Genomic DNA, 144179 nt, shown 5'->3' with positions numbered 1-144179 from the left:
CTGTTGATATATCATTTTGCTTTCTTCTATTATGTTTCTTGTTTGGGTAAATTGCACTAGCCTCTTATGAGGTTTGAACAAATTATAAATGGGTAGACGGTTCAAAGTTTATTATTTTAACCTTCCTGAAGATTTGGGAGTGTGCTTAATGACACTGTATCATTTTCTTTCCAACAAATATGTTAAACCAAATTTTATCATTTCCTAATATAAATGCAATTTAAAATATTATTATAATACAAGGACATTACTTACTTTTCACACTTAGAGTCACTTTCCGGCCACCAATAAATATATTTATGAGAGGTCAAAGTAATAAATGTTAAATGGTGTACCGATGTGTAAATTGCCCAAATCTCGAAGGAGATCAGTGTGATTTACCCTTCTTGTTTTGTTTGAAAATGTAATGTGGTGTTGTTGCAGGGGTGGCTATTGGAGGTGGATGGCAAGCTTTTGTTGCTTATGTAAATATTGTGTGCTACTATGTTTTTGGCATTCCTATGGGCCTCATAATGGGCTACAAACTCAAAATGGGCGTCAGGGTAATTCTTCTATACATATCAATATAATATTTTCTATTAGTCAAAATAAAGCATATATTAACAGAAGTACTTGTTATTTTAATTGATTATTTGGTTCTGACATTGATTATTTATTTATTTATTTTATTAATTTATTTCCAGGGGATTTGGTATGGCATGCTGATAGGAACAGTATTACAAACTAGTGTACTGCTCTGTATGGTTTACAGAACCAACTGGAATAAAGAGGTAGCAATTACATTCACATGTAGCCAAACCATGTCCATACTTTTCAAATTTTTTTAATTTTTAATTTTTAAATTTTATTGATTCTTATAAACCAATACATATTCCAATTAAGACTTTAATCTGGTTCAAAATGCAGGCTTCTATTGCAGAAAAGAGAATAACACAATGGGGAGGAGAACCGATCGTCAGAGAAAATAATGTAGAGAATTAATCAACTAAACACGATAATAATATGAAATTACAAGCACGAGTTTGCAGATGTTGAAAAAATTCAACTGCAGAGAGGAGAAAGCAACAATTTTACCATTGCAACAAATTCAATGCCCACAAGAATTCTGTGTTGTGCATTAAGGAAACTTATTGCTCCAAATCCTTATTTGAAAAAAAAAAAAAAAAACCAAACCTTATTGCTCCAAATATATATAGAGGCAATATTATTTGCCTGCTGATATCAACTCTATCATGACAAGGCTCAACTTAAGAATTTCTCATCTCCGGAGGCATGAACTTTATGCCCTTTTGAAATAGACTAATGTTTATGTGAATATTTGTGTTTTAGTGGGTATATTTAATAATTTCTATCTTGATTAAATTATAAGCATGTAATCTATTATATATATATAGTGGGAAAGCATTCCATTTTTATACTCTGTTTGGGGCATAACCTAATCAATAAACAAGATTCATAGTGCATTTCAGTATTTTGGTATGAATTTATTGGTTTTCTTTATTTGTAAAAATTTTACACCTACAATGCAGAGGTTCAAGAACTTTTGTATAGCTCACACAATTGGTAGCAATTTGCATTATTATTAACAGTGTCCAACCTGTTCTCTCTTGTAACTATTAGTCCCTTACTCTGTTGATATATCCTTTTGCTTTCTTCTACTATGTTTTTTGTTTGGGTAAATTACACGGGCCTCTCACAAGGTTTGGACGACAAATTACACATGGATAGATCGTTCAAAGTTTATTACTTTAACCTTTTCAGAGATTTGGCTTATGTGCTTTGGGACATCCTAACGTTTTCCTTCCAGCAAATATGTTGACCAAATTTTATAAAGTGATAATTTTGCCCATCCCTTATATAAAATGTAATTTAAAATATTATTATAATATGAGAGCATTACTTAATTTTCACACTTAGAGTCACTTTCTAGCCATCAGCATAATTTGCCCAAAATCTCGAAGAAGGTCGGTGTAATTTAATCAAGATAGAAAAGAGAATAAAAAAATGGGGCGCAGAACCAAACGCGAGAAAATGATGTGGATAATTAATGTTCCAAATGCAGTAATTTGCAGATGTCAAAAAAATTCAATTGCAAAGAGGAGAAAGCAACAATTTTACCATTGCCACAAATTCAATGCCCACAAGAATTCTTTGCTATGCATTAAGGCAACTTATTTCCCCCAAATCCTTATTTGAGGAAAAAAATTTTGTTGTTCCAAATATATATAGAGGCAATATTATTAGCCCGATATCAACTGTGTCAAGACAAGGCTCAACTTAAGAATATCTCATCTCCTGGAGGCTTGAACTTTGAGTTTTTTAAATTGACCAAATCGAACTCTTTTTCTTCTGGAATAAAACGTTGGTGCTTTTACAATTGCCAAGACTTCTTCATTCTCTTGTTGTTCTTGATCTTCCAATTTAGTAGATCTTGAAATAGGCTTTTATTCTGTTTTTGTAATTGATCCACCTAGCATAGTATTTCCCAACAAAATATAAAGATTATTAACATTCCTTCCCAAAAGCTTAACACGTGATCCCCTTTTTATCTTCATCAATCCATTCTTCATTTCACACCAACAATCCTTGGAATCCAATACTCCCGGTGGAGATCACATTCCGTTTAACACTTGGAATATGACGTACATTCATTAGAGTTCTTAGCAAACCATTTGTTGTTTTGATTTTGATTGTTTCAATTTCTATAACTTCACAAGAAACATTATTTTCCATAAATACATTACAACCTATAGGTTTGCAGGTAGCAAATCACCCTTTACGAGGACACACATAAAAAGGACGTGAATTGTGTCGATGTTTTGTAAATGAATAGATCTATTTATTTAGACAACGTAGATGTTTTGTATTTGTCGAAAAAGTGATTCGAATGATATATTAAAATTCAGGATAAATTATACATGAATAAACCATTTAGCGTTTATTACTTTGACATCCTCTAAGAATTGACACAATACTTAACAATACCCCTAACATTTTTTTTCCGGGTTCTGTTGAACATATTTTATAAAATGACAATTTTATCCTTCCCTTTTATAAAATACAATATAATATAATATAACTGCAATCAAAATTTATGTAAACATGCTAAATCAAACCTAAAAATAAGCTAAATCAAACCTGAAAATATTAAATCTCTCTAGATTATTGGGAATGATACAAACACGTAGTGTGACAATTGGCATGCCATGTGTCCTATTAACAATGAAATTAGTTATAGCTTGAGTCATGTATACAGCTCAACATTAGCTGATGGTAGCATTATATACGATGGAAAAGAGATTATTATTATACAGTTGTGGAGTATTTCTGAAGTGCTATGTTAAATATATATGCTGAGCTAAAAGTTTGGAAAGTTACTTCTCTCTAAAGTTGTGGAGTATTCCTCTTTTACTATACGAAATTTGGATGGGTTTAATTATTCCAATCATTTTGCAATATTATGCCACAAAGATGATACGATAATGATTTGGAGTTCGAAAGTAAAACAAATTTAACTCACTTATGTGAGTGAGGATCACATCATATATCTATAATGTCATGGTGACATACATTAGCTTTTATTTATATAAAATTAGTTCAATGTGTCCGATGTTGGACTCCCTACTATTACTTAAGATGATAATAAGTAATCAATCAGGGCCAGCAGGAGCCATAAGCAACTTAGACCGTTGCCTAAAGCCCCAGTCAATATGAAGACTTCAAATTTTTTGTTTCCTTACATTATAGCATCCTTCATTTTTAAATTACTTTCTATAATTAGGCCTCAAGCGATCCCAAATTTTTTATTTCCTTATAGTATAGTATCCTTAAATTTTTTGTATTTTCTATAATTAGGCCCTAAGCATTAAAAAGTGACCACTATAAATTCAAATAAAATTAGTGGAATGTCCCACTCAAGATGATAATAAGTGATAAGGAGTTTGAAGTAACCACTATAAATTTGAGTGGTTTAAATTCAATTTTATTTTTGATGTTGAATCAAAGTTGACAGATACATGCTACATTCAAGGACTCTAACCCTAATATCGTTTGTAACACTCAAGCAGTTGAAGGTAATAAATGCATGGACAGCAACATCAAAATATCTGAAATAATTTGAGAGCAGAGAGGTTCGTAAGGAAGAGTGTGCGTGCAGTACTCTCTCCTGTCACGATTAGAGTAATTGTGACACTTCTCTCAATCAAACGGTTGAAATGGGTCTGCAAAAAGTTAGAGATAGGAAGGAGAGTAAATGTCATTTGAAGAAGACAAGTCAAGAGTGCTAGTTGCGACTGTCTTTTCACACTCTTTTTCTTGTTTGCTGGTTGACATCTATCGCTTATCAAATTATTCTTATCGTTATCCTTTTCCCAATTTTAATTCAACTAAAACTAAATTTTTATAATTTAACTTCAATTAAAATTTACAACTATAAAAATTCAAATTTAAAGTGTGTGTATATATTTATATATATATATATATTTCTCCAAAGCAAGCAGACAAGTATTCATTCATAGCAAAATTTTAGTTACAATCCATGACAGTCCAGAACGTTAAACTCGTATACATAGCATTTTAAATTATATATACATATATATATATATACATTATAATACATATATGCAAAGAATACATCCACAGGAAGCCGAAATACATGTTAAGCAAAAGGGCTATCGATCACGATCGATACTAAGCTACTTGGTATGGAAACGATCAACCTCTTATAGGAATATTTCTTTTTACAATTAAAAAAGAAAGAAAGGAAAAAATTCATTTACATAGGTTAGTTTAAATATAGGAAGTGTGTATTAGTTGTTTAAATATAGGAGAGATAAGAAAGACTAATAAAAACACTTAAAAGGGCAGTTCGTTCTTTACAAGGTTAGTATTATCTTTACAAAGGTTTGTGTTTTTAATATTCTCTAAAAATAGGAAACAAATAAATAATATGATTAAAACAAGCCAATAAGAAGTGAAAGGCAACTTAATATTCTCCCAAAATTTTCTCTAAAAGCCACTGACCTTATCATCCTTCTATTTTATTTATTTTTGGATATATTACACTTCACATCTTATATAATTTGATCTCCCTTTTTATAAAATATTGGGATAATTACATTGACCTATCCTGAAATTTCGTGAACCTACACTGACCTTTCTTTTTATTTTTCAAATTACAAAGAACTCCCCTGTCATTAACAATTCTATTGAAATTACTTTTCTACCCTTATTGTATCTATATTGTATTTTATTACAAATACAATAAAATTTGAAAAGACAAAAACGCCCAAAGTGTTTCTTTACTCTCTTTCCTATCTCTAACTTTTTGTAGACCCTTTTTTGGGACAAGAAGAGAGATCCATTTCAATTTGAGAGAGGATGGCGGTGGTTATGGGGTGAGGATGACGGTGATGAAGCTACAGGTTGTAGTGGTGCCGTGGTGCAATCCTTGCCTTCATTGTTGCTTCACCGAAGTTTCCATTCGTTGTTGCTTCACCTGTAGTTCCTAAAATATTTGACCTTTTTTTTTTTTCCTTTAACTTTCTAATTAATTTATTCAATTCAATGTCTTAACCTTTTGACTTCAACTTTTATTTTCTTTGATTTTCCTATTCTGCCGACACCAAATTTCTTTCTTTCCTTTTCACATTTGCATCATCAATTGCATTTTCTGGAATATACTAGAGACAGAAATATCTGGATAGAGAAATTTCTTTCTTTCCTTTTCACATTTGCATCATCAATTGCATTTTCTGGAATATACTAGAGACAGAAATATCTGGATAGAGAGATAATGAGCAAGGATGGCTGAAAAGAACAGCTTCTCCGCCGGCGGGTGGTGCACTGAACTTACCAACGGCGTGGTGGTGTTGGTGACCCTATTCCGGCGACAGTGGTTGTGAATAACTTTGGGTCTTGGGTTTGGCTTGATGGTCAATTTTTCAAGGAGTAGTATGTTGGTGGTGATGGTGATGGAGGGATGACAGTGGTGTATGGGTTAGGACTGTGTCAACATGGTGGTGCCTTGGACTTGTCTCCGTCAAACACACCACCATCATGTTAGCAACCATGATGCTGTGAACCTCTTTTTTTTTTTTTGGGTGGGGGAAAGGAAACAAAATCAAACATGAGAAAAAAAATAAACATTTTGAGTTTTGTTGTGGTGTTCGAGGGCTGTGTAGAGAGAGAGGGGAAGAGAATACGAGGATAGAGGAGAAATAATTAGTGGGATATTTTAGATATTTTAATTGCTTTATTTACATGTCATGCAAGGGTAGAATGGAAATTTGTGAATTAAAAATTGCTGGCATCATTCTTGTCAATTAGTTACAGTAAGTGGAGGTTTATGTTATGAATATACAAATATCGAGGGAGGTGAGTCTTATTTGACAAACAAAGAAAAGGTCAATATATAATTACGAAACTTCAAGAAAGGTAAGTATAATTATTCCTAAAATATAATATAATATATTATTATAATATAAGAGCATTTATTCACATTTAATGTGACTTTTGGCTCTTAAAGTAATATTTACACCTTTTTTTTTAATTTAAAACAATGATATATATATTTTAATTTATGACAGTGATGATGTGACCTATGGAGTATAAATTAAAAGAACTTCATAATACACCACCAAATACATGCAGTTTTTCTATTCCTATCATATCTGAATTTTTTTAACTAGCTAGTAGATTAAATCATTAAAACCCAAGTGCGTAAATCACAAAGTTCAATACTTTTAATAAATTACATGATTTAATTCTAGGTAGGACTGATTTTGGAAGATTATTATTTTCCATTTGTGTAATTGTTTTACATGAATTAAGCACCACTAATGTTGGAAGAGGAGCATATGAATACTGATCTGCATGAATTAAAAAAATACAAGAGCCAAATCTTTTTCTCCCGCACTCTCTCTCTCTCTCTCTCTCTCTCTCTCTCTCTCTCTCTCTCTCTACCATGGAGAACAATAATCAGCCATTGTCAACAAACCATCTCCAAGGCCCTGTGAGACCACCAAATAACTCTTCTGCTTCATCCTTCACTGAAGGTGCCCATGACATACCACCTATTTCAGGAATTCAAGTTTTCTTCAGAGAATTCATTGTTGAATCAAGAAAGCTTTGGTACCTCGCCGCTCCGGCCATCTTCATATCCTTGGGTCAGTACTCCCTAAGTTTCATCACTCAGATCTTCGCCGGCCACATTGGAACTCTCGAGCTGGCCGCTGTTTCCGTCCAGAATTCCATCATCACAGGATTCTCTTTTGGTGTCATGGTATAGATTATTTACATATATTTGGTTATTTATTAACTATCAATACAATAAAAAAAATATTAATATTAAAATCCATCCTCTTTAAAAGTTGAATTCGGACATTTAATTTGAGAGTAAGGAGTATCATTTTCTAAAATTAACTTAGCATAAATGCATGGAATGTACAGTTGGGAATGGGGAGCGCACTAGAGACTCTATGTGGACAAGCGTTTGGAGCCTCACAACTGGACATGCTTGGGGTCTACATGCAGAGGTCATGGATCATCCTCACCACCACAGCCTTTTTCATTATGTTCTTCTACATCTTCGCGGCCCAATGTCTGAAACTCATCGGGCAGACTAGGGAGATATCTGAGGCGGCAGGGGCTATGGCGGTGTGGATGATTCCACAGCTCTACGCCTACGCAGCCAACTTTCCGATGGCCAAGTTCTTGCAGGCCCAAAGCAAGATGATGGTGATGGCTGTGATAACTGGAGTGGCTTTGGTTTTTCACACTCTCTTCAGCTGGCTGTTGATGCTGAAGTTGCGGTGGGGCCTAATGGGTGCCGCCGTGGTGCTCAACGCTTCATGGTGGTTCATCGTGGTGGCTCAACTCCTTTATATATTTAGTGGAGCCTGTGGTCGATCATGGTCCTGGTTTTCATGGAAGGCATTTCAGAATCTCTGGGGTTTTCTGAGGCTATCTCTTGCATCCGCAATAATGCTTTGGTGAGAATTCGAGTAACGCTACTTAAACCGATTTCCTAAACCCGATTGAATTTGTATTTGTACGCTAACCTTCTCGGTTTTAAAAATAGATCTAAGTAACATTTTTCTTTGCTGCAAATCGGAACTTAGCTACAGTATAAAACTATCATGAAAGAAAAACTTTCACAAAAAGTAATTTTGTAGGGATGGAAAATTATGGTGCAGGTACCTCCTACTTAACATTAACATTATATGGAATCTAGAAAGTGCTCAAAAGATAATATTCTTCTTTATTTTATTTCTAAATTGAAATTAACATCAATTATTATAATTTTACCTCAAACTTTTAGAACAACTATGTTATAAATTAGGTAAATAAATATCCATCAGAGAACAAATCATCCACCCTTAACAATATTATATAAATCACATGTGTCTTAAAAACATATAAAATAAAATAAAATATTCTTATAGTTCAGATTACTTAGATTGTTACTGGTACCATTCATAGCTATGAGATACGGGTCGTGTTAACGTGAAATATAATTTTGCGTTAGGTATACCAACTGATGCTTACGGGCCGGGTTGCGTGGGCCTAGCCCGTCAGCATTGGACCAGACAATTGACTTGATCTGTGCTTCCCAAAATCTATATATAGTAAATGCCCACGACTAGGCTTTCTTTCTTGGCGTGTTGGATGGACTGGGTCCAACTGGAAAAGCCTTTTATTTTCATTTACTTATATCATTGTTAGACTTTTTCTATTATGCTGAGTATGGCCGGGGTGGTGGATGGCCGGGGATGGCGGTGATGATGGTGGTGGGGGTGTAAAGCGGTAGTGGTGTAAGTGGTGGTGTTAGAAGGCGAAGGTGGTGGTGATGGTGGAAGGCGATGGTGGAAGGCGGCGGCAGTGGAGTTGGTAGAAGGCATGGTAATGATTGTGGAAGGTAGTGGCGGTGGTGGTGGTGGTAGAAGGAAACAGTGGCGATAGCATTGGTGGTGTTGGAGGGGAGGTGATAGTGGTGGTGGTGGCGGTGGAAAGCAGTGGCAGGAGATTCGTCCCATAAATTCTCCTTTTTTTCATTCTACATACATTATGTTTCTTTAATAATTAAATTTTAAAAGTTATTTTTTTAATTACTTCATTTTATATTATGTTTGGTAAAGCTCGTTATCTTTTACATCTTGTGCAAATCAATCTAACCTTTCTTGTGGCACATCATAAGCCTATTATGTGTCCATACTACTTTAGAAAGCTCCGAAAATTCACCTAGGGGTGTAGTGGTGGTGTCAAATACTTGAACAGATGTCAAACACACTTAAAAATGTTCTGAAATCTAAATATTTTATTTTTCTTACTAGAACATAGTTGGGTCACGACATGGACATAGTAATGATGCGTTCTGATTACTTTCATAACACGACGGTGTGGTTTTGTAATTATTATTATTACTATATATATATTTTTTTTAGAAAAATGGGATTCAATTCAATTTAAAATATATTATGGGTTCATTAAAAATAATATAAAATTTTACAAAACAAATATAAAAAAAAAATTTATTTGTAAGCTCCAAATTAGTAATTTTATAAATGATTATAGGGATAAATTAGTAAAAATTATTATGTAATAATATATATATATATATATATATATATATATATATATATATATATATTTATGTATCCATGTCATATTTGTCTCCTATTTTTTTAAAAAATTACCGTATTACTTTGTCCTTATCGTGTCATACCCGTATTCTTGCCCGTATCCGTGCTTAGTAGATATTACTTAGTTATATATTTTTTTTCTTTTTTTATCACTAGTCTTTCCCCTCACACTTGGATATAAATTTATCTAAACTGGTTACTCTTATCATCTAATTTAACATTCTCATTTCAAACTTATATAAAAAATATTTATATTCCATTTGATGCTTTCTATATGAGTTTATTTAAAAGTATTGTAATTAAAAAGTATTCAATTTGGATTTCTTCTCTATGTCTAGGTTTCTTTCTAACATTTCAATATAAATATTGCACAGCTTAGAAGTGTGGTATTTTAGTGCACTAATGCTCTTTGTTGGATACATGAAGAATGCACGAATTTCAGTGGATGCTCTGTCTATATGGTGAGTACACTCTGCTAGATTCTAACTTGGAATATATATCTTTTCCTCCTTTTTTGGTTTAAAGTGCGAAAAAACCCTGTTACTGGTCCGTCCCTCTCGAATCCCTCACCTCGTATTTAAAGGGATAGAGGTTTTAACAGTTGGGCTAATGGCCCAGTGGTGAAGTGTATAATTTTAATTTTGTGTGGAGAATTACTAATATTAGTATTTAAGTTCTTTTTGTTTTTTGAATGTTTGAAATTGTAGCATAAACATACAGTTTTGGGTAATGACCGTGGCACTTGGATGCAATGCAGCTATAAGGTTAATTCTAGAAACATAAGCTTCACATTGTTACTACTCACAAACTAAAACATGAATGAAAAAGAAGAAGAAAAAAATCTCAAGTATGACAAATGTATGTGCAGTGTAAGGGTGTCAAATGAATTAGGGGCGGTGCATCCAAGAACCGCGAAATTTTCAGTGGTGGTAGCAGTGGTTTCTGCATTTATAATCGGTCTCATCCCCTCCATCGTTCTTTTGGTCAGTCGAAGAGTGTACCCTTCCTTGTTCTCCAACAATGTAGAGGTTCAAGAACTTGTGTATGAGCTCACACCATTGCTAGCAATTTGCATTGTCATTAACAGTGTTCAACCTGTTCTCTCTGGTAATCTATTTGTCCCTTTACTTCTATTTATGTTTCTTTTTTTTATTTTTTTGTAACAACGTATGAGATTAATGTTACTGGGCTAAATATTTATGGTGTGATCAAATGTGTGGTTGTTGAAGGTGTGGCTATTGGAGGTGGATGGCAAGCTTTTGTTGCTTATGTAAATGTTGTGTGCTACTATGTTTTTGGCATTCCTATGGGCCTCATAATGGACTACAAACTCAAAATGGGTGTAAAGGTAACGTGTGTTCTCCGATGGATTTATTTGGCTTGTAATTCTAAAAATAGTACTTAAGAATTCAGAAAATAGAAAACTATTTTTACATAATTATAAAAAATCGTTATTAGAAAATTGAACCAAACAAATGCTTTATATAGTTTTCTGATTTTGAGTTCTCTAAAAACAGTAAAGTGTTTTCAGAATTTCAAACCAAGTAGTCCCCAAATCTGAATCTAAACGGTTTTTTGAAAATTGAACCAAACTAAGTCTTTGTACAGTTTTGTTCTTCCCATTTCTCTAAAAATAGAAAAATATTTTTAGAGTTTCAAACATGCATGATTTATTTTTTTTAAGTCAATATTATGTGTGTGTGTGTATATATATATACTGTATATAATATTTTCAAAAAAGTAAAAATTAATCATATATGAACTGAACTGCTTGTTATTTTAATTGATTATTTGTTCCTGCCATTGATTATTTATTTAATTTATTTCAGGGGATTTGGTATGGCATGCTGATAGGAACAATGTTACAAACATGTGTATTGTTCTGTATGGTTTACAGAACCAACTGGAATAAAGAGGTAGCAACTATATTCACATATAGCCAAACCATGTCTATAGTTTTCAATTTTTTCAATTTTAATTTTTACGGAATCTTATAAACCAATACATATTCCAATTAAGACTTTAATCTGGTTCAAAATGCAGGTTTCTATTACAGAAAAGAGAATAAAACAATGGGGAGGAGAACCGATCGTCAGAAAAAATGATGTGGAGAATTAATCAACTAAACTCAATAATAATATGAAATTACAAGTACAAGTTTGCAGATGTCGAAAAAATTCAATTGCAGAGAGGAGAAAGCAACAATTTTTCCACTGCAACAAATTTTTACTCAAGTGCATCACATTGTCATCTGATAGTAAAATCTAAGTTTGAAAAAACTCGAAATTTCTACAAGTGTACAGAGACTTTCACTCAAGTGCATCACACTTGTCATCAGGTAATAAAAGCTACTTTGAAAAAGCTTATGCCAACTACCGAAAAAAATATATATCATTACAGTAACAAAGCATTTACCATAACTACTGAGAGGAGAGGAAGATTGGAGAAATGGACAAATATTGGGATTGACCGAAAATTTAATATAGCTAAGGTAAAGTAAATTTAATAATGCAAATTGAGGCTTTTATTGTTGGATTAATCTAGAAGATTAGTTTCTATAATTTAAATCAGTTGAAAAATAATTTAGAATAATGATATACTCAATTTTGACTAGCTCAAAGTCAACTCGTAACGATGGCGCTAATTAAAATCATTTTCATTTTTCAAATTAGGATTTGATTTTATTATTTTAGGAGTAGATACTCAATTTTGAGTACCACTGGCTGTAGCCGCTGTCTCTATCTACCACTCCTATTCTACGGATGGCGGCAGGATCCCATGAACCAATAATTCTAAGGCAACCCGGAAGTGGCGGCCTATTCCCTAACTTCCACTTTTCTCTGTCTGACACCAAACAAAATAAATTTATTTTTTTAAAATTAGGGTTTGATTTTATTATTTTAAGGGTTTTTAGAATAATTATAATAGTTGGAAAATCAATGACTAAAGAGTTAATTATGGATGTTCTTTATTCAAATTTCAAATGATACAAAATATAATTTACATAATTCTTTTTAACAATGTTGTTTTCACGCTTTGCACGCGCTCTGATTCAAATTCTCGTCATTTATAATTTAATTCTGCTACTCTTATTCTTAAATTTATTTTCGCTTTTACTTTTACTCTTTCTTTCTTTATATGACTCAACACAAAACAAGTGGATTTAGAAATATCAATAATCACGAGTAACTTAATTTGTTGAATTTCTGTGGTTAGAAAATTGAAGGACTAAACGAGTAGTACATGGTTGACTGTTTTATTTACTTTATTGTATTGTTTTTTTACCTTATAGTTTTTTGAAAGATTTTATTTTACATTAATTTTAAATACTTTTACACAAATACCCTTGTTTTGTGGATTCTGGCATTTCCAAAGCTAAACCCTCTTAAATTTCTAGCGGAATTCAATAGATAAATATATATATAGAGAGAGAGAGAGAGAGAGAGATCAAAAGGTTGCATTTATCACCGCTTCGCATGACTCAGGACCCATGGACCTTTGTGGCTCTGTAGCCTGTACGCCCTATAATCCCTTTTTGGTGTATGCCACCAAAAATCATTAATTCCCTCAAAAACTGCATCTTTCTGATAGTATATTTTGGGTTGTTGAATTAAAGTTGACAGATTCATGCAACATCGTTTGTAACACTCATGTAGTTGGAGGTAATTAATGCATGGACAGCAACATCAGTACATCACTATCTGAAATAAATTATAAAGGTTACACCAAACTTTTTCTTTCCTTCATTCACCACAAAATATACTATCGTCCTTTTTCAGGGATCCTTCCCCAATTAATAAGGATATCTTGACGGAATTGCCACATACGAAATTGAGCACAATTTTATTGTGAGTCACGAAACAGACAATTAAAAAAAGACGGAAAGAGTATATAATTATATTTTAATTCACCATCAGGGATGGAGCCAATGAAGGCTCGGGGGGACACGTGCCTTCCTGAATTGGCCAGCAACCTATAATATATGTGGTAATTTTTTAAAAAAATTCTATATATATGACAAAATTTATATCGTGCCCCCCTCAAATTTGTAATTCCTAAAATTATATTCTTATTTTTTCTTTATTTTCTCTTTTACCCTTCACATTCTTTAAATTTTCTTAATAGAAAAAGTCAAATTTTTCTTCTTCAATTGAAACTTTTTAACTATTTCCTATTAAAAATTTTTCATTTTTATTTTCCTTTTATATTTTAATAATTTTCTTCTTCTTTGTCTTTTTAAATTTTATAGTTGTTATATATATATATATATATATATACTCCGTATTATTATTATTGTTTTTTGGCAGTGTGCCCCTCTCACTTGAAATCCTGACTACGTCACTGTTCACCACATAATATAATTTAATTTTGAGATTAAAATCGATCTTAATATATATATATATATATATATATATATATAGATTTATAATTATACATATAAATTTTAAACCATTTTATCAGATGGTAAAGTTTAAATTAAACTAAAGTAAGATTTTGAGCACCGTCGTCTACTACGGAAAAGATTAAAAAATTGCCTCGTAGATATCTCACACACATATATAAAAAAACCTTAAAAAAAAGTCGAATTTTGCTATAGATGTCAACCAAATCCTTGACACACTGAATCCTCGTGCAGCCGCATCACACCGGATGAACCCACTTAGATCTTAAAAAAAAAAAAAAAAAATTAGGGCAAATCATTTCAGCCTTCCCAATCGCCTCTGTCTCTATTTTCGTTCTCAGATCTGAACTCCCCCACCCTCTCTCTCTCTCTCTACAACTGCAAATTACAAAATCAACAAGAATCAGAAGTTCAATTAATCTATCTGTCTGCAAGAATCAAAAGTTCAAAACCTATTGTGATACCCCTCGGATCCGAGACACGGGTTGATCAGGCCCAAGCCCAAACCCGAGGGAATATCAAACAATTAAAGTATTTTAAAACGAACACAGATGACAAAAAGAACAATAAAGATAGAATAAAACTGAAAGAAACATTAATTATAAAATCCTCCATGTATAACTGAAAATTGAAACTCCAATCCTCCAAAACTTCAAAGTTACAACTTGGGAATCCACTGATGGACCCCTAACTAAAAGTTCAACTGAGAATGAAACTGAAAATAGATAATACTAGAAACATCGAGAGAAGTCCTACGTAATCAGATGAAAGTGAGACTGTCCTCGACAAGCACGATCAAGCTCTAAGGCTGGAACCGTCCTGTACCTGAAAATAATAATAAAGGAGTAGGTCAGACCCACGAGCAAGTTCTAATCTAACTGCAATCCATACAGTGACCCGATACGCAGATACACCGTAGACACCTCACAATATCTATCTAGTCCATACGTATAAATATATCCACACTAAGGGACATTCACTAGTCTATAATAGGGGTCTCAACCTGAATAGAAGGCAACATGCGAATACGCACCCAAAGGTGGGCATGAGTACCTAGACCTAACAGGGTACACCTCAACCTATTATAACCAGCTACGCATCCACTACATATACGCACCCTAACCAACAAGTCTGAGACTCAAGCTCAACTCGTGGTACCATAAACATATATATAAATTCCGTCCAAATCCAGGGTAAGCAGTTTAACAATTTATTAAACTGACTTACAATAAACCAACTAATTAGTCACTCAACTTATTCAGTGGATATGACTTAACTACCATCCGTTAATCCAGGAAGTCATCCAACTTGGTTACAGCTGATCTGACTTAGTCACAATTAGGATTCGATATCTTACAATCCATTCCATTAATCCATTAGGTTAGGTCTTAGCGTTTTGAAGCTAAACCATCCCTAGTATGCCACCGTCCCATACCGGTGCATATAATCCTCCATATCAATGCCAATTACAATATAGAAATCATAATTTAGTAAATTACATTCCAAAACATTATCCAAATAATTACAGGAAGATATTTGATGTTCTAGCAATTAAAAATCCAAACGATAATCCATATCATTGTAGAAAGTATTTACTATTTCAACAATTAGCCTCCAAAGCATGCATAGGTCAACTTCAATACATCAATGACCCTATAATGTATTTAGAACAATTTATAAACATATTAGATCCCACTAGAATGCTCAAAAATAAGCTTGAGCAATTAAGTCTTCTTCCATCCCTTAATCGTGTACAATGTGTATAAATTTTATACAGTTTGTTCCGTTAATTTAGAGATAAACTTTAATCAATTAAAAGACCTCTTAATACCCAAAGTTAACTTCTTAATCACTATGGCAAGTCCCAATATTTTGTTTTAAACAGTTCCCACACACAACAGCTTCAAACAGTGCATTAAACACCTTCTGGAAGCAAACTGAGCGAGAACAGGTTATGAACAAAAGGGGAGCCGGCTCCAATTTTTATTGGAGCCTGCTCTACTTGGGTAGAGCCGGCTCTACACTTCCTAGAGCCGGATCTACACTAGGGGGGAGCCGGCTCCCTCCTCCATGGAGCCGGCTCTCTCCCTCTCTGAGAGCCGTCTGTCCGTCTGTGACTTCTGCGACCTTCTTCTTCAACGCCGGCCGCTTCCCACCCGTTCTATTTAGTTTTAGACTGTTCCCAAGGGTCCTAACTATGTCCAGTATAATCCCCATGGAGTGTTTACAACAGTTGAAATCAAAAACAAAAACTACAAGTTTCACAGACAAATCATGCTTAGGAAAAACAACTACTGTAATGAACTTTCAAAAACCCATCACCAAATTTATTCAAGGCAAAGATAAGGTTAAATTGACATATAAAAACATGCTTAATTCAATTATTGATCCATTAAAACCCTAGAGTATGTCTAGGTGCACAGAACACAGGCCAACGGGAAGGAGGAAGAAAAGAACTTGCCTGAAGTTTTGGACTCAAAACTTGTCGCCGTCTTCCCAACGTCCGGTAACCACTGCAACACTATCTAGCCTCCTAATACCTCTGCCCTTCCCTTCTCCTAGGTCCAACCCTGAAATCCCCGTCGAATCCCACACCAAACAAAATCTGTTCTCTCAAAACCTCACTCTGTATCTCTCTGTTTTTATATTACGCGAGTAGAGTCTTTTTTTTTTCCAATCCTTAATACCAAGAAGCATGTATATATATATAGGCATACAAATCCCAAACCCTAATCCTTGTTTAATAGAGACAGAGCCCTCCTTGGCCCATAAACCGACCTATGATATATACATTGCCGGCTATAAACTGAAACCCTAATATAACTATATGTGTCCCATACAGTCCCGTGAAAACCAAATTAAACAAAACAAATAAATTTACCACTTAAATAATTAACTATAATTAAATAAATTAACAAATAAATTTACCACTTAAATAATTAACTATAATTAAATAAATTAAATCAAAACAATTAACTCAATTAAATTAAAACAATTAAATCAATTTACTAATTAAAACACTTAAACAATTAAATAATCAATTTACTAATTACAACACTTAAACAATTAAATAATCAAATTAATTCAACTAATCACACATAATCAAATAAAATGCAATTAACTACTAAATTAAAATCCCTGGGATATCCTTTTTAAAATTAGGGGTATTACATTCTTCCCCCCTAACAAAAGGAATTCCGTCCTCGGAATTCGCTCTTACCTTCTTCCAGTATTTCAGGAAACTGCGAGCGAATGACATCCTCCCGTTCCCAAGTAGACTCAGCCTCATTGTGATGACTCCACTGCACACGAACTAATGGGATAACCTTATTACGAAGGATTTGATCCCGACGGTCGACAATACGACACGGTGGCTCCAAATAAGTTGCATCCGGCTGCAACTCAATCTCCCCAACATCAATATGCTGATACCGATCCTCATCGCGTAGAAATTTCCGCAACGTGGACACATGGAATACGTTGTGTACGCGGTCTAAATTATCCGGCAGTGCCAACCGATAAGCAATAGCTCCAACTCGATCCGTAATCATGAATGGACCGACAAACCGCGGAGACAACTTCTCTTTCTTCCCAAAGCGCATAACACCCTTCATAGGAGATACTTTAAGAAGAACCTGATCCCCAACCTGAAACTCCAAAGCACGAGTGCGACGATCAGCATAGCTCTTCTGCCTACTTTGGGCAGTACGTATGCGATCTCAAATAAGAGCAATCTTTTCAGAGGTATCCTTGATGAACTCAGGACCTAAGAATCGATTCTCTCCAACCTCCATCCAACAAACAGGTGATCGACACGGTTGACCGTATAACGCCTCAAAAGGTGCCATCCCAATAGTCTTCTGGAAACTATTGTTATAAGCAAACTCCACAAGTGGCAAATATTCCTCCCAGTGGCCCTTGAAATCCAGAACACACGACCGAAGCATATCTTCCATAATCTAATTCACCCTCTCAGTCTGTCCGTCAGTCTGAGGATGATAAGCAGTACTAAGGTGTAACTCCGTACCTAAAGCCTGCTGAAAACTCTTCCAAAATCCAGATACAAAGCTCGAATCCCTGTCCGATATAATAGACAATGGAATGCCATGTAGCTTCACAATCTCTGAAATGTAAAGCCTCGCCAACTGCTCCGAAGTGTAGTCAGTGCAAATAGGCAAGAAATGAGCTGACTTGGTCAACCTATCCACAATGACCCATATGGAATTATGCCCCTTGAAAGAATTTGGCAACCCTTCCACAAAATCCATAGATATGCTCTCCCATTTCCACTCCGGAATTGGTAGTGACTGTAGAGCTCCTGGCGGCCTCTGATGATCAATCTTAACCATCTGACAAGTACTACACTGAGAAACAAAAAGGGCAATGTCCCTCTTCATACCTGCCTACCAAAACTGCCGTTTCATATCCTGATACATCTTATCGCCTCCTGGATGAACAGAGAACTCAGAGTGGTGAGTCTCAGTCATCACATCCTTCCTCAAATTATCAGTAGAAGGTACCACTAACCGTCCCTTGTACCTTAAACCTCCATCAGCCCCAACATAGTAGAATGGAACCTCTCCGGAAGCTATCTCTGTGACCTTGTCGACACATTGCTGATCAGTGAGTTGTGCTTGTAAAACCTTGCGAATGATGGAAGGTGTAACCACCATGCAAGCCATAAAAGCATCCGATAACTCATCCATACTCTTCAAAGCATTCCACTCAGTAGTGAATAGAGCAGAAAGACTACCAACAGGTCGGCGACTGAGTGCATCCGCCACCACATTCGCTTTCCCTGGATGGTACTGTATAGAAAAATGATAGTCTTTTACAAACTCCAACCATCTGCGCTGTCTCATATTCAGCTCCCGCTGAGTGAACAAGTACTGCAAACTCTTGTGATCGCTGAATAATCTGAAGAACCCACCCAATAGATAATGCCTCCAAATACGCAAGGCAAAGACTACTGCTGCCAATTCCAAATCATGTGTTGGATAATTAAGCTCATGAGGCTTAAGTTTCCGAGATCCATAAGAAATCGGTTACTCTTCCTGCATCAATACACATCCAAGACCCTGCAACGAAGCATCCGTGTAAACAAGATACTCTATCCCGCTCTGCGGAGTAGCCAGAACTGGTACAGAAGTCAGCTTCCTTTTCAGCTCATCAAAAGCTCGCTGACAGTGTTCATCCCACACGAACTGTACACCCTTCTTGGTCAGATGAGTGAGTGGTCCTGCTATCTTGGAGAACCCCTGGATGAATCTCCTGTAATATCCTGCCAGGCCGAGAAAACTCCGAATCTCAGTAGGTGATGTAGGCTGTCCCCACTCAACCACAGCTGAAACCTTGGCCGGATCCACTGCTATCCCCTTTTCTGACACCACGTGACCCTGAAATTTCACCTCCCGCTGCCAAAATTCACACTTCTCGAAGTTGGCATATAACTGGTGCTCACGAAGCGTCTGCAAGATTATGCGAAGATGTCTAGCATAATCGTCCTCCGACCGAGAATAGATCAAGATGTCATCAATAAAGAGAATAACAAACTGATCCAAATAAGCCCGGAAGACTCTATTCATTAAGTCCATGAATACTGCAGGTGCATTAGTCGTCCTAAACGGCATAACTCGAAACTCATAAGAACCATACCGCGTGAGAAATGTTGTCTTAGGAACATCCTGCTCCCTGACCCTCAGCTGATGATACCCAGAACGCAGATCAACCTTGGAGAAATATGTGGCTCCCCTTAACTGATCAAACAAGTCATCAATCCTGAGCAAAGGATACTTGTTACGAATCATAACCTTGTTCAACTCCCTGTAATCTATACACAGACGAAGCGAACCATCCTTCTTCTTCACAAACAGAACCGGTGCTCCCCAAGGTGATGTACTCCTACGAATAAAACCCTGGCTGAGTAACTGCTGAATCTGATCCCTCAGCTCTCTCATCTCTACCGGTGCCATCCTATAGGGTACCCTAGCAATAGGCACAGTGCCTGGAGCTAAGTCTATCACAAAATCGATCTCGCGACTAGGTGGCAACCCTGGAATCTCCTGAAATACATCCGGGAAATCCTATACAATTGGTATGTTATCCAATGACACAGTAATCCCCTCATCCTTTTCCTCCTCCATATGGAACAAATAGGTGCTACCGCCTTTTTTAGAACGTGGTATAGCTACTACGTACATATCCTGACCAGGTATGGTAAAAATAATAGATCTATCAAAACAATCAACTTGGGCATGGTAGTGAGACAACCAATCCATCCCAAGTATCACATCATAAGTGTGCATGTCCAGGACCAGTAGATTGGCTAGAAACCTGAGTCTGCCAATATCTAGTGTCACAGGCCCATCACTCTCATGTATAATAGCTGTATCACCCAATGGTGTAGAAATACCCTGAGGTCTAGTGCATACCCTCGTCCTCATCCCAGATAAAGCAACAAAAGTCCTAACTACAAATGAGTGTGTAGCACCTGCATCAAATAAAACACGTCCATGTAAACCATGAATAGGAAACTTACCCTCAATAGTCTGAGGTGCCTGAACATCCTGTGGCATGGGGTTATACACCCTGCCATAATGCAACTGCTGTGGTGCCTGTCCCTGAGTCTGCGGCGGTGCCGGTAAAGCCAGATGTGTCTGTCCCTGAATCCGTGGAACCTGTGGAGCTGGTAGAGGCACTGGCGCCCTCTGTCCCTGCTGCACATACTGTCCCTGTCCCTGTCCTGCTTTAGAACACTGCCTAGTGGTATGACCATACTCTCCACAAGTGTAATAACTACCCTGGAAAGTACCAAATGGTCTCCTCTGTCGATTAGCCTGTGGCTGACCCTGTCCTACCTATGGTCCCCCATTCTGTTGCCTCTGAATAGGTGCCCCATTCCGATGAGCATCTGAACCACCCTTGTGCTTCTTCCAAGGCTGTTGCCCTTGGAACTTGCCTTTGTCATTCTGCCGGTGACCATTGCCGTTCCCCTTTTCAGCTGACTGATTAGTAGAGTCTTTATCACCCCGCTTCTCACCACGAGCTTGTCTGATGTCCACAGTCAACTGATACTGTTGTAGAGCGGCGTCTACCACCTGAGCATAGGAAGTATAGGCTGGACTACCTGCAATAGCTCTCTTGATAGACCACATCAGTCCCTTGACGAAACTGTTACGCTTCTTCTCCTCTGTATCCACCTCCTCCAGTGCAAAGAGAGACAAGAGTGTGAACTGCTGCTCATACTCCGCCACTGTCATGTTTCCCTACTGCAAACTTAGAAACTCGGTCTTCATAGCTGCCCTGACCGCATAGGGAAAATATTTCTCGTCAAAGCGAGCACTGAACTCATCATAAGTCAATGTCATCCTCTCCTCTGAGGTGGTAACTGACTCCCACCACTGTAGTGCATCCCCAACTAGCTTGAATGTAGCAAGTATCTACTTTTGAAGCTCTGTGCACTGAACCAAATGAAGATGACGCTCAATGTCTTGTTTCCACATGTGAGCTGCTCTCGCATCGGTGGAGCCTGAGAACACATGTGGACTCCCCTTTGTGAAAGAGCTCCTAGCCTTTCCCCAAGAATCCGTTTGAACTACTGGTGCTGGTACAGGTGTCTGCTGAACCTGTGGTTGGTTCCGGAGTGCAGTTGTTACCCCAGCCTCTATAGCCCGAGCAACAAGGTCATTGAGGTGTGGAGGAATCTCTGAATCTCTGTTCCGACCCTGAGTCTGTTGAACTTCCTCCTGCTCCTCTTGAAACCCTAGCATTTGCTGCTCTTCTTCCATTTGCCGACGTTGCAGACGTTCCTGCTGTCTACGTGCCGCTCTCTTCTGTCGACTGTTCATGTTCTGTCCTCTTCCAGTGTTAACCGTGCTGTTAACATAGAAAGACAGACATTAATACAAGTTTAAACGAACCGTAAAAGAATTCAACGAATCCTAAACATGAGCTCTATAAAAAAAAACGCTACGCGGAAGTCTTAATACGAAACGTCCTAGAGACACTTGAACCTGGAGTGCTCTGATACCAATTGTGATACCCCTCGGATCCGAGACACGGGTTGATCAGGCCCAGGCCCAAACCCGAGGGAATATCAAACAATTAAAGTATTTTAAAACGAACACAGATGACAAAAAGAACAATAAAAATAGAATAAAACTGAAAGAAACATTAATTATAAAATCCTCCATGTATAACTGAAAATTGAAACTCCAATCCTCCAAAACTTCAAAGTTACAACTTGGAAATCCACTGATGGACCCCTAACTAAAAGTTCAACTGAGAATGAAACTGAAAATAGATAATACTAGAAACATCGAGAGAAGTCCTACGTAATGAGATGAAAGTGAGACTGTCCTCGACAAGCACGATCAAGCTCTAAGGCTGGAACCGTCCTGTACCTGAAAAGAATAATAAAGGAGTGGGTCAGACCCACGAGCAAGTTCTAATCTAACTGCAATCCATACAGTGACCCGATACGCAGATACACCGTAGACACCTCACAATATCTATCTAGTCCATACGTATAAATATATCCACACTAAGGGACATTCACTAGTCTATAATAGGGGTCTCAACCTGAATAAAAGGCAACATGCGAATACGCACCCAAAGGTGGGCATGAGTACCTAGACCTAACAGGGTACACCTCAACCTATTATAACCAGCTACGCATCCACTACATATACGCACCCTAACCAACAAGTCTGAGACTCAAGCTCAACTCATGGTACCATAAACATATATATAAATTCCGTCCAAATCCAGGGTAAGCAGTTTAACAATTTATTAAACTGACCTACAATAAACCAACTAATTAGTCACTCAACTTATTCAGTGGATATGACTTAACTACCATCCGTTAATCCAGGAAGTCATCCAACTTGGTTACAGCTGATCTGACTTAGTCACAATTAGGATTCGATATCTTACAATCCATTCCATTAATCCATTAGGTTAGGTTTTAACGTTTTGAAGCTAAACCATCCCTAGTATGCCACCGTCCCATACCGGTGCATATAATCCTCCATATCAATGCCAATTACAATATAGAAATCATAATTTAGTAAATTACATTCCAAAACATTATCCAAATAATTGCAGGAAGATATTTGATGTTCTAGCAATTAAAAATCCAAACGATAATCCATATCATTACAGAAAGTATTTCAACAATTAGCCTCCAAAGCATGCATAGGTCAACTTCAATACATCAATGACCCTATAATGTATTTAGAACAATTTATAAACATATTAGATCCCACTGGAATGCTCAAAAATAAGCTTGAGCAATTAAGTCTTCTTCCATCCCTTAATCGTGTACAATGTGCATAAATTTTATACAGTTTGTTCCGTTAATTTAGAGATAAACTTTAATCAATTAAAAGACCTCTTAATACCCAAAGTTAACTTCTTAATCACTATGGCAAGTCCCAATATTTTGTTTTAAACAGTTCCCACACACAACAGCTTCAAACAGTGCATTAAACACCTTCTGGAAGCAAACTGAGCGAGAACAGGTTATGAACAAAAGGGGAGCCGGCTCCAATTTTTATTGGAGCCTGCTCTACTTGGGTAGAGCTGGCTCTACACTTCCTAGAGCCGGCTCTACACTAGGGGGGGAGCCGGCTCCCTCCTCCATGGAGCCGGCTCTCTCCCTCTCTGAGAGCCGTCTGTCCGTCTGTGACTTCTGCGACCTTCTTCTTCAACGCCGGCCGCTTCCCACCCGTTCTATTTAGTTTTAGACTGTTCCCAAGGGTCCTAACTATGTCCAGTATAATCCCCATGGAGTGTTTACAACAGTTGAAATCAAAAACAAAAACTACAAGTTTCACAGACAAATCATGCTTAGGAAAAACAACTACTGTAATGAACTTTCAAAAACCCATCACCGAATTTATTCAAGGCAAAGATAAGGTTAAATAGACATATAAAAACATGCTTAATTCAATTATTGATCCATTAAAACCCTAGAGTATGTCTAGGTGCACAGAACACAGGCCAACGGGAAGGAGGAAGAAAAGAACTTGCCTGAAGTTTTGGACTCAAAACTTGTCGCCGTCTTCCCAACGTCCGGTAACCACTGCAACACTGTCTAGCCTCCTAATACCTCTGCCCTTCCCTTCTCCTAGGTCCAACCCTGAAATCCCCGTCGAATCCCACACCAAACAAAATCTGTTCTCTCAAAACCTCACTCTGTATCTCTCTGTTTTTATGTTACGTGAGTAGAGTCTTTTTTTTTTTTTCCAATCCTTAATACCAAGAAGCATGTATATATATATAGGCATACAAATCCCAAACCCTAATCCTTGTTTAATAGAGACAGAGCCCTCCTTGGCCCATAAACCGACCTATGATATATACATTGCCGGCTATAAACTGAAACCCTAATATAACTATATGTGTCCCATACAGTCCCGTGAAAACCAAATTAAACAAAACAAATAAATTTACCACTTAAATAATTAACTATAATTAAATAAATTAACAAATAAATTTACCACTTAAATAATTAACTATAATTAAATAAATTAAATCAAAACAATTAACTCAATTAAATTAAAACAATTAAATCAATTTACTAATTAAAACACTTAAACAATTAAATAATCAATTTACTAATTACAACACTTAAACAATTAAATAATCAAATTAATTCAACTAATCACACATAATCAAATAAAATGCAATTAACTACTAAATTAAAATCCCTGGGATATCATTTTTAAAATTTGGGGTATTACACCTATTACCTATATCAAAAAACCCATATCGGCATATCATTTCAGATTGTTCAAAAAATCAAAACCCATATCTTTCAGTTTCCATCGCCTGTCGTTCCAGTTCGGGTTCACCATTCGCAAGCTTTAGTCGCTGGCCCACTGTCTCTTAACTCTCAAGCTTTTCCCCCCTCTCTCTCTCTGCAACTGCTAACTTGTATGTATGGGTTTTGTTTTAATTTTTTTTTTTCTAAATCTACTAATCAAGGTCTGTAATTCTTGTTTTGCAAACTAAATTCTGGTGAAATTTTTTATGATATTTTTTGTATAATTTAAAAAAAAAAAATATAAAGTAACAAAATATGCATTGCATTTGAGGTAATCACCTTAATCTACATTTTATTTAAGCAAAGCAAATATATATTTGTTATTTCTATAACTTCTATTTCTTTTCCTTTTTTTTTTTCTTTTTTTTTTTTTTTTCTTTTTTTGTGGTGTCAATTAGATCTATAAGAAAATTTGAATCTGGGCATGAAAAAAGAAAAGAAAAAAAATATATGAATTGGATTAGAAATCTACAGAGATTGAATCTGAAACAATTTTTATCAACATGCCAAGCTTTTTGAAGATGTAAATCTTTTTAGAACTAAAAAAAATCATAACAAGAACTTTGACAAGCAAAAGTAGTTAATATAGGGTAAAGCTCTAAAGTTACTTCTTGAAAATTAAAATACTTACAGAAAGCATGCTTTTGAGTGAATTCCATAGTGTTGGAAGGGGTTTGCCATGAACTACCTCACACTCTGTTTTCCACTTGTAGATTCTTAAATAGGATTAGTAAATTGGTCAAAATAAGAGATAGGGTACTGATTGGTGAATTGTTCAGAAATAAATTGGTAATTTTTTCATTAATTACCCAAATAGGATTTTCTATGGCTTAATCAGTCAATTGTCTAAAGGAACATTGTTAGTTAACTAACATTGAATTAAACAACAGTTGATTTTGGTTGATATATTTTGATTTAGCCCACCCCATCTAGAAATTCAGATGTTTTGTTTCACATAGAAATACAATCTGTGTAATGCACGAAGGATATATTCAATCTTTTTGCCATATTTTTATTTTTAAATTTTGGTTTTTGATTTTCTCTTGTTATTAGAATGCAGAATATTAAGATATTGATTTGTTAATTTTGAAGATTATTCCTAAACTGATGCATTGTACTTTGTTATTGGATTAATTTAGCATAAGAGCCGAATATAATATGTGTTAATCACACCTATCCGTAATCACACCTCTTTCTACAAATTGGTGTCCAACATTTTGACTGAAAGCATAGTTGGGTTAGGTTGATACATGATACAGATAATACTTAAATGGTGGTGTTTTAATTGCTATGAGCATAGTTGGGTTGGGTTGATACATGATACAAATAGTACTTAGATGGTGTTTTAATTGTTATGAGTGAGATTGTGAAACCTCTTCCTTACAACTTGAGTGTTTTCTTATTTTTAGGATTAGCATCGGGCCTTAACAATTAGCAAAAACAAGGTTTAAGAAACATGCCTCCTCAGTCATCAGGTAACAAACTCTTACTTTTTCTAAAATTGGCATTTTTAGCTATTGCTTACGTTTATTTATTCATGGTTTACATACTGATTTTTTTTTTTTTTTTCTACATACATATATATAATATTGTTATGATGTGATGCTCAAACAATTAAAGACTTGGAAGTTTAGTTTTCAATTTCAGAATATATGTTTTACAAGTTTATTAACGCTTTTAACACTTTTCCTCTTTTGTCCTAATAATATAGGTCTCTTTTCTGAAAAAAGAGAGTTGATGGGGAATGGGTGGAGTAGGGAAAAAGAAAAAAAAGGTATGTTTTTTTGGCCTAGATAATTGAATTATATAAATCTCCGTACCGTTGTGGCAGTGATGTTGGTTTTAAAATGACCAATTATGATAGGAAGTCTCTTTTTAGTTTATCTTAATCAAATATATATCTATGCAAGAGGATTACGTGATTCTAGATGATGACTCTAGTTGAGGATGTTAATGTTAACGTTATGAGGATGTTGATGTCAACGTTGACTCTAGTGATGACGAATGATGATATTGATAATATGTTGATGCACTCAAATTAAGTCAAAGCACTTAGCATCGAAGTTTAGAGTTGAAGACATATTATTGAGCATAGTGTCTAATTTTTTTAGTTATAAGAATCTTTGGTCATTTCACACACGATTTTTCAGTTCTTGAAATTTTGAAACAATGGTGTGATATGATTCATTTACTTGGGCTCTCTGCTTTTTCATCTCTCTAAACCCTAATTTTATCTGTGAAAAGACTGTATAAACGCTATGCAATTTTAATTTAACTTTATCAGTTTGAGCATTGTCAGAGCTTCTGAAATGTTGAAATTGAAACAGCAAAGAAGAGAGAGTCCACCGATAAGAATTACCCAACTTAGGACAAAATAAGCTCTGTGAGCGTCTTGACTAATATTGGCATGGGAGACTTCTATAGATATGAACTTGTCGAGAGAAAGATATATGATTGGGGGCACAAAAGTGTACGACAACTGTGAACCAACGATAGGGTGTGCGCTTTTGGCTTGTTTCATGCATCGGATCTAGGAAGTGTACAACAATGAAATAGAAAGCTCTGATGCACTCAAAGTTACAAACAGAGACAATAATTAATATTATATATTTATAACTTTACTAATCTAATACGATACTACGTATATCTTTTATATATATATATATATATATATATATATATATATGTGTGTGTGTGTGTGTGTGTGTGTTTGTAACTTTATACTTAGATATATTTTGATTTAGCCTATTGTGATACTCCTCAGATCCGAGACACGGGTTGATCAGGCCCAAGTCCAAACCCGAGGGAAATATCAAACAATTAATATGTAATACGAACACAGATGACAAAATGAACAATATAAATAGAATAAAGCTGAAAGAAATAATAATAATAAAATCCTCCATGTGTAACTGAAAATTTAAACTCCAATCCTCCAAAACTTCAAGGTTACAACTTGGGAATCCAACTAGTGGACCCCTATTAAACATCCAAACGGAAGATAAAACAACTGTAATAAACGTCCAGAAATAAAACTATGGAGAGAGCCCTACATCGTTGGAAGAGTGAATAGAGACCTCTGCTCAGCACGAACACGTCTAAGCCTGGAACTGTCGTGTACCTGAAAAATAGAAGTGGGTCAGGCCCACGCGCAAGTTCTATACTACTACAATCCAAACAGAGGCCCGATATGCATGTACATCCTAAACAATTTAACAATAGCTAATAGTCCGTAAGTGTATATATATATAGTCACACTAAAGGACTCTCACTGGACTACAGGCCAGTCTCAACCTGAATAGAGGTAACATGCTAAAAACGCACACGAAGTGGGCATGTGTACCTAAACCTAAACAGGGTACACCTCTAACCATCGTATCCAGCTATGCATCCCAATGCATATACGCTCCCTAACCGTCGATCCTGAGACTCAAGCTCATATCGAGGTACCATAACAATATATTTAAAATCCATCCTGAATTCTAGTAGTGCCGCTCAACTAGTTGTTGCCATGACACTACAATCAATAGGACTTAACTTTTAGTTAATTCAATTCTTAATCCAGAGTCGGTAGGTTTTGGTATTTCGAATCCAAACCGTCCCTAGTATACCACCGTCCCATACGGTGTATACAATCCAATCATCCAACAGTTGATAATACAGACAACTACCATAAGTATCAACTCAATCCATATCTCCCTTTCTGTTACTAACAGTCATATTGTAAGCATTAATAAACACAACCAACCATATCCATAAACAGGCTCAGTTTTATATCCATTACTGATATTATCAATTAAACACAGTCAAACTATTTTTCTACATATGCTCAGTTTATAGTGTTCCACAAAATCTGATCTAGTGTTAAGTTTAAATTTTTTTAGCATCCAACATCCAGCAGTTGGTATTACAACCAGTTAAGATGACCATTAACTATGTCCATTCCTCTACTAAGTGATACTAGCAGTGGTAAGATACACATCAACAACAGAAACCACAGTATCTATATAACATGCTTAATTTAAGTTATTTTACAAAATTCCCTTTAGTGCCAAGTTTAAGACTTATTCCCATTCAACTCTAACACATCCCAGAAGAGTATAATCCAGATACATGCTCAGGTTATAGAGTTTAACAAGTTCCAGTTATAACATCTGTCTCACAAGATTTCTATTGCAGAGAGAGTTAAACACTACTAGCTTCACAGAATTAAACATAGTTTAAATACCTAGTTAAGTCCCTACTGTCCAAGCTAATCTAAGCAAGTAGACTTAATTAACACCACAACAGAAACTTTAATCTAACCAAATATATCAATTAGACCCTCCATAATCACCCTGCACTCAACTGAATACTCCAGAAACAACTACAGCATGCAAAACTTACTGGAGAACGAAGAAAAAATAAAAAATTCACCAAAGAAGACGTCTCCAAAAAGTGGAGCCGCCTCCTTTAGACCTTGGAGCCGGCTCCACTTTTTGGAGCCGCCTCCACCTAAAAAGGGAGCCGGCTCCCTCCAAGGGAGAGCCGGCTCTCTCCCTCTCTGTCTCGTCTCTTCGCCCTCTATCTTCGTTTTTACGCCTCTGCTACCTCACGCCATGATTTTCGGAGACTGTAACCCACTCCCAGTACATCCCAGTTCATGCTTAAGTCCAGTTAACATTACACACATTGCTTTAAACAGAGATTCATGCAAGCAAACAATAGGTTCTTAACAGTTTTACAAAGCGTGAAAACTTACAGACCAGTTTCGGTTTAAGCATAAACAAAGAATGTTTTAATTGATCTGATTAGTCCTAAAATTGTTCAAGAATGCAAAGAACACGAAACCTAAGAGAGAGAGTGAGGATAGAACTTGCCTTACGCTGACGTTCGCCTTAATTTGCCGTCGAATCCTTCGTTTGCTCTCTGTTTCCTGCCGTCTCTAAAACTGCTCACAGATTTACTATGTCGTAGTATTATGCTAAAACCCTAGACAAACCCCTTAGATGAGTATTTATAAACCACTATAACCCTAGGCTCAATTAAACTCTAATACAAATCACTCGGCCCATTAAACAACCTAGGTTTAAAACATTGACGGCTATATAAACTATAACCCTAATGTAATACTATCTGTGTGCAATCTTCTATACTGACACGTTAAGATAGAATAAATAAGAAAATTGAATTAAATAACTTCAAGTAAAACAATTTAAATAATTAACTCAAGCAATTAATTCAAATAAAGCAAATAATCACAATTAAGTCAAAAAAATTCAAGCAACTAAACAATTAACCATTAAAAATTTAACTAAATAATTAATGAAATTCCAGGACTATCCTTTTGAAAATTAAAATAAAATAATAATCAAAGAATTTACAGAACACAATTAAACCCATAACCAATTAAAACATTAAATGGAAAATTAAAATAAAACAATAATTAAAGAATTTATAGAACACAATTAAACCAATTAAAACATTAAATAAAACAATTAATGAAAAGAAAACAATTAAACAAAATACCGAGACTATCCTTTTGAAAATTAGGGGTATTACACCCATCCCATTCAGAAATCCTGGATCCACCCTTGATAGCATTTTAAATTATATATACATATATGTAAATAATACATCCATAGGAAGCCAAAATACATGTTAAGCATGTATATATATATATATATATATATATATATATATATATATCTTATAGGAATATTTCTTTTTTACAATTGAAAAACAAAAAAAAGAAAGAAAGGAAAAAATTCATTTACATAGGTTAGTTGTTTATATATAGGAAGTATATATATATATATATATATATACTTTTAATAAATTACATGGTTTAATTCTTCGTAGGACTGATTTTGGAAGATTATTATTTTCCTTTTGTGTAATTGTTTTACATGAATTAAGCACCACTAATGTTGGAAGAGGAGCATATAAATACTGATCTGCATGAATTAAAAAAATACACTCTCTCCTCTCTCTCTCTCTCTCTACCATGGAGAACAATAATCAGCCATTGTCAACAAACCATCTCCAAGGCCCTGTGAGACCACCAAATAACCCTTCTGCTTCATCCTTCACTAAAGGTGCCAATGACATACACCTATTTCAGGAATTCAAGTTTTCTTTAGAGAATTCATTGTTGAATCAAGAAAGCTTTGGTACCTCGCCGCTCTGGCCATCTTCATATCCTTTGGTCAATACTCCCTAAGTTTTGTCACTCAGATCTTCGCCGGCCACTTTGGAATTCTCGAGCTGGCCGCTGTTTCCGTCCAGAACTCCATCACCAGATTCTCTTTTGGTGTCATGGTATAAATTATATATACATATATATATGGGTTTTTAATTTTTTTTTATTTTTATCTAGGACTTTGGTGACAGGCCTTTTAGAGTACCCTACAATCTTCCAACAATTTCAACGCCATTAACTCAAAGAGGATGGCCTTGGTGACAAACACTTTCACCAGAGCACTACAAACTATGGAACAACGCAAACCAACTAGTTTAACACTGTTGTGATATTTGGTCTCTTTTTGTTGCCTGAGTTATTTACTACCCAACGTTACCTAGTGACTTAATTGGTTTAGCGTCCAACTTACCAAGCAGGTTTGCATTCCCTTCCCCCTAATTAGTGACCTCATTTTTGGGCTACAGTTGGGACTGTTTGTTTTCATTTTTGTTAAGTGATTTCTAGCCAATTTTTCTTGTTTCCATTGGGCCCAACTTAGGCCCAAATGAAAAAGAGTGTAAGTTAGAGTTTACTATACATTGTTAAATACACAATTCTATAATAATTTAAGCTTTTGAGATTCAAAAATGACAATCTAAAAATATGTGTGTTAATATATAGTGTTTGATATAATATATAGAATATAAATGATCTCTAACTTATTCACCGGTGAATGAAAGATTTATTCACACCAAGTATGGAGACGATTGAATATGATTATTATATTATTTTTAGTAATTACGCATTCGTACACTTAAACCATATGATCACCAGGTGTAAAGAAGGTTTGTGGCTCATGTCGATATACTCTCTCCGTCTCAAATTAAATATCCACCTTTTCATTTTTGCCGTCTCAAAATAAATGAAACAATCATACGAACCCATGATATATTTGGTTATTCATTCACTATCAAAATAATAAAAGGGCAAACTACAATGACCTCCCCTGAGGTTTGGTCTAATTGCAACTAAACCTGTGTTTTGCTATTTTTTTGCATTGTGTTCCCTTGAGGTTTGCTCAATTTTGCAAAGACCTCCCCTCAATACAAAAAATGGTACTTTTTGTCAGAAAATTTGGTTGAAGTGACTAAAATGCCCATCAACTAAGTGTAAAAGACCACATTACCCTTATAGTGTCATGAAATAACAAAAAAAACCATGCATTAGTGGACCAAATTACCCTTTATATATAAATGAGACTAAAGCATGAAATTGAACTTCAAATGCAAATCCAAATGGGTCAGTTCCCATTTCTTCATTTAATCTCCATCTGTAAATATATTTTTGCTGATGGGTTTGTTCCATGAAATAACAAAAAAAACCATGCATTGGGTTTGGGGTTTACTTGGACCGGATCAGATGGGTCTGTGTCGGAACAATGAATTGAGTTGTAGTTCTACGCCGATATGAGATCGCCAATTGTGGATCTTCCTCCACCAACGTCGTCCTCGTCTCCTCCACCTACCGCCACCGACACCAAGATGCTCAAGTCTCAACATGAACCCACTTTGAGATATAAATTTCCTTATATATACATATATATATATATATATATATATATATATCTTGTGTCGTAGTTGGGATTGAAATGTAAAAATAGGTTTGGTGGAGAGAGATGGTGGTGGTAGAAGGTCGAGTGGTGGTGGTGATTGGGGGTGGGGTAGCGGCTGAAGAGAGAAAAGAGAAGGATGGTTGGACGAAAAAAGAAAAAAAAAAAAATTGTGGTTGTAAGTATAGGGATAAAATAGTCATTTGATATTTTTATATATTTTTAATAATATAATAATGAGGGTAAATAAGTAAATTCATAGCAAATTCTGACATAGTGTGGTCTTTGCAAAAAAATGATAAACCTCAGGTTTAGTTGCAATTAGGTCAAACCTCAGGGGAGGTCATTGTAGTTTGCCCTAATAAAAAATATATATTAAAGTCCATCCTCTTTAAAAGTTGAATATATTAAAGTCCATCCTCTTTAAAAGTTGAATTCAGATAATGGACATTTAATTTGAGACTCAGGGAGTATCATTTTCTAAAATTAACTTAGTATACACATGGAATATACAGTTGGGAATAGGGAGCGCACTAGAGACTATGTGGACAAGCATTTGGAGCCTCACAACCGGACATGCTTGGGGTCTACATGCAGAGGTCATGGATCATCCTCACCACCACAGCCTTTTTCATCATGTACTTCTACATCTTCGTAACACAATGTCTAAACTTATCGGGCAGACTAGGGGGATTCCGCAGCTCTACGCCTACGCGGCCAACTTTCTGATGGCCAAGTTCTTGCAGGCCTAAACCAAGATGACGGTGACGGCTGTGATAACTGAAGTGGCTTTGGTTTTTCACTCTCTTCAGCTGGCTGTTGACGCTGAAGTTGCGGTGGGGTCTAGTGGGTGCCGCCGTGGTGCTCAACGCTTCGTGGTGGTTCATAGTGGTGGCTCAACTCCTTTATAAATTTAGTGGAGCCTGTGGTCGATCATGGTCCTGGTTTTCATGGAAGGCATTTCAGAATCTCCGGGGTTTTGTGAGGCTATCTCTTGCATCCGCAATAATACTTTGGTGAGACTTCGATATCGATTTCTTAAACCTCTATTGGATTTTTATTTATACATACCCTTCCTAGGTTTAAAAAATAGGTCTAAGTAGCATTTTTCTTTGCTGAAAATTGAAACTTAGCTAGTGTAGAAAAATATCATGCAAGAAAAACTTTCACAAAAAGTAATTTTGTAGGGATGACAAATTACCCGTGGGACAGGTACCTACTTAACATTAACATTATATAGAATCTAGAAAGTACTCAAAGATAACGTTCTTCTTTATTTTATTTCTAAATTTAAATTAACATCAATTACTATAATTTTACCTCAAACTTTTAGAACAATTGTGTTATAAATTAGGTAAATAAATTTCCATCAGAGAACAAATCATCCAACCTTAACAATATTATATAATTAACATGTAGTCTTAAAAATATATGAAATAAAAAATATTCTTATAGTTCAGATTACTTAGATTGTTACTGGTACTATTCATAGCAATGAGATACGAGTCATATGTTAACGTGAATTATAATTTTGGGTTGTGTGGGCCTAGCTCGTCAGCATTGGACCACACAATTGACTTGATCTGTGCTTCCCAAAATCTATATTTAGTAAATGCCCACGACTAGGCTTTTTTCCTGGGTGTGGGATGGATTGGGTCCAACTGGAAAAGCCTTTTATTTCATTTACTTGTATCATTGTTAGACTTTTTCTCTTATGCTGAGTATGGCGGGGGCGGTGGATGGCGGTGATGATGGTGGTGGGGGTGTAAAGCGGTAGTGGTGTAAGTGGTGGTGTTAGAAGGCGACGGTGGTGGTGATGGTGGAAGGCGGCGGCGGCGACGGTGGTGGTGATGGTGGAAGGCAGCGGCGGCGGCGACAGTGGTGGTGGTAAACAACAAACCGTTATCAGAATATTAAACCAAGCGGAGGCATTGTAAAGTTTTCTGATTTTCAGTTCTCTAAAACCAGTAAACTGTTTTTAGAGTTTCAAACCAAGCAGTCCCCAATTCTGAATCTGAATAGTTTTTTGAAAATTGAGCCAAGCTAAGTCTTTGTACAGTTTTGTTATTCCCATTTCTCTAAAAATAGAAAACTATTTTTAGAGTTTCAAACATGCATGATTTTTTTTCAAGTCAATATTATTTGTGTGTATATATATAATATTTTCAAAGAAGTAAAAATTAATCATATATGAACTGAACTGCTTGTTATTTTAATTGATTATTTATTTCCAGGGGATTTGGTATGGCACGCTGATAGGAACACTGTTGCAAACGGGTGTACTGTTCTGTGTGGTTTACAGAACCAACTGGAATAAAGAGGTAGCAACTATATTCACATATAGACAAACCATGTCCATACTTTTAAATTTTTTTAATTTTTTAATTATTATGATTCTTATAAACCAATACATATTCCAATTAAGACTTTAATCTGGTTCAAAATGCAGGCTTTTATTGCAGAAAAGAGAATAAAAACCATGGGGTGGAGAACCAATCGCTAGAGAGAACGATGTGAAGAATTAATCAACTAAACTCGATAATAATATGAAATTACAAACACGGATTTGCATATGTGAAAAAAAATTCAATTGCAGAGAGGAGAAAGCAACAATTTTACCATTGCAACAAATTCAATGCCCATAAGAATTCTTTGTTATGCATTAAGGCAACTTATCGCTCCAAATCCTTATTTGAAAGGGAAAAAAAACCATTATTGCTATATATATGTATAGGAATTTCAACTTTTGAAATTGACTAATATTTCTGTGAATATTTGTGTAGCTTTAGAAGGTATATGTAATAATGTCTGTCTTGATTAAAGTACAAGCATGTGATGTGCTATATATAGTTGCGGAGACAAATTTTGAACCCTTAAGAACGTGACACCTTTACAAGATAGCAACAAGGCACAGGGCAACATGTGGCCATTGTAATGCCGGTACATGGCTAGTCGAACATGCCAAACAGGTTGTTTGACACCCCAATTTGAATTTGTGTTGGTTTTCTTTAATTGACTGTATGAGGCATTGCCTAAGCAATGTGAATTTGTTGGTCTTATCGCAAAATTTTACACCTAGAATAGTAATGATCGAGAATATAAAAACATGTATAGGTGTGCCTGTATTTTTTGGCCCAGGTATAATAGTGATTTACCATAATAAAAACGTGCACATTAATTCGTTTTAGGATAAAGTGAAATTAACCTCCCTCAACTATATTCCAAGTGCAACTAACTTCTCTTAACTATGGTATTAGTGTAGTCTTAGGACAGAGAAGGTTTTTCAGGTCATTCTAGCTACTGGAAATTAGAAAAATCTAATTTAACCCTTCATAAAACGGTGCCGTATTATAGTAAGGAAAATAAAATGCTTGGCGGACACGTGTTAGCAGCCAATACCCCCAAATTAAAAAGGCGACGACGAAGCCGGCGATTAACAGAATGGCGGGCAAGGCGATGACGAGCTTGGCTGTGGCAGCTTGATGGAGACTGGTTGTGACGGGGAGGCAGGTGGACTGAACGGAAGAGATGGCAGCGGCTCAGCCAGTGGAGGGCTCGGTTGACTCGGCCGTGAATGACTCGTGGCGGCGAGCTTAATTGGCAGGATTGAACGGCGGCCGAACTAACGGCGAGCAAGGAGACTTCGGACGATGGAGAGGAAAGAGACGGCCTCGGTGGTTTCGGCTTAGGATGATGTCGATTGTGATGGACGACGGGTGGTGCAGCGGTGGTGACGGACCGGCGAGGGCTCGGCCGTGAGGAAGAAATGCGACAGTGGAGAAGAGTGGCCGGCAAGGATGAATCCAAGCTTCTTGTTCTGTAAATGGGTTTTGATATTTTACTTTTACTCACTGTATACTAAGCTTAACATTTGGGTACAAAAGCTTCAAACTATACATCGGATCGTTTCATTCTAATGCTAAAGGACTGGTTACGAGCATCATATGTGTTGTGTATATATATATCATGTGTTATGTGTATATGTGTGTGTATGTATATATATATATATATATCATATGTGTTATGTGTGTGTGTATATTTATATATATAAACATCAAGGTAACGCGTAGACAATGATACTTACAGAGACAGACCCTTGCAAAAATTAAACGATGGATAGATACAAACATGCTATACAAAGATCGATCTCGATACACAATGATTTGGAAAGAGGGGAGGAGATTGATGTGATACACACTGATATTGAAGGAGGAGCACCACAGATCGATAAAGGAAGAAGAGGCTTGTTTGGGTCCAATGGTGTTTCATGGGCATTATAGTCTTTTAAGTTTGATGAGGGTTGTATGGTCATTTACATATATTTGGCCTCTCACTAGCAAGGAAATTGATCGGCTGGTTGCCGGATTGGTAAAGTGCAACAAACTGAATAGTTTAAGGAGTTTTTTTGCTCATTTTGAAATTTAGGGAGGTTTTTTGCTTGTTAGGATATAGTTTAGGGGGTTTTAATTTACTTTACCCTTCTTTTTATTACTCTTTTCTCCTATCTAGCCCTTCAGGACATTCAAGTAATACTTTAATGCCACTTAAGTGGTAAATATCTATCATTTCTATGGTAAAAAGCTGTACAAGAAGGCAGGGCCGGCCCTGGCCCAAGGCAACCAAGGCGGTCGCCTAATTTTGAGGCCCATAGGAGATGTAAAAAAACAAAAGTTCAGGACAAGACTTGGTTGCCTTGGGCTCAAATTTTTAGAGGCCTCAAGGGGATGGAAAAAAAAACAAAAAGTTAGGGCAAGTTTCAGAAGACACAATCTGCTTCGACACTCCGCAGGGCGCAGCCTCCGCTATCGCCTCAGGTGACAGGGTATGTTCATCCTCTCCCTCTCTCTCTTTCTCTCTCCTTTTGCATGAATCGATCTTTTTTATATGTTTCTTTCTTTCGTTCATCTCATCATTTGATTTTTCTAACTTTGGTTCGTTTGGTTACCTTTGTTCCCATAGTGAAAGTAGCTTCCAAACTAGGGTTTTTTTTTTTTTTGTGTGTGTGTGTCACTGTGTGTGATGGCTATCAAAAGCTGAATGAATATATTATGGTTCTCTTAGTATTTTAATAAATGTGTGCCTTTCTACATGTGTCTTTCATGGCGATCGAGTCCATAATCTTTGGCGGGTAAATTTCTTTTTCTTTTTCTTTTTCCTCTCCCTAATTCCACTCCAATCTCACAACAACAGCAACTATAGCCCTTTTCCTCATAATTTTTTGCATTTTCACATTCAATCCCACGAAAATTAAGGATCCCTTCTAGTGGGTTGAGGTAATAATTAACTTTTTCGATCTCTAAATTGTGCTCATACTTAAAAGTGCCAAATTAAGGGTTTTTTATTTTTATTTTTATTTTATTTTTATATGAAGATACATACCACCATTATTGATGTTATTTGAAGTTGGCTCAGTAAGAATTTCAGTTTATAATACTGTCAAAGCAATTGCCATCAGAATGTACAAACACATGGAAATCAAGAGCAGGCTTTAACAAAACAAAAGTTACTGGTTTTTTCTATTAATTTGCACATGTCTTCTGTAGCAATGATCAATCAATTACTGCGGGTAATTGGCTCCCAAAAAACACACACACAAAGTGTAGTGTAGTTAAATAAAGAGTGAAAGACAAAACTATATATGATAGTGGATGCCACATATAACCCACAACTTCTTCAGTACTACAAGTTCAGCCTCCTATATGTATATAGTCACCTCATCTCCACATATTTTTTTCATCTGTAATCGTCAAATTTTAGTAGCTATATAAACAATGAATGCAAAAGAAGATGCAGTTTTCTGTTCTCTAGTAAATTGTTCTCTTCATTTTTTATCTTGTGCCTGTGAAAATTTCGCACTCTTTAATTGATAAATTTATTGTTATTAGTTAGTTTTCTTATGCATACTGCACATGCGCACAATTATTTATTGGTGATGATAGATTTATAGTTATTAGTTAGTTGTCTTATGCAAACTGCACAGACACAATTATTTATTGGTAGTGATAAAAATTTATAATTATTAGTTAGTTGTCTTAAACACACTGCACTGACGCATAATTATTTATTGGTTGTGATAGATTTATACTTATTAGTAGTTGTCTTATGCACACTGTACAGGCGCACTATTATTTGTTGGTCGTGATAAATTTATAGTTATTAGTTAGTTGTCTTATGCACAATGCACATACGCACAATTATATTAGCTATAGAATTTGAAAACAATGTGTTAAAATTATGCACTCTTATAATTTTTTTTTTTTTTGCGTGTGTGAAACTCAAGGGCCTCACATTTGAAAGTTCAACTAGGGCCTCTCAAAATATTTGGAATCTTAGGGCCGGCCCTGCAAGAAGGGAACAGTGAATCAACTAACTTGTAGAAAGGAAAGGAAAATAACTTTTAATTTAGTGCAGGGATTAAAAATCTCACATGGTAAAGACTATATAAAGACAAATATTTGCCAAATCAAGGATTCAAGTTCCAAAATTATTCAATTTTTTATTTTTATTTTTTAAATTGTTCAAAGTAAATTATGTTCTAACAACGAGCATTATTTTAGATTGTATATCGTTTCCAAATGTAAGATGTTCGGGTGAGTTAGGTAGCCCAATTGATAAAGGCACTCTCCAGAACCCTATGGGATCCCGAGTTCGACTAGTTTTTTTTTTTAATAATATACACAACTTCTAATTTTGCCTTCAGAAACTTACTGTACATAGAGTTGATTTGTAACCAAATAATAACAAGCATGGGCGGTTGTAGGGGTGGGCTTGAGCCCACTCCAAATTTTTTTTTTTTTTACTATACTAAATTATTACTAATTTTAGCCCAACAGAAAAAAAAAATAAAAAAATAAAAAAATAAAATTTATTAATAGAATTAGCCCACCCAATCATGCCCAATTCAACTCAGCCACCATACTAAAATAGAAACCCAAGCCAAATAAGCCCAGGGCCGGCCCTGACCCAAGGCGACAAAGGTAGGGCCTCAAAATTTATAGGCCCATGGATGATGGGTCACCAAAAAAACAAAATATTTTTAGGGCAAATCATTTCAGCCTCCCAGTCGCCTCCATCTCTATTCTCATTCTCGACTTTGAACTTGCCCTCTCTCTCTCTCTGCAACTGCAAACTACAAAAATTTACAAGAATCAGAAGTTCAAAACTCATATATTTCAGTTTATCTATCTGTCTACAAGAATCAAAAGTTCAAAACCCATATCGGCATATCTTTTCAGATTGTTCAAAAAATCAAAAACCCATATCTTTCAGTTTCCATCGCCCGCTGTTCCAGTTTAGGTTTGCCGTTCGCAAGCTTCAACCACTGGCACGCTGTCTCTCAACTCTCAAGCTTGTCCCCCCCTCTCTCTCTGCAACTGCTAACTTGTATGTATGGGTTTTGTTTTAATTTTTTTTCTTTCTAAATCAACTAATCAAGGTCTGTAATTCTTGTTTTGCAAACTAAATCCTATTTGGTGAAATTTTTTATGATCTTTTTTAAATAAATTTTTTTTTTTTACAATATAAAGTAACAAAATTTGCATTGCATTTTGAGGTAATCACCGTAATCTACATTTTATTTCGGCAAAACAAATATATTTTTTTACTTCTATAATTTCTATTTCTGTTTTGTTTTTTTTTTTTTTTTTTTTTTTTTTTTGTGAATTATTTCTACAAGAAAATATGAATCTGGGCATGAAAAAAGAAAAAAAAAAAAAAGATTCTGAATTGGATTAGAAATCTGCAGAGATTGAATCTGAAACAATTTTTATCAACATGCCAAGCTTTTTGAAGATGGAAATCTTTTCCGAACTAAAAAAAAAAAATCATAACAAGAACTTTGACAAGCAAAAGTACTTAATATAGAGTAAAGCTCTAAAGTTATTTAGTGAAAATTAAAATACTTACAAAAAGCATGCTTTTGAGTGAATTCCATAGTGTTGGAAGGGGCTTGCCATGAACTACCTCACACTCTGCGTCCACTAGTAGATTCTCAAATAGGATTAGTAAATTGGTCAAAAGAAGAGATAGGGTACTGAGTGGTGAATTGTTTAGAAATAGATTGGTAATTTTTTTTTTTATTAATTATCCAAATAGGATTTTCTATGCCTTAATGAGTCAATTGTCTAAAGAAACATTGTTAGTTAACATTTTGGTTGATATATTTTGATTTAGCTCACCCCATTAAGAAATCCTGGATGTTTTGTTTCACATAGAAATACAATATGTGTAATGTACGAAGGATATATTCAATCTTTCTGCCATATTTTTATTTTCAAATTTTGGTTTTTGATTTTCTTTTGTTATTAGAATGCAGAATATCAGGATATTGATTTGTTAATTTTAAAGATTATTCCTAAACTGATGCATTGTACTTTGTTATTATTATTTTTTTTGATAAGTAAAATTTTATTAAAAACGTTCAAAAGGAGAGCGAAGCCTAGAGAAACAAAAGGAAAACAAAAGGGCCAAAGGGCGCCTTAGACCTTCAGAGAGGCCAAGAAAACAATAATTTCCTCCATAGATCTATAATCTCTCCCTGAAACCCAACAAAAAAGAGTAGAAATAACAGAGAACTTAAGCATAGAAACAGGCTTCTTTTTTCCGTCAAAATATCTCATATTTCTCTCAAGCCAAATACACCACCAGATACAAAGCGGCGTAGCCCTCCAAGCGTCCTTAATGCCAGCCCCAACAGAGACGCCTCTCGAAGCCTTAATCAACCCTCTAGAGGAAGAAGGCATGGCCCAATGGACCCCAAATAAACGAAGCATCAAATCCCAACAATCTCTGGCCATGCTGCAATGTAAAAGGAGGTGATCAACAGATTCCTCATTACATAAACACATGTAACAGTGATTGACCACCACCTGATTCCTTCTCCTCAGATTATCTTGGGTTAAAATCTTACCTAGAACAGAAGTGCAAGCAAAAAAGGCAACCTTGCAGGGAGCCTTGGACCGCCAAATAGACTTCCAAGGGAATGGATCTCCATGACCAACTGAAAGACATCTGAAAAAGGACCTAACCTCAAAACGGCCATGCGAGTTAGGAATCCAGAACCACCAATCCGATTCCCCAAAAGAAATCACTTGGCTATACAACAGCTCCAGAAAACGAGAAACATCCTCGATCTCCCAATCCTGAAAATGCCTCCTGAACTGAACATCCCAAGACAGTCTCCCGTTATCAAGATGATAACAGTCAACAACCATGGCCTGTCGATAAGAAGCAATCCTGTAGAGCCGTGGGAACGCTAGAGCAAGAGGGAGTTCCCCACACCAAAGATCCTTCCAAAAACTGATCCTCCTTCCATCTTTAATACGAAAACGAACATGCTTGCAGAAGTCATCCCAACCTCTCCGAATGAAGTGCCAAACTCCCAGCCCCCTTGGACCACGCATCACCAGAGAGCACCACCCACCATGACTTTCCCCATATTTGCTAGCAATAACTTTCCTCCATAACCAATACCTCTCGATCCCAAACCTTCAAAGCCATTTACCAAGGAGAGCCTTATTAAAAGGTAACAACCTCCGAAACCCTAAGCCTCCAAACCGGATTGGACGGCACACTTGATCCCACCGAACCAAGTGAAACTTGAACTCTTCTCCTTTCCCTCTCCAAAGAAAATTGCACTGCAATCTTTCAATTCTCTCAGCCACTGAAGAAGAAATCTGAAACAGAGATAAGAAGTATGTAGGAAGGCTAGAAAGGGTGCTCTTAATCAGGGCAACCCGACCCCCCTTGGACAGGTACTGCTTTTTCCAACCCGCCAATCTCCTCTCGACTCTGTCCACAACCGGATCCCAGCTCCCCACGCATCTCGAAGGGGCACCCAAAGGCAATCTTAAATAAGAAATGGGAAAAGAGCCAGTGCAACATCCGAGGATCTGAGCAAACAACTCAATTTCTGGAACATCCCTAACAGGCACAAGAAGACTCTTACCAACATTAACCTTAAGGCCAGACACAACTTGAAACCAAATCAGAACGCATCTCAAAAACCTCAGCTGGGGCGCTTCCGCATCACAAAACACAATAGTGTCATCTGCAAACATCAAATGAGAAACCTCCAATTGACTAGCAGCATCCCTACCCACCCGAAAGCCTCTCAAAGAACCTAACTCCATAGCCCTCTTCAGCAATCCGCTAAGAGCCTCTATCACAAAAAGGAACAGGAAAGGGGAAAGCGGATCCCCTTGTCTCAAGCCCCTCGAGCTAGAGAAGAAACCCGTCGGCACTCCATTCACAAGGACAGAGAAACGAGCGCTAGAGATGCAAAAAAGAATCCATCTCCTCCACCGCCCACCAAAACCCATCCTCTCTAAAAGGTAGAGAAGGAAACTCCAGCTCACATGATCGTATGCCTTTTCAATATCTAGCTTGCAAAGAACACCCGGAACACCAATGGTCAAGCGGGAATCAACACATTCACTAGCAATAAGGACTGAATCCAAGATCTGCCGACCTCCCACAAATGCATTCTGAGATTCAGAAATGATACCATCCATCACCTTCTTCAACCTAGAGGCCAAGACTTTCGCAATTAGCTTGTAAAAACAACCCACCAAACTAATAGGGCAGAAATCTCTAACATCCATAGCCTCTCCCTTCTTCGGAAAAAGAGTAATAAAAGTTGCATTCAAACTTTTCTCAAAAGAGCCCTGCGCATGGAAGGCGTGAAAAGAGCCCATCACCTCCCCACGGACCACCTCCCAACACTCCAAAAGGAACCTCATAGTAAAACCATCCGGTCCAGGAGCTTTATCCCCATTACAGCTCTTCAGAGCAGAGAGAACTTCCTCTTCTGAAAAAGGCTCTTCCAAAACAGAGCACTCCTCTCCTGAAATAGAATCAAAATGAATCCCATCAAGCAAGGGACGCCAAACAGCTGACTCAGTGAACTGCGACGAAAAGTACTCAGAGAAACACTTACTAATCTCCTCCTCTTTACTAATCAACACCCCATCCACCCTAATCCTCCCAATTTGGTTGCCTCTTCTGTGAGCATTGGCAAGTCTATGAAAGAATTTAGTGTTATTGTCTCCTTCTTTAAGCCACAAAGCTCTAGATTTCTGTCTCCACGAAATCTCCTCCACAACAACAATCTCAGCAGACTCTGCTTGACACTCCACCCTCCTATGCTTCAAAGGACCCGTCAACAGACCCTGACTCTCCATTTTATCAATGTCAGCAATCTCAGAGAGAACCCGATTCTTTCTCCAGACCAAATTACCAAACACCTCTTTATTCCAAACTTTGAGATTATTCTTCAAAAAACGCAACTTGCCTTCCAAAGAATGACTCGGAGTGCCAACCACTCCATACCCCGCCCACCAGTATCGAACTCGCTCCAAGAAACCTTCAGCACGGAGCCACATATTCTCAAATCTAAATGGGGATCTTCTGCTACGCAGCTCGCCACTGTCCAACAACAATGGAACATGATCAGACAAAGGACGAGCCAAGATGGTCTGAACAACATCAAAAAACTTCTCCTCCCAATCAGTCGACACCAAGAATCTATCAATACGAGAGAGTCGGAGGAGAACGCCCACTGGACCAAGTGAAAGGCCCACCAACCAAAGGCAAATCAAGCAAACAGCAAGCATCAGTGAACTCTGAAAAAGCCATCATATCAGCTGTCCATCTTCCCCCTGTCGATCTCTCAAAAGGGGAACGAACAACATTGAAATCCCCCCCGATACACCAAGGCAACGACCATTGCCTACGAATCTCCCCCAACTCCTCCAAGAACAAATGGCACTCACTATCCTCCGTAGGCCCATAGACCCCATAAAAAATCCATCGAAAGCCATCCTCCACCATGGAAAGAGCACAGGAAACCGAGAAACGCCCAACCTGAGAATCCAATAAAGAGATCCAACGGACATCCCACATAATCAGGATACCTCCCGAAGAACCAATCGCATCCAAGGCACACCACTCCACGAATCTCCTACCCCACAAACTTCGAACAATCACATCCGTCATAGAAGCAATCTTTGTTTCTTGAAGACAAACTAGATGACCACCCGCTATCCGAATCACCGATTTCACCACTTTCCTTCTAGTCGGGTCGTTAAGACCCCGAACATTCTATGAAAGAATTTGAAGCTTCATAGGGAAACAGTAGAATTGACCGTGTCACCCCTCCTCCCACTGGCCCTCTCCCTGTCCCCCATCCTCTTCCTCCTTTCGTAAGTAACGAGAGTTGAGGGACTTGGAAACCCTCTCTTCTCTCTCACCACTGGAGCACTCCCCCTACAATCCATTCTATCAGCAAACTGAGCATTAAGAACATCAAGGAAAAGATTTGTCGCCTCCTCCATCCGACCCTCAAATGACACACCCAAAAGAGAGCCTATCTCAACACCATTTTCTTTCAACCAATCTTTCTCCAAATCAGCCAACCCAGCAACAAAACCCCTTCCTTTTGCAGTATCCTCTTCTGGTCTAATAACTGCCAAAGGAGTAAGCAAATTAGCATCAGACTCACATCCATTCCACAAAACCATGCTCGCCTCCCCATGAACAGAGGAACACGACCCATCCCCCCATACTCAACAGATGACAAAGATGGAGAGCAGCAAGAAAAAGGAGTTCCAAACACCTCATCAGCCAAACGATTATTCTGGTCAGAAACAGAGCCCTTCGACACAAGATGAGCTCTCAACTCGTTCAAGAGCACAGCAGCTGAAACATCATCAATCCTTATCTGCACATCCCGACCCACACACACAGTAAAGCTGTCACTGCTAACATCACACAACCGAGGAGAACCCATCTCAAGATCATCGTTGTGACCAGGTCTTTTCTCAAGAATAAGCTCCGGCTCCCTTTCAAAAACCGGAGACAAGCATTTTGACACAGAAGCCACAACTCCCTTTTTCGGCACCAAGCTCCTTCGAGACACCCCACAAGGATGAGAAGTGGAAGAAGAAGGGAGAGCGGGAGAGTGATTGTAATACCCCGTAATTTTAAAGAATGTATTTAAATTAATTTTGTGTTAGGTTAATTAATTTTATTTATTTGTGCATACTACATTATTATATTAGGTTCATTTAATTGTGCATGTAAATTAATTGTGTATGTTAAAATAGTAAATTTGTTCATGTAAATATGCATGTATTATTATTAATAATTTTATTTGTTGGTTATGCTTATATTAATCATTATTAGTTAAGTAAAGTATTATATTTGTGTTATATAGTATTATGATGATATAATGTATTATTTTGTAATAATAATAATTATATTAGTTTAATAATAATAATAATAATAATAATAATATTAATAATAATATAATAATAATAATAATAAAAGTTTTATTAATAATAATATTAGTAATAATAATATTAATATTAAATCAATGTAATGATGGAAAATTAAATATTAGGATAGAATTTCATTTACTATGGTAGAATGGTGGATCAAATATCTTGATTAAGATTGCATTGTCTTAAAGCCATATAGGTAGGGATATGAGAAATGGGTGAGAAGTTATTATAAATTAGATATTTGTATTATATATATTATATAAGTTTGTATATATATATTAGAAGCCAACTTACTCTAAAGGCAACTTACTTAAGTTAGAAAGCTTAAACATTCTAGTGAGCTATTTTATAAGAGTGAAAGGAAAAGAGAAAGAGAAAGAAGCTTGGACCGGTGTAGGCGATTTTACCCGACTACGCGCAGACCGGCGGATTTATTTTAAATCCAAAAAGGCAAGTTATTATCTACTTTTCCCCTTTGAATTAATAAATTAATTGTTTAGCTTATTTTTATACATAGAGCCAAGGTTAGGAGGTTAATAAATTATTAATTTTATTTTATTAAATTAATGAAATTTTAATTATATAGGATGGTATATATTTATTTAATGTCCTATGAAATTAATAATGGCTAAAAATAATTAAATAAGACTTTAGGGATTTTTCTAGAATTTTCTAGATTTTTCCGGGCATTTTCTGCAATTTCCGGCGACCTTCCGGCGAGTTTTCCGGTCGCCGGCAATGGGGGAGATGACCGGAGTGATCCGGTGTGACGCGGCGCACCATAGGAGGGTGTACGCGCGCATCCTGGCCATTAGTAGAGCCTGATTGATCCGGTACATCGCGGTCCATGTTACCGCGGTACACCCGGATCCATGAACGTTGGATGGAGGAGATGTAGGTGGATTGATCCGGTGTGGCGCGCATGTAGGAAAGGTGATGCAGCCAACCAACCGGAGGACGCCACGTCAGCAGGAAGCCATCAACGCGCGCGTGGCAGCGCGTGCGCGCGTGTGGGACTCTCCAGACGCGCGTGGGAGCGCGTGGCTAATGCCAGACGCGCGTGGAGGCGCGTGGGAGAGTGGGGAAGGTTGGGTTGCGCGTGGGGAGGCTCTGGGAGGCGCGTGAGGGCGCGTATGGGGTCCCTACAGCTGCTGGAAATTACCAGAATACCCTTAGGGCCTGTTTTGTAAATTCCAGAACCTGAAACTTGGATTTTTAGGTACTGAGTTGGTATTTACGGGGTTAACGGGCCACGAAATTATTATTTTAATACCCGTTACTTATTCTTATGGCCGATTAATCTTTTCTAAGCATTTATTGGCTCGTTCACAGTACAGATACTAATGTGATTTATTTAACGACATTGTTAAATATAAATAGTGTTATTATCTTATTAAATGGTATCAACCATTACTGATAAATTAAATAAGGCCATGGTTGTAGTCAGATAAATTATCCATGATATCTTATGGGATGTTTATACTGTTAATTGATATATAAACCATGATCATTATGCTGTGTGCATTTCAGGAAATAAATGGACTGTTTAATTATGTCGCATTTATATTATATGGATGTGTTGCCATATAGAACCATATGAGCTGGCTAATAAGTTTAGACTCATTTATACCTTATGCATTCGTTGCGATAGACAGATGTGTGGCTGTCGGGGTATGTGGTTTAATATTATGGGCATGTGTTGCCTAATTGACATTCTCGGTATATTTATTAATATTGTTGGCATGTGTTGCCTAATTTATATGCTCAGTATATTCATCAGTACTTTGCGAGGTGTTATCACTGCGTAGTTTGTTATAGTCTGTGTTGTCAGTACCGTGCACCATGTATAATAGCTGATTTCCCGGGTAGGGAAAGGCGACACTTAACCACCTAGTGTGAGTCTAAGTGATCACCGTCTATTTTGGTTGAGGTCATGTTATACATCGGATAGTTCCCATAGGATGTATACAGATATAGTACTCATCCGATTCATAATGATTAATTTATTTGATTCTCTGATTTGGGTCATAGTAGAGAGGACTTGCTGGTGGGGTTGACCCACCATTGTTGTTATTTCAGGATACGGTCAGTATCCGTTTCAAGGCTGAGGTTAGCAGTGTGGGACCATCATCCGAACTCATCTACTCTTACGATCCAGTGCAGGGTAGAAGTTTTATGTAATACTTCAGTTTCAGTTTTTATTTACTTTTGACGTTGAACTCTCAGGGTTATATTTAGGGATCCCTGACGTAGGATTTCCAAGTTGTAATGAAGTACTGTATTAAATAAAGGATGGATGGATGTTGTATTATTTAATGTTTCTTTCCTGTCTAAATTCTTTTATTTCCATCATTTTGTATTCCATGCTTGTATATTGCCAATTGTTTTTGATATCCCTCGTTTTTCGTGTATAAGCCTGATCAACTTATGCGTGGAAAATGTGGGGGTGTCACAGTGATGAGGCGAATTAAAAGACATACCCGATCCAGAGGCTAACTTCGAAACCGGAATCCACTTATGTTTTTCCTTTCTAGACCATTTTTTGCGAACAGGGGGGAAAATCACTTTCTTCTTCATACGGTGTCCCTGCAACAACCCCTTAGAACTTTGACTTCTTCTAGAGCCTTCAGGAAACGCTGTGGACGGATTAATTTCAATGATATCAACAGCATCACATAAAGGCCCAAACCGGTTACCTAACACTGGCCCAGAAGAAGAAACATTAAAAGCACCCGGACCTTCCTTCAATGCACAACCCAAGTCAACGGGTCCAAGTCCACTTAACACAACATCCAAAGATTGGGCCTTACCACCTCCATCCGAACCATCAGATGATAACATATCTTCGTTAATCAGGCCAAGCTTGTCAACCACAGGCCTACAAGAAGAAGAAAATGAGTTGGATCTAGAAGCCTTAACCCTTAGCCCATTATGAGGCCCAGTCACCGACTTAACTCCAAAATTGGCCTTGCTTTTATTCGGAGCCCAAGGTTTTGAAATGAAATTGGATACAGCTGTCAACCACTTTGAATGGCCAAAGCCTCTGCGCCAACCACGTGTCAGGCCGCCAACGCTCTCCCTCCCACACGCTTGATTGACGTGAGAACCACCATGCCGACGCTCCTTACTCCACATTTGCATGAACGCCGGTCGGCCAAGACCAATGAGACCACCCTCCTTATGCCTTTTCCGGAACCTCTCTTGCCGACGAGAAGCAGTTCCATCCGATTTAACTTCTTTCCTTCTCAGAGTGAATAATCGTCTAAAACATTCCGAGTTACGCTTCCATAAATCGTCCATCCATTCCTCCCATCGCTGAAACTCAGCCAAGCCTTTCTACCCCCAAAGACTCCCACCTTAACCATTCTGTCTCCTTCAACAGGTGTGAACCATCGCCTCCTTCTAAACTATCCGTTGTCGGTACAAGCTCAAGAGGCTTCTCTTCCCACACCTTCACTTTGTAGCAGAGACGATCATCGTGGATGAAAACAAAAGGGCGGCAAACCTTGCCGTCTGATATTGTTATGCGAACCCTTTCAGTGTCAATTGATTCATCGGCGTCCACCCAAATGAAACCACCGCAAAGATCACTGACCATAACAAACAGGGCAGGACTCCAAAGATGGAGAGGGAGACCATACAACGTCACAATCTTCTGGCCCTTACCCCTCAACACCTCGGAGCACCCCACCCTAAAACTCCAAGAATCCATTCGTAGTGTGGCCGTCCCCCAAACATGACGACCTTTTTTAAGCACACGAGCCGCTTCCTTCGCAGAAGGAAAACGAAAAAGCAACAAAGAATCCGGTAGAGGTGAGATCACAACACTAGCAGAAACCTTCCAAACCCGAGAAGCCCAAGCCGCGATTTGAGCCCAATCACCCACATCCTTGTCGAACTTTCCCACCAAACACGATTGAAGGTCCTCTCTTCTTCTTTCAATCGAATCATTATCCAGGAAAAACGAATGTCCTCGATATGTGTTTACAGACCTAACAGTTCCACCTTGAAATAAACGGGGTAACCTCACAACATCCAGGAACGACCTTATCATTCAGGGACAGTTTTTGAGTGTTGAAATGTCCCACTGCATAGACAATTTTAGAGTTTCAATAGATATTGGATTTGCTCACTGCATGCAAATTGCAAATTGTGCCGTAGTTTGAACTTTTGTACTTTGTTATTGGATTAATTTAACATAAGAGCTGAGTATAATATGTGCTAATCACACCTATCCGTAATCACACCTCTTTCTACGAATAGGTGTCCAACATTTTGACTGAAAGCATAGTTGGGTTGGGTTGATATATGATACAGATAGTACTTAGATGGTGGTGTTTTAATTGTTATGAGTGAGATTGTGAAACCTTTTCCTCACAACTTGAGTGTTTTCTTATTTTTAGGGTTAGCATCAGGCCTTTACATTTAGCAAGAACAAGGTTAAAAAACACGTCTCCTCAGTCATCAGGTAACAAACTCTTACTTTTTCTAAAATTTTAATTTGCATTTTTAGCTATTGGTTATGTTTATTTATTCATGTTTTACATACTGATTTTTTGTTTTTGTTTTTATTTCTACATACATGTATATAATATTGTTATGATGTGATGCTCGAACAATTTATTAATGGGAATTAAAGACTTGGAAGTTTAGTTTTCAATTTCAGAATATATGTTTTACAAGTTTATTAATGCTTTTAACACTTTTCCTCTTTTATCCTGATTATATAGGTCTCTTTTCTGAAAGAAGAGAGTTAATGGGAATGGGTGGAGCAGGGAAAAATAAAATAGGTATGTTTTTTTTGCCAAGCTAATTGAATTATATAAATCCCCGTACCGTTGTAGCACTGATGTTGGTTTTAAAATGACCAATTATGATAGGAAGTCTCTTTTCAGTTTATCTTAATTAAATGTATATCTATGCAAGAGGATTACGTGATTCTAGATGACAATTCTAGATGAGGATGTTGATGTCAACGTTATGAGGATGTTGATGTCAACGTTGACTCTAGCGATGACGACTGATGATGTTGATAATATGTTGATGCACTCAAATTAAGTCAAAGTACTTAGAATTGAAGGAAATTTAGAGTTGAAGACATACTATTGAGCATAGTCTCTAATTCTTTTAGTTACAAGAATCTTTGATCACTTCACACACGATTTTTCAGTTCCTGAAATTCTAAAACAATGGTGTGTAATATGATTCATCTACTTAGGCTCTCTTCTTTTTCATCTCTTTAAACCGTAATTTTATCCGGGAAAATGAAAAAGAAGACTCTATGCAATTTTAATTTAACTTTATCAATTTGAGCATTGACAGAACTTCTGAAATGTTGAAACTGAAACAACAAAGAAGAGAGAGCCCACCAATAAGAATTACCCAACTTAGGACAAAATAAGCTCTCTAAGCGTCTTGACTAAAACTGGCATGGGAGACTTTTATAGATATGGACTTTTAGAGAGAAAGATATATGGTTGGAGGCACAAAAGTGTACGACAACTGTGAACCAATGATAGGGTTGTGAGCTTTTGGCTTGTTTCATGCATCGGATCTTGGAAGTGTACAACAGTGAAATGGAAAGCTCTGATGCACTCAAAGTTACAGACAGAGACAATAATTAATATTATATATTTATAAGGTACTTTACTAATCTAATATGATACTATGTATTTCTATACTTATCAAAAAAAAAAAATGATATTACGTATATCTTAAGTATACATTTATATATATATATATGTTTGTAACTTTATACTTAGACTTAGATATATTTTGATTTAGCCCACCCTATTGAGAAATCCTGGATCCGCCCATGAGAACATGGTCTATAAAAAGTGAAGCAAAGAACCCCATAAAAAGAGTAGAATTATGAGACTATCATAAATAACAAGGTTGACCCAAGTGAAACCCCATTGTATGTGATGAGCTAAACGAACAATTCAAGAACAACATTGTTTCTTGGAATTGCAAGAAGAATGGCTAGGGGAGGCCATGGCCCCCCAATTTTTTTTAACAATATATATCTATACTATTCTAAAAGTGTAAGGAATTTCTCAACACTTTTGAATTTTTTTTTATCACATAAAAAAAGTTCATTAATCTATAATATTTCATACCGCACATGAACATTAATTCCAAAAAAATATAGCACGTCCCACATATAAATATATACATGCATATTTAATTAGTGAAAAACTTTTCCTCTTCCTTGAATAGAAAACTAACAATATGTTTAAACTTTTATTTATCTCTTTTAAATAACAATTTATTTTAGTTAATCATTATTTTAGGAAATTTTCTGTTATCTATATCTATTCTAAAAGTGTAAGGAATTTCTGAACACTTTTTTTTTTTTTTTTTTTTTTCACATAAAAAAGTTCATTAATCTATAATAATTCAGACCGCACGTGAACATTAATTCCAAAAAAATATAGCACGTCCCACATATAAATATATACATGCATATTTAATTAGTGAAAAACTTTTCCTCTTCCTTGAATAGAAAACTGATAATGTGTTTAAACTTTTATTTATCTCTTTTAAATGACAATTTATTTTAGTTAATCATTATTTAATTATTTTAGGAAATTTTATGTTAAAATGCATATTCCCGACGTATATATCTATATATAGTAAGATTATATCATAGAATGATAAAAATAAAAAAAATTGATATAATATATATATATAGAGTAAGATTATTTCATAGAATGATAAAAATAAAAAAATTGATAATTAATATATATATATATATATATAACAAAAAGAAAGCAAGTAAATTTGGTAAACAGTAGTATTTATAATTACTTAACTCATTTATCACCCATAAAAGATCCACCTCTTGGAAGACTCTTATTAAATTAATTGTATATACTGTATCCCACATATAAACCTATACATGCATATTTAATTAGTGAAAAACTCGTCCTGAAACTCATTTATCACCCATAAAAGACTCATGCCTTTTAGGAGATTCTTATTAAATTAATTGTATTAGTTTCCAAACGTACGTATATGCTATATCCCACATATAAACCTATAAATGCATATTTAATTAGTGAAAAACTCTTCCTTTTCCTTAAATAGAAAACTAAAAATGTGCTTAAACTTTTATTTATTTTAATATTAATTTATTTTAGTTAATCATTACATATTTTTGAATTGTTGAGGGATTACATGCTCATACTAAACAGCAGGAGGAGTGTTTTGTGCACAATTTTTATATAAGGAGGAGATTTCTTACACTTTACACTTCTTTTTTGTTTTAGGTAAATACTCTCACACACCCACAAATACTCGCTATGAGACTCGAATCCAGGGACGGACTCAGGAAATTGCGTGATGGGGGGCAATAGTAGGATTTTTGGGTAATTTCGGGGGTGGGGGGGAGGAGTGCACTCTGTGTTCATCCCTGCTCGAATCCCTCACCTCGTATTTAAAGGGATAGAGGTTATACCAGTTGGGCTAATGGCCCAGTGGTGGAAGTGTATAATTTTAATTTTGTGTGGAGAATTACTAATATTAGTATTTAAGTTGTTTTTGTTTTTTGAATGTTTGAAATTGCAGCATAAACATACAGTTTTGGGTAATGAATGTGGCACTTGGATGCAATGTGGCCATAAGGTTAAACCCAGAAACATAAGCTTCACATTGTTACTACTCATAAACTAAAACATGAATGAAAAAGAAGGGAAAATAAAAAAAAAAAATCTCAAGTTTGACAAATATATGTGTAGTGTAAGGGTGTCAAATGAATTAGGGGTGGCGCATCCAAGAACCGCAAAATTTTCAGTGGTGGTGGCAGTGGTTTCTGCATTTCTGATCAGTCTCGTCCCCTCCATCGTTCTTCTGATCACTCGAAGAGTGTACCCTTCCTTGTTCTCCAACAATGCAGAGGTTCAAGAACTTGTGTATGAGCTCACACCATTGCTAGCAATTTGCATTCTCATTAACAGTGTTCAACCCGTTCTCTCTGGTAATCTATTAGTCCCTTTACTTCTATTTATGTTTCTTGTTTTTTGTTTGAATGTATGAGATTAATGTTATTGGGCTAAATATTTATGGTGTGATCAAATGTGTTGTTGTGGTTGAAGGTGTGGCTATTGGAGGTGGATGGCAAGCTTTTGTTGCTTATGTAAATGTTTGTGTGCTACTATGTCTTTGGCATTCCTATGGGCCTCGTAATGGGCTACAAACTCAAAATGGGTGTAAAGATAAGTCCACGTGTTCTTCGACGGATCTATTTGGTTTGTAACTCTAAAACAGTACTGAATTCAGAAAATAGAAAACTGTATTAGAGTTACAAACCAAATCGGAGAACATGTGGACTTACCTTTACACCCATTTGATCACTCCATAAATATTTAGCCCAATAACATTAATCTCATGCATTCAAACAAGAAGCATAAATAGAAGTAAAAGGACTAATAGATTACCAGAGAGAACAGGTTGAACACTGTTAATGAGAATGCAATGCTAGTAATGGTGTGAGCTCATACACAAGTTCTTAAATCTCTGCATTGTTGGAGAACAAGGAAGGGCACACTCTTCGAGTGATCAGAAGAACGATGGAGGGGACGAGACCGATTAGAAATGCAGAAACCACTGCTACCACCACTGAAAATTTCGCGGTTCTTGGATGCGCCACCCCTAATTCATTTGACACCCTTACACTGCACGTATATTTGTCATACTTAGAGAAATTTTTTTTCTTCTTTTTCATTCATGTTTTAGTTTGAGTAGTAACAATGTGAAGCTTATGTTTCTGGAATTAACCTTATGGCTGCATTGCATCCAAGTGCCACAGTCATTGTATGATTATGCTACAATTTCAAACATTCAAAAAGCAAAGACAACTTAAATACTAATATTAGTAATTCTCCACACAAAATTACCATTAACACTTCACCACTGGGCCATTAGCTCAACTGGTAAAACCTCTGTCCCTTTACATACGAGGTGGGGGGATTTGAGAGGGACGGACCTATAGCAGGGGTTTTTTGCACTTTAGACCAAAAAAAGAAGGAAAAGATATATATTTCAAGTAAGAATCCAGTACAGATCAAGTACTCACCATATAGACAGAGCATCCACTGAAATTCGTGCATTCTTCATATATGAACAGAAGTGCTTGTTATTTTAATTGATTATTTGGTCCGGACATGGATTATTTATTTAATTAATTTATTTCAGGGGATTTGGTATGGCATGCTGATAGGAAGAGTGTTACGCACATGTGTATTGTTCTGTATGGTTTACAGAACCAACTGGAATAAAGAGGTAGCAACTATATTCACATATTAGCCAACCCATGTACATACTTTTCAATTTTTATTTTTTATTTTTTAATTTTAATTTTTATGGATTCTTATAAACCAATACATATTCCAATTAAGACTTTAATTTGGTTCAAAATGTAGGCTTCTATTGTAGAAAAGAGAATAAAACAATGGGGAGGAGAACCGATCCCGAGAGAAAATGATGTGGAGAATTAATCAACTTAATATGAAATTACAAGCAAGAGTTTGCGGATGTTAAAAAAAAATCAATTGCAGAGAGGAGAAAGCAACAATTTTACCATTGCAAAAAATTCAATGCCCACAAGAATTCTTTGTTATGCATTAAGGCAACTTATTGCTCAAAATCCTTGTTTGAAAGGAAAAAAAAGAATAAAAAAAAAAAACCTTGCTATATATATATGTATACATTGATAAGAATTTCTCTTTCTCCTTGAGGCATGAACTTTCTGAACTTTTGAAATTGACTAATATTTTCGTGAATATTTGTGTAGCTTCAGGTATATGTAATAATGTCTATATTGATTAAATTAAAAGCATGTGATGCAGTTGAAAAGATATATACCTTGTAGTTGCGGAGAGAATTTTTGAACCCTTAAGAACGGGACACCTTTACAAGGTAGCAACAAGTCACAGAACAACATGTGGCCATTGTAATGCAAAGCTAGCTAGCCGAATGTGCCAAGGAGGCCGATTGACGCCAATGTGAATTTGTTGGTTTTGTTTAATGGCAAAATTTCAAATCCATTTAAGTTTTGTACCCTGTATGAGGCATTGCCTAAGCAATGTGAATTTGTTGGTTTTCTTTAATTGGAAATTTTTACACCTAGAATGGTAATGAATGAGAATATAAAAACATGTATAGGTGTACCTGGATTTTTTGGCCCAGGTATAATAGTGATTTACCATAATATAAACGTGCACAATAATTCGTTTTATTACCCTTTTCTCCTATCTACCCCTCAGAACACTCAAGTAATACTTTAACGCCAATTGAGTGGTAAACAGCTATTATTTCTATGGTAAGAAACTGTACAAGAAGGTAACAGTGAATCAACTAACTTGTAGAAAGGAAAGGAAAAAGACTTTTAATTTAGTGCATGGACTAAAAATCTCACATTATAAAGACTATATGAAGACAAATATTTGCCAAATCGAGTATTCGAGTTCCAAAATTATACAGTTTTTATTTTATTTTATTCTATTTTATTTTTATTTTTTCATGTAAATTAGGTTCTAATAAGTAGCATTATTTTAGATTTTATATCATTTCCAACTATAAGATGTTCGTTCTACTAAGTAGCATTATTTTAGATTTTATATCATTTCTAAATACAAGATGTTCGTGAGGTAATTAGCCCAATTGATAAAGGTACTCTCCAGAATCCCGTGGGTGTCCAAATTCAACTAGTTTTTTTTTAATAATATATTTGAGTCCCGTTGGGTATTCTTTGTGACTAGCCTCCGTTCCTCCTGCAGTGACTTACCCGGCCCGGGTGGAGAGGCGCTCTTCTAGATCCTCAGGGATTAATCAGGTTGTCAAGGGGTCCTAAGGGTTCGTGTCATCGCGGACACCCTGGATTAATTAATATATATATATATATACACACAATTTTTAATTTTGCCTTCAGAATCTTACAGTACATGGAGTTGATTTGTAACCAAATAATAACAAGGTCTACAAAAAGTGAAGCAAGGAGCCCCATAAAAAAAGTAGAATTGTGAGACTATCATAAATAACAAGGTCGACCCAAGTGAAACCCCATAGTATGTGATCTAAAGCAACAATTTGAGAACAACATTGTTTCTTGGAATTGCAAGAAGAAGGACTAGGGGAGGCCAAGGCCCCCAAAATTATTTTTAACATATATATATATATGTGTGTGTGTGTGTGTGTGTGTTTATATGTAACTTGTCATTTTCTCTTTTTATATGTAACTTGTCATTTTCTTTCTCATATTAACTTTTCATGTCTGGTTAATTTAGGTTTCATTTTTCACATAATTTGGATTAGATTTTCTCAATATATATACAAAGACTGATGTTATAGAAATATATATGGTACAATTGATTCTTAGATTTTAAATTTTAATTACATAATTTCAGTTTAGCCCCCCAAATCAAGCTACCGAATCTATCTAAATATATCTTTCAATGGCTATAAAAGAACTTGTTTTTATAAGAACTTGTACATGTTCTTTCAATATCCCCACTCCTCAGTTTTAGGAAAATTTAATGAATGGTCTTTCGCCAAACAGTATAACCTCCCAATCCTCTAAGAGGAGGAGAGAAGTTCGAATTCGAACGTGGGTGGGCGATCAGGTGGGTGTGCGCAGTGCGCTTGCTTTACCATTCAATATAATGAAATTTGTTATTTTAAATTATAAAGCAAGTTATGTAGAACTATAGAAGTAATCTTACATCTCAGAAAGTTGGAGATTCAACCTCATAGAAGTAAAATGAGTGCCTGAGTTATTTTACAAGATCAAAATAAAAAGATTAAAAAAAAAAAAAAAAAAAAAAAAAATTAGATCTCACTAGTCTAGGTAGTTAAAAACTACTTGCCCAAGGTTATTAATGCAAACGAACCCAGTAAAATGGTAAAATTAAAGCACACTTTATGTAACTTTGAAAGACTCCAATGGACAAAAAATCAAATAAAATAAAATAGAAAAGAAAGACACCAATCATGGGATAATATACGGAGTAATAATGATGATGATGAATTGCCAAGATGTGAAAGACGTTGTTGAAAGGGAATCATACAGAAGACCAGTTGACAAAAAAGAGAGCTAGGCAAAGAAAAAAAAATTAAAATTAAAATGAAAAATAAAAAATATCTTTCTAAATTTTTTTTTTTTCCTGGGTAAAGTCATCATAAATTCCTAATGCACGTGGAAGTTAATTATTTCCGGAGCCACCATTAACAAGCTTTAGTGACGATGACTTATTTCAATTTTATTTTATTGAAAAAAAAAAAGCCTTATTGACGATGACCTTACACCAACTAGGTGGTCTCTGAAAAAGGTAGCTGATCTTTTAAGAACCTTCAAAGTAACACAAAAGAGAATAAATAATGTTGGAGTGCATACTTTAGTAATGATATTCATGAATAATTCATCAAACACAAAAAAAAAAAAAAGTTGGTTCACTAACCAGCGGAAAGAAATTAAAGCAAACAAATAATTATAGTGTAGGTCCATGTAGTGCTTTCACAATAATGTGCATAAGTTGTTATTATTATTATTATTATAATTACTTGGATAAATTACACTAACACTTATGGGATTTTTTCTATTTACAATCATATATAAGTTAGCCTATTTTTTAATAATGGCACCTGTTACAAGAATCATTTGTCCCAGATCGAATCCAAATGGAAAAGTGATTGTGTAAAAATGGGTGAGTATGTAACAGTACCCAACAGTTTAAACTTTTGTGTAAATGAGTAAGTGTCCACCCGTTACGGTTGGTATCAAAGTCCTTGATTTTAGGGTGGTCCGACCACAATGAGGGCGTTGCGAGTTCAGGTGAGGTAGAATGTTACAAGAGGATCATTTGTCCCACAATGAATCCGAATGAAAAAATGAGTGGGTATGTAGCACTACCCAACTTGAGCCTTTGACTAAATGGACAAGCGCCTAACCGTTACAACACCTCATCAGATTTGCTAATGATACTAGCAATAACACCCTTACCTTAATACTTTTTGACTTGTCTATTGACTTTTAAATGTTGAAATTGTCCTCAAAAGAAATGTAATGCAGCATATAGAAACTAACCAAGGTTAAATATTGACTTTAGCAAACCAGTATTAATTAACAATGTTGAACAAGGTTTAATTAACACTATTATTAACAAATAAGTATTAAAAATCAGTGAACAAATTAACACTATTATTAATACACCACTGATTTAAATATTGACTTTAGCAAACCAGAATTAATTAACAATGTTGATCAAGGTTTAATTAACATTGTTATTAACAAATAAGTATTAAAAATCAATTAACAAATTAACACTATTATTAATACACCACTGATTTGTTGGTACTAAAAAAATAAGTGTTCTCAACACTAATTTAATTTTAAAAAAATAATATTTTTTTCTTAATTGATACTCACACACACATACCTCTATCGAGACTTGAACTCCTGACCTCCTTTTGAAAAGTAGGAGCCTGATACCGCTAGGCAACTGGCCTATTGGTAAAAAAAATAAGTTATTAATACACAACAGATTTGTTGGTACAAAAAAAAATCAGTATTCTCAACACTAATTTAATTAAAGAAATAAGTGTTCAGATTATAAATAAATCACTGATTTAACAAATCAGTGTTCAAATTATTAACACTGATTAGTGTTTTGGAGAGAGTGAGATAAGGGACACGTCTTCATATGATCGAAGGGCAAAAGCGTCTTTCTAGAGTTACAATATTTTTTATTTAAAATTAATTAAATATTAAGGACAATCTCATCTTTTCTTACTTTTTTAAGGGTTGTTTGGCTGCAATTTCTGACATGGGTGTCATTATTAAAAAAAATGCTAACTTGTATATAACTGTTAATAGGACAAACCTTAGGGGGGTTTGAGTGTAATGTATCCTTTTCTCTTTTATTATGTGTAGTTAATTTACTTTTTTTGCTCAACAATTAGGATAATTAATTATTTTTTGTTCGAACTTAAGTCGCATAAACCTTCTGAAGTGGTGTCACTCTCACGCTTCACACGCAGATTGACGGAAAATAAATATTTCTATAATTCACAAATTCAATTTTTTCAATTCCCAAATTAAGTTTATAAATCCTTGAATTCACAACAATTTCTCATTCATTAAATTATGAACAACTACATGTGAAATTTATTATTAATGGCAATAACCAAATGTGTTTAATACTGAATAAAAAAAAGTTAGAAATGTGAAAAATAAACCTACATTGTAAAAAAAAAAAAAAAAAGAATAACATATCATTACTTGTGATACCCCCAGATTTTCGGATGTGGGTTGGCCAAACCCACGCCCGACTACGAGAGAATATCAAACCAATTAGTAATAAACGAACACAGAATACAATTAAGATAAACAGGAATAAATAAAATTTCTGAAAAGAAACCTCAAAATAAAATTTTATAGATAAAGAATTAATCTGATACATCCAACTTTTCCATTTTTAATAAAACTCGGGAATCCATCTAGTGGACCCCTAATAAACTCCAACACTTGAAAATAACAACTGAAGAACTCCAATGCTAAACCATGAAGAAAACTCCTACATCGTCGGAAGAATGAGTAACCGTCTCTGCTCAGCACGAACAAGCTCCAAGACCTAATACCGTCCGTTACCTGAAAAATAATAGTGGGTCAGGCCCACGAACAAGTTCTATCCTAACTACAATCCAAACAGAGATCCGATACGCAAATACATCCTAGATGTCTTAACCATATCTATATAGTCCGTAAATAGATATACATATATAACTACACTACAGGACTCTCATTAGACTATGCTGAGGGTCTCAATCTGAATAGAAGGCAACATGCAAAACACACCTGAGTGGGCATGACTACCTAAGCCTAACAGGGTATACCTCAACCAACATAGCTAGCTACGCATCCTACTGCATATACGCTCCCTAACCGTCGACTATAAGACTCAAGCTCAGATCGCGGTACCATAATTTACATATATAAATTCCCATCCAAACCAATGTAGTGCCGCTCAACTGTTCGTTGCCATGACACGACATAAAATTAGGATTTAATTGTTTTAGTTAAATCCATATCCTTACTAATACAAAAACATAAATAACCATCCAATATGTCGTTCAACTGTTTTAGTTGACACGACATGCAACCATGTAGGAGTTAACTGTTTTAGTTAATCCATTCTGTATGGATGAATGGGTAGGAATTAACATTGTGTCCTAATTTGTCCCTCCATATGCCACCGTCCTATACTGGTGCATACATGCAAATGATCCGTAAATGATGCAACACATTATATAGTACATCAAACAAGGTCCACATAATCCAAATAGTTGATAAGTGCAGGATTGAAACAGTTCATCAACTACATATCCAGAATCCATTCACGTAACTTAACAAGACAAAGTTTAATAGTTCATCAAGTTAAAATCCAGCATCTATCCAGGTAATTGACAAAAAATATATAATTAATTCTTCAATTAACTCCAGGTCAACATCCAATTAGATTGACAGAACCTAAGTACTAGTTCGGCAATTTAAGTCCAAACCCTAATCCAAATGATTGCAGTGTAATGCTTAATATTACAGCAATTAAAATTCCAAGCTTAAATCTACACATTGCAGAAAAGAATTTAACATTTCAACCATTATCAATCCAAGTTATGCATAGACCAAACTTGTTAATTAAATAATCCTAACATGCAACCAAAATAAGGTTTATAAATATATACATAATCCGTTAAACTGTTAAAATTAAATTAGGCAATTAAACTCCTTCCATCCATTAATTGCCTGTACCGCTTTGTACACTTTCCTACGGTTAAATCCATGAGTACTAAGACCTTAATGTATTAAAAGTGGCTCTAGTATAGCATGATATAATGTTTGAAATCCATGTTCCAACTCTTTTTAATTTTTAAACACAGTTGGCACAATTAAATCCTTCCAGTCCGCTAAGACCACAAACTGCCTGCGACTTGCCTTAGATTTTTCTACAGTTTAAAATGTTAGCATATAAATAAATTTATGCATCCTAGGGCTTTAATATTTCGTGGATTAGTGTTTAAAACCATCATAGTAGCCCAAACACAGTTCAGAAAAACCCCATTCGACCCAAACAACGCACAAACTGCTTCAGTAAACATAAAGGACCACAGAGCCTGCTCTTAGAATCAAAGAGCAGGCTCTAACCTGCCTAGAGCCGGCTCTCCCACAAAGGGGAGCCGGCTCTCCTTGCCTAGAGCCGGCTCTCTCCCATTTGAGAGCCTCGGTTTTGTTCCTTCGTTGTTTCCGACGATCTGCTCCATCTCCGACCCTTTCCTACCCCTCTGTTGCTTCTTACATCTGGTCTTAAGAGTCCTAGAAACATCCAATAACATCCCTATTCCTTGTTCACAATAGTTCAATTCAATTACCGTGTTTAAAACCTTAACCGATTAAACATGCTTCCACTCCAAACTGGAAACCAGATGTACAAGAACTATAACAGATTAATTCCACATATACAAACATCTGATTTAGCATATAACAAACATGTATAAATTAACTAATGATCAATTAAAACCCTAGAGACAGTCTAAGAATGCACAGAACACAGGCAACGGGAGAGAGAAAGGAGATAACTTGTCTTTACAGTTTTGGATTCAAAACTCTTTTGCCGTCCTTCTAAGTTTTTCCGGCGATCCAATTCACTGTTCAATCTCCTATTGCTCCATCTTCCCCTCTCCTACATCCGTCCTTCAAGCCACGGCCAAACCCTTACCAAAGTTGTTATGTTTGTTTCTCACGGCACCTCTCCGTTCCTCTCTGTTTTCTCTCAATACTCTGAACGTAAATAGGGTCTGTGATTGCTAAAACCCTAAGGTGACATACTGCTCTATATATATATAGACTTAATTGAAACCCTATTCCCTGTAGGATTAAAAATAGAGCCCTAATCTAAATCCTAGTCGGCCTATAAACAAAGCCTACGTTTAAAATCTATGTCGGCTACACTTAAGTGACATCTAAAAACTCACTTAACTTAATTACAATAATTTAAACCTAATAATGACATTAACGCAACCAATTCCAATAATTACCAATAAGTCCATTCAGTCAAATAATAATATAATTAACGCAACTAATTCAAATAATTACAAATAGGTCTAATTATTCAAGTAATAAAAATAAAAATTCAATTAATTTAAATATACAATTAACAATTAAATCAAATAGAAATAAAACAATTCAACACATACACAAATAGGCACAAAATCAATTAAGCAAATAGACACAAAATCAATTAAAAATGCACAAAAATAAACTTTAAATTTCAATTTTATCCTTTTGGAAAATAGGGGTATTACATTACTAAATTAGTGTTCAGGAGAGAGCGAGATAAGGAACACATCTTTATATGATGGAAGGGCAAAAATGTCTTTTTAGAGTTATAATATTTTATAATAAAATTAATTAAATATTAAGGACAATCTCGCCTTTTCTTACTTTTTAAAGGGTTGTTTGGCTGCAATTTCTGACATTGGGTGTCATTGTTAAAAAAAATGTTAACTTGTATACAACTGTCAATAGGACAAACCTCGGGGGGTGTGTGAGAGTGTAATTTATCCTTTTTTCTTTTATTTTGTGTAGTTAATTTAGTTTTTTCCCTCAAAAATTAGGATAATTAATTATTTTTTGTTTGAACTTAAGTCGCACAAACCTTCTGAAGTGGTGTCACTCTCGCGCTTCTCACGCGAATTGGCGGAAAACAGATTCTTCTATAATTCACAAATTCAATTTTTTCAATTCACGAATTAAGTTTATGAATTCTTGAATTCACAACAATTTCTCATTCATTAAATTATGAACACCTACGTGTGAAATTTATTATTAATGACAATAACCAAATGTGTTTAATACTGAATAAAAAAAATTTAGAAATGTGAAAAATAAACCTACATTGTCCAAAAAAAGAATAACATATCATTACTATATTGCTCATTTTTGTTTTCTTATTTAAGTCTAAAAATATTAGACGTGTGTACATTTTATTTGCAAACAAAATATATAGATATGTTTAGTTTTATTTTTATTAGTTAAGATGTTTTTATTTTATGGTAATGCTTTAAAATAATTATTTAAAGTTTGTTTGTTTGTTTTTTTTTTTTTTTTTTCAGGCTATTGATCTTTTGTTTATTGGTGAGCATGAAATTGATTCACATCAAGAATGAAATTGGTTGGATATGATTCGAGTTTAAAAAAGTGTTCATGTTTAGTGTGGATAAATTTAATGCTTACCAATTATTGAGTGAAGTGAGGAATCTAAGACTTAAATGTGGCGATGAACACTCTACTGAATGAATTAATATTTTAAGTTGAATACTCCCAACCAAACAATTAGTATCAAGTCCAGGACTGTAGCGGTGCTAGTAAAGATTCGGAAGGTAAGTCTTTAAAGTCTCGCTTTCAAATCACATTCTTGATTGAAATGATACGTGTGTTATAAGAACAATATAAATATTTTAATAATAATAATAATAATAATAATAGTATCAGAGTCAAGTTATTATGATGGGCAAGAGGTGGTTGAAAAAAATTGTTATTGATGACATAGAAAATCCTTTTATTTATTTATTTATTTTTCTGGCAAACAAAAAATCTCTTTCGACGTGATTTATTTCCAAAGCTTCTGGGCCCAAGTGTACATGCAAAGTTCACATGTTTTAAATGAGAGGTTTAATTCCATACTAGCTCCCCGTGATTTAATCTTCATGCCAGCCAGGAAATCCACCGCATAGACTCTTTTTGCCGGTCGTTGAACCCCAAAAATATATACTACGTATTATATATATATATATATATATATCTCTCTCTCTATATATATTCAGTATCAGGTACACATACATTGTCTAGACCATGCCCGACATGAATTTTTTTTTTCAATCTAGTAACCTAATTCTATCTCAATCGAACTGTACTAGATATTCAAGATCCTACCAGTTTGGGACCCTTTCATTTTTGGTAATACAAATTAAAGTTGAAATGATCCTTCCAAGATTTTCACAAATTCTACTTCTTAAGGCTAGTTTTGTATATATCTTTGTTTTTTTTTGATATTTTTGTTTTTGTAGGGTATTGTAGTAATGAACAGTAAAGAAAATGTGTTTAGTAAAAATGTTTTATTTTGTATAGTGTTGAAACGTTTCTTAAATAATGGCTAAAAGTCAAAAATACAAATTTGGTGCTTTAACATGTTGATTGGCACTATAGTAATCAACAGTAACAAAAAATAAATAAATAATAAAATTGGAAATGACCTTTTTAAACTAGCCATTATATTTTAAAATTTGCAATACGTTTTTACCGAATATACTTTTATGTTTTTTGCTTCCAAAATTTTTGCAAGACATTATTAAACATGCTTTCGATTACGATTCAAAACACAATACAACTTGTTTGTTTCAGGTTAAAACAAAAATGCAAAAACAAAACGCGTACTAAACAGGATCTACCTTATGAGATGGCGAAAGATTATTCCATTCCTAAAGTAAAAATAATGAAAAAATAATAATAATAATACGTTTTAAAAATCTTCTCACATTCAAAGTCCAAAAACCACCATCACTATGACTACCATTGTCACCCCACAATTATCGCCATTCATCATCACCACCTTGCACCGCCACCCCTGTCTGTTGCAGGCGCTTTCCATTACTATCGCCATCATCACCATCGCTGCCGCCTACTGGTTTTTGCCACCATTACCATAACAACCAACGCCACCGTTACCGCGCATTGCCGCTTTTTACCACCATCATTGTCACCTCCGCCGCTACTACCACCAAAATTTCTTTTAAAAAAATTATAAAATAATTTTATTTTCACTGTTAAAAAGTTATTTCTTTTAATTTGGTCTAACCAAACACTAATGCTTGTTTGGTACGATTGAAGAAAATTGGATGGAAGGGAGAGAAGAATGGATGAATGAGACATCTTTAACGAAAAGATTATGTACTTCTCTCTTTTTTGTTTAGTTGGTTAGAAAAGAAGAGAATAAGGATGGTAATTTCCCCAACCCGATAGGTTTCCACCTTGCCTTGCGCCGCTCTTAATGGGGTGGATTTAGTAGCCCCCTAAATATATTTGGGGTGGGTATGGTAAAATAATTCAAAACCCGAAGCAGGTTTGGGGCTGGGGTGGTTTTAGTGATGAACTCACCCCACCTCTACCCTAATTATATATGTACTTTTAAAAATTATATATATATATATATATATATATATATATATATATATATATCTATCAACAGGCTATTGGCTTTGCAGTATCAGACTCTTACTTCACAAAGGGAGGTTAGGGATTTGAGCTTCGGTGGAGGCATGTATCAATTAAGAAAAAGAAGAAGAAGAAGCATATATTTAATATTTTTAAGACCCTTGTTATTTGCTGGAAGTGTTAGTTAATATATTAATATTCACTACTTAATACTTTAAAAGTTAGGCCAATTTATTTATTATCCCAAATTGAGCACATTGGATTAATTTTTTTTATACTAAATGATAAAGGCGGTATAACCCGCACCCTCCCCGCAATTAAACGGAGCACGCGAGGTGGAGTTGGTACGTTGTCTCCAAAAGTAAGGGCGGAAATAATATACCAATTACAAACTTGTCTTGGAGTAGAGGCAGAGTTGATAACGGATTTTCTAACGGGGCGGAATTGGTTTCCATTCTTAGAAGAGAATAAGATAATAGATTATTTTATTTTATTATGAGAGAAGGAAAAAGAAATGGCAAATTATAAGAAAAGTTTTGTAATTTAAAAATATTTATAATAACATTGCCTGTTTTCCTTCGTATCTTCCGTCCATATTTGGAAGAAAGAAAATATGTGAAGGAGGATATATGACTCATCCATCCTTTTTTTTTTTCTCTTCTCTCCTTGCATCCTTCGACCAAGCGAAGAAAGTTTGTTTCTTCCTTCATGTCTTCCCTCCACCTTGTTAATAAATTAAGGTTAAGTTTGTTTTTTCCTTCATGTCTTCCCTCCACCTAAAATTATATAATTATTGAAAAGATTCATTAAAAAAATGAACATTAAACAATTTAACATAAAATTCAACATTAAAAACATTTTAAATAGTCGCTCAAGTTACTTGTTTCAGATTTTATTGCAAAACAAACTATCTCAATATATATATACTAATGAAATATATATATACAGTACTAATGAAATACGGATACTAATGCGAAATATATATATATACTAATGAAATAATGGCCTTTTGCCCCCACATTGAATTTTCGCGAATTTTTAATATATCATACCATCCCTATTCAAATAAACTAAACGGTCCTTAAAAATAAATAAATAAATAAATAAATAATGGAGGATGGGACAAATTGCCGTTCCTGTACACTTTCAAGACATGTGGGTCAAAAGTAACACAGGAGTAAGTGTAGAGGTTAAAAACTTTAATTAATTCAAAAAAGGTAGGGACATGTTAAGACATTTGTGGGTCAAAAGTAACACAAAATTAAGCAACTTCACTAAATAAAAGCAACTTTGTACATATAAAAAGTCAAACTAGTGAGAAAATCCGACATGCGTAGAAACTATTTCTGTCCATTTGATCCGGAATCTTACAAATGTGAATCCAAATCTAATAAAAAATAAGACCCCATCTATTCACACATTTTATCATCTTATCGTCAAGGAGAAGTACCAATCACACATTTTTGTAATCCTACCTCTATTAAAGGCCAAAGAAGAATAATTTAATTGATTGAGGTACAAGTTTAAAACAAATTTATGGTGGGATAATGATTGGGTTAACAACAAATTTCGGTTATATAATTCGGGATATTGACTGGGTACACCAAATTTTGGTTATACAATTCTTTCTAACTCTTCTGCCCAAATATTATTATTCTTAAAAATATTCTTCATGAATTCACATATTTTTTATAATCTTTCGTAGCACTATTAAATCAACACAACACTCATGTTCTGTTATGTAGGAAAGAAAAAAATTGGATGAAAGGGTAAGAAGAAGCCAGGGGTGAGATATCCTTAAAGAAGATATTGGGTATTTTCTTCTTTTTATTCGGTTATATAAAAAATAAGATAATAAACTCATAATTTACCATGTTAGTTGGGAGAGAAGAAAAATAAAGTTTTAATTATTTTTATCATTATATGTAATAATATTTATCGTATTGTAATTTATAGAGGATGATATTGTAATTTAAAATTTATATAATTTAGGATAGTATTTAATTTAAAATTTTTACAATAATTCACTCTTCTTCTTTCCTTACTTACGCCCATTTTTTGCAAATGAAAATTTGTAAAGGAAGAAGGATGGGTCATTCTTCCTATTTTCCTTTCTCTTTTTATATCATTTCTATCAAACAAAGAAAGTTTGTTCATTCTTTCTTATTTTCTCTCCATACCTCTTCTTTCCTTCCTTGCTATTGAACACAACATGATAATAATGTAACACTCATTCAATATATTTATGTTTAAAATGAAATACTCATTTAACATGTACATGTGTTGTAAGTTGTAAAGTTGCAACACGCCTCAGGGACATAGTAGCATTGGCAAAGGTTTGGGCTTTGAATCGTCCCCCGAACTTAAATGATGTGTGTTATAGAACCTATGTGTTTAAGAAAAAATAAAAAATAAAACTGCAACACTATTAATAAAAAAATTACTCATTCAAGTTTATTATTGCATTATTAATTGAAACGCAATGGACACGCGGACAAAAAATGCACACGTCTTTGGGTGTGAAAGTGAAAAATAAAAAAGGAACAAAGTGTGTGGTCAAAGTTGGACCACTTAAAGATAATTCAAATGGAAAAAATAGAAAAAAACTTGGACTAGACAGCATATAAATATATCTCATGCAATACGGATCTGATCAAAATTTCAAAGACTTTGTACTCATAATTTCTCTCTGGTCTCTCTCTCCGTCTCTCTCTCATGGAGAATTGTAAGCAGCCACTTCTCTCCCAAAGTGAAGATGAGCAGATGTATCCAGATAATCCACACGGCATTCTGATAGCATCAAATAGTTCTTTCTATACATCGTCCTTCGTTGTCGATGAAAATGACATCCAGCCCATCAATGGAGTTAGAGATTTCTTCAGAGAGTTAAAGGTTGAGTCATGGAAGCTCTGGAAAATCGCCGGACCGGCCATCTTCACCTCCATTTGCCAATACACCCTCGGTTTCATTACTCAGACCTTCGCCGGCCATCTCGGAACTCTTGAACTCGCCGCCATCTCCATCGAGAACAATGTCATCGCGGCCCTCTCTATTGGGATCATGGTAACAAATAGTCTATCTTAACAAAAAATTCTTGCATCTGATATTCAATTATGAGATTGATTGATCTCTAAGAGTCTGGATCATCTGCAGTACTTACAATGTAGGACTGTGATCTGTAAAGTGATCACAATCGTCTACTGCAATACAATATCATACTGTATCATATTGCATGTTGTGAGGATCCACTCACAACTTTTAAGAAGTTGGGATCCTTAACAATACACTGTTAGGTGTTGTAATAGGACGATCACAACAACTTCTAACGTGTCTGGATCCTATGTAGTTACATTGTTGTGTGTTGTAATGGAGCGATCAAAACAGTCCGTTGCTATACAGTACCATGCTGCATGTTGCGAGAATCCACTCACTTCTAATAAGTTTGGATCCTCTGTAAGACACTACTATGATTTAATTTATAAAGTGATCATAGCCGTCCATTGCACAACAATACTAATTATAAGTGATTATCATACTATGATTTCCTCACCTAGAAATGTATCATACTCTCAAAGTTGTTAATACATTAGTTTTGAATTCATATTAAATTGTCAGTACTAATTAGTGAATTTTAATGGAACAACAGTTGGGAATGGGAAGTGCGCTGGAAACACTTTGTGGACAAGCTTTTGGAGCTGGGCAGATCAATATGTTAGGGATCTACATGCAGAGATCATGGGTTATCCTCAATGCCACTGCCCTAATACTGATGCAAGTCTACATCTTCGCCGCGCCGCTTTTGAGGCTCATCGGACAGACAGATGAGATATCGGAGGCAGCCGGAACTTTAGCAGTGTGGATGATTCCTCAGCTCTTTGCTTACGCGATGAACTTTCCGATATCAAAGTTCTTGCAGGCGCAGAGCAAGATCATGGCAATGGCGGTGATCTCCGCGGTGGCTTTACTCTTCCACACCTTCTTCAGCTGGTTGTTTATGCTGAAGTTGGGGTGTGGACTGGTGGGTGGAGCCATTGTGCTGAACTTGTCATGGTGGTTCATAGTGGTGGCTCAGCTTCTGTATATCTTGAGTGGGACTTGTGGTAGTGCTTGGTCTGGCTTTTCATGGAAGGCCTTTCAGAATCTGTGGGGCTTCGTTAGGTTGTCTCTTGCATCTGCTGTAATGATCTGGTGAGACTCGTTTTTCGAAAAATCCTTTAATGCCCCTGAAATATTTTCTCTTTACAATTCTTCTTTTCTACTGTAATAATTAAAAAAAAAAAAAAAAATGTCTTTTATAATTTTTTTATTTTAGAAAATTTATTCAGTTTATAGTCCAGAGAACTGACTTTAAAAAAGAACTGCACTTTCCTTTTAAAAAAGTCGACCAAAGATCGAATTCCAAACGCTCTTCTCCTTTATTTTTTTTCGTGTTTTAACTGAGAATTCCATGCACAACCACTACATTAATGTTACATGTTAGTTGTTTCAAGTGTTATTGTATCATTAAATACAATATACACTGATTATAATCAAATATAATATAATATATATGAATTGCTCTTGGATAGGTGTGAAATTAAATCTGTATGACCACAAATAACAGGGATCTGGTCCAGTCGATATGGTCACTTTAATGGTCACACCTGTTTAATTAATATATTACTTGATAGCTTTCTTTATTTCTTAGTCAATGTTTCCAATTTTGGTAGCTTTCAATATTTCTAAGTCAATGTTTCCGATTTATGTTCTTATCTTTCCAATATTTATGCAGCTTGGAGATATGGTATCTTACCGTATTAATTCTCTTTGCTGGATTTTTAAAGAATGCAGAAATTTCAGTGGACGCCTTCTCCATATGGTGAGTGTGTTATGTCGCACATTAATTAACATTAAAAAATAAGGCATACAATTGGTTCCCGTATAACTGACTCTCAACAACTCAAGATTGAAGGTTTCAAAGCAAATAAAATTAAACATTACAGCCTCAAAGTGCTTTCTCACATTCTAAATTGGGATTTTCAATTTTTCAACCATATCCATGATCAAACTTTCAATTAGAGGGCCAAATAGTGAGTTAAATTTAATAAATAAAAAAATTAATGGCAATAAAATTTTTTCCAGATGCATGTATAAACGATATGAGAAAAATAAATAGGAAGAATATAAGGTAACAGTCTATTAATAAAGTAGTCATTGTGAAATATATATATATATATATATATATATATATATATATATTGCGAGGCTTACAAAATAATAAGCACTTCTATTATTAAATTTGAATTTTTTAATTCAAGACCAAAAAGTTCAAAAGAGTCATAAATAATTTATTTCACAAACCATCTTTATAAGTAACTATAATGTAAAATTTTGGGAGGTCAACTTTAATTTTCTTATAAAAAATTACCTTCAATAACCATAAATAATTATTGTTAATAGAATTTTGAAAATTATCTGGAGATTCTAATTGTCCATTTATAAATTGACGAGAGATTCGATTGTGAAATTCATAATAGTTTTTTTTTTTTTTTTTTTTTGCTCTCTCCTTTCCATAAAGTGGTTACAGAGTGTGATTGTCGGATTAATTTAATTATATTTATATTAGTTGATGATAATGTCATGATAACAATCATAACATTAACCCTTCCAATATTTTGTGTTTTTTTTAACACATCCGAAGCAAATGAATAAATTGGCAAAAGTAGTTATAAAATGTGATCAAGTCATTCACGTGGGACCAAAGGGCCTTTGGCTAAAAGGTATAACTTTCTATCTTCAAAGGAGATGGGAGGGGTTTGAGTCCTGTCGTGGATAAAAAAGTGTGTGTGTTTGTTTTACCATAAAAAAAAAAAAAAAAAAAAAAAAAAAAAAAAAGAAAAAGAAAAGAAAGGTCAATCACGCGGACTCTAAATGTGAGCCCCACCAACTCTTCTTATGATGGTGTTTTTCTTAAGTTGTTACAAGTATTATTACTGTATTGCGGACTTGTAGTGGTACTTATTATATAATATAAGTCGTCACAAGTATTATTACCATATTGCAGACTTTGTAGTGGTCCTTATTATTATTGCATTTGCAGCATGAACATCTTGGGCTGGATAATCATGGAAGCTATTGGATTGAATGCAGCCGTAGGGTTTGTAACACAAGCCCCTCCCTACTCAATTATTTGCCTTCTACAATTAATAAAAATTGCATCAAAAATATTAACAACACATAAAATTAGCTATAAAAATAATAATAAAATTTTGATTAACTATTCTTACTAATTGTAATTTGGATAAATGTACAGAGTAAGAGTGTCAAATGAACTCGGTGCAGCCCACCCTAGAACGGCCAAATTCTCGGTGGTTGTGGTCGGAATAACTTCGTTCTTGTTCGGCCTCTTCCTCGCAATGATTCTGATGATCAACCAGAAGCAGTACCCATCCATATTTACAGACAATGCAGAAGTCAAAGAGCTTGTATATGAGCTTACACCATTGCTAGCACTTAGCATTGTCATTAACAATGTTCAACCTGCTCTCTCTGGTATTTATTAATTTCAAAATTTTAATTGTTTGTGCCTATACTTATATTATTGCGAAACTAATTGATATTATGAACTTAGATATGGAATTTAATGACGGGACATGATTCATGTAAACGATTCCAAATAGTTCAGAAAAAAAGAAAAAAGAAAAAAAAAAAAGAATTATTGAGTTAAATTAATTGGGGGTGATTGAATTGTTGCAGGGGTGGCCATAGGAGCAGGGTGGCAAGCAATTGTTGCATATGTGAACATTGGGTGCTACTATGTGTTTGGTGTCCCTGTGGGTCTCATCATGGGTTACAAACTTGACATGGGCGTCAAGGTAAATAACACCTTCTCTCCACTGGAATTATTAATTAATATATGGTTTCTATTAATCTACTTTTGAATTCTTTTATTATAAAAGAAATTAAGAATACAATTAAAGCACAGATATTTACGTGTTTCACCTCACAGATTGAAATTTCACCAAGAGCAAAATAAATTACAAGCACATAATAATGAAAAACTGCTTCCATCATAGAATTACCTAATAAGTGCAAGAATATCAAAAAAAAAAAAAAAAAAAAAAAAATCTGATCAAGAACACGCCCCCAAACATCCACCTTAAGAATAGATATTGAGTGTGTCGGGTGTATGGTGCATCAGCTCATCCTACCTGTACGTGTATAACACACATCCGCGCGTGCACAACACGTATTGCTCATATGAGCGTGGTGCACGATGCACCAGGCACACCCAATACCTTCCCCAACCTTAGGGGCAGAGCGACACGAACTGTAAGATAAACACATGTGATAACTGATAAGATGCACATTACTATCAAACTCCACGGTCTTTATAATTACTAAAATATTATCCGATTGCTTAAAGTGGACACATGTTAGAGATTTACCTAAAAATCTAACACCTTTATTCTTATTTTAAGACTGATTTTGATTTCTCACTTCTCCGTCCTGAATAAATTTTGCTTCAAAGCCCCCATTTAAAATGGTCACTTTGGACCTGTCCTGCTTAGACAACGACCTGACATGTTATCACCTTGTGGCTTTGCATGTTACCATACAACATACAAATGTGGAAAATTACAAAAATCAGTAAAAGATGTTATTGTTCTTGCTACACTTGGAAACATCTTCATATATGTTGGTATATATCTCTCTCTCACACACACACACGCAAAGTGCATGTACATCCCATTTTCAAGATAAGCTAAAGTTTAAGCACATGAATTAATCCATTTTATTTACCCAAAAAAAAAAATAATAATCCATTTTTTTTTTAGTGATTCTTATTGATTTATCATTATTGATAATTTTCAGGGAATTTGGTGGGGAATGCTGAGTGGAACAGTTTTACAGACATTCGTCCTTTTCTGGATTATCTATAAAACAAATTGGAAAAAAGAGGTAATTAGAACTACATGCATATTAATTTCATGCAACCAAACATAACTTTAACAAAGTGAAGTGTGCAGTTAATTTAATCTGGTGATAAATGCAGGCTTCTATTGCTGGTGAAAGAATAAAACAATGGGGAGGGGAATCAGATGTGATAGAGCATGATGTAGAAAGAAGAAACCGAGAAGAGAAAGCGTAACAGAAGAAGAAGCCATGGATGCACAAAATTTAGCAAAATTTATTTATTTACAAGTGAGAATAATCCAAGTTTGCTTCATCTTCCTGATCCAAACAGATTCAATTCTTCTCAACCTGATCGCATCAAATTGATCCCTTCCACTCCTTCTCTACTTCTTGTGCTTGAAAATTCTTCACACACACACACACACGGTTGGTATGCTCTTGGATGAAGTGGTTGGTTGTTGTTTTCTTTCTTTTTCCTAGTTGGTACTCACACACACATGTCTCCACTGAGACTCGAACTTCTGACCTTCCTTTGGGAAGTAGGGGTTTGGTACTGCTAGGCCACTGGCCTATTATTTTCTGGTTTTTTGATGTATTTTTGTATTATTGCTGTTGTTTGGATTTAGCCTTTCTGGTCTGCTATGGCCTGTAACTTGGTTTGCTCTGCAACTTTGTTGGATATGTAAAATCTTATTTAATAAAATAAATAAATACTAATAATAATCCATTGTTTCACCAATGATATATTTCATTGGCAAAATACAGTGCTTCCTTTAAAAGCCAGTGTTTTTTTTATCTTGATTTTATTGACAGTACTTTTGTGCTACATTTTGAAAAAAAAAAAAAAAAAAATGTATATACACACACACACACACACACACATACAATGCCATAATTATGAGAATTGGTAAAACTTCCCTTCCCATATTCTCTTATTAAGTGTTCTTTTCTTTTCGGATAATTAAGACTGTAATTAAACAGAAAAAATATACCAGTATACTTAGCACAACAAAGTCGAAAAGAAAGGCCCAGTGATATAAAACAGAACCCAACTGTTGGATTGGTTATGAAAGACCCAACACAGACAAACAAAAGCCCACTCATAAAATGGCAACACCAACCTTTGGCAAAACAAGTCCAAAGCCCAGGCCCTGAAACAATAATATCCAACAAATGGGATGGTGGGAATCAACAACTTGAAAGTATCTATGGTAAGATTTGGTTATGGTGGTGGAGGTGGTGGTGGTGGTGGTGGAGTAATGGCGAAGGAGAAGAAGGGGTTGAATTGTGATGGTTCGAAGAAGGAGCTAGGGAGGTTCCATTCTCCGGCAATAGTCTATGCAAATGGGCATTGGCATTCCTATTAAATTTTATTTTTTTATTTACCATTTTCCATCTTCCTCACATTTTTTATCTCCTCTCCCATTACAACGGGTGTTTTTTTTTTTTTTTCCCTAGAGAATCCACATCTCCCTCCTCTCTCATTATTATAATCACTTTTATTCTCACTTATTTCTGTATTTTAGGACTCTTCAAAGTTTTGAAAGTAGCAATTTTTTTTTTTTACAAAATAGGAATAAAATGATTAAAGAATTTTGTTGGAGCACTGGACCTGATTTTTCTAACATTTGTTCTTTAACTTAAATTATTTTATACTTTTATTATTTTTTGTTTGTTATCAAGTAGAGATCAAAAGCCTTGGTTTCTACCAGTGTAAGCTCCAATAATTGTAATGTAAGTAGATACACATTCAGTTGTCTCTCACTCTTCAAACACCCTAGCTCACAACAACACACAAATATTCTCCCTGTCCCAAGCAACCCTGCTTCGACCCTATAAACTCTCACAGCTCTCGAAAAACATTGAAAATGGTGAATAACAATAGTACTTAAGCTATTACAAAGGGCAAAATTGATTACACAGTTTAAAGTATCAAATAACGGCAACAAAACTTCATTATGTTGAATCTGTGTTTTGAGGGGTAAATCCGAAATTTCGTATCAACACAGAATAGAACTTGATTCCCAGTGCCTTATATCAACATTACACACATGCTCAATTGATAATCTCAATGGTACAAGCAACGTATATCACAATTATAGCTCAATAAAGACATATATTCTGCTCAAAACCCTAAAACGTAGGGTTTCAAAGGTCAAAATCACAAATGACAAAAAAAAAAAAAAAAAAAAAAAAAAAAAAAAAAAAAAAAAAATTCATTTGCTTAAGCTTTAGGTTATCTTGAAAATGGGATGTACACTGAGGGTGTGTGTGTGTTATATACCAACATATATGAAGATGTTTCCAAGTGGAGCAAGAACAATAACATCTTTTACTGAATTTTGTAATTTTCCACATTTGTATGTTGTATGGTAACATGCAAAGTCATATCTAGAAATTGAATTAAACATAAGTACACCAACATACTGAACATGCGAGGTCGTTGTCTAAGCAGGACAGGTTCAAATTGACCATTTTAAATGTGGCCTTTGGAGCAAAATTTATTCAGGATGGAGAAGTGAGGAATCAAAATCAGTCTTAAAATAAGAATAAAGGCGTAAGATTTTTAGGCAAATCTCTAACATGTGTGCACTTTAAGCAATTGGGTATGATTTTAATAATTATATATAGAGAGTGTGGGGTTGACAGTAATGTACACCTTATCAGTTATCACATGTGCTTAGTTTATGGGCCGTACACCTGGCACATCGTGCAACGGATTTATCTGAACTATACGTGTTGTGTACGCATGGGCGTGTGTTATGCACGTACAGCTAGGATGAGTTGGTGCACTATGCACTCAACACACTCAATATCTATTCCTAAGGTGGATGTTTGGGGGCGTGTTCCTGATTCGAATTCTTCCAAGAGTTTTATTTTTTTTTTATTTTATTATGATATTCTTGCACTTATTATGTAATTCTAGTTCTATAGGAGTATGATGGAAGCAATTTTTCATTATTATGTGCTTGTAATTTATTTTGCTCTTCGTGAAATTTCAATCTGGTGAAACAAGTAAATCTTTGTGTTTTAATTGTATTCTTATTTTTTTTATAATAAAAGAATTCAAAAGTAGAATGATAGAAACCATATATTAATTAATAATTTGACCGAGTGGAGAGAAGGTGTTATTTACCTTGACGCCAATGTCAAGTCTGTAACCCATGATGAGACCACAGGGACACCAAACACATAATAGCACCCAATGTTCACATATGCAACGAGTGCTTGCCATCCTGCTCGTATGGCCACCCCTGCAACAATTCAATCACCTCCAAAAAAAAAATTTCTAGTTGGAACTCACACACACATATCTCTACGGTAGTTCGAACTCCTGACCTCTCTTTGAGAAATAGGAGTTTGGAGAAATAGGGGTTTGGTACTGTTTTGACCCGTTGATCAATCACCCCCAATTAATTCAACTCAAATAATCTTTTTTTTTTTTTTTACCCACCGATAAGTAAGCCTGAGGCCATTTCAGAATATGATTATTATACAACACAACCATGAAAAAGATGTATGCGTGCACGTATGTGGAGTAGATATTAGGTGAGCCAAACATGCCATGTCATTAGTCCGTCCATCTTCACAATTCAATCAAAAGTGATCTCACATATACATAAAAACTACTCTCAACCAACTAAAGTTGCGCATATTCATTAGGTGGGTATATCAATAGCATAGTATGTCTAGCTCACCCAATATATTTTGGTGTCGTGGGTAAGGGTGCAACTTGAGTTGGGCAACCCGAATCCAATCTGAGTCCGGATAGATTTTTCGCGAGCTTGAGCAATCATTTTTACAAGTAGTATTCGGTCTGGATTGAAAAATCTCAACCCAAACTTAATTAGAGTTGTTTAGATTGATGGGGTTGAAGTGCTAGCAACCAAACCAGAATTCTAATATTATATATATATATATATGTATATGTTTATTTTAATTGCTTTATATATAATATTGAAATTATGATCACTTTTTTTTTTTTTTTTTAACTTCATTTGTTAAATCTTAATTTTTTAAGAATTAATTTATAATTTATTAAAAATTTGCAATACGTTTTCTAAATTTTTTTTTATTTAAGAGTAATTAATCGAAAACTGACTCAATATCACATTAAATTTTAAATGTGAAGATTCGCTATATAGGTAACTCGAATTAACCCGATTTGCTAACACGAATTAGCCTGATTTCATAATATGAAATCTAAGCACGAGTTGTAAATTAGAGAAAAGTAGAAGGATGAGTTGAGCTCCAATTGAGTAGTTAGAGTAGAAGGTATGAATAGAGTTGAGCTTGACCTATACCTCCAACTTGCCAGCATTACAACCCTAGTTGTGGGGGAAGGAAAAAAGAATGGGCGAAAAGAAAAGAAGGATAACATTAAAAAGGAAGAATTAAAGTAGAAGGAGTGCCATTTACGTCTGGAAAGAGTTTGTGGTTGAGAGAAAAGAATGAAAAAATAAATAAAATTGATTGAGGAGAGCCATTTATGATCGGAAAGAGTGGGTGGGTGAGTGAGAAAAAAACATTTGATTGAAAAAGATGGTGGTCCTAAAAGAAAAGAAAGAGAGGCAAAATTATGGGACAAATTAAAAGGACGAGAGGGGGAAAACGAAAAGACGGAAAAAAAAAAAAAAATCATTTATTTATTTATTTTTACTAAAATAACGAAAAGACATGAAATAATTACTTGGCCAACTCCATCAACTATCATGTCTGCTCAGTCGACGTCGGCAAGTTGCAAGATTCTACAATACATAGTGTGTATAAATTATTATATTATGTGTGTAATGACATAATTGAAGAACAAAAAAAAAAAAAAAAAATATCAAATTTATAGCACATGTTAAGCGACATAGAGCTGAAAGTGCGAAAGTAACAGAATTTAGGTCACAAGATGAGAACGAGAGCAAGATCGAGAGTACATGTAGCGTAAAAACGAGCTATATTTGCCGAGAAGAATCGTGTGTCATAGACCAATTCAATTAAAAAAAATTAATAATAATAAAAACTGTGAAACCAAAAAAAATTAAATAAAAAATTATAAATAAATCTGAATGCGAGTTTTGATTCGACTAACACTTGCTTTGACTAATATATAGTAGGCAAGCAAGATACACGAGTTTTGGTTTTCTCCAATGAGTAATTTTCACATATTATGTCCTTTCAATGGTTCTAGCTGGCGTTTGGACCATTGATCTAATAATGTTGTTAGGCATGGTCTTTCCTTGCTTTAATGTCACTTTCTTTGAGCAATCAAGTAGACAGAAAAGGAAAATGATGCAATACAAATTTCCACTTTCTAGGAAACCAAACGTGTGGCTGGTGAATTTTTTTATTTATTAATATACAAATTTGCAAGAAGATGATGTTCATATTTGGTGTTGTAGAAATAAATTTTTTAAAATGTACAATAATGATTCGCCGTATTGGTCGATACATTATCTTTTTTCAAGTCCGATACGCGATTCGTATCGATCAATTTAAACTGACTTTGTTTTAATCCGTTATACTGCGACCGTGACTGATATCGCGACCGTGACCGATACTGCAAACTATGGCAATAGTCTAACAGGTACAAATTCATCTTTTTAGATCAGAGGTAGAATATGTATGGAATATTATTCAGTTATAAACTTTTTGAACTCATTTTCTTTTGGACTAATAAATATCTCAATTTCCTCATTTGGGGAAGAAAAGAAAGAGAAAAGTTGCAAGATACAAGCGTGCTGGATAATATAGTTATATCTACCTATCTAAGTTATTTGTTGAGGTCAATTAATAGTAATATCTACATAATTAATAGTTATTTGTTGAGGTCAATTAATATTAATATCTACATAATATCAAAAAAATTTAAACTCGCACTTTTCATGTTTGACACTAAACATTTATTGGTGCACTATGCACACTTTTGATAAATTAATCAAACCCAATTTTAATTTTTTATTTTATTTTATTTTATTTATTCTAGTTGTAAAATTTCATATGGGTTGGATGTCCTTTTTATCTTCAGCGAATTGTGTGACATTCAATGCGAGCTAATTCTTGTGAGTGTCTATTTATCGGGCTATGACTAAAATTAGAAACAAATTCAAAGGGTGAAAGGAGTTGATTCAAGTGAGTAAGAACTTGGCTTTGATGCCTCAGAAAATATCAGGTCTAATAAGATTTCACTCCTCTTAGGCATAAACAATTATTCGAGGGGGAGGGACGAAGGGAGGGGTGGTTGTGCGAGTATCAACCGAAAATTAAAAAAAATGTAAAAAAAATAAAAAATTCACGGGTGCTATAACAAAACTTCATAAGAAAATATCTTGAGAAATCTAAATGATTGATTCTGGTTGATAAATCTTTTTTAAGTTGTACTTGCAAGAACTAGGGAGGGTTATTGGTGGACCCATGAACTCCTCTATGGGTGGTACAGATTAGTTTCGGGGCGGAACTAGCAACTTAAGGTCGACCTATTCCAGGCCCATGTTGTTGATGAATACAAGGCCTGATCAGGAAGGCTCAGTCAGAATTTGATGGACCTCCTTAGTGGGCTGGACTCTCTTCTTATGAGGTCTTTGGATCTCTTTCAGTTTGGCCCAAGCACCAAAGCCCACTTTCCATGGTAAAGAAAGGTCAAACTATAATGATACCATATTGGACTTTTGCCAAGAATGTGTGTCGTTATATTAGGTGTTGGTTGGGTGTGATTGTGAGTGTGTTGGGTGTGTGTTACTGATCAATATACATGATTGTGAGTGCGTTGGGTGTGTGTTACTGATCAATATACATGATTGTGAGTGCGTTGGGTGTGTGTTACTGATCAATATATATATATATAGGGTGAGGCTCTCAGGCAGACCAAAAAAGCGAACTATTGAACTGTCTTTTAAGTGAAGTTTATTTTTAAGGCTTAAAATCCATATTGGTGGGACCCCTTTTAAAAGGGGGGCTCTCTATTATGTCTCTCTCATCTCTTTGTCTCTCCACCTAACTTCAAGTACAGATAGGGGAAAACCGACGGCGCAGCAACCCACGGCCGGAAAATACAGACCCACGTGTTCGGCAACACGTTTTCTCTCTCTTCTTGTCGTTTATCAATTTTTTTTTCCTGTCGGTGAAGAAGCAATCCCACAGGCTCTGTCGCAACCTGCTTTCCCTTTCCTCCGGCGAGATGGGAGTTGGTGAATTAGATTTGGGTTTTGTTAGGATTCGACATGAATTGAATACTCTGATGATTGATCAAAAGAAGGGAAAAAAAAGTGATAACGAGAGGGGAAAGGGTTTTGCAGAGTAAGGGACTAGGGAGAAGGGATGCGCGCATGAAGAGAGAGAAAGGTTTGCGCAGATTAGATTTCTGAACGGCGGCGATGACAGTGAAATTTCTGCAACGAGCTCGTAGGCAGTGGACGGATGGTAACAGCGGCATGAAGTATTCTAACCGGCAAGTATGGAGTCCGGCAAAGATAGCGACTGTAAGAGCCGAACAACCCGGATTGCCGGTAGCCAAGGATGAATTGCACTGGCGTTTCTGTTCTAACTGGCGATGCAAGGATAGTGACAAGGCAAACAACAGACTACGTCTATGCCGAGAATTGGGTCTGGTCTACTTAGCCGTTTCAGTGGTCCCACCAATACGGATATTAAGTCTTAAAAATAGACTTCACTTGAAGACCGTTCAATAGTCCGCTTTTTTGGTCCGCCTGAGAGCCTCTCCCTATATATATATATATATGTATATATATTGTTTTGGCATGAAACCCCAAAGGTCAACATTAGTTATAAGGTTAAAAACAAGTCTTTCCCCGACAAAAAAAAAAAAAAAAAAAAAAAAAAAAAAAAGAAAAAAAAGAAAAACAAAAAACAAAAAACAATATATTTTTTTTCTTTCTTGCCAAAAGTTCAAATAAATCCAACAATGTTGTTCCCAATAAGATTCGACCACTCAATCTCAAAGGGGACATAAGTTACTTTATGATGAAACTCGTTTAAAGAATAATACTTGTCTTAAGTCGCATAAGAAAGAACCTTCTTATGATGAGGTGGTTCAATAAATATTAACAGGTGTTTAAGTTTAAAAAGGAAAAAAAAAATGATGAATACAGGGGATAAAAACTTCAAGAAGTATTCATAGGCCATTCAATTGACTCTTCCTACTACGAGAAAGCCACCGGGCTCCATGGAATCGTTCCAAATTCCAACTCGGCGTCATGGATCAAGAGTTGAACCCATTGCCGGAGACGTAAAGCGATATCACCAAAGATGAACATGAGCGATCCATTAGCCCTCCAACACACTGTCCATGAAGGAGTATGGACTCGAAGGCTATCAGCGGTGGAATGATGAATTACTTGTCAACTCACAACTTACATGGTCCGATTCACTAAAGCGAAAAACATTGTCTGATTTTAAATTTAAAACATAGAAGTAATATATATCACTGCATGAGAGAGAAAGAGGGATGGATTAATGGTCAGTTTCTATTCCATGTAGTCACCATTTTTTTTTTTTTTTTTCTTTTAAAACTTTAATACCTGTTAATGTTTTTTTGAATCACCTCATCATAAAAAGTACGCAGTTTAAAGCAAGCATTGTTTATATATATACGTAATATATATATTTATAACGTATTATATATTATATATAATATTTGGCCGGACCAAATTATTATCATATCAAATTGAATAATATAAACTATATATGATTTGTTAACGAAACGAATTATTGAAATTTTGATTGTTAAACAGATTATTAAACTAAATATTTTCATTCGTATCAAAGTTATGAAACCATATTCGAATTGATTTAAGATGAAAAATCTAATTCACTGATGGGTGTAGAACTGTCACATTTCAAAATATGAAAAAAATTTATTTATTTAAAATGCATAGTATCTTTTCATAGAAAGTTGACATGCCTATTTATAGGTCACTCGACCCAAGAACTAGAACTTTAGAAATTTGAGCTTTGCTAGGGCAACTGTTGCTAGACAGTCGCCTAATTCGTTGCGCGACTGTCATCACAATTCGTTTTACATTTTAAAATCTCATATTATTTGGGAATTAGAGAGCCCGCTTTAAAAAATAAAACAAAATTTTATATGAGGGACCTGGAACCTGTTGGGATTCGGATTTATGTCCTCACAGTTTCAATTTCGATTTTAAATCACATCAAACTAGACCATGTACACTCCTAACCAAAATATCATGTAAATATATATTCTTCTTAATTATAAATATTGCAATATTATGGCACCACTAATCACGGACTGGTCATCTATATGTTCCAAGATTTGAAAAAAAAAAAATTCTAGATACTTTTAGAGGTCTCTAGAATTAGCATTGACAATCAATACGATAGGGCCAGTCATCAAATAAAGAAAATGCTTCTATTTATATCACATGGGTGAAAATCAAAGTTTTTATAGTCATCGCATAAAACATAAAAACAATAATTATTTAGATTAGCAACACCCATCCAGATCTTATTTTCTCACTTGACAAGCAAACTCCCTCTCCCTCTCCCTCTCTCTCTCTCTCTCTCCCTCTCTCTCTCTACCTCTCTCACTCTCACTCTCTCATGGGTAGTATCAAGCAACCACTTCTATCTAGCAGAGACGATGAGCATCATTACCCAGGTCATCCAGAGAGCCCTCCCATCAGAGCTTTCTTCTTCATCCTTTGCCGTCAATGAAAACGACATCAAACCCATCTCCGGAGTTCAAGATTTCATCAGAGAATTTGCTGTGGAGTCAAAAAAAGATTTGGTACCTAGCTGCTCCGGCCATCTTCACACCCATTTGCCAATATTCGCAGCTCCGATTCTGATACTCATCGGCCAGACAGCCGAGATAGCAAATGCGTCCGGGAGATTCGCGGTGTGGATGATTCCACAGCTCTTTGCATACGCGGTGAACTTCCCGCTCGCCAAGTTTTTACAGGCGCAGAGCAAATTCATGGCGATGGCGGTGATCGCCGCGGTGGGTGCGGCGGTGGTGCTGAACGCGTCGTGGTGGTTAATAGTGGCGGCTCATCTGCTGTATATATTCAGTGGGTCGTGTGGTGGAGCTTGGAGCGGGTTTTCATGGAAGGCCTTTCAGAACCTCCGGCGATTTGTTAAGTTGTCCCTTGCATCTGCTGTAATGCTCTGGTGAGACTCCTAAGTACAATTGTCCAAACTACATTTCTCATTTCACTATGATGGTAGGTGTCACGGGGGTCAATTATAGTAGGGTCAGACTTTTCAATCCGCATGTCCACCAGGCTGTGTGTTGCGACTAGCAGAGAGGTCGATCACACCCCTCCTCCAGTAACAGTAGGGTATGGTTGGGTGTGTCTTGTAAAACAAGTTTAGAAACAAATATATGTTCGGACTAACATTTTACAACATAGAAATCTTAACCTAGTTTACGGAGTCTATGAGTTCACATATTGTTTAGATGCTTTTTTTTTTTAATAAGTTAAAAGGTAAGCTTGTTTAGATGCTTTAGCTATGTAATATGGACATGAACGCGATATGCAGACCTAAACATATATTATAACACATAGAATCGTAATAAAAAATAGAATACAGCGTAAACACGATTAATTTAAATATAAATTATTATTTAGATTTTATTCAACAAGACCATTAAAAACGTACAATTACTTAATTTAGAGGAGAAAGCTAGTTATGCAAATATCATAATATTGGTGTATAAGTTATTACTTATATCTATGGCTTTGTCATTATAATTATGAATAATGTTAGAGAAACCGAAAATGAATTACCGAATTATAAATAATTATTTTTGAAGACTGTTTAAGTAGATGATTTGGACATAAACACGTCAGATTCGATACTTATTTGGGGTTAATTCTGTTGGGAAACGTACAAATTTTAAAAACTTTTTGAGGAATTTTGATTCATAGATCTTGATTCATCATATAGATAAGTTTTATGCAAAAATAAAATATGATGTATCATTCAATTAAAAGATTGAATACTTACATCAAGGTTTGAGTAAACCTTAGATCTCTCCTCTAAAGTGAATGTTCTCACTTATTGTAGATCCCTTTTGCTAGACACCTTTTCCATGGATCTCAATCTTCTTGGTAATGGTCTTACCTTTAGGAATCACTCATAAGCCTCCATGAATGACCTTGAAAAATTAGGCTTGTGGGAGCCTCCATTAGATGAGAACACTAATCCTAATTTTCTAGAGAGAGAAAATTTATTCCTTTTTCCTTCTCATAAAAATCACCCCTAAAATATACATAGGCCATGTATATTTATAGGCAATATAAAAATAAAGAAAAGGAAACAACAAATCCTTCTCAATCTCTAATTCATATGTCTCAAATCTAATATGATTCCAATATCAAGTTGGGCTATGAGTGAGAATCCATTGGGCTTATTATTTTATTGGCTACAATGAATTAATAATTGGCCCAGTCCATGGACCCAATTCAATTAATTCATAAATTAATTTCTACTCCACTAAAAGAAATTAATTGAACTCCAATTAAATAATAAATAACCTCTAAATCAATATTGCACTTTGACTCATCTATGCATAATTAGTTATCGGATAAATAAAGCCATCAATCTGACTACTTAATTAATATATATATATTGGTACCATTGATTATTTCTGGCTCGATCACAATAAAACATTTGTTTGAAAAAAATAATTTAAATAAATAAATATAATAAATCATTTTGTCTAAAAACACACGAAGGCCTTCGAATTTACTTTGTGACCAACCATAATCAATACAAAATAAATACAAGTAACAATAATGTAAATATTGAAAATATAACCCTCTAACTATTAATCACATAACTACCCAAAGTGTCAGTCTAAGGATCCCGAAGAATCCGCCGAACAAATCAAAATAATTATTAATTAATAAAAGAGTCTATAATTTTCTCATGCTTAAGAGTCAAATGCCATGACGATGATAGGGAGAAATTGCATACGACAGCTCTCGCAATATATCTCAACCTAACGCGGATCCAATTCAAGTCTTAATTAATTATGAGTCCATCCATAAGTACCGACTATGAACAATTTATAATTACTTATTTATATATTATGCATTGATTGCCATCACTTACATATATATATAAATATTTCTTGTAATCACAGGGACACTATCAATTTCATAGTGAATCGAAATATAATACATTGAATTCACTAATTATATAAATCATAAATATTTCAGATATGTCAGGAACATATGTCACTATAATCCAGATAGAAATTTGCTATGTCAGGGCATATAAATCCCAACAGCTCCCACTTGCCCTCATAGCCAATTCAAATTGCACCTAACACCAATGTTATCCAGATGATGATCAAAATTATTGATCAATGACACCTTTGATAATGGATCAACAAAGTTGTGTTCCAATGCAATGTTCTGGCTACAAGTACATTTTCTTGCCGGACAATATCATGTAGAACATGATACTTCCTCTCAGTGTATCTTGTTGCTTTATAGAACCTTGGGTCATTGGTTTGGACTACTTCTGCACTCTTGTCGCAACATAGCTCAATAGGCAGGCTAGTATACTCTGCAACCTCTAAATCAGTGAGATCAAACCAATAGGCTTCCTTTGCCGTCTTTAAGGCTGCAATGTTTTCCACCTGCAGATTTGAGTCAGCAGTTGAAATCTGCTTAACAATCTACTAACTGATTTCCCTTCCATTAAATGAACATACACTAAGTCATGAACCTCATAGTATCTACTTCTGATTGAAAATTATAACTAGCATACCTGACTAGGACCATATCATCACATCTATAAATGAGTATGATATCATTGGTTCTCCTTAAGTACTTAATGATATTTTTCACAACAGACCAGTTATCAAGTCCAAGATTGGACTGATATCATCTGACTATCCCTACTATGTAGCGGATGTCCTGTTTGGTATAGACCATGGCATATATGAGACTCCCATATGCCAAAGTATATAGTTCTAGTCTCATTTGCTCAATCTCTTCTGCTAGTCTTAGAAAACTAATTACTAGAAAGAGCAATCCATATCAATTAAGCAAGAACTCATTCTTTGAGTTATGCATACCAAACCTAGTCAAAACTTTATCAATATAGGATTATTAAGATAAGCCTATTTTCCTTTTAACCTGATCTTGCAAAAGCTTGATCCTAGGAATATAACTTACATCTTGAGAATCCTTCATTTAGAAGTAATTGAACAACTACCTTTTTATTGATGACAAAACTTCCACGTCATTATAAATGAGTAGGATGTCATCAATATATATAGAATCAGAAAAATAATGACATTCCCTTGTACACTCATGATTTATGCACTAAGAAATCTTCTGGTATCTTTTTGTAGATTAACTTGCCTTCCATAGGTATCACCCTACTCGAAAGTTCTACAAGATCCCAGATTTAATTAGTATACATAGATTCCAACTCTGATTTCATAGTAACTCACCAAAATGATCTGTATCCATATCGGTTCATGCTTCCGTGTAGCTTACTGGGTCCAACTGATGTTTAACAGGGATGTCCATAACGGTCTCACCTAAAACCATGATTATGTCGGATTGGATAATTATCCTCCCACTACATCAATGTACCGATGAAGGAATCTGTGTACTAGATGATGCTGACGCATCAATAGGGAATTCATATATTATTCTCAATCTCTATAATAAGTGTGTTCACATGTGGTACATCTGGTACTCATACCATATTCTCTAACATTATGGTACTAGGTATGTGATTCATAATATGATTCTCCTATAGATAAACAGTGAGTGTAATTAATCAACTTTTATCTTTGAGATCATAAAATAAACCATCCTAGTGACTTTTAGAGTAGCTATCAAATCTATCATGCGTATGATCTGTTTCCAACTTACTTGTCCATATCAAGCGCACATATGCAAGACTACCCCATATGCGCATGTGATTCAAACTAAGATTTAGTCAAAAAACACAGCTCAACGGTATCCTTGAGACAGACTAAGATAGAATGCAGTTCATAATGCGCATCGATGTCATTAACGCTAAACTCTTAAATGAAAGAGATAATGTGGCATAACTGATCATAGATCTAACCATGTTAAGTGGAATTCTGTTATTCCTATTTAATACATAAATGCATTTAGCGTCAATTGCGGAAAACTGGTACATAACACCCTCATTGACCATTTAGTCTTTGCACAATCCCAAGAAATACTCATTTCCTCGATCAAATCGAAGTATCTTGATAAGTTTACCTAATCTGTGCTCCACATCAGTCTTGACCTTCTCAGAATATACCAAGAGTTTAAGACTTGTGTTGCATCAGATAAACTTATCCAAAACGTGAGTAATCTTGCTTGAATGTTCTTAAGACCACACGTGTCAGTGTGTACCGACTCCAATTGTCCTTTATGTCTATTTCATCTGGCTGATTAAGCCCTTAGAGTTATCTATCATTCAAAACCGGGTTCACAAGTTTGGATTAGGCTCCTCTGCCTCACTAGGTAATTAACCTTCTTTGACCAATTTTTGAATCTCATTTTGACTGATTATAACCCAAAAATAGACATTAAAAATACAATGAGTCAGGAATAATAATTTTTCTCTTAACATTCAATCTAGAATATGCAACATTAGTTTTTACATCCTGCAAATCTTAAGAGTTTGTGATTATAGTATATTAACCATCTTTCAATGCACCAGAAACAATCGCATAATTATTCAATTTTATAAACCAGTTTTACAAAATAACAACACAGTTTTTATAAACCAAAAGTGAAATAAGAATGAGATTGCGTCTAACATCTGTGTATAAAGATAGTTCTCTAATACTAATATCCTCATACTCTCTAATTTCAGATGTAATACTCCCACTGACTTAGGTACAACCTTGACATCAGGTCAAGTACAAATATATTCCATATCATCGAGGCTTCTGGATTCCTGAAATCCTTGCAATGAATTGCAAACATGTTTAGTGGCTCCAGAATCTATTCATCAGGAATTAATAGATACAACCACATAACATGGCTCAATGATTAAATATATATTTTCCTATGCCACGTCATTGCTTAGACAATTTGTCCTTTAATGTCTTAGTTAGCGACAAAAGAAACAGTTTTCTTTGCCCTCAACATACACTGCTTTATTCCCTTTAACCTTTTGGATACCCATATTTTGTGCTAGCCTAGTCCTATTATCATCCTTCTTCTTTACTTTGCCCTTCCACTTGGGCCTAGAAGAAAATGGTATAGACTAGGTTAGATTGATAGGAATACTTATACTATTTGATTATCCTTTCATTTGTTCCCAATTCTATAAGAATATCAGCGAGTGTGAACTTAAACTAATTCCTTATTTAGTTCACTCTAAAAGAGTCGAACGAGTTTGATAACAAGGCAATAATCATGTCAACTTGAAACTTACCATCCAAGTCAGCCCTATTGATCTCCAGCTAATTTTTAAAATAATAAACTATCATTTTACAAAATTCGATCTCATACTGGAGTTCCTTAGGCTATCTTGATGGTATTTAAGTTTGACATAGTACTTTCGCGTACTCTCTATATAATCTCACCAAAACATCTTATTGACATTTAGCATGATGCTTGAAGAAAATAAAATAATGTAAATGTTAGTTTTGGAGCGTATTCGAGGTAAACTCTAGAATATTGTACCAATTCATCTCATTTGCCTTATTTCACTTATTCAAAACATTAATGTTCTCTTGGGTATCTTAAAGTAAAAGGATTAGGTTTAGGAGTATTAAATACATTTTGTACCCTTACGTTGTGAATAAAATATCTAAGTTCATTTCTCAGTCAATATTAATGAGGTCCAGTTACATTGAATATGTAAGCAAGCAGATAAATTGGATTAGACATAATTAATCTGAATATAAATACATTCATACAATATGCAAGGTGAATTATTAATACTGTCATGCATATTTAAAATTAAAATGAGTTTGTTAACCTGTAATACCCCGTAATTTTAAAGAGTGTATTTAAATTAATTTTGTGTTAGGTTAATTTTTTTTTTTAATGTGTAGATTTAATCACCTTGTAATTATATATGTTAGATTAGTTAATTAATTTTATTTATTTGTGCATGTAATATTGATTTATGTTCTATATAGTATAATGATTAGTTTTGAAATTTTTATTGGTTATGTTTTAGATTAATTATTATTATTTAATTAAAGTATTTAATTTGTATATAATAATAATAATAATATAATAATAATAATTATAAAAGTTTATTAATAATAATAATAGTTATAATAATAATAATAGTATTAAACCAATGTCATGATGAAATTAGAGATTAGGATAGGATTTCATCAATGTTTATGGGTGGAATTGAAGCCATATGGTTGGGAAGGTGGTTAGTAAATGTAAAAATTAGATATTTGTAATATTTATATTATATAATTTGTATATAAATTAGCTAGCCTACCTTAGAAGGAAGGAAAGGGAGTTAAACACAAATTATAAATTCTAGTGAGCCATTGTAAGAGTGTGGAAAGGAAGAGAAAGAAAGAAAGGAGCTTGGACCGGTGTAGGAAATTTACCCGACTACGCGCAACCGGCGGATTTATTTTAAATCCAAAAAGGCAAGTTATTATCTATTTTTCCCCTTTGAATCCTTAAATTAATTGTTTAAATTATTTAGATTATGATGAAGCATTGAGAGCATGCTTAGATTTTAATAAATGATTTTTTTTAGTTTATTAAATTAGTGGATTTTTAATTATTTAGGATGGTAGATAATTAGTTATTATCCTATGAAGTTAAAAATAGCTAAAATATTTCCTTAAGGCGTTAGGGATTTTTTTTAGAATTTTTAGGAATTTTTCGGGCATTTTCTGCAATTTCCGGCGAGCCTCCGGCGAGGTTTCCGACCACCGGCAGTGAAGAAGATGACCGGAGTGATCCGGTGTGATGCGGCGCATGGTAGGTTAGTGCGCGCGTGCATCCTGGCCATTGGTAGAGTCTGATTGATCCGGTGCATCGCGGTCCATGTTACCGCGGTACACCCGGATCCGTGAGCGTTGGATGGAGGGAAGGAAGGTGGATCAATCCAGTGTAGCGCGCCCACATAGAAACGGTACAACCGACCAACCAGCACACGCCGCGTCATCAGGATGCATTAGTGCGCGCGTGGCAGAGCGTGCGCGCGCGTGGGAGGTTCTAGACGCGCGTGAAGGCGCGTGTAAGCGCGTGCGCGTGTGAGAAAAGTGGCGGCCCGTGTGGGAAGCTCTGGGAGGCGCGTGAGGGCGCGTGTGGGGTCTCTACAGCTACTGGAAATTACCAGAATACCCCTAGGGCCTGTTTTGTAAATTCCAGAACCTTAAACTTGGATTTTTAGGTACTGTGTTGGTATTTACGGGTTTAACGGGCCACGAAATTATTATTTTAATACCCGTTACTTATTCTTATGGCCGATTAATCTTTTCTAAGCATTTATTGGCTCGTTCACAATACGGATACTAATGTGATTTATTTAATGACATTGTTAAATATAAATAGTGTTATTATCTTATTAAATGGTATCAACCATTACTGTTAAATTAAATAAGGCCATGGTTTTAGTCAGATAAATTATCCATGATATCTTATGGGATGTTTATACTGTTAATTGATATATAAACCATGATTATTATGCTGTGTGCATTTCAGGAAATAAATGGACTGTTTAATTATGTCGCATTTATATTATATGGATGTGTTGCCATATAGAACCATATGAGCTGGCTAATAAGTTTAGACTCATTTATACCTTATGCATTCGTTGCGATAGACAGATGTGTGGCTGTCGGGGTATGTGGTTTAATATTATTGGCATGTGTTGCCTAATTAACATACTCAGTATATTTATTAATATTGCTGGCATGTGTTGCCTAACTTATATGCTCAGTATATTCATCAGTACTTTGCGAGGTGTTATCACTGTGTAGTTCGTTATAGTCTGTGTTGTCAGTACCGTGCACCATGTATAATAGCTGATTTCCCGGGTAGGGAAAGGCGACACTTAACCACCTAGTGTGAGTCTAAGTGATCACCGTCTATTCTGGTTGAGGTCATGTTATACATTGGATAGTTCCCTTAGGATGTATACAGATATAGTACTCAACCGATTCATAATGATTAATTTATTTGATTCTCTGATTTGGGTCATAGTAGAGAGGACTTGCTCGTGGGGTTGACCCACCATTGTTGTTATTTCAGGATACGGTCAGCACCCGTTCCAAGGTTGAGGTTAGCAGTGTGGGACCACCATCCGAACTCATCTACTCTTACGATCCAATTCAGGGTAGAAGTTTTATGTAATACTTCAGTTTCAGTTTTTATTTACTTTTGACGTTGAACTCTCTGGGTTATATTTAGGGATCCTTGACATAGGATTTCCAAGTTGTAATGAAGTACGGTATTAAATAAAGGATGGATGGATGTTGTATTATTTAGTGTTCCTTTCCTGTCTAAATTCTTTTATTATCATCATTTTGTATTCCATGCTTGTATATTGCCAATTGTTTTTGATATCCCTCGTTTTTCGTGTATAAGCCTGATCAACTTATGCGTGGAAAATGTTGGGGGTGTTACAGTTGGTATCAGAGCATTCCAGGTTCGAGTGTCTTCGGGATCTGTGATTACTATACTTCCGCGTTGTGTATTCTGATAATTAGAGCCTAAGTATTAGGGTTCTTTGTATTCTTTTAGTCGGTCCATTATAATGTACTGACGTTAGATTTTTCTGAATTCAAAAGAAGGATGTCTCGGCGTGGGACAAGGAATGCGAACCGTCATCGCAGTATTTCCCCAACTCAAAATGAGAATCAGGAATTTTCCCTTCAAGTTGCTGATATCATTGCACGAGCTGTAGCAGCAGGAGTAGCATCTGCTCTACGAAACCAGCAACCTCCTCCAATAGTACCTGTTCCTGAACCAGTGGCACAGCCAATGTCATGGGACAAAACTCGTCACTCGTTTATCAGAGGGAATCCACCGACATTTGCGGGGTCCACAGATGTCTTGTTAGCATATCAGTGGAAACAGGAGAGCGAGCGTCATCTTCGGATGGTAATCTGTACCGAAGTGCAGAAACAGATGCTGGCTACGTTTATGCTGATAGGCAATGCATTGCAGTGGTGGGAGTCTATTACTACTGTCGAAGAGAGGACCAGATTGACTTATGCTGAATTTCATACTCGCTTTGACGACAAGTATTTTCCTATGTCAGTAAGATCAGTGATGAAGACTGAATTTCTGGATCTGCAACAGGAGGATATGACTATGGCTGAGTATGAACAGAAGTTCATTAATTTGTCATTATTTGCACCAGAGGAGGTCAATACGGAAGAAAAGAAGAGAGACCGCTTTGTGAAAGGGTTGATATGGCCGATTAAAGTGGTGATTATAGGTAGTCCTGCATATACTACTTATATCCAGGTGGTTAATGCCGCCTTACAGCACTGCCAGATGAGGAGTGATTACCGGAAGTCCAAGGGAGATAAGCGGGCTAACCGAGACTACCAGACAGTGGAGAAAGGAAGCAGTAGTGGTACAAAGTCCAATGATCGGGGCAGATTTCAAGGACATCAACCTTGGAAGAAAAACAAAGGAAACCCAGATGTGCAGAGGGATGGAGTCCCTAATCAGGGTAGACAAGGTGGGATACCTCAGACCGGACAGGAACAGTGGTCGGGAAGTCAACAGAGGAGGCAGGCAGGTCCTTTTACGGGACATTGTTATCACTATAGAGAGATTGGGCATCCGGCCAAGATGTGTCCCAAAGCTAAGCAGGGACAGTATGGGCAGCCGAGACCTAATCAGCCATTACCTCTACCGGCCCCACCGATGCCACGTGGGCAAGTTCAAAATGTTCCGGCACTTCCAGCACCACCATTTCCTCCGGGACAACCTCCTCAGCAGTTGCATCATGGCAGAGTTTATAACTTCATGCCACATAATGCGCAGGCTCCTCAGGCTATTGAGGGTATGTTTTCTATACATGGTAGAACTGTTCGTATACTGTTTGACACTGCTGCATCACATTCTTTTGTGTCTAGATCTTTTGTTATCTTATCTGGTATGATGACTCAGTTATGTGACCAACCTCTTAATATTTATACACCATTGGGAGTTGGCGCAATTTTACGAGAGTGTAGCGGTGATATCCTTATAGATATGGGCCGGCTTCGATTTCTTGCAAATTTGTTAGTGTTAGATATGCATTCGTATGATATTATACTTGGGATGGAATGGTTATCTCAGTACCATGCTCAGGTTAACTGTTACGAAAAGTCTATTGTATTTTCTATACCAGGACAGGAGATGTATCTTCTTGTTGTACCACAACCTGATAGAGGGCCTATCACTTATTTATTCGTTCTTGAGGAGGACTCACAGGAAGCGACTGCGGTATCTCGGGATAGTATCCCGGTAGTACAGGAATTCCAGGATGTATTCCAGGAAATTCCAGGCTTGCCACCGAGTCGAAGGATAGACTTCGTTATTGATTTAGCTCCAGGCACTACACCTATTGCTAAGGCGCCGTACCGAATGGCACCAGTAGAGATGCGAGAGTTGAAGGATCAAATTCAACAGTTGCTCAGCCAGGGATTTATTCGCAGGAGTACTTCACCGTGGGGAGCACCAGTACTGTTTGTAAAGAAGAAGGATGGATCTCTTCGTCTTTGTATTGATTACAGAGAACTGAACAAGGTCACTATTCGCAACAAGTACCCGTTGCCCAGAATTGATGACCTGTTTGATCAGTTGAAGGGAGCTACTTACTTCTCAAAGATCGATTTGAGGTCTGGTTATCATCAGCCATGAGTCAGAGAACAAGATGTTCCAAAGACAGCATTTCTCACAAGGTACGGATCTTATGAGTTTTGTGTTATGCCCTTCGGTTTAACGAACGCTCCAGCTGTCTTTATGGACTTGATGAATAGAGTATTCAGAGAATACTTAGATCAGTTTGTCATTGTTTTCATTGATGATATTCTGGTTTACTCTAAGTCGGAGAAGGACCATGCCAGACATTTACGCACAGTGTTGCAGACACTTCGAGAACATCAGTTGTTCGCGAAGTTTGAGAAGTGCGAATTTTGGCAGAAAGAGGTCAAATTTCTGGGACATGTAGTGTCAGAAGAAGGGTTAGCAGTAGATCCAGTCAAGGTTGCGGCCGTTAGGGAGTGGGGACAGCCTACCTCACCAACAGAGATTCGCAGTTTTCTGGGATTGGCAGGGTATTATCGCAGGTTCATCCAGGGATTTTCCAAAATTGCGGGTCCACTTACTCATCTGACTAAGAAGAATGTACCATTTGTATGGGATGATTCTTGTCAGACTGCTTTTGCTGAATTGAAGAGCAAGTTAACTTCTGCACCTGTCTTAGCCACACCTCAGAGTGGAATCGAGTATTTAGTATTTACCGACGCTTCTCTGAAGGGTTTGGGTTGTGTGTTGATGCAAGAAGAGCGACTAGTTTCTTATGGGTCTAGGAAGCTTAAGCCTCATGAGCTTAATTACCCGACTCACGATCTAGAGCTCGCAGCAGTGGTTTTTGCCTTGCGTATTTGGAGACATTATCTTTTGGGGGAGACTTTTCGATTGTTTAGCGATCATAAAAGTCTACAGTATTTGTTCACACAGAGGGAACTGAATATGAGACAGCGCAGATAGTTGGAGTTCGTGAAAGACTATCACTTCTCTATACAGTATCATCCAGGGAAAGCGAATGTTGTAGCAGACGCACTCAGCCGCCGACCCTATGTCAGCCTTTCAGCTTTGTTTACAACAGAGTGGGATGCTTTGAAGACGGTTGATGAGTTAGCAGACGCTTTTATGGCATGTGTGGTAGTAACTCCTTCTATCATTCATCAGGTCATTCAAGCGCAACTCTCAGATCAACAGTGTATTGATCGGGTTTTGGAGTTAGCCTCCGGAGATGTTCTTTTTTATTCTATAGGGACTGATGGAGGATTGAGGTACAAGGGACGTTTAATTGTGCCTTCAGCTGACAATTTGAGAAATATTGTGATGAGAGAGACACACACTTCTCAGTTCTCTGTACATCCAGGGGGAGACAAGATGTATCAGGACATGAAAAGCCAGTTTTGGTGGGCCGGCATGAAAAGAGATATAGCTATCTTTGTCTCTAAATGTAGCACCTGTCAGATGATTAAGATTGATCATCAGAGACCGTCAGGATCGTTACAGCCACTTCCCATACCAGAGTGGAAATGGGAGAGTATTTCCATGGACTTCATAAAGGGATTACCTGCTTCACAGCATAATCACAACTCTATTTGGGTCATTGTTGATAGATTGACCAAGTCCGCTCACTTTCTGCCTGTTCGGTCAAACTTTACGTCAGAACAGTATGCTAAGCTGTATATTGCAGAAATGGTGAAACTTCATGGCGTACCATTGTCCATCGTATCAGATAGAGATCCGAAGTTTGTATCAGGATTTTGGAGGAGCTTTCAGCAGGCTTTGGGTACAGAACTTTATCTTAGCACTGCTTATCATCCTCAAACAGATGGACAGACTGAGCGAGTTAATCAGATTTTAGAAGACATGTTGCGGGCATGTGTTCTTGATTTTAAGGGCAATTGGGAGGAATATTTGCCGCTTTCAGAGTTTGCTTATAACAATAGTTATCAGAAAACTATTGGTATGGCACCATTTGAGGCTTTGTACGGTAGACCGTGTAGGTCTCCTGTCTGTTGGCTTGGAGTTGGTGAGAACAGCTTTTTGGGTCCTGAATTTATTAAGGACACGTCAGAAAAGATCGCTATCATTAGGGATCGGATGCGTACAGCTCAAAGCAGACAGAAAAGTTATACTGACCGTCGAACTCGTGCTTTGGAATTTAAGGTTGGTGATCAGGTTTTGCTTAAGGTTTCTCCTATGAAGGGAGTAATGCGGTTTGGGTCAAAGGGTAAGTTATCGCCTCGGTTTGTGGGTCCTTTTATGATTACAGATCGGATTGGGGCAGTAGCTTATCGTTTGGCTCTACCAGATAATCTTCATATGGTACATAATGTTTTTCATGTATCTATGCTGCGAAAATTTCTACGGGAAGAAAATCGATATCAACACATTGATGTGGGTGAGATTGAGTTGCAACCCGATGCAACCTATTTGGAACAACCTTACTGTATTCTCGATCGTAGGAATCAGATACTGCGCACGAAGACTATTCCATTAGTACGTGTACAGTGGAGTCATCATAGTGCTACAGAGTCTACTTGGGAACGGGAAGATATTATCCGTGCCAAGTATCCAGAGCTTTTTAATATAGGTATGTAGTGAATTTCGGGGATGAAATTCCTTTATTAGGGGGGGAAAATGTAATACCCCGTAATTTTAAAGAGTGTATTTAAATTAATTTTGTGTTAGGTTAATTTTTTTTTAATGTGTAGATTTAATCACCTTGTAATTATATATGTTAGATTAGTTAATTAATTTTATTTATTTGTGCATGTAATATTGATTTATGTTCTATATAGTATAATGATTAGTTTTGAAATTTTTATTGGTTATGTTTTAGATTAATTATTATTATTTAATTAAAGTATTTAATTTGTATATAATAATAATAATATAATAATAATAATAATTATAAAATTTTATTAATAATAATAATAGTTTTAATAATAATAATAGTATTAAACCAATGTCATGATGAAATTAGAGATTAGGATAGGATTTCATCAATGTTTATGGGTGGAATTGAAGCCATATGGTTGGGAAGGTGGTTAGTAAATGTAAAAATTAGATATTTGTAATATTTATATTATATAATTTGTATATAAATTAGCTAGCCTACCTTAGAAGGAAGGAAAGGGAGTTAAACACAAATTATAAATTCTAGTGAGCCATTGTAAGAGTGTGGAAAGGAAGAGAGAGAAAGAAAGGAGCTTGGACCGGTGTAGGGAATTTACCCGACTACGCCCAACCGGCGGATTTATTTTAAATCCAAAAAGGCAAGTTATTATCTATTTTTCCCCTTTGAATCCATAAATTAATTGTTTAAATTATTTAGATTATGATGGAGCATTGAGAGCATGCTTAGATTTTAATAAATGATTTTTTTAGTTTATTAAATTAGTGGATTTTTAATTATTTAGGATGGTAGATAATTAGTTATTATCCTATGAAGTTAAAAATAGCTAAAATATTTCCTTAAGGCGTTAGGGATTTTTTTTAGAATTTTTAGGAATTTTTCGGGCATTTTCTGTAATTTCCGGCGAGCCTCCGGCGAGGTTCCCGGCCACCGGCAGTGAAGAAGATGACCGGAGTGATCCGGTGTGATGCGGCGCATGGTAGGTTAGTGCGCGCGTGCATCCTGGCCATTGGTAGAGTCTGATTGATCCGGTGCATCGCGGTCCATGTTACCGCGGTACACCCGGATCCGTGAGCGTTGGATGGAGGGAAGGAAGGTGGATCAATCCAGTGTAGCGCGCCCACATAGAAACGGTACAACCGACCAACCAGCACACGCCGCGTCATCAGGATGCATTAGTGCGCGCGTGGCAGAGCGTGCGCGCGCGTGGGAGGTTCTAGACGCGCGTGAAGGCGCGTGTAAGCGCGTGCGCGTGTGAGAAAAGTGGCGGCCCGTGTGGGAAGCTCTGGGAGGCGCGTGAGGGCGCGTGTGGGGTCTCTACAGCTACTGGAAATTACCAGAATACCCCTAGGGCCTGTTTTGTAAATTCCAGAACCTTAAACTTGGATTTTTAGGTACTGTGTTGGTATTTACGGGTTTAACGGGCCACGAAATTATTATTTTAATACCCGTTACTTATTCTTATGGCCGATTAATCTTTTCTAAGCATTTATTGGCTCGTTCACAATACGGATACTAATGTGATTTATTTAACGACATTGTTAAATATAAATAGTGTTATTATCTTATTAAATGGTATCAACCATTACTGTTAAATTAAATAAGGCCATGGTTTTAGTCAGATAAATTATCCATGATATCTTATGGGATGTTTATACTGTTAATTGATATATAAACCATGATTATTATGCTGTGTGCATTTCAGGAAATAAATGGACTGTTTAATTATGTCGCATTTATATTATATGGATGTGTTGCCATATAGAACCATATGAGCTGGCTAATAAGTTTAGACTCATTTATACCTTATGCATTCGTTGCGATAGACAGATGTGTGGCTGTCGGGGTATGTGGTTTAATATTATTGGCATGTGTTGCTTAATTAACATACTCAGTATATTTATTAATATTGCTGGCATGTGTTGCCTAACTTATATGCTCAGTATATTCATCAGTACTTTGCGAGGTGTTATCACTGTGTAGTTCGTTATAGTCTGTGTTGTCAGTACCGTGCACCATGTATAATAGCTGATTTCCCGGGTAGGGAAAGGCGACACTTAACCACCTAGTGTGAGTCTAAGTGATCACCGTCTATTCTGGTTGAGGTCATGTTATACATTGGATAGTTCCCTTAGGATGTATACAGATATAGTACTCAACCGATTCATAATGATTAATTTATTTGATTCTCTGATTTGGGTCATAGTAGAGAGGACTTGCTCGTGGGGTTGACCCACCATTGTTGTTATTTCAGGATACGGTCAGCACCCGTTCCAAGGTTGAGGTTAGCAGTGTGGGACCACCATCCGAACTCATCTACTCTTACGATCCAATTCAGGGTAGAAGTTTTATGTAATACTTCAGTTTCAGTTTTTATTTACTTTTGACGTTGAACTCTCTGGGTTATATTTAGGGATCCTTGACATAGGATTTCCAAGTTGTAATGAAGTACGGTATTAAATAAAGGATGGATGGATGTTGTATTATTTAGTGTTCCTTTCCTGTCTAAATTCTTTTATTATCATCATTTTGTATTCCATGCTTGTATATTGCCAATTGTTTTTGATATCCCTCGTTTTTCGTGTATAAGCCTGATCAACTTATGCGTGGAAAATGTTGGGGGTGTTACATAACCACATAATATAATAAATCTTAATTGAACAAGAGATCATTATCATTATTGGTGAACAATCCCTTTTAATTAATGCGGGTCCCTCAACTCTGTAACATAATAAATCAACCAATCAATATGTCAATAACTTATCCTGTTGGAGGAGTTCATTATTACTATTGTTGAGATTCATTTACTATTAGGTGAGCACTTCCATTAAAATAGTATGTGGGTCCCTTAACCACTGCATGAAAAATCGAATAACCAATACGCCAATAACTTATTCGGTTGGCGAAGTTCATTATTACTATTGGCGGGCAAATCCCATCATTTCCATATCTCTTAAGACAATGCCTTGTTTATCTATATGAAATGATTCCCGATTATGTTTAGCCTTTCTAAAATCACCTAGTATAGACCACTCCGTTGGGGAGCTAACACTATTGATTTTAGATTGAGTGTATAACGTTATTAATGCTCTAATGCTCCGTTGGGGAGCTAACACTATTGATTTTAGATTGAGTGTATAACGTTATTAATACTCTAATGAAAAATAAAACATTAAATATCTTGTCATTATAATCTAGACTCTTTAAATCATGCGTAGGGCCTTATTTTTAAAGATCTAATTACAATAAACATTTAATATTATTATTTTCATGAGATAACCATTCTTGTAATATTAAGACTCTTCAAATCATGCGTGGGGCCTTATTTTTGAAGACCTAATTACAATGGTGTTAATAACGAAGGCCATGGGGCAATGTATAAAAATCCCTACTCCCACTCAATAATTAGGGTTTTCATTTTATTCATTTACATGATATAATGCATGCAAAACGTCTTGATTTTAATCCAATTAAATTTAGAAAATATTTGGACTTTAAACGATTCACTAATATTTAATTTGAAGCACACTTTAAAAATAATTTACAAAAAATAATTTTGCGTTTCCTAATAAGTGTCCTCAAATTAATTAGTAATCAGATCCAATTAATTTTCATAACTTAATTAATATAAATCAAGCCATTTAAATAAATATCATGGATCCAATGCATGAATAATAATTAATTAACAATTATATATTCCATGCATTTCATAGATCGCATAAATAAATAAATGACAGATAAAGCAAATAAAATGACCAATAGAATCAGCTTTTAACATTTTATTACTCTAAGTATTGCGGGAAGATCATCCATCGGCTTGCAAACACCCTGGTACGCACCGGGAGAAACAAAACACCGCTTGGAACGCGCCTGGAGGGCCCCACACGCGCTCACACGCGCCTGGGGCATGCTGTAGGTGAAGGCACGCGCCCCCACGCGCTGGAATATACAAAACATATTCAACATATATCTCTGTGTCTTTGTATCTCTCTTATATTCAAGATATATATCTGTCACTCTCTTATATTCAACATGATATCAGAGCCATCGATTGATGACATACTGAACAGCTTATATGCTTCCTCACCATTGTATCTCTGATCTGTTTTTCATCACAATCTACACCATTATATATATATATATATTTCTTTTTCTTTTTCTTTTTCTTTTTTTTTTCCTCTCGATTATCCCAGATTTTTTTTTTTTTTCATCACATATTGCTTTTGAAGTCAACGTCACTACAGTGGACTCAAAACAGATTCCTTGTTTGTTTTGAAGATACAGATTGCTTTTTTGAAGATAGCTTTTTGAAGTCAACATCAATTCACAGCCCTCCACGACGCCGACGAAATCAACAATGACCCATTACCACCATCACTCTCTTTGGTCAATACCAACAAAGCCACCGGCAATTGATTTTTCATCGGCTCTATCTCTCAATAATCAACGAAGCCATCGGCAATTGATTTTGTCGCCGGCCTCGTAAAGTCAGAATTTGGTCTCTGTATTGATCGCCGTTATCAGAATTTCTTCAGTCACTGCCATCCCATCTTAAAACCAATCAACGCTGTCCTCGTCGAATCGCTCCTCCACGACGCCGGCACCAACTGCCCTTTGCCACTGCTCTCTTCCGTCCGCCGTAGATCCGTCCACTCGTTTAAATCCCGGCGACCTGTTCGTTCTCTCTGTAGATCTCTGTTCAGTTCTTCTCCGGTGACCTGTCCTTCTCTCCGCCGGATCTTGTCTCAGTTGAGTCTCACACCCTCACCGGAGTTCTATTCCCCTTGGCCGGCAATATCATCTTGGTCTCTGTATTGGGTCTCTATACAATATTTTGTATCTGTCTGGCAGATTCTTTTTTGAGAAAGAAAAGATAAGGAGCTTGCTTGATTAATCACAAGGAATGTGGGACCCCACTCTTTTTTCAGGACTAGTTTAGACCTGTTATTTGCATGCCTTGACGTGCTCTCTCCAGTTTTTTGTGTGCTGTTTTGCGTAACTTATATGGCTCCTCGTTATAGATCGGTCCGAAATTTCTCATCCTATTGGTACTACATTTGAGGACTGTTCAAATTAGATTATCTGGACCCAAGCTTTGACCAACTTTCTCAAAGGTAAGAAACTATGATGCATTGTCGCTGGTGATATCCTTGAGCCCGTGCGAGAAGAAACCGAAACAAAAGAAAAATATGGTAATCATCTTGAAGAATGGAATAGCAAAAATCATCAGATTATCACTTCGTTTCGTAATACCTCAAGTTCATCCATTAGTATACAATTTGGTCGTTTTGATTCTGCAAAATCTATCTGGGATTTTTTGAAGCATCGTTACACCACTACTGATCTCACTCATCAATATCAACTTCAGACTAATCTTCATAGCAAAACTCAACAGCCTGGTCAATCTATCAGTACTTTTGTCTCTGAAATGCATGCTATTTGGGATCAACTATCTCTCTCTGAACCTACTTGGTCCTGTGCTTCTAATTCTACAAAATTTACTACCTATCGAGATCGGCAACGTATCATCATGTTTCTTATGGCTCTTCAGCCCTCCTTTGAACCCGTTCGAGCCTCTCTCCTTCATCAGCATCCTCAGCCTACTTTAGAAGAGGCGAACTTCTTTTAGAAGAAACTCGACTGAGTACATCTCTACCTCAGGCTACAGATGCAGTTCTTGCTACTCATTATCCTATAAAGAACTTGACGTCATCTTTTTCCTCTCCAAGGGAGTGTAATTACTTTCACATAATAGATCATGTTGTATTAACTTGTCCCATCAGAGTTTGCAAGTTTTGTCACAAGAAAGGCCTAGGTCACTATCAGAGTAACTGTTCCAAAAACTGGCAATCTCGCACCAATTCTTCTAAAGGTTCTTCATCTAGACACAATCAAAGTAGGCACGTAACTCAAGTGAAGAGTGAGAAGAAAAGTGAAGGCCCTGAAACATAATCCCTTTAATGTATCGAATGATGCGTAGTACAACAGTATAGTGGGTAGATCTAGTCACTTACTGGTTGGTGAAATTTCCTTTGTTGAATAAATGAAGACGAACCAGTAAAGTGAGGTCGACACACCATAATAAGATACAGATAGAAAATTATAGAAGATTTTCAAGGATATTATATATATTACAAAGGAAACGAAGTCGGACAGTAACATATCACCTATGCATAAACTTGTTCGTGACTTCCTCCGTGATGCTTGTACCCCCAAGAGTTGTGCAAGTTCAGGAGTTGTAGAACACCTTTTGTCAATTTCAACATTCTCGTAACCACAACTGGAAGATTTTCCTTTGTTTGTGGGTTCATATGACAGCTGAAACAAGAAGTGATCATACACAACAAAAATGTTAGTAAGCAATATGATATTATTATATAATACATCCAGTGATCTTTTCACAACCTTATGTAACGAGTGACATTTTGTTGGCTGTGTTCAAGAATGAAACAAATGGAAAAATAGAAAAATAAATAAAAGGGAAAAAAATGATACAAATGGAAAAATAGAGCATGTTACAGCTCCCAAAAACAGAACCAGCTAGCCATTGGAACTCCTAAAAGCAAAATTCCTGCTAGCCCATTAGTAACAAAGCAATTGTCGAACAAATTGCATACACTATACATTTATCAACTCTTCGTTGAATTCAAAAATAAATGAAATTAAATTAAATGGCAATTAATCCACTCAGCTGAATAAGCAGATTGGCATTCAAATACACGTTCATAAACCCATAATAGCAATTATATTACCAAAAAATTTCAGAACATTACAATTTATTGTCTATAAAGCTCTAAGCATCACAAACACTTTTCAATGTAGTAAACTTATAAAAAATCATAATAAATAAAAATCATCTGTGCTCTTCCAAAATATATATGTAGTTATCTGAAACTTGTTCATTCAAGCAATATCCCAATTCCTCCATTGAAGGTTCTTGATTCTTTTGTGGGTAAGGAAAAGAAACCTAAAATGCGTCCCAAAAAACAAAAATACAATCTTTTATCCCCAAAATCTAACATTCACTTAAATGGAAATACTCTAAAATGAAATAAAATCCAAAAATTATATATATATTTATATATAATAATAATAATAACATCATAGATTGAAACCCTTTAGGTTAGATAGATTGAAAACCTGACATCTATTTCTATTTCCCTTAATGGGTATAACTTGTAATTTATAATTATTCATGTCAAACATTAATCCCAAATTTACATGAATTCCATATCTTAGAACTTCATGATTTTCACATATTTATAATGCATAAATAAATAGTTAGATATAAATACCTTGATCTGTAATTGTAAAACTCGAAGAGATCAAGGCAAACGTCGAGATCCTTTCTACGAAACGAACAACATGCTAAACTGCAATAGTCAAAGCATGGAAACCGATTTCTCTTTCTTGACCTTTTGCATACATAAATATTATACGTGTTATTTTCATTAGCGTACATAACTGATGTGAATATGCACTATTATAAAGGCAGAGAGAGGATCAGTTTTCTTTTAATAACTTTATTTTCACTGTCTATCAAAGTAAGAAATAAATAGGAAAATACTTCTCCAATAATTAATTACCAAAAATATAATTTATAAATTGACCAAATAATATAATATTAATCTGATATCTATTTTATTTAACCACCAAATAATAAAAGTAAATAACGTGTCCAAATCATGTGGGCCACAAATATAAGAAAATATCTTACAGTCTTCCACTTGGCCCATATGATAACTTCTGTATTGCTTTAGTAAAATATTCATTAGTGTGCACCATAAATCAGATTGACTCATTAAGTTGGTCATCAAAAATACCATGGTAAATAAACTACCAATGCAAGTCATGGCGGTTATATATCACTAAATGACACATTCCATTCGATGTACCACAACACCAGTAACCTATTCAACATAATCTATAAATAAGAAGTATCAATAATGATCTATCAATAATGTCTTTTTCAAGACTATTCCTATTACAATTTATTAAAGCAATACGTACATGTACAAGCAATACGTACATGTACATTAATTAATATGAAATATCAAAAACATATTTAATGAGCGCAAAATGTTAAATATATATAAGCACTTTTAAGCAATCCACAATTAAAAATAATAACTATCATTGACTACATTCAAGACCCACTCTTTCAACATGTTCCATAAATGTCTTGGGTGGTAGTCCATTTGTTAATGGATTGCAATTATAAGTTGTGTGCTTATTTATTCAATAGACATTCATTGTTTCCAAATATCTTCTTTAATGATAAATTATTTCAACTTTAGAATACCTATCATTTTTCACACAAGAAGATCAACTATTGCAGCATAAATTTTTAGCAATCTAAAAAAATGATACCCATGACTTCATATCCTGAAATAAATTTTGCAATCATAAATTATAACCTCAAAACATGTTACGAATTAAAAAATTCATAATAGACAAAGTAATATTAAATTACTTTACACTTATTCATAATATTGTTCTTCCAGCTAAAAGAAATAAATAACCAATTAAAAAATGTCTTTCTAAATGTGAGCATATAATCTTTTATCCCATACCAACTTATATATACCTCAAACTCCATAATATATGCATAAAGAATATTTTTCGTTTCTTTACCTTCTAGCTAACTCATTCTTTGGGATTGCATTAAGCTGAATTTATTCCCTTCTATGTATAGAACAATACTAGTTAAATAATATTCCATACCAAATCTTTTTTAAACTCTTTCAATATATGTTTTTTGAGACAATCCTAAAAATTCACGTGATTTATCATAAAATATTTCTATTGCAATCACGTAGGATGCCTCATCCATATATTTCATTTCAAAGTTTTTAGAGATAACTTTTAGTTTCATATAATAAACTAAGATTACTACTAACAAATAAAATATCATCAATATATTAGAATTAGAAATGTAAACTTACTCCCACTAACCTTCTAGTATATACACTGATCAATAATGCTTTTCTTAAAACCAAAAGAAATAATGGTATTATTGAACTTAAAATACCATTGGCAGAAAGTTTGTTTAAATTCATATATTAACATCTTAAGTTTATAGACTGTATATTCTTTACCCTATAATGTGAAGCCTTCAGGTTATTCCATGTTGACTTCCTCTTCTAAACTCTCATTCATAAAAATTGTATTCACATCCATTTAATGTAACTCTAAATCATAACAAGCTACTAATGCCATGATATTTTAAGAGAATCCTTCTTAAATACTATAGAGAAGTTTTCTTTATAATCTTTTCATCCATGACACTAATCCATTTAGTAAAATCATTATTGTCAATGGCTTGTGAATATATAACTGGATCCTTATATATTTCACTATCAAAATTAGATTCATGCAAATATATCACATAGTCATCCGGAATAACAGATCTCCTTTCTCTTTGAGATCTTCTTAATGTTATTATTCTGTGATTCTTCTACAATCTATTCATTGGCGACAATCTCATCATGGAGTTATTGATCATTTAATTATTTTTCGTTATTATATGATTCAACAACTGAAGAAACAATTATTTCCTTAGAAGTTATGGGTAAATGAATTTGTACCTGAACTTCTTGAATGATTTCACATTCTTATTTTTATCACTCCCACTGACTTCACCATCTCAATGAATCTGACATTTCTGGTTTCAATAATTCTCGTACTATGTTTAAGATAATAAAACTTGTACCCTTTAAATTATGGGTAACCAAAAATTACTTAACATACTCCTAACCATGTCCATAAGAGTACGCTTACGCCTTTCAGTTACACGTTTCTACTGTGGCATACCTAACATAGTGCATTGAACACAAATGTCATACATTTCAAGAAGTTTAGCAAACGGTTAGAGTATTAATAACCCGTTTCATCATACTTTCCATAATATTCACCACCTCTATATGACCTAATGATTTTCACTTTTCTATCTAGTTGTTTCTCAACCTCATTTATGTGTACTTCAAGCGTACCCACTACTTGAGATTTTTCATGCAACAAATAGATATATCCATAATGTAAAAAATTAACTATAAAGACAATAAAATACTTTTCTCCACCAAAAGATGGAACATTAGAAGGTCTACAAATGTCTGTATGAATAATTTCAAGAAGCCCTATACTTTTTGTGGCTCATTTCTTTATGTGTTTGGTTTGTTTACCCTTAATACAATCCACACACACAACAAAATCAATAAAGTCTAGATTCAGAACAATCACATCATTTACGAATTTTTCCAACCTTTCACTAAATATTGTCCAGTCTTTTATACCACAAGATAAATGAATTTTCATTAATTGAGATACGTTTAATTTTAACATTATGATGCAAGGTTAAAAGGGTTTTAATAAATAAACTATTTTTTTTTCCTGGTTTGGGACTCACACACACTGCCTCCACTGAGGTTCGAACTCCTGACCTCCTTTTAGAAAGTAGGAGTTTTGTACCGTTAGGTCACATGCCTGTTGATGTTTGAATAAATAAACTATCAAGTTTGAATTTAAAGAAATCATCAAAAGAATACCATAACTCACAAATTAGAATTTCTTGAATAAACATCATTATCAAAGTTAAAGTAAAAACCATTAACATAAAGTTTTTCAAATAAAATCAAATTATGGGAAATTGAAGAAATATAAAGAATTTAAAACAATTAAATAAAATACATTGTCTAAGACTAAACAAAATGTCTCAATGGTTTCAACAAAACGTTTTCCCAATTCTCATAAATAAGAAATTCTCATTTAAATTTGTGGTTTAGACCATAAGAAATCCTTACATCTATTATAAACATAAAGATTAGTACTTAAGTCAGCCTATCATCTACTAGAAGGAATATCAATAAGTAATTCGAAATATCCAAAAGCCAAAAGCTTACATTTCTTTTGTCGAATCATTCTTTATGTTTCATATAATATTTCTAAAAGTATTTAATACATAAATGACATTTTTACATTATTACATTCTTTTCTTTTAATAGATTAATCAAAATCTTTTATTTTTGGGCGTTGCTCAAAAATAAAAGAAATCATAAGCATCATAATTCATGAAATATTACAATTATATTTACTACTAAAATTAAAATCCATCAACCATTATGATTGATCCACCTTAGTAGCTACTGATGTGAAACTAGCGTGTGCACAAAGTAATGCACAACACTTTGGTTTTGGAAATGGTATCAAGCAGGCATCATAGTTTACATTTATAAACCGCTAGACACTTATATTATGTAGTATGAAGTGAGAAGGGATCGTCCCAAGAGATTGAACACGTGTCGGAATTTAACTTGACTTTAGGGCTAATTAGATTGAAGTGGTAAGAAAGAGAGAGAGAGAGAGAGAGTTTGAGTGAAAAAAAGTTTGGTGAAGTGATTAAGTTAGAGTTCAATTAAAAACATGGAAATGGAAATAACAAAGCAAATAAATTTAACTAAATTAAACTAAGAATTAAAGAAATAGGAAGAGAGTCTTAGGGTTAGGATTCACCACTAAGCTCATGCAATTAACCATATGCTTTCAATTAATGGGTAATTTATTAGTGTAATCATAGATGTGGTCACATTATCATCACAAATCATAATTGTAAGCATAGATTATCAACATCAAGAACGAACTGTCTACCTAATGACAACTAAACTAAAGTGTAGAACCCACTCAAGACTACGTCAGAACCCACCATACACATTCACAAATGTATCCGATAAGAGCACACATCAATCAAGAAGATAATACTAATTGTAATTAGAAGTATGGATTAACATAATCAAGCACAAATTGCCTACTTTACTATAATTAACTAATGACAAGTAAGCTAATTTGTAGAACAACCCATCAAGATTAAGCCTTTATCCATCAAATTAATTGACAATTGTACCAAATAAGTATCATGCTATGGCCATCACTAAACACAACTACAAGGAGTATCTAGTGTAGAATATAATTCTAAAGTAATCACACATAGACATGCAATTTACATATAGAATTAATGGAAGAATTAAGTTTAAATCATCTAATGAAAAATAAAATCTCTAATTAATCATACATAGACATATAATCAACTGGAGATTTCAATGAAAGAATTCATCAATACAAGTCTTAATTTGTCAAATCAAGCATATATATATAAAGAAATCACAAGGCCATACAATTAATTACAACATATTAATTCCCCAAGAAAAGAAATACAAAAGTTTAGGTTACATGAACTTAAGGCTCATCCAAGCCCTAAGTGAAGAACTAGCTCATGGAGGAGATGATCATGGTGTCAACAAGCTCCATCTCCGTCTTTTGGCTCTTTCTTCTTCTTCTTCTTCTTTCCATTGTAGACAGAGAGTCTAAAAAACTTCTTGAAACCATAACTTTTTCTTTCTTTTGCTTTTTCCAGAAAGAACAGTATATCTTACAGAAAAACTAAAAACTAAATAAATAATCATAAAAACTCTCTCTCCAATGGGTCTTTGTTTTTCCTTTAATACACACATTATTGGAGGTCCATAGTTCACAAAATAAGCCCTTACAAGAAAATCCCGTAGCCAAGTAAAAGCTAAATCCTGCAAAGCTACCAGGGGCTGGGGATCGATCCCCCAGCCTTGGGGATCGATCCCCAGGGCGTAATTTTTTTACACATTTCTGCCAATAGTAGGGGATCGATCCCCCAGTGCTAGAAATCTCTTTTAAACCCTGTTTAACTCCATTTTGGCTTCGGGCTAATCGGTTTGCTTCTTGATTGTTGGGAACATCATCAAAGGCCCGAAAAAGGTAGAATTGACCGCTTTTGAAGGATAAGCACACTATATGAACAATGAGCTGCGGCCTCTTTTTGCCATTTTCTAAACTTTTTCTAATTGTCTTTGCTTGACTCCAAAAAGGCTTTAATGAACCGAAATTAGTCCGTTTGAACCATATTGACCTGAAAATGACAAAAAACATAAATTAGAACTAAAGTATGCAAGTAAGATAGATGTAAGGACTTAAATACCCTAACTTAGGTGCTAAAATGTGTAACATTTAAGCACTTATCAGCTACCAACCTTTACATAATATGAATATTAAATTAGCTAGTAACAAATTTATGATTAATTATGTTTACTACAAAAATTAATATTCATCAATCATTATGATTGGGTCACTTTGGTAGCTTCCAATTTTCACATAATATGAATATTAAATTAGATAGTGATTAATTCATTATTAAGTTATTCATTTAACATTATACACACATACTCATACTGATCGATCTAAGTTTAAGTAGGTTTGATCCCAGAAATTTAATAGTCCGAAAATTCAATAAATATATCATTTTACTTTATATATATAATAAAATATATTATTTTATTTTCGAACTCAGGAAATTATAATTGAATCAATCTAAAAATTGATTCTCCATTATGTGTGTATGCATGGGTACAAAACAATAATTTATACATACACAAGCATATACAATTCAGGCACAAAAAACATAAACAGGTGAAACACAAAAAATAACCATAAATAATAATTATACATAATTAGCCATGCTTAAAATAATTACTTAATAAGGTATTCAATTCAGGCCCAAAAATCAATATATGCAATCTGATTGAATTAAAATATTATTCAAGACACAATTCTTTGAATCATTCAATCAAATAAATATAAATAATTTTACTTTTCAATTATCCGATATTATGTATGATCTAACCGAGTCTGCCGCACTACCGTCAAGTTTGGAGAATGTGCATTAATGAAGGCAATGTGGTGTGTTGCAATATTGGTGTGTGTGTGTGTGTGTGTGTGTGTATGTGTGTGTGTGTGTGTTTGGTTGATTCAACAAGCAAGGATGACTAGTTAAACATGTATTGTCTAAACATCATGTGAAAGGCACAATATATCTAAGCAATGAAGCATATATTGTCTAAACAACATGTGAAAGGCACAATAGATCAAAAAAAGTCATTAATCCTTTCATTAAGCTCACAATCCAAATCCAACATAAGGTTAGAGACATATGCTATTTGCATTCAAAAGCTTGGATTATCAAACAACAAGCATGGACAGTCCTCCCATTTAACACTACACTACATCTACACTACTAGCATGAAAATAAACTAGGGGAGAGGCACAATCCATCAAAGAATAAGTATGAACCATCAAGAAAATCACAAGAGCATTCCATTAAGCACTATATTTTGACAATCTCTAAATCTATAGTATCAACACACATAGACATGCATCAATAATACAAAATCTAGAGACAAGCACATGGACATCTATTCTAACATACATAGACATATGTATAGAATGAAATGATCAATTGAAAGCATTTAACCACATAAATCATTGAACAATCAAGATCTATATATATCAAAGTGTCAAAACATTAATTACAACACTAATCCCTCAATAATACACAAGATTAAGATATAGAAAGCATGTTTGAGGCTAACTCTAGCCCCAAGAGGATGTCTAGCCACTCATGGTGATGTTGCTCCAACCCTCAAGGGCTAACTCCATGGTTGAGATTTGCTCATTGGATGATGAAGAGTCTCTAATGGTGTCTCTAGCCTCCTCCTCCTCTAAGCTTGCCTCCTTTTAGAATAATCCCTAGAATTGTACATGTCTCAAATACTAAGTATCTCCTTCTCAAAAAGTGCATCACATTCCTTTTATAGGTAGGTCAAGTGGCACACAAAATGAGCTGGGGTCGTGCAAGGAATATTCTCTAATGATTGGATAAAGGATGGATTGAACAAGCTGGCTTTTTAACTTTTTTGCACTAGAGGAAGTTCGATCGATCGAACCTTGGACTTGGATCGATCGAACTTGGCTGAGATCTATCGAACTTAGGCTAGATCGATCCAACTGGCTGAGCTTTTTGGGAAAAGACAAATCCTAGATATTTTGGGAGATATTTTTGGGAAAAGGACAAAAGTGGTCAGTGGGTGGTACAGCTGTGGATAAGATCAATCATTTGAATAAGGACAAAAGTGTTCGATCGATCGAAGGGTGGTGTTAGATCGATCGAACTTTGGACTTTCTGCTTTGGGTCAAGGTTTGGATCTATCTTGAAGTACTGAGATCGATCAGTGTTCGATCGATCGAACCTTGAAGTTGGATCGATCGAACTTTGCTGCTTCCTACCTTTGGCTTCATTTGTTTCTTTCTTTCTCCACTTTGCTCATTTCTTTGTTTAATCCCATAATTATTTCAATTAAGCTTTTATTTGACTGAGTTAGCTTATTTTCGGGATAAGTGCTTGAAAATGGAAATAATACGAAATCAATCTAAAATGGTAAAGTAAGATAGATAAAGGTACTAGAATGCCCAAGCTTAAGGGGTTTAAATACGCACTTTTCAGTGTTCATCACACCCCCAAACTTAAATATTTCTAATCCCTAGTAATGAACTAGAAAGTAAAGGAATGAAGTGAATAACTATACAAGTATGAATCTAGAAAACAATAAATGGATAACGCCACTTTCCTAGGGAACACGATTGCACTTAGCACATGCAACAACCCTTTTAAACCCCTAGGTTACCCCCAGTGAACGAGTGAAGTCTCGTGAGGGTTTTCAGAAATGATACCCACAAACATTAAGCTCATTCTTTCAAAAGAGGTACCAATATTGCAAATAAGCATTGGGAGAAAATTACCTTAAGTATGCAATTTTTCAATCATTTCTTAGCAATCTCCCAAAATTTCAACATCAAGCAAGCAAGTATGGTCCTCCACACATCAAAAAAATGATCATGCAAATCAAAACAATTCTAAAATTCTTTTTGAGTGGATCGGCATCAAATGTGTTGCTATCTTAGCCAACTAGAGAAATGATCACATCCTTACCCTCAAACTAGCACACAAATCTAGTACCGATTATCAAGACAAAAAGTAGACCTTTTATTAAAGTTTTATTCATCTAGGTGCGCTTATTTTTTTTCACTCGATTTTTTTTTTTTTAGGATCAAAGATGGAATCATGGTGCAATGTGTTGATCTATTAAGCTTTCTAGCGATTCATGAGGTCGAGCGTTAGGTCAATGACTCCCAAACCAGACGGCTTTAGGGCATTAGGCATTCAAATACCCCTACGGACTTACAAGCTCAAATCAACTAGGCTACAAATTAAGAAAACCTCTATTTAATCATTTCCTACTTCTCACCTTTTGGGAGAAGTCCTCACTTTTTATTGCTTTTGCTACCTTTTTTTTTTTTTTAAGCAAGTTCAATTATTAACCTAGTGTTTGGGCCCTCCACCTTTCGGCGTGAGAAGTTCAGTGCTTAATGAGGTTAGAATCCCGGCTACTTAGTGAAAAGGGGTTGTTATCCACCTTTATCAAGAATGAAAGCTTTCAATGCACTATTAGCTCAATTGGGATATAACCTATTCAATAATTAACAAAGCATGTACCCTACAAATGAATGCTAGTGTGCGCCTGTGCTAGTGTAAAATCCTAGAATGAATCTCAAAGCAATCACAAAATCAAGATGATATGGACCACAAGTGTAAGCAAGATATTAATCTTTCGAAAATTTATACCTAAATGGCTTCCGTAAGGCATACAAGGAGTATTGGACTCTCAAGTCAAACAATTTTTAAATTTTAAGTAATATAGTCCTCAAAAGATCAAAATCATAGCTAGATATGGACCAATCACAGAAATATCCCTTAAATACACAAGTTATGCTCAAAATTTTGAATTTTAAAGTTAACACTGTAAAACACCATTCCCCCCAAACTTGGGATGAACTGTGATCCTGAAAATTGGCACTTGGATAAACTCATCAGATAACAAAATGGGATAATTAGTACACAATGGACATGCAAGTGTGAATAGGATAAACAGATAAAGAGATGAGAGACGTATAAGGGTGATCTTGAAAATCGGGTAGCACTCTCTCACTGAGTCACTGTGATGCATCTGATGGAGTCAAACATACAGATATGAGAATATAATTATATGACATCCATAGCAAAAACAGATATATAAAATAGATAAAGTGCAGGTACAACAGAAATATCAAAGCCGACAGACCGGCTGCAAAAATAATAGTACTATACAGTGACAAAAATAGAGATCAGAGATCAAAAGATAGAAAGAACTGGGAACTTAGGACGATAAGGTAGGAAAGGCAGGTTGGGCTCTGCGGATATCTCTGGATAGATCTCGGAACATGGTCTCAACATCCGTACGGAAGGTAGCAAAATCAGCTTTGTGGGCCGTAAAATCAGTTCATATAGCAACAACGGCATCCTCAAGAGTCTGTAGGCATACTCCAAAGTTGGGGGTCAGATCTGGAGCCTCAGGTATAGATGAATCAGAAGAAAACTCCCGAGTCTGCTCCTAGTCGTGAATGGGCGACCCAGCTGGAGAATACTGCTCTGTGTCATCTGCAGGGCACTCTAAATCAATATCTATATGCTCGACAGCTGGATCGACTGGTGCGTTATCTGCTACGGGATCTGCTACTACTGCCTAAGCTGCTGCCTCTGCCTCCTCAGCCTCTAGCTCCTCTATAGCCACTACTGCGTGGTCCTACAGTCTTGTAATGATGGCATTGTAGCTCTTGGTCCAGTCCTTCTTTAAAAAGTGACAGGAACCTCTCAGGGTGCTCCCGAGGATGAATAGGGTAGCGCTGGTCGATAAGAATTTGGGTGATGAGGTGGCCGAATGGGAGAGACTTAGACCATCCGGGCTTCTCCTTGCTAATATACTCGTCAAATAGCTTCCTCATTATGCTCCAGATGAGCGCGAGAATAGATACCCAGTGCCTGGTGTAGAAGGCGTAGAGGGTTGTCAAATAATCTCCCCTCCTCTGAATCTTGTGCCCTGCCATGTAGATGTTCTGGAAGAGCACGGAATCAATGAACCACAGGTCATCTAGAAGATATGTCCGGGCGGCGAAAGTCTCGCCACCGGTATGGTGACCTGTAAGAAATACCGCCATGTCGACATAAGAGGGCCTGTATAGCCTTGGATATATCTCCTGAAGCTCTGGAGGGCAGCGGTGTGGGCAGTGGCAAGAGCGGGCTAGCGAGTCCACTGTGATAGTGATCTGATGGCCATCTATGGAAGTGACCAGCTCTGCTGTGGTACGCGGGGATAGTCAGAGGTTCTGGAAGAACAACCGTACCAGTCGCGGGTAGATTGGCTCTGTGACTGGGGCAAGAATAACTGCAAGGCCCCTCTGAATGATATCGTGGTAAGCTGATCGGGTCAGCACTGATTTGGAGAAAAATGCTGTGTCGAACACCGACTCATGGTCGACTGCCATATGCGCATATCTAGGCGCAGGCCTATCACGCTCCTGAACTGGCTAGAGTGGTGGAGATGGTACTGGTGAATGCTCAGCTCCAGCATGTGGTGGAGATGGTGATGGTGTAAATGCAGGCGGAGCTGCAGAGGTGGATGGAATATGATCATCCTCAGCCTCATGAGCAGGTGACTGAGGTGGTGTAGGCTGTGCTGGCTCCTCCTGTGCATGAGAGGGCTCTGTTGGCTCCTCTATCCGTGGTCTGATATGGCACTGAGGTCCTTGTTGCCTCTTGGCAACAGTCTTTCGCTTAGTCATAGTCTGAAAAATAATTTAAAAACTTACAAAGGGAGTTAGTACTAGAATTAAGAATTGAAAGCATAAAATAGAAACATGCATGTTAAATAAGATAGACAAATCATATAGATGACATGAATCTATGCAAGTGACAAGATATGAAACATGATAAACAATGTAAGTATGAAATGCATCTAATGTGGAATATCATAGGCATTGAGCATATATGAGATAGCATGAACATAAGATATGAAGAATGAAGTGTGTGTGTGAGATCTGTGAAATTCGATCGATCAGAAAAAGAAGTGAGATCGATCACAAAAGTTGGATCGATTGAAAATAAGTGAGATCGATCTCCCAACTTCGATCGATCTGAGATATGAGTTCGATTGATCTCTCAAGATCGATCAGAGATACAAGTTCAATCGATCGAACTGTGCGATGAATGTAAACAGTCACAGATCTGTGACTTTGGAAGCACCGGGCCCACACGAACGTGTTCGTGGGCCATCAACACAACACATCATCAAATCCCATCACTGTAAAAGGCCCATTCTCCCAAAAATAGATTAAACACATATATATACATACGAAGCATATACACATATATATAAACATGTAAACTCAGTGCTTCGAAGCTTCAAAAATGGAGATTCAATCATGTATAAAGCATGAATGTAACATATAAAGCATGTAATCATCATATCGAAGCTTAAATCATAGATGAGATCTCGGATTTTACCTCAAAACGATGAGAAAAGTGGAGAAGGTACGAAGGAAGTGAAATCCGAGATGAGGGAGAGAGTGTAGCTTGGATCTCACTAGAGATGGAAGAGATGAGTAGATACGACGGCGACGAGGGAAGCAAGGGTTTGGAGGGTTGGATCGATCTAAATGATCAATCTTGATACCCTCCAGGTTTATTTTAAAAACATTTCCCTATTAGTTCGATCGATCGAACTGAGATTTCAGATCGATCGAACTTTGATGAACTCTCCTCAAAGTATTTTTTAAAATTTTTAAAAAATGCAAAACTAAAATTAAAAATTAGAATTAAAATTAAAAATTGTAAAATAAAATAAAATAAAATATTTTTGGATTTTTATTTTCATTTTTTTTTAAATAATAAATAAAATAAAATAAAATCTTTTTGTATTTTTGAAATATTTTTGAGAAGTAAAATAAAATGAAATGAAATGAAAATATTTTTAGATTTTTAAAATTTGAAAAGTCAAAATAAAGTCAAACAATGAAATGGAAAACTGAGATCTATTGGAACAAGAGTTCGATCGATCAGACAGAGAGTAAAAATATGCAGGTTTATTGTTCAAAAATTTGGCTAAGTGTTAGAACTTGAAGATCGATCGAACTTGGAAGTTGGATCAATCGAAGAAAATCAGATCGATCTTAGAATGTTTCGATCGATGAGACAAAGAGGTGAAATATGCAGGTTGATGCAGGCTCAAAATTTTTATAAGTGTTGAATCATGAGATCGATCAAACTTTGAAGTTGGATCGATCGAAGGTCTCCTGATCGATCTAAGAATAAGTTCAAACAATAGTACAGAGAGGTGATTTGAATGCAGGTGGATACAGGTCGAAAATTTTTCTAAGTGTTAGACCATGGTGGAAGTTCGATCGATCAAACTCTCATTTGAGATTGATAGAACTTATGCAAAATGCTTAATCACAACACAAAATTCATGCAATCCTAATCACAGTTCCTATCAATGCATATGAACCAAAAATAAGTATCTAGCCTTCGCAAGAAACAAAATGAAAGATAGAAATGAGGGAGGAATAGGGTTTTGACACCCTACGAATGCTTTTGCTAGTCTTTAATGTCTCTAGCAAGACATTGGGCTCTTTTAGCTCAGGTCAAAGATCTTGTAATGCATCCCCTCCTTGTTGGGGTGATAGATGCTTTGAACTCCACCCAACAAATGGTTCTTTGAAGATCTTGTTGGATTAAGCTCAAAAGAAACTTTTGATACTTTGTCTATGCAATCACAACCTTTGGGCTTCCATGCCCTTTCAAAGCAAGAATTTGAAACAACACTTTTAGAATGCAAGGTTGAAGATGATCCTTTGGAAGTTTTGGTCTTACACAAAAGCTCACTTCCTTGACATTGAAGATCATGACATTTATCTACAACATTAACATCTCCTTCATATTTGTCAAATGAATTGGGTGTGGGATTGAAGATATTCAACTTCACCTTCATGTGGCCAAATGAGATCTTTATTATCCCCGTCCTACAATTGATGTAGGCATTAGCGGTTGTCAAGAAATGACGGCCAAGGATAACGGGAATTTGGCTCTTAGGATTGGGGACCGGTTCCGTGTCTATGACAACGAAATCAACGGGAAAGAAGAATTTGTCAATCTTTATCAATACATCCTTAATTATACCCCTAGGCTTCTTAATGGATCGGTCGGCAAGTTGTAAAACTACCGACGTCGGTTTTAATTCACCTAGGCCTAATTTGACATAAACCGAGTATGGAAGAAGGTTAACACTTGCTCCTAAGTCAAGAAGTGCTCGATTAATGATATAATCACCAATGATGCATGAAGTAGTAGGTGAACCGGGGTCCTTAAACTTTGGCAAAGTGTTATGTTGCAAAATTGAGCTTACTTGCTCGGTCAAAACCACTTTTCTTGGTGCTTGGCTCTTGTTCTTCCACTTTTGGGTGCACAAGTCTTTCAAGAATTTGGCATAAACCAGAATTTGCTTGATTGCATCCAGAAGTGGAAGATTGACTTTCACTTGCCTAAACATTTCCATAATTTCAATGATTTTTGCCTTTTGCTTGTCTTTTGAAATGGATCCTTTTAAGGCATCCGGAAATGGAACTTTTGGTTCAAATACTTTTTTCAGAATTTTCTTTTGAACTCTCTTCACGATAAGAAGTTTTTAAATCATTGTGTTCCAAATCATTTTTCAGCAAAACTTTTTCAACATTATTTTTTAAAACTTCTTTTTCAAACACATTTTTCAAGGCTTTCTCATTCACAAGATCATGTATATGCAATGAAGGAGGAATGGGATGTGAAACAGGACGGGTGACAACTTGAGGTTGCACCGGTTCACTCTTTTCATTGGACATTTCAAATTGATTGTCCACAATCCTACCACTCCGCAAGGTAGTCACCGCATTAACATGTTCAATGGTGTAACCTTCAGATGAGGAATGGGTTTCCACAACACATTGTTGCTTAGGTGGGGCATTAATAGGCATTTTTCCCTTCTCTCTTGCATTGAGAGTGCTTGCTATTTGCCCTACTTGGGTTTCTAGCTTCGCAATAGATTGAGAGTGAGAATGAAGCAATTGAGTGTTAGCCTTTAAAGTGCCCAAAGCATTTAAAACTTTTTCTTCAAAGGCGGGACTTCTAGTATTTCCTTGGGAATAAGATTGATTGGGAAAATGAGAATTAACAAATTGATTCCCTTGTGATTGATAAGGTCTATAGCCTTGGAATCCTTGGTTTTGAAGTAGAGGTGGAATGTACTTCCCTTAAAAACCGCCTTGGGAAGGGTTTGAGCCCTCTCCTTGGTTTTTCCAAGAAAAATTCGGATGATTCCTCCAACTTGGATTATAATGAGTACCATAAGGATTGTTCCCTTGGTTCACAAAAGCTGCATTGACTTGCTCATTAAGTTCATTTTGCACTTGTTCGTGAGGACAATGAGAAGTAGAATGAAGAACACTAGAACAAGTCATACATGTTTCATTTGATACACGATGAGAATGGTTAGGGAAGGAAGATACTTGGTTCGCCGAGTTTTAGTTAATTAAAAATTGATCAAACCTTTGAGATAAAAACTTCATTTCGGCTGCTATTTCATTTGAATGGTCGACTTGATGTAAGCCAACACTCTTCCTACCTTGTGAATTTCTACCATTCTTGGATGATAATGTTCTATATAAAGAATTTTCACTCATGCTCTCATAAAGACGCCACACGTCATCCTCATGCCTATCAATGTATGAGCCACCCATGGAAGCATCAACCATACCCTTATAATTGTCTGATAAGCTCTCAAAGAAATATTAAACTAATTTCCATTTGGGCATGTCATGATGTAGACACTTCTTAAGAAACTCATTGAAGCGTTCCCATGCCTCATGAAACGTTTCTCCATCCCCATGTGAAAATTCTCGAATCGAGGTTCTCATGGCATTGGTTTTAGAAACTGGATAGTACTTCTTCAAGAACTTTTGTTGCATTTCTGCCCAAGAAGTGATTGAAAAAGGCCTAAGATTGTTAAACCAATACTTTACCTTGTCTTTTAAGGTAAATGGAAAAAGTTTGAATCTTAAAACCTCTTCCAACATGTCCGTATATTTTATGGTGGAACATACTTCAAGAAACTCATCCAAATGCTTGTAAGGTTCTTCACTTGGAAGTCTATGATAGTTAGGAAGCATTTGAATGGTTTGTGGCTTAATTTCATAATGATGTGCTCTAAATGGAGGCAATTGGATGCATGTAGGTGCATTATACTCATTAGGCACATAATGGTCTCTTAAAGCAAGAGGTAGATTAGCTACTTGAGGTGCAATATGAATACCTTGGTTTTGAATTCCTTGATTGATGTTGGGAGGTTGTGGAGCATACATTGGCCTTGGCATTCTATATGGAGCTTGGCCTTGTTGTTGTGGTGGTTGGTGAATGTATGGCCTAGGCATACCTAATGGTACTTATATGTTCTCATTGTGCACATTAGGATGAAGAATACCTTGTTGGTCTATGTGACCAAGGTCCTCAACATGATCATCATTATGGTCATCCATTGATAGATTGGTTCTATTTGAACTTCCTCTTCCCCTAGGATTTCTAACGATGGATTCAAGATACAAATCTAAAGGGGCATGAGTGGGTCTCAATGAACGACGTCCATGCATGCACAATGCAAAACACAACAAGCATAAAGAATGACAAACACTATGCCTTCACAACAATGCAATTAGACTTCTTCCACAAACACTTAATTCATACTCCCATGCTTTAACAACAATGATGCAAAGAACAAATAAGAATGCCACCACGTGGGCTCACGATTTAACTAAGAAATTAAAAACAAGCCTCCACGCGGGCCGACGATTTAACTAAGGGATTGAGTAAGAAAAAGCTCACAAAAGTCCTTTAGTACTTCAACTCCAAATTTAAAGCTTAGCTTAGCAAATTTTTTAAATTTTTAGCTTTTTACTTTCTTTGCTTTGCTTGAATGCTCATTTGCTTGCTTCTTCTCCAACAATGCACCTAGTCAAGTAAGAACAACATAATAGGTAACCAAAAAGAAAAATTAAAAGTAAAGTAAAGACACGATCAAAAGAGAACTAATCCTAATTGATTCCACAAATCCGACGTTGCCAAATCAAATCAATCACAGGCAACGGCACCAAAAACCGACCGAGTCTGCCGCACTACCGTCAAGTTTGGAGAGTGTGCATTAAGGCGAAGGCCAAGAGTTTTACATTTATAAAAGCCACTACTTCCTTTCACTATAAATATAGATAGGGCGAGTAGGGATCGTCCCAAGGGATTGTGAGGGTCGAACATGGTTGTGGAATCACTATTAGGGCTAGTAGGTCGAGTGATCAAACAATTGGTTGGTTGGTTGATTAGACTAGAGAGCAACTAAATTAAACTAAGTGATAACAAAAGAATGCAACTAAGAGCAAATAAGAGAGAGAAGAGTCTTGGGGTTTACAGATCACTACCAAGCAATGCATTTCTATACCATTGACAAGTGATTAATGAGGGCAATGTGGTGTGTTGCAATATTGGTGTGTTACGTGTTTGGTTGATTTAACAAGTAAGGATGACTAGTTAAGCATGTATTGTCTAAACATATATGAAAGGCACAATATATCTAAGCAATGAATCATATATTGTCTAAACAACATATGAAAGGCATAATAGATCAAAACAAGTCATTAATCATTTCATTAAGCTCACAATCCAAATACAACACAAGGTTAGAGACATATGATACGTGCATTCAAAAGCTTGGATCATCAAACAACAAGCATGGACGATCCTCCCATTTAACACTACACTACAACTATACTACATCTACACTACTAGCATGAAAATAAACTAAAGGAAAGGAGCAATCCATCAAGGAATAAGTACGACCCATCAAGAAAATCACAAGAGCATTCCATTAAGCACTATGTTTTGACAATCTCTAAATCTATAGCATCAACACACATAGACATGCATTAATAACACAAAATCTAGAGACAAGCACATGAACATCTATTCTAACATACATAGACATATGGATAAAATGAAATGATCAATTGAAAGTATTTAACCACATAAATCATTGAACAATCAGGATCTATATATATCAAAGTGTCAAAACACTAATTACAACACTAATCCCTCAATAATATACAAGATTAAGATATAGAAAGCATGCTTGGGGCTAACTCTAGCCCCAAGAGGATGTCTAGCCACTCATGGTGATGTTGCTCCAACCTCAAAGGCTAACTCCATGGTTGAGATTTGCTCCTTGAATGATGAAGAGTCTCCAATGGTGTCTCTAGCCTACTCCTCCTCTAAGCTTGCCTCATTTTAAAATAATTCCTAGAATTGTATATGTCTCAAATGCTAAGTATCTCCTTCTCAAAAAGTGCATCATATTCCTTTTATAGGTAAGTCAAGTGACACACAAAATGAGCTGGGGTCATGCAAAGAATATTCTCTAATGATTGGATAGAGGATAGATTGAACAAGCTAGCTTTCTAACTTTTTCGCACTGGAAGAAGTTCGATTGATCGAACCTTGGACTTGGATCGATCGAACTTGGCTGAGATCTATCGAACTTAGGCTGGATCGATCCAACTAGCTGAGCTTTTTGGGAAAAGACAAATCTGAGATATTTTGAGAGATATTTTTGGGAAAAGGACAAAAGTGGTTAATGGGTGGTACAGTTGTGGATAAGATCAATCGTTTGAATAAGGACAAAAGTGTTCGATCGATCGAAGGGTGGTGTTGGATCGATCGAACTTTGGACTTTCTGCTTTGGGTCAAGGTTTGGATCTATCTTGAAGCATTGAGACCGATCAGTGTTCGATCGATCGAACCTTGAAGTTGGATCGATCGAACTTTGCTGCTTCCTACATTTGGCTTCATTTGTTTCTTTATTTCTCCACTTTGCTCCTTTTCTTTATTTAATCCCAGAATTGCTTCAATTAAGCTTTTATTTGGCTGAGTTAACTTATTTTCGGGATAAGTGCCTGAAAATGGAAATAATACGAAATCAATCTAAAACGGTAAAGTAAGATAGATAAAGGTACTAGAATGCCCAAGCTTAAGGGGTTTAAATACGCACTTTTCAGCGCTCATCATGATCTATCTAATAACAATTCTATAAATGTATTACGCTAAATAGAATGTTATAATCATTGGACAAAAACAATACCAAACCAAACTTTTCAAAGCAAGCACGTAAATCTAGAAACAAGCATATGTTTGTTTATATTTGCTCATAAGCACAATTGACCAACTATGAAACCAATTGCAATACTAGACCCAAATTGACAAACAATTCCATTAGACATATATTCTGCATTTATTTGTATATATGTCGATTTTAAAAGAAAATTAAATTTCACAATTATTTAATTTTACTTTATCTTTATACATATTATTTATGCAACGTGAGTGAAAAATTACGAGTTCCTAAACTATAAGCTCTGATACCACATGTAAATTATACTTATTTATGTTAAGCATTAATCCCAAATTTACATGAATTTCATATCTTATAACTTCATGATTTTCACATATCTATAATGCATATTTTCACATATCTATAATGCATAAATAAATAGTTACATATAATTAACTCGTTCTGTAATTGTAAAACTAGAAGAGATCAAGGCAAACGTCGAGATCCTTTTTGCGAAACGAACAACATGCTAAATTGCAATGGTCAAAGCGTGGAAACCGATTTCTCTCTCTTGACTTTTTGCACACATAAATATTATACGTGTTGTTTTCATTAGCGTAGATAACTGATGGGAATATGCACTTTTATAAAGGTAGAGAGATGATCAGTTTCCTTTTAGTACCTTTAATTTCACTTTCCATCAAAGTAAGGAATAAATAGGAAAACACTTCACCAATAATTAATTACCAAAAATGTAATTTATAAATTGACCAAATAATATAATATTAATCTGATATTAATTTTATTTAACCACCAAATAATAGAAGTAAATTACATGTCCAAATCATGTTGGCCACAAATATAAAGAAATATCTTACATAACTATATGGGAAAAATATAGCAATGATAATAATTCAATATATATATATATATATATATATATAGAATCTGAGTCTCACCATTTAACTCATATTCTCGCAACAAAACTGACAATCCCAAAATAAAAAAGGAAGTAGAAAGTCAAAATAGAACTCACAAGTCGATGTTTCGCTTGATTAAGTTACGTGACACTGAAGATTGGGGATGAAGTCGCAGTATGAATGATTCGAAGTACTCATTTTGCCGAGAATCGCAGAAAACTAGTATTCACAATGGGGAGAGAAACTATCGAAGCCGTGAAGACGTGTGTTATTTGATCTGTTCTAAGAGCGAAAATGAATAACTGGCATTGGTGGGAAGTTCAAAGTTGGGCCGCCACATTAATAAATTACACTGAATATCCCTGAAGTTAATGTACACCAACCTCCCCTCTTGTTTATTAAATTACACAGACCTCCCCTATCAGACTTTGTGATACCCCCTAATTTCGGAACACGGGTTGATCAAATCCGCGAACAAAATTAAGGGATATCAAAATAATTAAAGTATTTCAAACAAGCATAGAGTACAAAAGAAAAATAAAATAAAAAGAATAAATAACTCGCAAAAGGAAAATCTATTAAATAATAAATCCATTAATAATTCGCCAATGGTTACAACCCGGGAATCCTGTAACTCAAGAACCCTTTAACCAAAATCCACTATCCAGAAATTCATCAATATATACTGAAGAATGGATAAGTCCTCCAGTTGCGGATCCTCAATCTTGAGACTTGGAACTTCTAATAACCTGAAAAACAAATCGCAGGTTAAACCTTACGAGCAAGCTCTCTTTACCGGGCCTCCGAAAATCAATAAACAAATCATATCTCACCAAAACCAATCCTATTAAAGTTTTTATCTTTAATAAACAATGATACACATATATATAAATAATTATATATAATACACCAACCACATCCATTAATAAGTTCATTAAATTTAAAACCATTAAATAATGATTAAATTAATAATTATTTCTAAACCAATCCACAATTTCTTTTAAAAAGAAATTCATTTAACTTTAATTCAATCCTAAACAATTATTAAATCATTTAAATAATAAAGTATAATTAAACGAATAATATATTTAATCCAATCCCTAATAATAATTGTAATTATTTAAATCACATATCCAATATCAAGCTTTGACAAATCATTTATATCTGCACCAATATTATTTTATTAATATAAAATAATATACTAATCTTTAAATATTAAATTATTCTAATATAAGAATATTTAATCCAAATCCAACTTACACATTTAATAACCATAGATGAAATTTTAATCATCTAACACATAGCAATTTAATTACGTTTTGGCAAATAAACCATACCATTATAAATATATTTATTTATACATTGACAATTCAACCATGTCTCTACAAGTATATTTACTTATACATTTGGCAAATCAACCATGTCATTATAAATATGTTTATTTATATATTGGCAACTCAACTATACCTCCATAAGTATATTTATTTATATATTAGCAATTCAACCATGCCTCCACAAATATATTTATTTATACTTTTAAAATAACAACTCATCCATGCTTACTATGTATGTATTTTATTCATACAAATACCTAGGTAGTATATTTAAGCCCCTGACAACTCATTCATGCTTATAATTCAATCATGTACCAAACCTTAAAATTAATTTAACAACAAAACAAATCATACATAGGCATTCCTTTCAAATTATACGCATATCATTAATTTAACAATAAGCCTATCAAGACATACCAAAATAAGAAAAATAATATTAATCATCTTAAATAATATAAACATGTACACATATTTTATTTAGTATATATATATATGGGTGTGTGTATAACACCTTCCTTAATAATCCTTGATTATTTAAAACTATATATACATATATATCAATATATATATATATATATATACACACTTCATTCCATAAAAAATATAAATTAATTAAACCATATTAGAAATGACTTCCCATAAATACTCCATCTCGGTTTAAATAATTTTCTAACACCATCTCACTAAAATGTAAATATCTCCTATTACGATGGGAATCTAATGAAAGAGGACGAAAAATCCTTAAATTTGAGCTCAAGAATGACCCAATTTCAATTTAAAATGAATGAGTTATGACCGTTTCAATTTCAAGTAACAAAATAAGTAAAATAATAGGCTGAGCTCAATCACTACTATGAGCGTGACCACACAGGATTAATGACTAAGATATTGACACGTGGCACACTCTAATTTATTGCTGCATCAACTCTGATGGTGCGCGCCGCACCAGATTCTTTTTCCATTCACCAGATCTAATCTATGGTCCATTTATGCGGTACACTGAGTTTGTATGGAACCACACAACACCGGATCAATCTACTTAACTTTAAATGATCCAATGGCCAGATCAGTGTGTGTACCAAATTCCTATGCACCGTCCTACACTAGATTTCAACCCTATTGTTGGGCCGATAATACAAACGCCTCCAGTCTGTGCGTAAATTATATATATATATATATAATTTTCCAAACACACACACACATATATATATAATCTAATAAATTCCTAAAAATACAGAAAAATACCAAAAAAATTTCAGAAAAATCATAGAAAATTCCAAAAATTCTAGAAACCCTAATTACCCGTCTTGGGTCATAAATCAAGCATATCAATTGATTTAAAAAATAAACATAACCCATACATTTATCAATTTAAAATCCAAAGTTTAAAATATATAAAAAAATATAACAATTCATTCTTTTAATTTATCCAATCTAACCACAATTTAATCAAATAAACTAACATAATGCTTTTGATTAATTCGTTATAACCATGATTTAAATTAATAATTTAATTAAAGTCTTGATACTCAAGGTGAAATCCTTATGGGTTCTAATAGGAAAGTTAGAGAAGAACTCACCTGAAGGTTTTGAAACGAAATCGACGCTTTAAGTTTTGATTGTTTCTACAAATTTCAGCGTTTTCTTTCTCTAATCCGGCCTCTTCTTTGTCAGCCTTATCCTCTTCTTTCTCTACTTCTCTTATTTTTCTAATGTGTAAACCTTTAACTCTAAAGTCTTATGTGTATATTAATACACATTAAAATTCAAATTTTATTCCTACTATGATTACTAAATAAAATAATAATATTTAAATAATATATATATATATATATATATTTATATACATATATATTATATTATATATATAAATATCATCCATAAATAATCATTAGTTAAATAAATCATATACACCTATATATGTCAATATATATATTGACATATATACCCCTCCATAATAATTATTAATTAATTATATTTATATACATATAATTATATATATATATATATATATATATATATATATAATTATGCAAAGATAATTATTTAAATATTTTTATAACTATGGGTCTTTAATAATTAACCAAACAAGACTTCCTTCAAGCCCAAAACCACATTCATTGGTCTCACTTCTCTTAAGCCCAATCCAATTAAAATAAAATAATTAAATTAAATCTAATAATTACAAATAATTAACAAACAATTCACATAAGTATAAATACACACGAATCAAATAAACAATTCCACAAAGCAAAACACCATATTAATTCAACAAATATAATCACGAAATATAATCTAATTAAATAAGATAATTAATCTAAGCACTCAATTAAATAAAATAAATTATTTAAAAATAAAATAAAAGTAATTAATTCTAGTTAAATCAAACAAATCATTCAAAAATAAAATAAAAGTAATTAATCACAATTAATAAATCTTTTAAAATTTCGGGGTATTACATTCTTCTCCCCTAACAAAATGAATTCCATCCTCGGAATTCACGAATCAATGAAATGAAAACTTTGATTAGTTAATTTCAAATTTTATTGTTCCCTTTATCCATTTAGAAATTAACCCATCCACACATACTCATAATTAGCAGGCATATCTCGTAATTAGCTAATTCTATATTTATATAATCGATAAATATAAGTACACATTAGAGACTCTCACTGGACTAAAGCAGTCTCAACTGGATAGTGGGTATCTCATGCAAAATACACACAAAGGTGGCCACGAGTCCTCCTTTTACCAGGGCCTACACATCCTTAATTCCAACTACCCATCTCAATTGGTAATATACGCTTCCATCCTAACCACTGATCCTGAAACTTAAACTCATATTGTGACACATATCTATTCATATGTAAAATTCATTCTATCCAAACATAAAAGTAAACTATTCAACCATATTATTTCAATGGCATACCATCCAGCTATTCCATTGACCTGATACGAATAAGTAGGACTTAACTCTATGGTTAATCCGTTCCTTTATAAGTATAAATAGGTAGGACTTAACTATTCTGTTAATCCATCCCTAAAATACACAAATAGGTAGGACTTAACTTTTCCGTTAATCCGTCCCTCAAATACCCCCATATGGTGCCTAAATTTATAAAATCAATTGATGTAATATATATAATTATACATCAAATAATCCAGAAGTAAGCATAATAAAAATTCAATAAATACATGATTATATTATATGCCAATACATTATTAAAATCACATAAATATACATTGAAATTGCTAGAATAATATTAAGCAACTAAATCATTCATTCACAACGTGTAAGTTTATTAAAATTCCATATTGTTTAAGTCCTTAGCATATTGATGTATATTATACATTTTGAGATTTTAACCAGTCTATTTCAACCATTTAAATCACCTAATTTGATCTAAATAACCTTAGAACACCCCAAGCTTCAAAGCAGAACTTAAAAACCAATTCTGCAACTACATTCATCCTCCATAAACAATACTGAGTGTACAAGTAATAACTTTCCACAATTCAGTTATCTACTCTATCTCGCACATGTGTTTACTGTGTGAACGTAAACTATCGACTTTCATGGTCTATGGCACTAAATCAGTTTTCACGATAAAAGATTGTCTCCCTACATACTAATTTAACATACGATCCTGGCACCTACGCTCTTGCCTCTTCAAATACCTTCCAAATCGATGTCTTACCATTTGTTGATAACACTAAACGATTTAACTTTAGGACACACTAACAAACTGAATATAGAATACAATAAATCCTAAACTTAAGCTCTAAGTAAAAGAGTACACGACGCGGAAGTCACACAACGAAAGCCATCCTAGGGACACTTGAACTTGGAGTGCTTTGATACCAACTGTAATACTCTCTAATTTTGGAAAACGGGTTGATCAAATCCCGCGCACAAAATTAAGGAATATCAAAACAATTTAAGTATTTCAAATAAGCACATAGTACAAAAAGAATAAAATAAAATAAAAAGAATAAATAACTCGCAAAAAAAAAATCTATTAAATAATAATTCCATTAATAATTCTCCAATGGTTACAACTCGGGAATCCCGTAACTCAAGGACCTCTTAACCAAAATCCACTATCTAGAAATTCATCAATACATATAAAAGTAATAATATCCTACTTTGAAATAAAATAGAAAGAATGGATAAGTCTTCTAGTTGCGGATCCTCAACTTTGAGACTTGGAACTTCTAATAACTTGAAAAACAAATCGCGGGTTAAACCTTACGAGCAAGCTCTCTCTACCAGGCCTCTGAAAACCAATAAACAAATCATCTCTCACCAAAACCAATCCGATTAAATTTTTTATCTTTAATAAATAATGATATACATATATATAAATAATTATATATAATACACCAACCACATCCATTAATAGGTTCATTAAATTTAAAACCATTAAACAATGATTAAATTAATAATCATTCCTAAACCAATCCACAATTTCTTTTAAAGAGAAATTCCTTTAACCTTAATTCAATAAAAAACAATTCTTAAACCATCTAAATAATAAAATATAACTAAACGAATAATATATTTAATCCAATCTCTAACAATAATTGTAATTATTTAAATCATATATCCAATTTCCAAGCTTTTACAAATCATTAATGTCTGCACCAATATTATTTTATGAATATAAAATAATATTACCAACCTTTAAATACTAGATTATTCTAATATAAGAATATCTAATCCAAATTCAACTTACACATTCAATAACGATAGGTGAAATTTTAATCATCTAACATATAGCAATTTAATTATACTTTGACAAATAAACCATACCATTATAAATATATTTATTTATACATTAGCAATTCAACCACGCATCCACAAGTATATTTATTTATACATTTGGCAAATCAATCATGCCATTATAAATATATTTATATATATATTTGCAACTCAACCATGCATCTATAAGTATATTTATTTATATATTAGCAATTCAACCATGCCTCCACAAATATATTTATTTATACTTTAAAAATAGTAACTCATCCATGCAAACTATGTATATATTTTATTCATACAAATACCTAAGTAATATATTTAAGTCCCTAACGATTCATCCATGCTTACAATTCAACCATGTACCAAACCTTAAAATTAATTTAACAACAAAACAAATCATACATAGGCATTCCTTGCATATTATACACATATCATTAATTTAACAACGAGCCTATTAAGATATACCAAAATAAGAAAAATAATATTAATCATCTTAAATAATATATATATATACACATATATTATTTAATATATACATATACACATATATTATTTAATATATGTATATATATATATAGCGTGTGTGTGTGTGTGTATAACACCTTCCTTAATAATTCTTGATTATTTAAAATCATATATACATATATATCAATATATATATATATATATATATATATATATATATATATATATACTTCCTTCCATAAAAAATATAAATTAATTAAACCATATCATAAATGATTTTCCATAAATACTCCATCTCAGTTTAAATAATTTTTTAACACCGTCTCACTAAAACATAAATATCTCCTATTAAGATGGGAATCTGATAATGAAATTGGTACTATTGGAAAGAGGACGAAAAATCCTTAAATTTGAGTTCAAGAATGATCCAATTTCGATTTCAAATGAATTAGTTGTGAACATTTCAATTTCACGTAACAAAACAAGTAAAATAATAGGTTGAGCTCAATCGCTACTGTGAGTGCGACCGCACCGAATTAAAGACTAAGATATTGACCCGTGGCGCACTCTAATTCATTACTGCATCAACTCTGATGGTGCGCGCCACACCAGATTCTTTTTCTACTGACCAGATCTAATCTATGGTCCATTTATGCGGTGCACTAAGTCTCCATGGAACCGCATAACACCGGATCAATCTACTTAACTTTAAATGATCCAATAGCCCAGATCAGCGTGTGTACCAAATTCCTATGCACCTTCCTACACTAGATTTCAACCTTATTGTTGCGCCTCCCGTCTGTGCGTAAATTATATATATATATATATATATATATATATATATATATATATATAATCTAATAAATTCCTAAAAATATAGAAAAATACCAAAAAAAATTCAGAAAAATCATAGAAAATTCCAGAACATCTTAGAAAATTCCAGAAATTCTAGAAACCCTAATTACCTGTCTTGGGTCATAAATCAATTGAGATCAAATTATTCTAAAAATAAACACAACCCATGCATTTATCAATTTAAAATCCAAAATTTAAAATATATAAAAAAAAATATAGCAATTCATTCTTTTAATTTATCCAATCTAACCGTGATTTAATCAAATAAACTAACTTAATGCTTTTGATTAATCTGTTCTAACCATGATTTAAATTAATAATTTAATTAAAGTCTTAATACTCAAGGTGAAATCCTTATGGGTTCTAATAGGAAAGTTAAAAAAGAACTCGCCTGAAGATTTTGAAATGTAACCGACGCTTCAAGTTTTGATTGTCTCTTTAAATTCCGGCGTCTTCTTTCTCTAATTCGGTTTCCTCTTTGTCAGCCTTCTCATCTCCTCTCTCTACCTCTTCTATTTTTCTAACGTGTAAACCTTTAACCCTAAAGCCTTATGTGTATATTTATACAGATTAAAATCCAAATCCTAAGCCTATTATGATAACTAAATAAAATAATAATCTTTAAATAATATATATATATATATATATATATATATATATTGTATTATATATATAAATACCATCCATAAATAATCATTACTTAAATAAATCATATATACCTATATATGCCAATATATATATTGACATATATACTCCTCCATAATGATTATTAATTAATTATATTTATATACATATAATTATATATATATATCTATATATTATGCAAAGATAATTATTTAAATATCTTCATGTATAACATGAGCTTTTACTAATTAACCCAACAAGACTTCTTTCAAGCCCAAGATCACATCCATTAGTCTCACTCCTCTTAAGCCTAATCCAATTAAAATAAAATAATTAAATTAAGTCTAATAATTATAAATAATTAATAAACAATTTACACAAATATAAATACACACAAATAGTTAAAAAATGCACGTGGTTTTGGGTGTGAAAGTGAAAAATAAAAAAGGAACAAAGTGTGTGGTCAAAGTTGGACTACTAAAAGATAATTCAAATGGAAAAAATAGAAATAAACTTGGACTAGAAAGCATATAAATATATGGGAAAATTACATATAAATGGAGTTAAAGTTCTATATTTACTTAGAGACTGAGTCAAAGTTCCATATTTCTCTAAAATGGATTGCTGAGGTGGCACATGGTTTTTACTGTTTAGAAAATTGTGGTGCCTAAAATGCCCTTCCCTAACAAAAAAGTAGTACCTTCAGTTCAAAAAAGTAGTACCTTCAGTTCAAAAAAGTAGTACCTTCGGAGAAAAAGTAGTACCTTCGCGGGTGTTTAAAAAACATGGTACCTGGACACCAAAAAGTAGTACATTCAGTTCAAAAAAGTAGTACCTTCGAAGAAAAAGTAGTACTTTCGCGGAAGGATATTTTAGGCACCACAATTTCTAAACAGTAAAAAACCATAGCAATCCATTTTAGAGAAATATGAAACTTTGACTCAGCCTCTAAATAAATATGAAACTTTGATTCCATTTATATGTAATTTTCCTTAAATATATCTGATGCAATACGGATCTGATCAAAATTTCAAAGACTTTGTACTCATAATTTCTCTCTGGTCTCTCTCTCCGTCTCTCTCTCATGGAGAATTGTAAGCAGCCACTTCTCTCCCAAAGTGAAGATGAGCAGATGTATCCAGATAATCCACACGGCATTCTGATAGCATCAAATAGTTCTTTCTATACATCGTCCTTCGTTGTCGATGAAAATGACATCCAGCCCATCAATGGAGTTAGAGATTTCTTCAGAGAGTTAAAGGTTGAGTCATGGAAGCTCTGGAAAATCGCCGGACCGGCCATCTTCACCTCCATTTGCCAATACACCCTCGGTTTCATTACTCAGACCTTCGCCGGCCATCTCGGAACTCTTGAACTCGCCGCCATCTCCATCGAGAACAATGTCATCGCGGCCCTCTCTATTGGGATCATGGTAACAAATAGTCTATCTTAACAAAAAATTCTTGCATCTGATATTCAATTATGAGATCGATTGATCTCTAAGAGTCTGGATCATCTAAGAGTCTGGATCATCTGCAGTACTTACAATGTAGGACTGTGATCTGTAAAGTGATCACAATCGTCTACTGCAATACAATATCATACTGTATCATACTGCATGTTGTGAGGATCCACTCACAACTTTTAAGAAGTTGGGATCCTTAACAATACACTGTTAGGTGTTGTAATAGGGCGATCACAACAACTTCTAACGTGTCTGGATCCTATGTAGTTACATTGTTGTGTGTTGTAATGGAGCGATCAAAACAGTCCGTTGCTATACAGTACCATGCTGCATGTTGCGAGAATCCACTCACTTCTAATAAGTTTGGATCCTCTGTAAGACACTACTATGATTTAATTTATAAAGTGATCATAGCCGTCCATTGCACAACAATACTAATTATAAGTGATTATCATACTATGATTTCCTCACCTAGAAATGTATCATACTCTCAAAGTTGTTAATACATTAGTTTTGAATTCATATTAAATTGTCAGTACTAATTAGTGAATTTTAATGGAACAACAGTTGGGAATGGGAAGTGCGCTGGAAACACTTTGTGGACAAGCTTTTGGAGCTGGGCAGATCAATATGTTAGGGATCTACATGCAGAGATCATGGGTTATCCTCAATGCCACTGCCCTAATACTGATGCAAGTCTACATCTTCGCCGCGCCGCTTTTGAGGCTCATCGGACAGACAGATGAGATATCGGAGGCAGCCGGAACTTTAGCAGTGTGGATGATTCCTCAGCTCTTTGCTTACGCGATGAACTTTCCGATATCAAAGTTCTTGCAGGCGCAGAGCAAGATCATGGCAATGGCGGTGATCTCCGCGGTGGCTTTACTCTTCCACACCTTCTTCAGCTGGTTGTTTATGCTGAAGTTGGGGTGGGGACTGGTGGGTGGAGCCATTGTGCTGAACTTGTCATGGTGGTTCATAGTGGTGGCTCAGCTTCTGTATATCTTGAGTGGGACTTGTGGTAGTGCTTGGTCTGGCTTTTCATGGAAGGCCTTTCAGAATCTGTGGGGCTTCGTTAGGTTGTCTCTTGCATCTGCTGTAATGATCTGGTGAGACTCGTTTTTCGAAAAATCCTTTAATGCCCCTGAAATATTTTCTCTTTACACTTCTTCTTTTCTACTGTAATAATTAAAAAAAAAAAAAAAAAAAAAATGTCTTTTATAATTTTTTTATTTTAGAAAATTTATTCAGTTTATAGTCCAGAGAACTGACTTTAAAAAAGAACTGCACTTTCCTTTTAAAAAAGTCGACCAAAGATCGAATTCCAAACGCTCTTCTCCTTTATTTTTTTTCGTGTTTTAACTGAGAATTCCATGCACAACCACTACATTAATGTTACATGTTAGTTGTTTCAAGTGTTATTGTATCATTAAATACAATATACACTGATTATAATCAAATATAATATAATATATATGAATTGCTCTTGGATAGGTGTGAAATTAAATCTGTATGACCACAAATAACAGGGATCTGGTCCAGTCGATATGGTCACTTTAATGGTCACACCTGTTTAATTAATATATTACTTGATAGCTTTCTTTATTTCTTAGTCAATGTTTCCAATTTTGGTAGCTTTCAATATTTCTAAGTCAATGTTTCCGATTTATGTTCTTATCTTTCCAATATTTATGCGGCTTGGAGATATGGTATCTTACCGTATTAATTCTCTTTGCTGGATTTTTAAAGAATGCAGAAATTTCAGTGGACGCCTTCTCCATATGGTGAGTGTGTTATGTCGCACATTAATTAATATTAAAAAATAAGGCATACAAATGGTTCCCGTATAACTGACCCTCAACAACTCAAGATTGAAGGTTTCAAAGCGAATAAAATTAAACGTTTCAGCCTCAAAGTGCTTTCTCACATTCTAAACTGTGATTTTCAATTTTTCAACCATATCCATGATCAAACTTTCAATTAGAGGGCCAAATAGTGAGTTAAATTTAATAAATAAAAAAATTAATGGCAATAAAAATTTTTCCAGATGCATGTATAAACGATATGAGAAAAATAAATAGGAAGAATATAAGGTAACAGTCTATTAATAAAGTAGTCATTGTCCAATATTCTTAACAAATAATATATATATATATATATTGCAAGACTTACAAGTAATAAGCACTTTTATTATTAAATTTGAATTTTTTAATTCAAGCCAAAAGGTTTAAAAGAGTCATAAATAATTTATTTCACAAACCATCTTTATAAGTAACTATAATGTAAAATTTTGGGAGGTCAACTTTAATTTTCTTATAAAAAATTACCTTCAATAACCATAAATAATTTTTGTTAATAGAATTTTGAAAATTATCTGGAGATTCAAATTGTCCATTTATAAATTGACGAGAGATTTTGATTGTGAAATTCATAATAGTTTTTTTTTTTCCTCTCCAAAAAGTGGTTACAGAGTGTGATTGTCGGATTAATTTGATTAGATTTATATTCATTATAATAACAATCATAACATTAACCCTTCCAATATTTTGTGGTTTTTTTTACACATCGGAAGCAAATGAATAAATTGGCAAAAGTAGTTATAAAATGTGATCAAGTCAATCACGTGGGACTCTAAATGTGAGCCCCACCAACTCTTCTTATGATGGTGTTTTTCTTAAGTTGTTACAAGTATTATTACTATATTGCGGACTTGTAGTGGTACTTTTTATATAATATAAGTCGTTACAAGTATTATTACCATATTGCAGACTTTGTAGTAGTCCTTATTATTATTGCATTTGCAGCATGAACATCTTGGGCTGGATAATCATGGAAGCTATTGGATTGAATGCAGCCGTAGGGTTTGTAACAGAAGCCCCTCCCTACTGAATTATTTACCTTCTACAATTAATAAAAATTGCACCAAAAATATTAACAACACATAAAATTAGCTATAAAAATAATAATAAAATTTTGATTAACTATTCTTACTAATTGTAATTTGGATAAATGTACAGAGTAAGAGTGTCAAATGAACTCGGTGCAGCCCACCCTAGAACGGCCAAATTCTCGGTGGTTGTGGTCGGAATAACTTCGTTCTTGTTCGGCCTCTTCCTCGCAATGATTTTGATGATTACCTAGAAGCAGTACCCATCCATATTTACAGACAATGCAGAAGTCAAAGAGCTTGTATATGAGCTTACACCATTGCTAGCACTTAGCATTGTCATTAACAATGTTCAACCTGCTCTCTCTGGTATTTATTAATTTCAAAATTTTAATTCTTTGTGTCTATACTTATATTATTGTGAAACTAATTGATATTATGAGCTAAGATATGGAGTTTAATGACGGGACATGATTCATGTAACCGATTCCAAATAGTTCAGAAAAAAAAAAGAAAAAAAAAAAAAAGGATTATTGAGTTGAATTAATTGGAGGTGATTGAATTGTTGCAGGGGTGGCCATAGGAGCTAGATGGCAAGCAATTGTTGCATATGTGAACATTGGGTGCTACTATGTGTTTGGTGTTCCTATGGGTCTCATCATGGGTTACAAACTTGACATGGGCGTGAAGGTAAATAACACCTTCTCTCCACTGGAATTATTAATTAATATATGGTTTCTATTATTCTACTTTTGAATTCTTTTATTATAAAAGAAAATAAGAATACAATTAAAACACAGATATTTACGTGTTTCACCTCACAAATTGAAATTTCACCAACAACAAAATAAATTACAAGCACATAATAATTAAAAACTGCTTCCATCATAGAATTACCTAATAAATGCAAGAATATAAAAAACTAAAAAAAAATTCTGATCAAGAACACGCCCCCAAACATCCACCTTAAGAATAGATATTGAGTGTGTCAGGTGTATGGTGCATCAGCTCATCCTATCTGTACGTGTATAACACACGTCCGCACGTGCACAACACGTATTGCTCATATGAGCATGGTGCACGATGCGCCAGGCACACCCAATACCTTCCCCCACCTTAGGGGCAGAGCGGCTCGAACTGTAAGATAAACACATGGGATAACTGATAAGATGCACATTACTATCAAACTCCACGGTCTTTATAATTACTAAAATAGTATCCAATTGCTTAAAGTGGACACATGTTAGAGATTTACCTAAAAATCTAACACCTTTATTCTTCTTTTAAGACTGATTTTGATTTCTCACTTCTCCGTCCTGAATAAATTTTGCTTCAAAGCCCCCATTTAAAATGGTCACTTTGGACCTGTCCTGCTTAGACAACGACCTGACATGTTATCACCTTGTGGCTTTGCATGTTACCATACAACATACAAATGTGGAAAATTACAAAAATCAGTAAAAGATGTTATTGTTCTTGCTACACTTGGAAACATCTTCATATATGTTGGTATATATCTCTCTCTCACCCACGCAAAGTGCATGTACATCTCATTTTCAAGATAAGCTAAAGTTTAAGAACATGAATTAATCCATTTATTTTACCGAAAAAAAAAATAATAATAATCCATTTTTTTTTTTTTAATGGTGATTCTTATTGATTTATCATTATTGATAATTTTCAGGGAATTTGGTGGGGAATGCTGAGTGGAACAATTTTACAGACGTTCGTCCTTTTCTGGATTATCTATAAAACAAATTGAAAAAAAGAGGTAATTAGAACTACATGCATATTAATTTCATGCAACCAAACATAACTTTAACAAAGTGAAGTGTGTGGTTAATTTAATCCGGTGATAAATGCAGGCTTCTATTGCTGGTGAAAGAATAAAACAATGGGGAGGGGAATCAGATGTGATAGAGCATGATGTAGAAAGAAGAAACCGAGAAGAGAAAGCGTAGCAGAAGAAGAAGCCATGCATGCACAAAATTTAGCAAAATTTATTTATTTACAAGTGAGAATAATCCAAGTTTGCTTCATCTTCCTGATCCAAACAGATTCAATTCTTCTCAAACTGATCGCATCAAATTGATCCCTTCCACTCCTTCTCTACTTCTTGTGCTTGAAAATTCTTCACACACACACGCGCGCGGGGTTGGTATGCTCTTGGATGAAGTGGTTGGTTGTTGTTTTCTTTTGTTTTTTCTAGTTGGTACTCACACGCACTGAAACTCAAACTTCTAACCTCCCTTTGGGAAGTAGGGGCTTGGTACCGCTAGGTCATTGGTTTATTATTTTCCGGTTTTTTGATGTATTTTTTTATTATTGCTGTTGTTTGGATTTAGCCTTTCTGGTCTTCTTTTTGGTCTGCTATGGCCTCTAACTTGGTTTGCTCTGCAACTTTGTTGGATATGTAAAATCTTATTTAATAAAATAAATAAATACTAATAATAATCCATTGTTTCACCAATGATATATTTCATTGGCAAAATACAGTGCTTCCTTTAAAAGCCAGTGTTTTTTTTATCTTGATTTTATTGACATTACTTTTGTGCTACATTTTGAAAAAAAAAATATATGTATATATATATATACACACACACACACACACACATACAATGCCATAATTATGAGAATTGGTAAAACTTCCCTTCACATCTTCTCTTATTAAGTGTTTTTTTCTTTTCGGATAATTAAGACTGTAATTAAACAGAAAAAATATACCAGTATACTTAGCACAACAAAGTCGAAAAGAAAGGCCCAGTGATATAAAACAGAACCCAACTGTTGGATTGGTTATGAAAGACCCAACACAGACAAACAAAAGCCCACTCATAAAATGGCAACACCAACCTTTGGCAAAACAAGTCCAAAGCCCAGGCCCTGAAACAATAATATCCAACAAATGGGATGGTGGGAATCAACAACTTGAAAGTATCTATGGTAAGATTTGGTTATGGTGGTGGTGGTGGTGGAGTAATGGCGAAGAAGAAGAAGGGGTTGAATTGTGATGATTCGAAGAAGGAGCTAGGGAGGTTCCATTCTCCGGCAATAGTCTATGCAAATGGGCATTGGCATTTCCTATTAAATTTTATTTTTTTATTTACCATTTTCCATCTTCGTCACATTTTTTATCTCCTCTCTCATTACAACGTTTTTTTTTTTTTCCTAGAGAACCCACATCTCCCTCCTCTCTCATTATTATAATCACTTTTATTCTCACATATTTCTGTATTTTAGGACTCTTCAAAGTTTTGAAAGTAGCAATTTTTTTTCACAAAATAGGAATAAAATGATTAAAGAATTTTGTTGGAGCATTGGACCTGATTTTTCTAACATCAGGTTTTATTGTTCTTTAACTTAAATTATTTTATAGTTTTATTATTTTTTGTTTGTTATCATAAAATTATAAATTTTGTTTGTGAGTTATGACCATTTATTTATGTGTATTAGAAAGTATAAATCTAGATATGAAAAACTCAAAAAGAAGAGAATAATAGAAAATCTAATTCAATCTTAAAAAGAAGCTATTGACAACTAATAATTGATAAATCAAGAAGGGGTGAATTGGATTTTTTTTTTTAAAGAAAAACTTCTTTCAACACTTCTATAAATATAAATGGTCAAGACTCACACATTCAATCACAAATGCTAAGTGATTTTACAAGGAAAATCTCTCTCAAGTAGAGATCCAAAACCTTAGTTTCTGGCCTCGACCAGTGTAAGCTCCACTAATTGTAATGCAAGTAAATACACATTCAGCTGTGTCTCACTTTTCAGACACCCTAGCTCACAACAACACATACAAATATTCCCCCTGTTCTAAGCAACCCTGCTTCGACCTTATAAGCTCTCACAACTCTCGAAATACATTGAAAATGGTGAATAACAATAGTACTTAAGCTATTACAAAGGGCAAAATTGATTACACAGTTTAAAGTATCAAATAACGGCAACAAAACTTCATTATGCTGAATCTGTGTTTTGAGGGGTAAATCTGAAATTTCGTATCAACACAAAATAAAACTTGATTCCCAGTGCCTTATATCAACATTACACACATGCTTAATTGATAATCTCAATGGTACAAGCAATGTTTATCACAATCATAGCTCAATAAAGACTTATATATTCTGCTCAAAACCCTAAAACGTAGGGTTTCAAAATAAGGTCAAAATCACAAATGACAAAAAAAATAAAATAAAATAAAATAATTCATGTGCTTAAGCTTTAGGTTATCTTGAAAATGGGATGTACACTTTGGGTGTGTGTGTGTTATATCCCAACATATATGAAGATGTTTCCAAGTGGAGCAAGAACAATAACATCTTTTACTGAATTTTGTAATTTTCCACATTTGTATGTTGTATGGTAACATGCAAAATCATATCTAGAAATTAAATTAAACATAAGTACACCTACATACTGAACATGCGAGGTCGTTGTCTAAGCAGGACAGGTCCAAATTGACCATTTTAAATGTGGCCTTTGGAGCAAAATTTATTCAGGATGGAGAAGTGAGAAATCAAAATCAGTCTTAAAATAAGAATAAAGGCGTTAGATTTTTAGGTAAATCTCTAACATGTGTCCACTTTAAGCAATTGGGAACGATTTTAATAATTATATATAGAGAGTGTGGAGTTGATAATAGTGTACACCTTATCAGTTATCACATGTGCTTAGTTTATGGGCCGTGTCGTGCTGTCCCTAAGGTGAGGAAGATATTGGGTATACCTGACGCATCTTGCAACGGACTTATCTGAACCATACGTGTTGTGTACGCGCGGCGTATGTTATGCATGTACGGCTAGGATGAGCTGGTGCACCATGCACTCGACACACTCTATATCTATTCCTAAGGTGGATGTTTGGGGGCGTGTTCCTGATTCGAATTCTTCCAAGAGTTTTATTTTTATTATTATTTTTTTTTTATGATATTCATGCACTTATTATGTAATTATAGTTCTATAGGAGTATGATGGAAGCAATTTTTCATTATTATGTGCTTGTAATTTATTTTGCTCTTCGTGAAATTTCAATCCGGTGGAACAAGTAAATCTTTGTGTTTTAATTATATTCTTATTTTTTTTATAATAAAAGAATTCAAAAAAGTAGAATAATAGAAACCATATATTAATTAATAATTCGATTGAGTGGAGAGAAGGTGTTATTTACCTTGACGCCCATGTCAAGTCTGTAACCCACGATGAGACCACCGGGACACCAAACACATAGTAGCACCCAATGTTCACATATGCAATGAGTGCTTGCCATCCTGCTCGTATGACCACCTTTGCAACAATTCAATCACCCCCATTTTTATTTTTATTTATTTATTTATTTTTCTAGTTGAAACTCACACACACATATCTCTACTGTAGTTCGAACCCTTAACTTCTCTTTGAGAAATAGGGGTTTGGTATCGCTAGGTTACTAACCCATTAGTCAATCACCCTCGATAAATTCAACTCAAATAATATATATATATATATATATATATATATATATATATATTTTCACCGATAAGTAAGCCTGATGACACAACCATGAAAAAGATGTGTGCGTGCACGTGTGTGGAATAGATATTAGGTGAGCCAAGTATGCCATAGCATGCCATGTCATTGGTCCGTCCATCTTCACAATTCAATCAAAAGTGATCTCACATATACATAAAAACTACTCTCAACCAACTAAAGTTGCGCATATTCATTAGGTGGGTATATCAATAACATAGTATGTCTAGCTCACCCAATATATTTTGGTGTCGTGGGTAAGGGTGTAACTTGGGTTGGGCAACCCGAATCCAACCTGAGCCCAGATCGATTTTTCACGAGCTTGTGCAATCATTTTTACAAGTAGGATTGGGTCTGAATTGAAAAATCTCAACTCAAACTTAATTAGAGTTAGGCTTGGATTGATGGGGTTGAGGTGCTAACAACCAAACCAGAATTCTAATATTATATATATATATATCTGTGTGTGTTTATTTTAAATGCTTTATATATAATATTGAAATTATGATCACCTTTTTTCTTTTTAACTTCATTTGTTAAATCTTAATTTATTATATGTTAGTATTGAGGAGAACTAATTTTTTAAGAATTAATTTGTAATTTATTAAAAATTTGCAATGCGTTTTTAATTATTTTTTTTTGTTTAAGAGTAATTAATCGAAAACTAACCCAATATTACATTAAATTTTCAATGTGAAGATTCGCTATATGGGTAACTTGAATTAACCCAATTTGCTAACACGAATTAGCCCGATTTCTTAACCTGAAATCTAAACACGAGTTGCAAATTAGAGAAAAATAGAAGGATGAGTTGAGCTTCAATTAGTTAGAGTTGAAGGTATGAATAGAGTTGTGCTTGACCTATACCTCCAACTTGCCAGCATTACAGCCCTAGTTGTGGGGGAAGGAAAAAAGAATGGGCGAAAAGAAAAGAAGGATAACATTAAAAAGGAAGAATGAAAGTAGAAGGAGTGCCATTTACGTCTGGAAAGAGTTTGTGGTTGAGAGAAAAGAAGGAAAAAAAAAAAAAAAAATTTGATTGAGGAGAGCCATTTATGATCGGATAGAGTAGGTGGGTGAGAGAGAAAAAAACATTTGATTGAAAAAGATGGTGGTCCTAAAAGAAAAGAAATAGAGGTAAAATTATGGGGACAAATTAAAAGGACCAGAGGGGGAAAACGAAAAGACGAAAAAAAAAATCATTTATTTATTTATTTATTTTTACTAAAATAACGAAAAGACGATGAAATAATTGCTTGGCCAACTCCATCAACTATCATGTTGTGCAACGCTTCTCAGTCGACGTCGGCAAGTTGCAAGATTCTACAATACATAGTGTGTATAAATAATTATATTATGTGTGTAATGACATAATTGAAGAACAAAAAAATAAAAAAATGTCAAATTTATAGCACTTGTTAAGTGATACAGAGCTGAAAGTGCAAAAACAATAAAATTTAAGTCACACGGTAAGAACGAGATCAAGATCGAGAGTACATGTAATGTAAAAGTGAGCTACATTTGCTAAGAAGAATTATGTGACATTGATCAATTCAATTAAAAAAAATTAATAATAATAAAAACTGTGGAACCAAAAAAATTAAATAAAAAATTATAAATAAATCTGAACGCGAGTTTTGATTCGACTAACACTTGCTTTGACTAATATATAGTAGGCAAGCAAGATACACCAGTTTTGGTTTTCACATAATATGTCCTTTCAATGGTTCTAGCTGGCGTTTGGACCATTGATCTAATAATATTGTTAGGCATGGTCTTTTCTTGCTTTAATGTCACTTTCTTTGAGCAATCAAGGAGATAGAGAAGGAAAATGATGCAATACAAATTTCCACTTTGTAGGAAACCAAACGTGTGGCTGGTGAAAATTTATTTTTATTAATATACAAATTTGCAAGAAGATGATGTTCATACTTGGGGCTGTAGAAATTAATAATACGCAATTCGATATTACGA

The 144179-nt window shown here is 34.8% G+C and overlaps 4 protein-coding genes, 1 long non-coding RNA gene, 1 other non-coding gene and 1 pseudogene across 6 annotated transcripts in view; all 7 read left to right on the top strand.

Moving 5' to 3' along the window:
- LOC132304283 (protein DETOXIFICATION 30-like) overlaps window positions 1–1172 on the top strand; it is a 6869-nt gene extending 5697 nt beyond the window's left edge. Inside the window, exons 6-8 of the mRNA XM_059801885.1 lie at window positions 424–542; window positions 684–770; window positions 907–1172. Of these exons, the coding sequence (XP_059657868.1) occupies window positions 424–542; window positions 684–770; window positions 907–981 (281 nt within the window). The 3' untranslated portion in view covers window positions 982–1172. The remainder of the gene's footprint in view (window positions 1–423; window positions 543–683; window positions 771–906) is intronic.
- A 5507-nt stretch (window positions 1173–6679) lies between these two features.
- On the top strand, window positions 6680–12575 carry LOC132304282 (protein DETOXIFICATION 30-like). Its single transcript, XM_059801884.1, has 8 exons — window positions 6680–7282; window positions 7450–7991; window positions 10016–10102; window positions 10349–10405; window positions 10510–10748; window positions 10871–10989; window positions 11471–11557; window positions 11685–12575. The coding sequence occupies exons 1-8, from the start codon at window positions 6965–6967 to the stop codon at window positions 11757–11759; spliced, it is 1524 nt and encodes a 507-aa protein (XP_059657867.1). The 5' UTR covers window positions 6680–6964; the 3' UTR covers window positions 11760–12575.
- Window positions 12576–33324: 20749 nt separating this feature from the next.
- On the top strand, window positions 33325–35536 carry LOC132304281 (uncharacterized). Its single transcript, XR_009481560.1, has 3 exons — window positions 33325–33656; window positions 34875–34961; window positions 35090–35536. It is a non-coding gene; the product is annotated as an uncharacterized LOC132304281 (long non-coding RNA).
- A 33290-nt stretch (window positions 35537–68826) lies between these two features.
- LOC132304280 (protein DETOXIFICATION 29-like) lies at window positions 68827–74818 on the top strand. Its single transcript, XM_059801883.1, has 8 exons — window positions 68827–69246; window positions 69830–70371; window positions 70955–71041; window positions 72263–72319; window positions 72476–72714; window positions 72919–73037; window positions 74038–74124; window positions 74219–74818. Exons 1-8 carry the CDS (start codon window positions 68899–68901, stop codon window positions 74312–74314), a joined length of 1575 nt encoding a protein of 524 aa, XP_059657866.1. The 5' UTR covers window positions 68827–68898; the 3' UTR covers window positions 74315–74818.
- An 8675-nt stretch (window positions 74819–83493) lies between these two features.
- Window positions 83494–92503, top strand: LOC132302382 (protein DETOXIFICATION 30-like). Its single transcript, XM_059799215.1, has 2 exons — window positions 83494–84219; window positions 92289–92503. The coding sequence occupies exons 1-2, from the start codon at window positions 83690–83692 to the stop codon at window positions 92419–92421; spliced, it is 663 nt and encodes a 220-aa protein (XP_059655198.1). The 5' UTR covers window positions 83494–83689; the 3' UTR covers window positions 92422–92503.
- Window positions 92504–120046: 27543 nt separating this feature from the next.
- LOC132305903 (small nucleolar RNA R71) lies at window positions 120047–120153 on the top strand. The gene has a single exon (XR_009481741.1). It is a non-coding gene; the product is annotated as a small nucleolar RNA R71 (small nucleolar RNA).
- A 13209-nt stretch (window positions 120154–133362) lies between these two features.
- Window positions 133363–139162, top strand: LOC132304279 (protein DETOXIFICATION 29-like; annotated as a pseudogene).
- The last annotated feature ends 5017 nt before the right edge of the window (window positions 139163–144179 follow it).

Source organism: Cornus florida, unplaced genomic scaffold (assembly GCF_030987335.1).
Source record: "Cornus florida cultivar Cherokee Brave unplaced genomic scaffold, ASM3098733v1 CherokeeBrave_3.0.0_Hap2_Chr04, whole genome shotgun sequence".
Classification (NCBI taxonomy): Eukaryota; Viridiplantae; Streptophyta; class Magnoliopsida; order Cornales; family Cornaceae; genus Cornus; species Cornus florida.
The sequence above is the reverse complement of the archived record's forward strand: the minus strand, read 5'-3'. Positions and strand labels throughout refer to the sequence as shown.

Excerpts from the sequence above, each read along its gene's own strand:
- LOC132302382 (XM_059799215.1), top strand. The coding sequence starts at position 83,690 with ATGAGCATCATTACCCAGGTCATCCAGAGAGCCCTCCCATCAGAGCTT. Across the intron at positions 84,220-92,288 it reads GCATCTGCTGTAATGCTCTG|GATACGGTCAGCACCCGTTC; the intron begins GTGAGACTCCTA and ends TTGTTATTTCAG.
- LOC132304282 (XM_059801884.1), top strand. The coding sequence starts at position 6,965 with ATGGAGAACAATAATCAGCCATTGTCAACAAACCATCTCCAAGGCCCT. Across the intron at positions 7,992-10,015 it reads GCATCCGCAATAATGCTTTG|CTTAGAAGTGTGGTATTTTA; the intron begins GTGAGAATTCGA and ends AATATTGCACAG. Across the intron at positions 10,103-10,348 it reads GTGGATGCTCTGTCTATATG|CATAAACATACAGTTTTGGG; the intron begins GTGAGTACACTC and ends TTGAAATTGTAG.
- LOC132304280 (XM_059801883.1), top strand. The coding sequence starts at position 68,899 with ATGGAGAATTGTAAGCAGCCACTTCTCTCCCAAAGTGAAGATGAGCAG. Across the intron at positions 69,247-69,829 it reads CCCTCTCTATTGGGATCATG|TTGGGAATGGGAAGTGCGCT; the intron begins GTAACAAATAGT and ends ATGGAACAACAG. Across the intron at positions 74,125-74,218 it reads AAACAAATTGGAAAAAAGAG|GCTTCTATTGCTGGTGAAAG; the intron begins GTAATTAGAACT and ends TGATAAATGCAG.